This window comes from Ptychodera flava, chromosome 13, assembly GCF_041260155.1.
Source record: "Ptychodera flava strain L36383 chromosome 13, AS_Pfla_20210202, whole genome shotgun sequence".
Lineage (NCBI taxonomy): Eukaryota > Metazoa > Hemichordata > Enteropneusta > Ptychoderidae > Ptychodera > Ptychodera flava.
The window spans coordinates 34416283-34553287 of NC_091940.1; the positions used below are offsets into that span (position 1 = coordinate 34416283).

The 137005-nt window shown below is 38.2% G+C and overlaps 11 protein-coding genes across 19 annotated transcripts in view; 6 read left to right on the top strand and 5 right to left on the bottom strand.

Annotated features, from left to right (window-relative positions):
• Positions 1-4079: 4079 nt before the first annotated feature.
• LOC139148247 (uncharacterized) lies at positions 4080-25339 on the bottom strand. Its single transcript, XM_070719585.1, has 3 exons — positions 25322-25339; positions 10461-11216; positions 4080-5002 (listed from the first exon to the last, which is right to left on the bottom strand). The coding sequence occupies exon 2, from the start codon at positions 11214-11216 to the stop codon at positions 10599-10601; it is 618 nt and encodes a 205-aa protein (XP_070575686.1). The 5' UTR covers positions 25322-25339; the 3' UTR covers positions 4080-5002; positions 10461-10598.
• Positions 25340-28586: 3247 nt separating this feature from the next.
• On the top strand, positions 28587-33731 carry LOC139148248 (cartilage matrix protein-like). Its single transcript, XM_070719586.1, has 7 exons — positions 28587-28639; positions 28734-28861; positions 29913-30042; positions 30281-30468; positions 30693-30852; positions 31663-31830; positions 32791-33731. Exons 2-7 carry the CDS (start codon positions 28745-28747, stop codon positions 32943-32945), a joined length of 918 nt encoding a protein of 305 aa, XP_070575687.1. The 5' UTR covers positions 28587-28639; positions 28734-28744; the 3' UTR covers positions 32946-33731.
• A 2421-nt stretch (positions 33732-36152) lies between these two features.
• Positions 36153-43217, bottom strand: LOC139148585 (uncharacterized). Its single transcript, XM_070720070.1, has 9 exons — positions 43190-43217; positions 42132-42362; positions 41675-41902; positions 40402-40635; positions 39948-40175; positions 38814-39044; positions 38362-38589; positions 37327-37557; positions 36153-37102 (listed from the first exon to the last, which is right to left on the bottom strand). Exons 1-9 carry the CDS (start codon positions 43215-43217, stop codon positions 36861-36863), a joined length of 1881 nt encoding a protein of 626 aa, XP_070576171.1. The 3' UTR covers positions 36153-36860.
• Positions 43218-72108: 28891 nt separating this feature from the next.
• On the bottom strand, positions 72109-76535 carry LOC139148764 (uncharacterized). Its single transcript, XM_070720222.1, has 3 exons — positions 76331-76535; positions 74048-74278; positions 72109-73842 (listed from the first exon to the last, which is right to left on the bottom strand). Exons 1-3 carry the CDS (start codon positions 76470-76472, stop codon positions 73625-73627), a joined length of 591 nt encoding a protein of 196 aa, XP_070576323.1. The 5' UTR covers positions 76473-76535; the 3' UTR covers positions 72109-73624.
• A 16676-nt stretch (positions 76536-93211) lies between these two features.
• Positions 93212-97347, top strand: LOC139148251 (vitrin-like). Its single transcript, XM_070719589.1, has 7 exons — positions 93212-93374; positions 93739-93854; positions 94924-95047; positions 95414-95610; positions 95944-96103; positions 96304-96471; positions 96951-97347. The coding sequence occupies exons 2-7, from the start codon at positions 93747-93749 to the stop codon at positions 97109-97111; spliced, it is 918 nt and encodes a 305-aa protein (XP_070575690.1). The 5' UTR covers positions 93212-93374; positions 93739-93746; the 3' UTR covers positions 97112-97347.
• Positions 97348-98571: 1224 nt separating this feature from the next.
• Positions 98572-102570, bottom strand: LOC139148250 (cytosolic beta-glucosidase-like). Of its 2 annotated transcripts, none has more exons than XM_070719587.1 (3): positions 102393-102570; positions 99463-100830; positions 98572-98969 (listed from the first exon to the last, which is right to left on the bottom strand). In XM_070719587.1, exons 2-3 carry the CDS (start codon positions 100802-100804, stop codon positions 98767-98769), a joined length of 1545 nt encoding a protein of 514 aa, XP_070575688.1. In that variant the 5' UTR covers positions 100805-100830; positions 102393-102570; the 3' UTR covers positions 98572-98766. The 2 variants fall into 2 exon arrangements, with proteins under 2 accessions (XP_070575688.1, XP_070575689.1); XM_070719588.1 differs by having other exon boundaries at positions 102419-102501.
• A 3915-nt stretch (positions 102571-106485) lies between these two features.
• Positions 106486-112253, top strand: LOC139148255 (cytosolic beta-glucosidase-like). Its single transcript, XM_070719595.1, has 3 exons — positions 106486-106779; positions 107572-108953; positions 109469-112253. The coding sequence occupies exons 1-3, from the start codon at positions 106733-106735 to the stop codon at positions 109684-109686; spliced, it is 1647 nt and encodes a 548-aa protein (XP_070575696.1). The 5' UTR covers positions 106486-106732; the 3' UTR covers positions 109687-112253.
• A 1723-nt stretch (positions 112254-113976) lies between these two features.
• Positions 113977-118237, top strand: LOC139148253 (cytosolic beta-glucosidase-like). Its single transcript, XM_070719593.1, has 3 exons — positions 113977-114222; positions 114716-116100; positions 116850-118237. Exons 1-3 carry the CDS (start codon positions 114206-114208, stop codon positions 117143-117145), a joined length of 1698 nt encoding a protein of 565 aa, XP_070575694.1. The 5' UTR covers positions 113977-114205; the 3' UTR covers positions 117146-118237.
• Positions 118238-118502: 265 nt separating this feature from the next.
• Positions 118503-121752, top strand: LOC139148254 (cytosolic beta-glucosidase-like). Its single transcript, XM_070719594.1, has 3 exons — positions 118503-118732; positions 119188-120569; positions 121021-121752. The coding sequence occupies exons 1-3, from the start codon at positions 118719-118721 to the stop codon at positions 121275-121277; spliced, it is 1653 nt and encodes a 550-aa protein (XP_070575695.1). The 5' UTR covers positions 118503-118718; the 3' UTR covers positions 121278-121752.
• Positions 121753-123913: 2161 nt separating this feature from the next.
• On the top strand, positions 123914-128247 carry LOC139148252 (cytosolic beta-glucosidase-like). Of its 2 annotated transcripts, none has more exons than XM_070719591.1 (3): positions 123914-124196; positions 125444-126831; positions 127350-128247. In XM_070719591.1, the coding sequence occupies exons 2-3, from the start codon at positions 125445-125447 to the stop codon at positions 127784-127786; spliced, it is 1824 nt and encodes a 607-aa protein (XP_070575692.1). In that variant the 5' UTR covers positions 123914-124196; position 125444; the 3' UTR covers positions 127787-128247. The 2 variants fall into 2 exon arrangements, with proteins under 2 accessions (XP_070575692.1, XP_070575693.1); XM_070719592.1 differs by having other exon boundaries at positions 123969-124196; positions 125290-126831.
• A 3798-nt stretch (positions 128248-132045) lies between these two features.
• LOC139148256 (uncharacterized) overlaps positions 132046-137005 on the bottom strand; it is a 13622-nt gene continuing 8662 nt past the window's right edge. For all 7 annotated transcript variants that reach the window (XM_070719598.1, XM_070719599.1, XM_070719597.1 and 4 more), the window contains 2 exons: positions 134830-134881; positions 132046-134127 (listed from right to left, as the gene is read on the bottom strand). In XM_070719598.1, the coding sequence (XP_070575699.1) occupies positions 132657-134127; positions 134830-134881 (1523 nt within the window). In that variant the 3' untranslated portion in view covers positions 132046-132656. The remainder of the gene's footprint in view (positions 134128-134829; positions 134882-137005) is intronic.

The following is a 137005-nucleotide window of genomic DNA, read 5'->3' on the forward strand; positions in this document are numbered from 1 at the left end:
TTTCCTGATCTCCTTATATTGAAGCAGTGACTGACACTTATAACATCAAGTGGCAGTTTCCATCTCATGTTCTGTTTCACTGTCATATAGCATCGACCTTCTACTGTAGTCACACTGGATGTGATGTTGTAATTCTTCTTTATATGTATCGTACCAGAACTTTCCACAACCGGCCAACAAGTTTTTCCTCACAATTAAAAGGCAATTACTTCAATGTGCTTGTCTCTCAGACACTTTAACAACAGTTTTTCTCAGCAACAATCAATTGCTTTATTCAATCTTGCTGTACAGCTCCATTTATTAGTTGAACTAGCTATGGTGCTTGTCCAGTGTGAGCAATCTTCCAGTGTGTGAATAACTTTAGGGAATCCCTGGAAGTCTTCATATATGATTGATACATCACTTATTTTGTTACAGTAACTTGTTTCAGTTGTGATGAGTTTCTTGACACTGTGAGGTTTTTCTAGTTCTCTGTTGTTGTTGCAAGCACCTTGTCATGAATATGGAAAATGGTTTTGTTAATTGTCTCAATTGTCTCTCTATTACATTGGTGGGTATAAGTATCCTAAGATATGATATTGGTAGTCTCCACACCTCGCTGCTTTGCAACTCGCTCTTGTCAAAATGAATCTTGATGCTAAAGTCACACTCCAAACTGCTTGCAGTACACTTTGCTATGATATTATGTCAAAGCAATGCTGCCAAAGTCTGCAAGGCAAGACGATGCTCTAGCCAGTTGCAACATGTACAAATATTAACACTGGTACACATTTTTCTCATTAAAGGAAGTTTAACATTTGTAATCACATTGATAGCATGCTTTGACAGCTATGACAATCATTATGTAAGATGCTCATGCTTCTCAAATAGCTTCTTTGAAAAATACAACAACTTGTCTCAGCATGTTCATGAGTTTTGCTTCATCTTTTTACACAGGTTTGGCAGACATATATCAGCTACCACTTGCAATGTGGGCTTGTAAACATACCCTATTAAGTTTCTCTGCAAACTACAGGATATAGTCTTTAAAATTAAATAATAAACATAAATAAATAAATAACTAAGTAATTCTACAATCAACAATGCAAAAGAATATTGTAAACTTAGAACTTTCATAAAGTATGTACAGGTATCGTTAAGTAATACAGGGCTTTCAGGTCAATTACATAAAATCACATAACAAATGTAATATATTGGCATTCACATATTAGAATTCTCAAGTCAGCCATAGCCATATCTGAAAATGTAATTTTATTATCATAGTGCTTAACCTATAGAAAAGAAGGTGGTCAGTTTCAATCAACTGGGGATGACAAGACTTTCCATATAATATTTCTGCAATTATCCACCACATTTTATTACCAAGTAAGCTGTAACCTCCCTCAGCCTAACAATTTGTTATCTTTTCTCTGATAATTTTTTGAAGATTCCAGTCTGATGCAAACTGACCACCCCATACATTACATACTTTATGAATGTCCAATAAAAAAAAGTAAAAAAAAAATTCAGTAAATAAATAAAAAAATGGGAGGCCGTCTCACTTCCCCCTCCCAAAGCTCCCGCTGCAGAGAGCTTGCTGATTTAGACAGGCAAAACTTAAATGATTTGAATCCTAATAGCTTCATGACAACTGAAATATCTTGGTATAACTTCAACCTTCACACTGTCAATGTCTTTGACATAAACATGGTCAATCAATGTGCCAAGTTCTGTTGTTTCTTGATACACATATTGCTTGAAACCATACTCTTCCATAAAAGTGACTGTTGACTTTGAATCAAATATATTTTCATTAAAATCACCCATTATTATTGTACCTCCTTTATATTTCTCCATTTCTTTTATCAAAACGACTAAAAATTTTCTGAATGTATGTGCAATATATGATGCTGGTCTGTATACAATGGCCACTTTCACATTTTCATCTTTCAAACAAAATGTTATACATTCTAAATTACAGATACTTGGATGCAAAATTTCACAACAACTTGATGTTTTCCAATACACTCCAACACCACCATGGCACTGACACTGCAAACTGGCAGTATTCTTGATGTAATGGTTATAAGATTTACTTCTTGGTTGATGATTAAATGTAAACTCATCTAATCCAACATCAAATTCCTGCTGATCCTGACACAACCATGTTTCTGTCAAACAAATACAGTCAGACTCCATAAACAGACTATCATTACGAATATCTTAAACATGACTACACAGCCCTTGTATGTTATGCAGTATCAAGGAGAAAGAAAAACCTTCTTCAGATGTTAAACATGACTCACTGAGAGTCAAAGTCAGAGTCACACAAGTTCAACAGACATCATTTCCAGTATTTCGTGTACAAGAACTCATACATTAGCTACCACTTGCAATGTGGACTTGTAAACACACCTTATTAAATTTCTTTGCTTACTATAGGATATAGCTCTTAAAATTAAATAATAAATATAAATAAATAACTAAATAACTCTACAGCCAACAATGCAAAAGAATATTGCAAACTTGGAACATTCATAAAGTATGTACATGTATTGTTAAGTAATACAGGGCTCTAAATTACTGGCTATACAGGCCACCACTTTTCCAGTTTGGGCCAGCTATTTCAACATCAGTAGTCTTTTCCGTTTTGAATCATCTATTTCAAGAAGCAGTCGTTCAATTTGGAGCAGTAGAATGTCTACCTTTTTGACGGCACACATACTACAGACAAAATCTGTTTTCATTGTATGCAGGTCATTGTGAAAAGATCAATGGCTTGTGGACTCGGACACTCCCATGTCTCACTCATTAAGAGTAATACAGTCAAACTCATTTTTCATATATCAATGCAGTAGGTGATCTATAGAAGTTCATCCAGAATGTACAGTGGCTGCATTGCAACAAAACTATTGTGAATATACAACAGTTTTGCATCATCAATTATTAGTGACTAATCTTTGTCAACATTGATTGTAATAAAATAAACATTAGAGTACTATACTGCAGCAACCACAATACTTTCTCACTATAGATCACCTAAATAAATTTGTTAGCGTTAAACCAGTTGAAACTGAATTTCCTTGCATTAAAATGATTATTGGACCAGTTTCATGTCATATTCAAACAAAATCTCCTTTGTAGTCCAGTTACATCTAGTCTTATGGAACATCAGCCAGGTCAAGAAGTTTCTGTATTTCATTAGAGTATCTATAGCAACTAATGGCAACATCTAAATGAAAGCATTTCTTTTAGGTCCAATATATAAAAATCACATAACAAATACAATATTTGCATGCACTTATTTCAATTCTTAAGTCAGTCATAGCCATATCTCTTAACTTCATTTTTCATCATAGTCCTTAACTTATATATGTAGGAAGGAGGTCAGTTTCCATCTACGGGGATGAAAATACTTTCTATAACATATTTCTTAAATTATCCTCCACATTGTATTACCAAATAAGCTGTAACCTCCCTAACCCTAACAATTTTTTTTCTGATGTTTTTTAAGATTCCCCTGTCTGATGCAAAGTGACCACCCCATACATTACATACTTTATGAATGTCCTAAAAAATAAATAAAATAAATAAATAAATAAACAAATATATCAATGAAATAAAATATAAATAAAATAAATAAAAAAATAAATAAAAAAATTGGGAGGCCGTCTAGCACCAAACTCCCAAAGCTCCCGCTGCAGAGAGCTTGCTCATTGGGACGGCAACAATTCAACAAATTTGAATCCTAACAGCTTCATGAAAACTGAAATATCTTGGTATAACTTCAACTTTTACACTGTCAATACCTTTCACATAAACGTGGTCAATCAATGTGCCAAGTTCTGTGGTTTCTTGATAGACATATTGCTTGAAGCCATGTTCTTCCATTAAAGCAACTGTTGATCTTGAAACAATATAAGTTTTCATTAAAATCACCCATTATTATTGTATGTTTATATTTGTCCATTTCTTTTATCAAAAGTACTAAGAATTTTCTAAATGTAGGGGCACTATATGATGCTGGTCTGTATACAATGGCCACTTTCACATTTACATCTTTCAAACAAAATGTTTACATTCCAAATTAGAGAACCTGGATGCAAAATTTCACATGACATTGATGTTTTCCAATAAACTCCAACACCACCATGGCACTGCGAGTGCAAGCTTGCAGTATTCTTGTTATATTGGTCATATGATTTACTTCTTGGTTGATGATTAAATGTAAACTCATCTAATTCCAGATCAAAGTGCTGTTGATCATCAGGTAACCATGTTTCTGTCAAACAAATACAGTCAGACTCCATAAATAGACTATCATTACGAATATCTTCAATATGTGAGCACAGCCCTTGTATGTTATGCAATATCAAGGAGCAGGAAAAACGTTCCTCAAATGTTAAATCTGGCTCACTGAGAAATGGTGGCATTTCAGCAATGGCATTTGTAATTTTTTCATTACAATATATTGAAGATGGTTGGAAATCTTCAATGACAAGTCCATCCAATGATGTCACTCTACTTAAAGCTACATAAGCTTGTCCAGCTGCAAACATTTTTTTCAAGTTGACAACTGTTTTTTCTTTTGTCACTCCCTGGATTTTATGGACAGTGCACGCCCAGGCTAGTCTCACTGGGAATTGTTTCCTAATTCCGCCGTTGTGTGCGACAGTAACTTCATGTGGTTCAATAGGGGTGCTATTTTCTTCCATATCTGATGGTATCACTTTTTTTCTACGTAAATTTACACCAACTTTTGCATCATCGAATACAACAAACACTGTTGATGGAAAGCGTTGACTAGTGGTAAATGTAATGTGAGACACAGTTCCAAAGACACCATTTACTAGTCCATCAGATATGTCGATATTGTGGGTCAGTTGCACTCGGGCACCAATGGCAATTGTAAGAGTCTTTGCCAAATCCTTTCTGTATACTTTGGCATGATGTCCATCTATTTTTTCCATTTTCCCACTTGTAGCATTTCTACTGTAATCTTCAGCCTCAATGCACACAGGATCTGTACACAAAGAATGAAGCATTGTAACATTGCAATTATTCACTTCAGCATTTGTACCAAATATGTGAATAGCGTGAGATTTCTCACCAGTTACACGGCTTTGCAGCATCTCAAAATCCTTTGGTTTCAATTCCTCACTTTTCTTTTTAACCCTCAATCGATTCAGTGTCTCTGCAAATTCATACTCTTTCTGTCTCATAATTTCTGTCAATTCTACAATGCGGAAGTTATCTGTCCATAAACTAACTGCTTCATTGTCAATACACAATGGATTGCCTTTTACAGGAGGGAGTTGATAAAAATCACCTACTCCCATAACACATACATTTCCAAATGCAGTGGAATCACAAGTTTGTTTAATTTGCTTTAATCTTCCATGAACATAATGCAACAATTTGCGGTCTACCATTGAAATTTCATCGATGATTAACATTTGAAGATTTTCCAATTTACTACGAAGAGTGTTTATCTTTTCTTCACGCAGAGGCAGATATGGCAACTTTGAATCTACAGCAATTGAGAATGCACTGTGTAAAGTTGTGCCTCCAATATTAAACGCTGCAACACCTGTGGGTGCAGTTAATAGTACAGAAACATCGTCAGGTTTTGGCAATATACGTGCCAGTATTCGTGTTGCTTCATAATAAATTGTTTTGATTAAATGGCTTTTGCCAGTGCCAGCACCACCGCTAACAAATACATTAAATGCCTTTGGATTCTTGCCATTGCTTTTGTCTAAACACCATTTCCTAACTTTGTAAAACACATCAGATTGTTTCCTGTTCAATGATCGTAGCATTGCTTCAACCTTTACTCTTGGTAGTGAAGATGTGGAAACTTGTACATGACAATCACCACGTGGTTTTTGCACTAAATCAGGAATATCTGCCTCATCACAATCATCATTATCAAGGCACTTTCTACGTGATTCAAGACATTCCATTCTTTCTAATTCACTTTCTGGACATATTTCAGCCCATGCATCCTCTAATGGACCATTCATATCCAACAATTCTTCAGCCACATCAATGGCATCAGTATCTTTCTCAAATAAAGCTTTGTTGCTATCTACTATCACTTTCACCTTTTCCAAACAGCCACCTTGAAATTTCACTGCACCAGTACGATAGAAATCTTCATACTTTTCAAAAGTCTTAGGTTTCAGTTGAGATTCAACATGATAGGGCAGGAAAAGTTGCAGGATGCTTTGAAAGTACTTCTCAGGATATTTTGTTTCTGAAAATCTTGGGTATCTAATTACAGCTGGTTCAGTTCTAGATCTCTTTTGCATGTATCCTGCACCATTTTGCAACTTCACAACAGGCATCTTATGTTTCCTACTTTTTACATTGGAGATTTCTGTACTTGAAACAATTCTATATTCTGAACAAAAACTGGCAAGACACATGTCATTGAACACTTTTTTGTTTGGTCTGTTTTTATATCTATCAACAATACTTGTCATCCAGATTGATTCTTCATCAATTTGTTCTGCTTTCAATTTTTTCTGTATTGTACTGAAGGGTAAGCTCATTTTGATAGGATTTTCTCCTACAGCAATAAACTGAACTTTCCGTGAGCATTGTTTTAGTTTCAATCCACAAACTCTATATACAGCCTCCTGAGCACTTACTTCTCTATTGTGCAGATATACACTACCCAATTGTTTCAAGGCAGATTTTGCATCCAAATTGCCCTCTTTAGTAGCCTCTCTTTGAGCATGTTCCAACAGTAAACCCATTTCTCTTTCGGCTTTTGAGATGTATGAAACAATATACACAACACAGGCATAGGCATCTACAACAAACTGGATATCCATATTTGCATTCCAGCAACGAAGGAGATTAGCATTGTACTGATTGACCCAGAGGTCATTCGGCTTACGTTTTAAAACTAAACTTGTCTTCTTTGAACGAAGCGCATATGCTTTCTCAAACACATCCTGCGATATTCCAACTGCATTAAATAATGCATCCACACATTGAAATTCCTTCTTCTCGTCAGAGACAAATGCCCAAACTCTTTCTAAGATTTTTGTAGCGATCATCTTGCCAATTGCTGTATCGTCTAGCTCTACCTGTGGCACTTCAATTCCAAATTCATTGGCCAGATTTGGTACAACATTATCAGTCTCTGACTTTTCATCACCATCTTTATTTTCACTATCTACACTGTCACCTGGGCGACATATGAATGTCTCCTTGGAAGGAGGTCTTGGGAAGTTAAATCTACATGCAGTACCCTTTTTCATGCATGATTTTGAGTGCCTTTTGCTGTGTGTCTGAACTGTCTTTACAATCTCATGCAATTCCTCATCCTCATCCACAGATGGCATGTCACATGTTACATATTTGTCAACAAATCCAACAACATCTTCATCACAATCTTTGTTGACTTTTGGAGCATTTTCAACCCAAAATAAACAGTGTGTGTGTGGTGAACCACGCTGTTGAAACTCTACTCGATAAAAAAAATCTTTAATCTTTCCAATAGGGTTTGCTGGTGACTTTATGACTTCATTTAGAAAACAATTAAATCTGTGATCGAACATTCGTGCTGCAGTTACAGGATTTGCCCTCAAAATAGCACATTTCTCAGACCAGTCAAGATCACTAGCATTACGTGTATCATCTTGCTCACGAAGTATTGTTTCAACTACTTCTGTCCACCTTAGGTCGGCAGCAGAAAACGAACAAAACCATGTCGGTATACCCAACTGTCTTATCATTGCAAACAAGTCTTTCTGTGTTGCCTGCCAATAAGGAGGGGTTCCTCTGATTGGCTTCAGAAATTTGTAACCTTCATCACACTTCAAAATTTCCTTCAATGACTCTTTGTTTGTTAGAACATCACTGGTCACTTTTTTACCACAAGCATGAGCACTTCCCTTCCTCAAAGCGATTGACACATTTGACACAACCTGTTCTACTTCTGCAAGATACTGTGCATAAAATATGTAATCTATGTTCTTTGCAAACCTGTTACTAGCATTCATTAAACGACTTTGCAGGTATCGACCTAATGTTATCTTAACCTCTCGATCATCATGAACGTTGGTGAGCCAGTTGGAAACAAAACAGGAAAGCATTTCGCTTCATTACATGCATCCATCAAAAGTCTAACAGGAGCATTATCCTCTGCAGGTGCAACACAAACAATATTCTCAAAGTGATAATCAAGAATATCTTGACCTATATCAACTGGTTGAAAGCAGGTGTCAACAAACATTCCATGACTATCTTGATCTGGTTCATTTTCACTGTCTGTATCTGACAACTCATCATCTTCATCGGAATCTGAATTATCTTCTTTCTGTTTTTCAAGTGTGTTTTCCCAATCCACATTAAATTTTATATCCCTGTACAACTTGTTATTCCTCTGCAGGTATTCCAAAGCATTCTTTACATGACCCTTCTTCACAAACTGATACTGGTAACAACCTTATAACTAAGTTTACGTTTCAGTTTCACCTTTATCATCTGATCATCTGTCTCACATCGAGGCAACATACTAGTAGCCTTCCTTCTCATATTAGAAGGGACACATATTACAGGTCCATGAACACCATTTTGTCCACCTTTAGGTAAAGCTAACATTTTCATAAATGGAATGTGTAATGCAATCAAGTGTTGCTCTAAACCATTCAGGCAATTTAGTTCATATGGGATTGGCTTTACTTCAAGATTGTTTGCAACAGCTTGAGCTGGCATTTGTCCCTGTAAAAGCTTGTTGTGGCATGCGTAACATATCCACAATTTACTGGCTGCACTATTCTTAATTGGACAATCTTCATTACATAAATGGCTACATTTATGCACATATTCATCCCTTATACATTTATCAGCAATAATCTTACAAATACCTGCTTTCGAATAATATCTCTCTTTTGTACACAGCAGTACTTGCTTTCTAAATAGCCGTCTATTACAAACAGAGCAAACACAATTTGGAACATTAGACAATTCTTTTCTGAAAGCAAAAATAACATGTTCTATATTTTCAGACTTAAGTCTAGCATTTAGCCTATTTGTCTTACTTTTATCCAATACATGTTGTTTAAAATCTGGATTTTCTTTATACTGACCAACAAATCTAGCTATCCATGCTTGTTTGAATTCAAAATCTTGCTGATACCTTTCTTTGAAGTGTGATACACACTGAGCTTTCTTAGCTTCTCTGAACTCATGGTCTTCTTTATACTTTGCTGACAACTGTGATTTCTTTGTTTCTCTGAATTCTGCATCTTGCTGGTATCTTTCTGAAATTTGTGATTTCTTTGTTTCTCTGAATTCTGCATCTTGCTGATATCTTTTCACAAATTTTGCCTTTCTGTCCTCTCGAAACTCAACATCTTGAAGATATTTTCTTGATTTTAGCTCTTTTTGACTTTCTCTGTACTCTTTATCTTCTCGATACCTTTTACGTTTCTGTTCCTTTTTCGACTGTTGGTATACCTTATCTACAGAGTATTTCATCCGACTTTCTGTCTTCTTTTTCTCACAAAATTGAGAATTTCCATGATATAGCTCATACTCTCTAGCAGCTTTACTATGTCTTACATCATAAGATATATTTGTTACACTTGTCATACTTTTTTCCAGTTCATATTTTTCTCGCCTTATTTTCTTACGCAACCTTTCACCGATACGTTTTCGTTTCCTTGATTTAACACTTTGCTCACTCTGAGGTTCATCAAGACTGTCACATAATATCTTGACATTAATAACATCATCTCCTTCATAGTCATTACTCTCAGAAATGCAGCAGTTGAAATCTGCTGCTTGTGCCATACTACTTTCCCTGCTCAAAGTAACGCTAGCAATGACATGGTCACAATTGTTTGCATAAGAACACACTCTAGAATGTGGCAACCTGACACACTTCACAAATTCATAATGATTTTCATTCAGATGATTAAGGTATATACTTTCACCAGTATCAATATTGGTCTCATTAATTAGACTACAAGAAAATTTCAGCCACTGATTTGCACTGTAAGTGTATACGTTTATGCCAACATTTCGGCAGCGGTCAGAATTTCTGTCTCTGTTCCCCATACACCAAGCTGTTGTATTTTTGACTTACTTATGTAGTCTGAAACAGAACTGAATTCCTCCCTCATATAGCCATCATATACTTCACTATTCTGAATCATGTGATTTACAATAGCCAATCTTACTGTTTCATGATTATCCTCAGTTCCACTGATAGCATATGATAATGCTCTGAACAAACAATTGCCATCACCTTCAATTGATTTAATTTTACATGGTTCTCCCACTTCAATATTAAAAACCTTGTCAACAATGCCAACATTACCTTTATACTCTACTCCAAGTTTTACACACAACCGTTGACAGACACTTACTGTCAAAGGACAAAATGGGAAGTCAGATTCCCTTCTTTCACTTACCAATATTACATCATCACTCTTTGTATCTAGTACAATGGTACTTACTTTGCTCTCAGTACATTCCTTTTGATGTTGTTCTTTGTAGAGTCACCATCACTGAAGCACTCTTTATTAACTCTATTGGACTGGTTTCCTACTTGTCCATGGAATGATTCCATCTCTTTTCAATGTCTTTATGATATTCTATTGTCCTTTCCTTTTGAAATGCACCTGCAATTCTCTGGTCCTTTTCAACTTTATCATTAGTTCTGCTGTCGTTTGGATTTCATGACTACTGATGAATGGCAACATTTCAACATTTTCACTGTCTATGTCACACTTCTTTACACGTTCATCAAACATTGCATCATTACAAATGCTCTGTTGATATACAGGATCTTTAAAGTCATCAACAATGTTCACTGAAGTATCCAGCTTCTCGTCATTACAGACTTGCTTACATGTTTGATCCTTATGAACTTTCTGAAATGTCTCATCGTTTCTCACTTGCTTAAATGTGTCATCCTTTCGGAATTGCTTATATGTCTGATCCTTACGGATTAATTTATATTTCTGATCCTTACGGATATTGGTCCTGTTTTGGAAGAGGTCAGGATCCTCTGTAGGTTTGGTCCTGTTATGGAAGAGGTCAGGATCCTCTATGGGGTTAGTCCTGTTTTGGAAGAGGTCAGGATCCTCTATGGGTATGGTCCTGTTTTTAGAGAGGTCAGGATCCTCCATAGGGCCTTTCCTGCTTTTTAAGAGGGCAGGATCCTCTTTCTTCAGGCTTCTTTTCTTCTTCCAGTACTTAGTGCGGGGCATCTGCAACATATAAAAACATGTAAGTTTAATTTAATTATTAACTCATTGAAAATTGAGATTTATACTAGCTTCATTTTCAAGCGTCTCTCACTTCTGAGCCAACACAAGACTAGATTCTCTCACATACTTATCTTACATTGATATCACAATGTTAAATTTCAGTTTACATTGTCATTTCATCAATGAATTTTCTGTACACAATATTTGGCAAATTAAACTCTGAAACAAAAGAACAGAGTACAATGTCCACATCCATAATACATGGATCGAAGTATGGATACCAAAACCAAGACTCATCCATATACATTATATACACCAATACAAACTGAATATGCATACAGACATACATTCATGTACATCCAATCATGCATCTATAATGCATGTATACTATACATCCATATATGCACACATACTTTCATGTGTGCATTCATTCATACCCATATACAAAAATACATGTACATGCATACATATATATGGACATCCATACACACATTCATAGATATTCATGCACACACACAAAAAGACATCATACATATATATGAACATCCATACACACATTCATAGATATTCATGCACACACACACAAAGACATACATATATACACACAAACATCAATATATACATAGATACATACAATAATACATGAACTACCATATATGCTTATACACATGTATTCATGTATATTTTACATCAATACATCTATCCATACATACATATATATATACATACATACATACATACATATATACATACATACATGTGCACACATCTAGCTGCACACACACGTTCATTTTTCCATGCACGCATGCATGCATGCATGAACATCCATAAGAACACATTCATACATGTACACGTCTAATTGCATTTTACATCCATCCAGGTATATATATATATATATATATATATATATATATATATATATATATATATATATATATATATATATATATATATATATATAAAATAGGCATATATATAAAATAGGCATCTCCATCTATACATATATACAATATATCTATATATCAATATCTATACAGTATATAGACATATATAGTTGTATGTATACATATAATCACACATGCATTTATACATATATACAAGCATGACAACAATAATTATATTTATAATGCATGCCTGCATATTACACACACCATACACGCACCCTTGCTTGCTTGTATGCATGCAAGCATGTACATAATGGTATATATGTATATACATACATACATATTCATGCATGCATATATTTATAAATTCATCCACATATATACATTCATCCCATCCATCCATACATGCTGGCATACCTACATATATACATAAAGGCAAACATTAATGCATGCATGCATGCGTGTGTAGCTTCATATGATTGTACGTACGTGTGTGTGTACACATGTACATACAAACAAACATACATACATATGCACTTATGTACATATGTCCATACATACATACATATATACATATGTTCATACATACATACATTAATACATACGCACGTACATACGTATGTGTGCGTGTTTCTGCATGCGAATGTACGTACATACATACATACGTACGTACATGCATACGTATATACATACATATGTACGAACGTAAATACATACGTACATTCATACATACATACATACATATGTACGTATATACATATGTACATACATAAATACATTATAGATATACATAGTTGTATGCATACATATAATCACACTTGCATTTATACATACATAATGTATGACATCCATTCATATATTTATAATGCATGCATGAATATTACACACACCATAAGTGCAAACCTGCATTCCTTGTATGCATAAATGCATGTACACAATGGTATATATTTACATACATACATATTCATGCATGCACATATTCATAAATTCATCCACACATATACATTCATCCCATCCATCCAGACATACCACACATTAATGGATGCATGCATGTGTGTATCTGCATGTGAATGTATGTACATGTGTGTATGTATGTACGTACATACGTACATACATACATACGTACACACATAATACATACGTATGTACATACATATGCGTGTGTGTGTCTGCATGCGAATGTACACATACATACATACCGGTACGTACATACATAAATACATATATACGTACATACATACATACTTGCAACATATATACATACATACATACATACGTTTCATGTTTCACAAACCTTTTAACTAATTTGTAGTTTATCGAGTAAACACTTGTACTTAATATGAATAATAGACAATCTTCATGATTTTTTATTTACTTTTATTCAAACAATAATGTCTTCTGCTTAAACTGAAAATGTTAGACTTTTTGTTATCAACACTGCATGCTTCCCTTATTAAGCAATTTTCTATAACTTGTTGTGCTATACATATAGCACCTTCTTTCATTGCCATAGCCCTCAGTGATCCTTACATCCTGGCATTTTTGGTGGTATCACTGTGCTTCTCTGAGTTCAAGTTCTGCAACAGTCAACCATATTACTCACTTTGTGCGCTCTAACTCAACCCAAAACCACAATATGAATTTTCTGTTACAAAAGGGAGAAAAGTTGAACGTTGGGTGATGCCATACACAACAAAAATATCAGGATGTAAGGTCATTTAGGGACCACATATACAAACATACATACACATACAGACAGACATACATAAAGACACACCTACATTCATACAGACATACAAGCAGAATACAGGGCTTGAAATTACTGGTAGTTCCACATCCACATACTGCCAACTTTTCTCATGGGCTACCAAAATCCATGAAATGCCAGCCCAAAAGGACTATACCAAATCCTGGGACCTGAAATTCAGTCAGCACTTGGCATGTCAAGTCCTGGGCGGAACAAGAATACTCATATTTTCATTGGGGTTCTAACACCCCAATTACAAATATCTACCAATTACTTTTGAAAATCTGACCCACTGTTAGGGACTTCTTTGACAAATTTTGAGAATTTTCACCAGAATTCTGTTAGATGTGATGGTTTTTCCAGCCACACTACATTTCCTTTGTTATGTTTAGGGTTTTTCTGATGAAAAGTCAACCCATCTTTAGGATTTGTTTGTGAAAAAGTAACCCATTCAGGCAGCACATTCCCATATACATTTGTATGAGAGTACACCACCAGCCCTGACATATATACATTGATAAATACAAACATAATGGTACATGTATACATACATACTCCTACCCAAGTTGATCTCAAAACACATAAGTTAGGACAGTATAATGCATCGTTACAGTTTGTAGAATTACTTGTCAGATCAGAGAACCATCAAGGATATCACACATTGCGATACTGAAGTTTCCATAATAGCATCATAAGGAAAATGCCACATTTATACCATGGTCTACTTCCACCGTCTTGTGATACAAATATAGCCTAAAACACTTTTACAATGACTGACAAAAACACGCAATTTATTCTGAAAGGTATTTAGTTTATTCCCCTACAATTCAATATCCACCCGCCAACCTCCCTCACATTGTGTGAAACAACAGATGTTGCAGTATGACCTTGACTATTTGTGGATGCTAACATGGACAAATACAGATTTTGCATTGAAGTAATCTCATTAATGATGTGTGATCAATAAAAGTAGGAGCACTATAATTTCTTGTGAAAACAAATTTATATATTCTCTTTTATGCATTGTCAACATCAACAATAAAATAGGACGTTCACCATGCCTATTCTAAAAATACAGTACTGCGAATTTATAAACCAGAAAAATACTCAAAGTACTTTTCCATCAATGCTTTTCCCATGGAAGAAATCTTTTCATGAAAATTGTCTCAGAATCAATCACACCCATTCACATATCACCTTTTTTAATCCATTGAATTTACTTTCTTTTGACTTAACTATGCACTAATTTTCTAGAAATAACAATAGTACAACAGATTTTTCTATCAATCTCCCCTTTGACTCCTACTGGAGAATGACAATGTGTTATTTTACTGCACATACATCCTTAACGGTATTGTCTGCTTACTATTCATACCAAGAAAACACTGTTTGCATGACAATCAAACATTACAATGGAAATATTACTATATGTACATAAACATCATCAGTACCACACTCCAAACTGTGGGATGTTTGTACTTCTGTTTGACTCACACCCTCCCTTTGAACATTGCCAGTAGACTAGCAATTTTGCATAACAACAGGCAAACTTACCGTAACAAATACTAATAACGATAAAATAACCACTGATTCCATTGTCGGATGGTTAGGCCAGGTTACATCAATATTTTGCAAAAACATTGTATTACTTCACACAAGTCAGACTTTGCTCTTTATACAGTGTAGTATAATGGTATGAGAAGCCCTGACATGTCACAAGTAACACAGAAGTGTATCTCAACAGTTCCCATCCTATAAGATAAGCAAGCACCACTACCACACACATGCATCGGCCTGACAGTGGGCTTTCTCATTGTCACCCTAGTGATAACCAGCATCAGTGTGAAATTTAGCCTTCCCTTTCTCCAACTTTCTGCTCTATTGTTAACAGATGGGATGGTAGCATAGTGTCCTTGACATCATAGAGACTAGAGGAGTGACCTCATGCTAGCACACTATGAACTACTGTTCTCAGTCAGTGAGTACTCTTCAGATATAGATGTACTATACCTGTAGTTCATGCCCATATACAGGACTGTGAAAAATAACGTGTGACAGGTCAGATAATTTTTGTACATCTTGTATGTGTTTATACACAACCAGTGTTCGCGATGACTTTTTTCTCATCGCGTACGGCATACGCATTAGTCTGCTAAAATTGCGTAATGGCTGGATTTGAGTGCGTAATTTCACCAGTCCGGGTTATGTCCATATAGAGGATAGTAGGGAAGAGCCAATGGCGTACCGTATATGTAATGAAATTAAGGTAAGAACCAATCACGTACTGTATATGTAATAAGGGTCAAAGGTTACGTTGGTTCACTTTGTTCAGATAGCGATGTGACCGGACAGATCCACCGATTGAGTGAGACTGTTGGCTACCCGGAAGTATCTTAGCTCCAGTCGATTGGCGACGTTCTATACCGTGTTAAAATTGTAAGATTTCTTCAGGAATAGTTTTCTAAGTTTCTTTACCCTTGACCATATTCGACAAAGAGTTATTTGACGTTTTTCGTTCTCTTTTCCAGCTTTTGGTTAACTTCTCGGCGATTGTTCCGGCGCGCATTTTTCTGAGCAAAGGGTCAATCGTACCGGAAATGCATGGTGATCGAAAAAATCGTGCTCCATCGTGCTCCGATGACCGACTAAAACAGTTGACCCATCTTTGCAAAGCTTGAAACATTCTCCATACTGCAGATTACAAGGTTAAATTGAATTTGACCAAAAATAGGCGATATTTGGCGACAAATAACTTACTGTAGATTTACAAGGGTCAAATACTGATTTCTAGGAGTCGTACCCGGCCAGGAAATTCATCCAAATAAGTAATTTTCAATGTACTAATCACTTGTATCGGTCACCATCTCGACCGTACTAAACATTGTGAGTAACGTCTACATCTAAAAACTACCCAGTGCTAAAAGTAAAGGGCTAAATCAAGCCGAAAAGTTCCAAACTCGTTGCAATGTACGAGCCCAGGTTTGCATGATTAATTATTCGTGACGTTGGTGGCGGCAGGTTCGCTGATTGGTCAATCGTAATATCCTCTCTATGGACATAACCCGGACTGTTCACTTCTGCACTCGATTGATGAAAAAACTGACTGCAAAATACAATGTGCCGTTGATAAACCTACACTACATATTCGGATTGTATGATGTAACATTATTTTAATGAAAACAGTTTAACGAACAACTTGAACAATGTTGAAACGTAACAGCGAAGGGTATACATGCGTCCGTCAAAACACATCAGGCAACCCAAAAGTTAGAGTTATGGCAGCTTATCCAGACACTTCTGCAGTGTTCAAAATTTATCGGGATTCCGACGAGCTCTACCGATGAATCATTTTTCACGGACTCGTACAGCAAAGTTGAAAGATTACAGATTTGTCACATCTGCTTCGACGCCATGCTGCATATGTGCTTGATCAAAATTTGGGAACAGCGAGACGCGATGATCGTGCACGGTTGGCATTTATATAATTTGTCGCAACATTTCTGTCAATCACTCACTTTGTGTCATAGTTTCAGAAACTATCGCTCGCCTGAAAATTAGCAACGTAATGCATAGGCACAGCTGACATCAATACGTGCCTAACGTGATAACATGTTAACTACGATGCCGATTTTTCAGACAACGACCAGATAATCTGAAACTTTCCACACAAAATGTGTGATTGGCAGAAATGTGTTGCAACAATTAAATTTCGTCTGGTTGCCACCTAAGCTCAATCGTGGGGAGTGCTTTCGGTGTTATCCTTTGCGTATAGAAAACGCATAACAATGAAAAAAATGCGTAGAGAGTCAATTTCAATGCGTAAATACGCACGATTTTTGCGTAAACGCGAACTCTGACACTACTACAAATTAAAGATTTGACACAATTGAATGTACAAAACTTGAAGTCACATATCATTGTACAAGATATGTACTCCATGCACTAAAAGACTTGATACGGGTACACAGATGAGAATACAAATCTATCTCACAAGTTTTACAAGACCTGTCACACAAGTTATTTTTCACACCCTATCACAACAGCTTACCGGCACCTTTAGTTTCATGCTGTGCAATGCACATAGTACATCTCAAAAACGGCCTTTCCCAGTCACCCACCTTTCACCAAAACAATATCCCAATGAATCTGTTTCAATACAACTTCTGATGTATATAAATTTTTATTAACATGCTATGAAGTTTATATGAACTACATGAATTTCAACAAGCTATAACAATTATTTGCATTGACCCGTTGCCATTAGACAAACTAGATGTATTGTCTAAATCAAGGTGTTTCAAACCCTGTTACGTGCAATTATCAACGAGGCATTAACATGAGTCAATCATAGAAAAATCAACATCTAACAGGATGTCAAATATAGTAAAAAAAACACCAGTCAATAAACACACACCACCTATACTATGCTAGCTTACATACCAGCAATGCAAGTTGCATTTTTTACCATACTTCCATTGCAATGAAGTTTGGTGTTGACAAGAGAATTGCTACAATGCATGAGTGTATGTTTTCCAGTTACAAAAACTGTCAATGCAAAAAAAACCTTATATTTGACAGCAATTGATACTTCATAGACAGCAGGTTTTGCTTGGATGTGTGTGCTCTTGTGGTTTTGACTATGTCTGACCACCTCTAAAACAATGTTTCAACTTTTGCAGATTTGTTTTCTTTGCAGTTAATTGACAATACACCTAGCTCATAGTTATGCCTGACAGTGTTCTCAACATCTCAATTTCGACAATATGTCTAGTTTGTCTCATGCCAACAGGTCAATGCTAATCACAAACTGTAATACACCTAGTGCTATCTGCATCTCTTTGCCTGTGTGAAATGTACTATACCAATCAGCAACACTTACCGTGAGAAATGTTTGGTTTCCAGAAACTGAAAAAAAACAAGCAACAGAATTATCAAATGATCTATTTCAGTATGTAGTATAATGTTCAATATCATAGTACACACAAAACATGAATCACAACATCAACCATTCCACAATATCACATACATTTCTCACACATACTGATAGAACAGTCAGTGTAACATCCACAGTATTTAGCTAATTCAACATATCTTCACATCACCATAACATCTTATAAACATCCATCTCAGACACAAAACAAATAGTTGACACAAATTTATCTTAGATTGTTCAAACTGTGTTCCAATTTGTATAACTGCAGTTACTTGTCAATTTTCCCTTTTTTGTCAAATAAATCTTTTTCTCTAAACCTACTTGTCTCATTTGTTTGGGCAATTATATGGTGTCGCTCAAATTTGATCAGATTTGGTACATACAAAAGATCAACAATAAGTGTTATTTCTATCTGTTCAGAGCAGGAAAATTTTACGTTGATGTTATGACAATTTCTGCACAGTACAACCGGAAAAACAACAAGAAATATTTAAACCAGAAAATTAAGAATAACAAAAGTAAATAAGGTCTGAAACTTTAGGTACTGAAGGTCAACTTTAGCAACATGCATAGCAGAGAATCTTTCAACCATGGGTGTAGAAAAATAGACATCCATGGTTTCAGCAGATCTGTTAATATGTCACAGTTCATAAACAATGACAGGAAATGACCAATTTGCTGTTTCAGTTACTGCTACCATTCCCAAACATAATACGTACCCTGTATACAAATAGGTTAAAGGTCAAATCCTCTTATTCAGATGTGTGGGCTGTTTCAGTTCACTGCCACCACTCCTGCACATTTGCAGGATTTTCCTTTTTCTTACCTCATTGGCACATTTTTGACACTGAAGTGTTCATTTCAACAAATTCATATCTCAACCTCTACATCTACCTGTACACCAAATACTGAGATGGTAGGTTTGGCGATATGGAGCCTTTGTGTGTGACGCACATACATACCCACAAATATACAGAGATACAGACGCCACCAACTCATCATATAAGCTCTTTTTGGTATTTATATACAAAACCAAATATGAGCTTAAAACTACACTGAAGGTACCATGTTGTTCAAAGCATACATAAAGTCCTACCACTATACCCTAATTACTGATAAATGTACATTCAATATCAATTTTCACACTCCTGTGCTTCAGCATTAAATGTCTTTTCACATAGTTTAACCAAACACAAAAGGCCACAACAATAGTTACATTTATGATTGTTACTCTCACTACTTAAAGAACGCCCGCTTCTGAGCTAAAATTTCTTACAAATAAAAAATTCATCAAAATGCATTTGCCACTTTCTTTGTCTAAGTTTTATGTAACACAATCATTACAAAATCTCCCTTGAAGTCATCATCATTCTAGGAGAATTTCTACAATGCACTATTTCCCAAGAAATACTTGGCATTTTATGATAAATACAATTTTCAGCTGTAGTGAAACAGCCAACACTGTCCTTTAGATGCCTTCAAACACTTCAAACATTCCATAATCATTATAATACACATTTTCCATTTACCTGCAATATTTTCAATATCACATCACATATTGCTGATGCACTGACAATTAAAACCTATCAATTCTTAAAAAATACCGCAATTATATGGTGTCACTCAAATTTGATCAGAATTGGTACATACCAGTATAGGTACCAAAGATCAACAATAAATATTGTTTTTATCTGTTCAGTGGAGGAAAATTCTACGTTAATGTTATGACAATGATTTGTGCACAGTACAACCAGAACAACAACAAGAAATATTTAAACCAGAAAAACAAGAATGACAAAAGTAATAGGGTCTGAAACTTTAGGTACTGAGGTCAACTTTAGCAACATGCACAGCAGAAACAACAAGCCCCTCTTAGTTGAGCATAGACGTCTTCCCCCCTCTACTGTCTATGGTTTGAGCTGGTCTGTTAATATGTAACAGTTCATAAGCAATGACAGGAATGACTCATGGTCGTGGAGTTGGCCTGTTTCTTACTGGCATGCCATCACTCCTGCATATTTGCAGGATTTCCCTTTGTCTTACCTCTTTTGCACATTTTTGACACTGACATGTTCATTTGAACAACATCACATCTCAACTCCTGCACCTACCTGTACACCAAATACTGAGATGGTAGCTTTGGTGGTATGGGAGCCTTTGTGTGTGACAGACATATATCCACACATACATACCAACATACATACATACATATATACATACAGACGCCACCGACTCATCATAAGCTCTTTTTGGTATTTATATACAAAACCAAATATGAGCTAAAAACAGCGTCAATATTACTTGGCTCACATTTGATTCAATGTGGAGGCCACAGTGAATATACATTTACCACTGAGAACATACATACCAAGTTGCAAATCAATCGCACAAATGATTTCAGAGAAATAATATTTTGACCAACAATGGGAAAAATTGCCCCCAAAATACAAATACGAAAAATTCACCCAATCAACTCATCAGCACTATTCAAGACAGCATTCTGAGCTCACAAAGTAAAACTGTCAGAATACACAATACAAGCAAATTACAGTGTTCAGTTAACAGCCAATCCAATGTAACTACCAAGAAAACTAACCAATCAACATGAAGACAGAAACTGCAGCCAACACCACACTCAATACAAATGAAATAACAAGAATGTGATCGTTGGTATTTCATGATAGGCGATGCCAACAGTTTCCTCACTGTCTTAAAGGACAAAAAGAACACAAAGCTGTACAAAAACAACAGTAACAGATGTGCAATTATACAAATGGAGTGCATCCTGTCCTGAATAAATATAAAAGGAAACAGCAGAACAACATCTCAGTCACTTCAGTTAATCAGCTTTACCTAACACACATTACTCCAGCAACACAAAATGTTGTACACAATATACATATGTGGATGTCATGGGGACAATACCAAACGGCCATTTTAAAGATCATCACACACTCTCACACATACCGGTATATCAATACCAAAAACACAACACGCTACAATTACAAACATTAAATCAGTATATTAATATGAAGCAAACAAAGCTACCACAAAAACAGAGAACAAAATAAACATCACATAAGAATGTTGCAATACACAAGAAAAATCAAACTGATCATTAACACAAACACTGACCTTAAGTTCACCTGAATTTATCCTTCCAACACAGATCTCGCGTGGAAGGCATGACATTATCAGAAAACAGTGAGATACCAGACGAAAAACTGTTACATAAACAAGCTGATGACACACCATCCACTGTCAATGACATAGCGAGAAAGTATCAAACATATCTTGTCAACCAGTTACACAGTGCGAAATTTGCAACAGACAACTAAGAAAGACAAAAGCACAATGTAATACAGATATGTACTATATAAAACATGTCAACACACATAACTGCCTTTCAATTCAACCTGGAAAACCAATACGAACACTACCCTGAATGCAGTATATAAGTGAAATGAATAGAACAAAATTAGACTTGTAACCAATCCGTGGCAAAACGCGTCCAACGCTTTTCATTTGGCTTCGCTTTTAAATGTAAAAAGGGATAAAGACACCTTTTCTGTTTTACGTTAAAACATGATAAAACACTAACTTGTCTTTAAGCCCGTTTTCGTTACGTTGCTACGCTTCCGAAAACTTTATAACAAAATAAGGGTACCCCTCTCGCCAAACGGGGGGTCTAATTGCGTCCATTCGTTTCATCGTGACTACCAATAAAAGTACCAGACACTCGAAGCAAAGATTTTCAAGTGGCTATGCCTAGGGCAAAAACAAAAAAGCGGCACTTTTTTATTTTTTCTTTCAATGCTTTTCAAATGAAAACTTCATTTTATGGTGTATATAGGACGTTCCGCCCACTGTTCATGTACTGTGTGAGATTTAGTCTCTCTCTGTTGTACGCCCAAGGTTCAATGTATCAAGCATAAAAACCATTCAGTTTGCAACAATGTAGCAATCTAATTAACAAGTACAGACATACTATTAAAGGTGTCTATCGTTCACTGCAGAGTGCGACATTTCGCAAACAGCTTAATAGATCAGATCAGTGCAAAAAACAACGATTAACGGGTAAAATTGGTTGGAGGCGTGTTACTACATGATAATAACGTCGATGTTCTATTATGTTGGGCAGTTTTTCTGTAAAAACACAAATGTATGTGCGCCATTTTTGCAGGCATTGTAATTTAAAAAGAAAAAACAAGAGATTGCAGCCCGCAAAATAGCGTATCCGATATGTGAATAGAGAATCCATTGCGGCAAGCCTGCGTCTTGAGTTGAAATGTGCTGAAGTGCGGATTTCAGAATTGTCACGACCGACACGCGTGTGTGTGTGTGCTCGTGTGTGTAATATGACATGTTGAATAGTTCGGGTATAAGTAAAAAACCTGAAGAATGTGTTTACTAGTAAATTCTTTGTTTTGTGTCCGCTCTTCAAAGGTACGTGTACGTTGTAAGTGGTAAACACAGGTTCAACAGCAATTTTCTACTGTCTAGTATGTTTTAAAGGCACAGTAGCTGTAACTTTTGAAAATATTTCCAGTATTTTTGTTCTGTGTGTTACCTACAGTGTCTTCTACTCCCTATGTGATATTAATGTGCCAAGGATTCAGTTTGTCACCACAGTCAATATATGCATTACAAGCAATATTGTTGTTGACAACTAACTTTTAGTCCGGACTAAAAGTCAAATATCAACAATAACATGGCACTGTACAAGCATACATACTTTGTTCAGAACCTCTATACTTGGCACTTGGGCATGTTTTAGTGAATAGAACAAGAAATAGAAGTTGTTGAACAGGACAAAATATAGTGAAATATAATCATCAAAAGTTACAGTTACTGTGCCTTTAACCTCGTAAAAGCTAAGCAATAATGTCTTGTTCAAATGAAAACAGCACACCTTCCTCGAAAACCTTAAACAATCCTTGCGAATAGATGCGTGATATGTAATTTATTCCTGTTGCCTTTCAAGTTCACCTGACTTAAAGGTTATGACCTTGGAGTCCCCCCCACCATTATTTGAGCTCGCGTCAACTGACACTTTCGAGGTATCTTTTAAAAATGTTCTCGAACTAATCAGGGGTGCAAACGTAGAGTGTTCCTTAAAGTGGTAACTTACAGGGGTATTTTTAGACATTTTGGCAAACAACTAATTTGCTCAACGCGGCAAAAAAATGCGGTACGGTTGGATAAGAAGTGGCTGGCTGTCTGACGCAGGTGGCGCGGTGTGTTATGCTGCGTAAACAAAAGTGGCGCGATTTATATGGACAAATATAACAAGTTCGGCAATAAATTGTTACATTGTAGCAAACCTAAGTAATTAAATGTGTGTACAGTTCATGTACTTCGGATAGATAGATAGATATACTTTATTGTCCATAAAAACATGGAAAGTTGTCTTTAAACATCAGGACCGCTATAAAAACACCAAATACGGACAACACCATACAAAACAATACAATAGTTACAGACAAACACAACACTATATTAAAAGTTCCTACTTAAAATGGTGATAGATCACGCATACTTTAACATTGAAAGAGAAAAAGATTATTTGAAAATGAAAACACAAAAACACCACATTTTCATGTTTTCTTTTCCCTAGGCATAGACACTCAAACATTTTTGTTTGGAGTGTCTAGTGCTTTAAGTACTCAACAGGCAGTCACGATGAAACGAATGGACGCAATTAGACCCCCATTTGGTGAGAGGGGTACCCTAATTATGTTATAAATTTTTCGGAATGAGTAACAACCTAATGAAAACGGGCTTAAGACCAATTATCTTTTGATGACCTTTTAATGAAAAACATAAAAAAGTGTCTTTATTCCTTTTTACATTTGAAAACGTTATCAAAGGAAAACCGTTGGACGCGTTTTGCCACGGATTGTAACCTCCATTCAAAACATTAAACTTCCTCGAAGAACAAAAAACTCATTCAAACCAATGCTGCATAACGAATTTCAAAAAACGAGATAGACAACGTCAGAAAAAGACAGTCGTAAAATACCTTACTTTTACAGTGCATGTTAATTTCGGCCATACTGGATTCTGCACTGCTTACCTTTCGACGATTACGGACAAACCCATACACGCTATACATACTAAACGTTCTCTACCTACCCGTCATAATTGATATTTACAATCAGTGAATCACTCGAATCTCAAAGAACAACAACAACAACAACAACAACAACAAAAATACACATAGTGTGCTGTCGCATCAATTTCTCTCCCACGATTTGATTGTCCCTATGGCTAATTGTATCATGGACCATGATTGTATAATCCCCACGTGCACGGTGGCGATTGCCGTGTTCACCACTACAAAACTTTCCATAAACATTCTCCTCAACACTCAATATGTGTGCCTTTTCTTGTGATTCTATATCTGCAAATGATGAATTAATCTACGGCGGCAATGATCGAAGCATTACACTAACTAACTATCAACTTAAAATCAGTAGATGCCACTTATCGTCGCTGATATCGTACATTTAAATATTTACAAATCTAAACTTCTGCTTACCTTAGAAACAATATGGCGTCTGACCTTCAACAGATGATATGACGTCACCTTCACTTGTCTCAAGCTACCGTTGATGGCGCAAAACAACTCGCTGAGCTAGCTGCAGGCGCGCTTGGGCTTCTGAGAGCACACAATCAGTTTTGTGGCCAAGAAGAAACACTGGAACACATCTTATTTGAGTGTAAATATGTAAACGACATCTGTCATAAGTGTAGTTTTTAAACTTCTTTTTCAGAAAACACAATTTTGACATGATTACTAAACCAATATCAAAAGATTAGCAATTGCCGGAATTGAAAATGATAATAATAGAACTCCAGACATTAAATACTGTATCCACTTCCTTTGTATATGCAGCTAGTTTAGAAATTAAGAAATTCTCCTACTCTTAATGGAATAAAGTTTCTTTTCAATATGTCATGTAATTAAAATGTCATTAGATTTTTCAAGTATTTTTTTTCTGATTTTTCTGGGACCTTTGATCTGCCCAATACCTATGCAGCTGGATTTGGCCTATGGAAGCACCCGAATGGGCTTGAACAATGATAAATAGGGACCATATTGAACACCACAATTAGGGGATGCCCTTGACCTTTGACCTTGGCATCATTAACCACATAAATAAATAGGCACATGTGTAATTCTGGTGTACTCAATAGAGCTAGAGGTCTGATTCTTGGTATATAGTATAGGCATAAGTAAGTGAACAAAGTTTTTTGATATAGTATCACATGACCAACAACTTCCTCACCTCATTAAGGTAGAACACACCTCGAGAACATTAATTTGGACTCTCAAACTTTTACACTTCTCTTCTGATATACCACTTGTGGGCATTTGGAAGCTCTTGGTATAAGAAAACTTTTCACCAGCTTAGTTTTTCAAAATTCGAAAATCTTATTTTTCCTCCATAAAGTTCATACTAGGATGGTGACCACAGCTAGAACTCCGATTTTTGGTATATAGGGATTATTAGCAATACCATTTTTTGACAAAATGTCATTTTACCTAAATGACCTTGACCTCATTTATACATATATGTCCATATCCAAGTAACCACAAGTGCTACGCCCTTCATATGCAGTATGATGAGAGACCTTATGACACAAAAATTATTTTAATCATCATGCACATATCTAATTCCAAGCCTGCTATACAGGTACAGATCTGATTTTGGTATATAGGGATAACTCATCAGTATTTTTTTTTGACAAATTGGCATGTCAGCTCGTTGACCTTTGACCTTAAATATACGTACAAGTTCATAACTAAGTAACCACAAGTGCTACATCCTTCATATTTAGAATGATGGGAGACCTTATGGTGCCATATCCTGTACCTCATTAAATATGCACATATCTAATTCTGGGCAAGCCAATAGAGCTAGAGGTCTGATTTTTGGTATACAGGCATAACTTAGCAATATAATTTTTTTGACAAAATGTCATGTGACCTCGATGACCTTTGACCTCAAATATACATATATGTCCATAACTAAGTAACCACAAGTGCTACACCCTTCATATTTGGTATGATGGGAGACCATATGGTGCCATATCCGGTACCTCATTAAATATGCACATATCTAATTCTGGGCAAGCCAATAGAGCTAGAGGTCTGATTTTTGGTATATGGGGATAAGTATGGGATACATTTTTTTTCACAAATGTCACGTGACCTCAATGACCTTTGACCTCAATTATCATATATGTCCATAATTCAGTAACCACAAGTGCTACACCCTTCATATTTGGTAGGATTGGAGACCTTATGAAGTCACATCATGCACCTCATTACATATGCACATATCTAATTCTGGGCAAGCAAATAGAGCTAGAGGTCTGATTTTTGGTATATGGCGATAAGTATGGGATAGAAATTTGTTGACAAAATGTCATGTGACCTCGATAACCTTTGACCTCAAATATACATATATGTCCATAACTCAGTAACCACAAGGGCTACATCCTTCATATTTGGTATGATGGGAGACCATATTGTGCAGTATCCGGTACCTCATTAAATATGCACATATCTAATTCATGGTTTGGCCGCCATCTTGGATTTGTGGAAATCGTACTTTAATCTTCAAAATTGTTCTTTTTCAAACCTAAACAACCGATTGAGCTGAATTTTACTCATGTCATCCTTAGAGTGATCTCTTCCATGCTTGCAAAAGACATTTGGATCTATCAGCGGTTCTGCTGTCATATTTGATTTTGCGTAAAACTTACGTTTATTAGAAAACCAATAGTTACTATCAAATTATGTTCAATTTCCTTCTTAACAAGATGCAAAAGATTTTACAAAGCTCAAATTTTGTACATATTATGATCAGTTGAAGAACTTCAAAACAATGATAACCGCTTGGGCCCCGGCAACGCTGCTTGCAGCTTTAATTTATTTATTTATTTATTTATTTATTTATTTATTTATTTATTTATTAAAGTTGCCCAATTCCAAGTTTATTTTTTGGTTCTTTGGAATCAGTGCTGTGCAGTCATAGAGAGCGTGCTGAAACGAACATAGACCAGTCGACCCATTGCCTCAGATCAAGCGAAATTGTGCAACCACCATGTACCAGCACTACGGTCCTTCTCGCCTGTAACGTTGTGGCAATAAGTTCCGGGGCCAAGGCTTACGTTGCTGTACGTACTTGTTCGTCTCTTCTTGGCCAGAAAAGGAGACGGCTCGACTTACGTACATGCAAAGTGAGGACAGTTGAAGAGAGAAATACGATATTATACCCAGTGAAATCACTATTCACCCCACAGATTACTTTTTCTGCACATTTTTATTTGATCTCAAGAAAAAGTCATGTTGTTGAGGTTGATGGTTTTGGGGGTTTTGTATGGTTTGGGGTTTTTTGAGGGGGAGCTGTGGATGATTTTTAGTTCTAGTACAGCATATATACTTTTTGTACTGGAGGACATGCTTACAGAGCCCTTCCACCAACACGACGATCACTCTGGTATTGCTAAAGCACCAAGGCCAGGTATTAGACAGGCCATGATATGTACTTGCTAAACTGTTGGCAGTTACTTTCCACGGTTACGCCCACACATATTGAGGACTTCCATGGGGTCAAGTTCTCGGAAAGACGAGCGTCCTTGTTGACATACGGAAGTTGTCACTGCGCCTCAGCGGAAGTCGACATCCGGAGCTTATCCAGAATAGGGAAGAGTTTCGTGGAATACAATCTGCAAGGCTATTCCAAGGAATTGCCTAAATTTCCTATAAAAACAAAGTTGATTCTATGTTGTGTGTTACATTGTGAGTCTGTGAAAGGGTGATTAATAGACACATTTCATACATTTGGTAAGTGATAATTTTCCATTCTTCTGAACAACTGACATACACCATTGTATTTTGATCAGTCAAGTAAAACAGAATGTCATGTAATATATTTCAGGTGCTAACAACATGAAGTTTACTATTACCTCTGTTACCTGCATTATTTTTGTCCTTATCTATTCTAACTGTTCTGTGCGAGCCAAAACGTCTGCAAGGAATCGTCCCAGGCTATCGAAGCGGTGTCGGGTAAGTTTAAACGAACGGATCTTATAACATTATTGGTGGGTTTATTTGGAGCTTGAAGTGAACCGGAGCTCAAATGTATGACTTTCCCACCAACAGTACCATGACAACGTTTGACCAATAAAAGTCAGGTTTTTTCCGTTGGCCAACATTTAGGATAGGTTTTATATCAGGATTTAGCGTATGCGATCAATAATTTGTATTAAAACAGAAGGGTATTAGGTACACAAGGTACACTTTGTAATACGTATGTTAATGATATCACGGGCTGGCCTGACCTGTATAGAGAATGATGCAAATGGCCCACCAACCTCATTGAATAATACCTTACAAAGTCTGGTGTAATCCGGGTTTTGTAAAATGCTATGAAATCCGTAGAACAGTGCTGCAGTACTCACAAAGATTTTTACTGATTTCTAATGATTTCCTTGCTGTTAAAATCCCTTTAATTTCGAGGATGATCAAATCGCTCTTCCTACGTAAACGTTTAAAAATGTATCACTAGCTTAATTTCTGTTTTCTACTTGACTGAATAAATTGGAATATTTACTGGTCGCAATGTACCACAGGTTCAGTATATCATATTTGCAGGGATAAAACGGCAGGGTATGAAGTACCTTTTTTCATTGCAAAGCCTGGACAGATATTGGGTATGATTTCTTTCAAATACCAAATATCAACTTATAAATCAATACACATATAGACACGTAACTTCTTGTCTTTACTGGTAGAATTTTAAACTGTATTCAACAGAGAGAGAGAGAGAGAGAGAGAAGAGAGAGAGAGAGAGAGAGACAGAGAGAAAAAACCATGAAAGACACATACACTCTATTCTTAAATATTTGTATAAACTTGCCAACACCTACAATATTTGTATCTATAAATTTAGCATGTATATATTTATTACGTACATATATATTGTATGTTTCTTTTCTTTTTCTGTAATGTTTGTTAGCTTTCTGTTAGCAGCGTCTATGTTACAGTCTATCATCAGGACCCCAGTATAGCTACTATTTCAATAATGGCTTAGGATTACTATTGAAACTTTCCATAGGTGAGTGAATGGAGTACTTGGAGTTCAAGTTCGAGGTCAATCACAGGTTGTAGCACGATGACAAGGACTCGTGAAATCCTACGCAGAGGAAGAGAATGTTCATATGATTTGCAACAATCAGAAAAGAAATGTAAGTGATCATCTCTCCTATCTTGATCAGATTTGACTCTACCCGTCTGAACTTCTTACCGTTTGACTGTCTGTCTGTCTGTCTGTCTGTCTGTCTGTACATTCATGAAATTGCCATATACGCACTTGCCCTCGTGAAAAATGAATACTCTGATAGTTTTATATCAATAACATATTTTTACGTTCGAGCTAGTCTATTTCGCCAAATAAATCTTCTGTTCCATTTCTCCTAAATAAAGGCGTTCGACCGAGTGCTTTTGAAACAGCCAACGCGATTGGAGAGAACTTTCTTGGCAAATTCACGCCCTCGGCATGGTTAGGAAGGTTGGGAAATGTTGCGCCCCCACCGGCAGATCTTCTCTTCGTCATCGACAAAAGCAGTAGCGTTGGATTGAACCATTTTACGACTCTCATCGGCCACATTCAGGTAAGTCTTGCATCAGTGATGTTATTCTCTTTCAACGCTCTACCTATGAAAATTTTTATGCACTACTAAATATTGTCCAGCGATAGAACTTTTCTCATAAATTTGGTATGTTGACAAATTAAACACTAGCGCTGTACGAAACGAAATTTTTCAAGTTTAAAGCAGCTCCAAGTGAGAGACAAGGTTGCCAATATGGTAACAAAAATCATGTTAATCGTCTACAGGAGCTGATCAATCTCTTCCCGGTTCCTATGGCAACTGACCACACTAGAGTTGCTGCTATCTCTTTCTCAAGTCACGATAAAGTGGATCTGGAGTTTGACTTCACTGCTTGCAACACAAGGGAGACATGCAGCGCCTTGGTTGGACACATCAATTTCGACGGTAAATAAGTTGTTCCGTGCTTTACACTGTGGGCCGACCTTATTGAGACAATTCAATCTTAACACTCCTTATCATAGCTTGTGCTCACGGATTTTACAACTTGTACGGAAAATTATAGATACAAATTGTAGGTACGCCTTTGAAACCGCATTATCTTTCCATGTCAATTGACATTGCTAGCAACTCGTCCTATGACCGCCATTTCGACTCTCAAAGTGCAAATCAATTTGACGCACAGTAGCTGCTCTAACACAAATTACACAGTTATGCAATTTTTTCTCCTGTAATGTTGAAACAGATTGGTTCAAAATTTCGCCAGGTAAAATGTGAGGATATGACTTTAACTCATTTTCGAGTTTCGTTTCATCACAAATATTATCGCGAAGGTACAAATATGATGGCAACCTGGGGCAGGAAAATGTATTGGTTCACCAGGTTCACCTGTTGAAGTTCATGACTGTAAAATGCTCGGAGGAGAGGCCAGAATCGGCCTGAATAAAAACTCGAAATGTGTGTGAAGGCGTTTGTGTTTTAAAATTGTCGCAGACGGACCTAGAAGTCTGTCATTTTCTCTCAGATATCTGCTGACAACCGAGAGGAAAAAAGATGTCAACAACGAAACGAGTTAGATCATTGGTCGATTACGGTTGTTGTCCATTTCTGCTTTTGTAATTTGTGATTGTTGATACAAAGGGAAAACACTTGATCCAAGAAATTAACAGAACGCGTCACGTGTCTGTTCAACACAGGAGATGTGTTCATCAACGAAAGATCACTTACGGAAACTTATTTGTGTTTTTATCCCGTTAGCTGGATTGACATACACTACGAAAGCATTGATCAAAGCAAGGGAGGAGGCATTTACTGCAGACCACGGATCACGTTCGAATGCCCACAAAGTTTTGTTCCTTGTGACCGATGGACGGTCAAATGGCCATGGTGATATTCTTGGAGCTGCAAACGCCCTCAAGGATGCCGGTAAGCATTGAGGGGAATAACAGGGAAGGAAAATGAAATTTTGAATTTAGGAAAGCGAGTTACAAATAAAATTACATTATAATATCAATCTCGGACAAAAATATTCGTTGCATGCAGCATTAAAAGGACGGTAACTGCAACTTTGGATGATTTTTTCTCATGATTTTGTTTTACATGTCAACTGCCGTTTCTTGTTCTACTCACCCAGGTATGTTGAAACAAAAACTATAGAGGTTGCAGCGTCAATATAAGTAAAATGCGCTGTTATGGTTTAAATTTGAATTCTAGTCCGGACCAGAATTCACCTGTCAACAATAACAATGCAGGTGACACATGTACTTGCTGAGTTGACGAGCTTAGCGCAGCTCATCTCAACATTTTTTGAGGAGTGAAACAACAGACGTACTGTTGTTGTATTTCAGCTATGCGTTTCAGGGTCAGATATTCTGACTTTCAAGCTTTTACAATGCTTTCTTGGTCTACAACTTGTGGAGGCTCATTTTGAAGCTCATTGAGCAAATAAAGTTTTTAACCGGCTAACTTTTGTGAAAAAATCGAAAGAATCTGTAAATATCGGATACTTTGTCTCTGTTGTACCAACCTTTGCAAGGTGACCCCCGATTTGTGTCCTTGATTTCGATAGGAAATGATTAAACTTTAACTGAGGAAAGTTTGGGTCGCATAAACTACCTTAAAAACAAACAAATGGGGGAATTTCACCAAAAGTTACGGCTACTGACCTTCAAATCACTTTTTGCTACGATTTAAGTGGAATGCTAAAAGTAAGCTTATGATGCGATGCTGAAGCCTGGTTGAACACGCTTATCGACAGACTAACATTAAGAACAGTAACAGTTCTTTTGCACATGGCTTGGTAGTTTTCATCGACATCATTAAAAACATAAAGTGGATAATTGAATCAATGGATTCTAAGAACTGGCTAATTTTTTTATCCGGTAGGAACGGAAATCTACGCTCTAGGAGTGACAGAGAACATCAACGAGGATGAGTTGAAGAGCATCGTATCGGAACCAATTCCTGAACATCTCTTTTACTACTCGAGTTTCAAGTCTTTGGGTAGAGGAGCGCGTTTCTTGCATGCGATGTTCAGCTGAAGACCCATGATTCTATATAGCCTTGCCCTAAGGCAGAGATTGTGAGACCTTGCCGGTGAAACGGATATGGACTGCATCACGCATTCAATGAGAACTATCTTAATGTACAGTCGACAGGGACAACGACAAGGTACATCGAGTCCACTCTGATTCGTACATATGACTGCGAATTTATCAGCTGTATAAAGAACCCATAAACTTTGCTGTTCAATCGAAGACGTGCAACCATGACACGGTCTACAATATGTAACCCAATCAATGTGCATGTGACGGGATATGGTACTCGAGTGTAGATTGCTGAGTCAAGCTATGTCGGTCTTTTTGTTCTCAAATTTGATGAAAGTGCGGAGTTGGAAACCACTTCTGTCATTAGTCAACAATGCCAATTTTTTCACGCCATCAAATTATTCGCTTGGAAAGTATGATACTACTGAAATAACTAGACCATAATTTGTATATTACTTTTCAATGAAATATGATTGTGAGAGCTACACAGCGGTCACGCGACCGCAGGGATTCAGAAGTGCTTATTTTTGGTACAATACAATGGTTTGCCACATCATTCTATACATTGTTCGTTGGGCAGAGACCAAGCACGTGGGCAACATTGGGTTCTGGATTAATCAGTGGAGTTTTCGTTGGAATTTCATCAGAGCGGAACTCCGTTTGCTCAAAATGACTGTCTTCTCAACTTGTAAAATAAACAGCGGACTCTTATTCTGTAAAACAAGTTTATGTTCGTGTTTCAGTGTTATAGATTATAAAATATGATGATTACCAATACAACGCATTGCTGTACCACTTTTCACTTGCACCGGAGCGCGCACGCATCATTGAATTTGCACTGCAGCGCAATATCAACAATATTATGCAGAACTCTTTTAATGAGCTCTCGTAACCATGTCTACTATTGTTTGTAAACAACTATTATTTTGTAACCAAACAAAAATTAGTCGTCTGCAAGCTACACTTCTTAGCACGAATATTGACTTTTCGGCATGGAAGATTTCACAGACGAAAGCGAACTATATGATGAGTCTTTCATGAACACGTACTAGGTCGTTCTGTAGTGTGCTTTCCCATCTCGATTGTAGTGAAAGGCTCGAGCGAGAAGTGTTCCGAAAACATACTAGCCTTTGACTCGTAAACATGTAAAGATACTCTACCCAATCAGAATCAGGGCTGTGGCGCTATTAGCCAATGAGCATTCAATGACATAATCCGTAGATCAAACCTGATTACAAAAATAGGAACTTGATTACACACACACACATATATATATATATATATATATATATATATATATATATATATATATATATATATATATATATCAATCACCCATATATGTCACCCATTGGTATCAACCGTAAAGAAGGGTAATTTCTCTTCCACTTTTCTGTAAGCCCCCCCCCCCCCCCCCCCCCGCCGCTCTCTGTTCTCCAGTTAGGGGGTCACGTTGCTCCGTCTCTTCAACATGTACATAAGGGTTCCCTTGACAATGACATTTCATTTTCCATCCAGACCTCACACGATCTAGGTTAGTAGAGTCCCTTCTCCATTTTACCTATGTTGATTTTCATATTCTCATTTTTATTCCTGTATTTTACATCATTCCAGTGTTTTTATTCTGAGTACTGTATTTTTATCGCCTTTTTTAAGTCTTTGTGAGGATTTGTCATCATGATTTTACTTTCCTGTAGTCGTTCCACCTTCCTTTGACACGTTCTATTTTATCCGCTTTTATCTATTAGTTTTTACCCTGAGGAAGGCAATCTGTGTATTGCCGAAACGTCGGTTTTATTAATAAAGATCGTTTGAAGATTGAAGAACTTGGTCGAGTACGCCTTTCATTTCTCCACACTGTGTCAAGACTTTGCTGTACTCCCGCTTCTTCCTGATGACTTCAATAGTTGCAGTTGGACTGACTCTATTTCTTGGAATTCTATATATATCGCATTGCTCGCGCAACACTTCTAATAGAAGATTTTCTTCCAAGAGTTGCCAGCCTGTACAAGGCTCATGGAGGAACAACCTAAAATTATCAGACAGTTTCATAAAGCTATGTCAAGACATCCTCAACTGTTTGAAAAATTCAATGTAACACCGAAAGACATCATATATAACATAAGACTCAGAATAACTTAAGGTGTGGTGGTACCTGATCAGTACTGCTTGGGGAGCCAAGGCAGTTGACTGTATTGTTTTCAAATCCCCGAAACAGTCGCCTTGGTAAATAACTGATGAACACCTAGGAGATTTTGATGATGTTATTTCTTTGCTGTATATTAATTGTTATAAACTAATCCTGCTGATGTCATATCTTCATCATTCATATGACACAATCATAGAGAACCCATAATGATCTATTGCTTGCACTTGCATGACGTTACTTTACTTTTATTTCCATCCGAGTGAATTTAAGTGTTTAACTACTTTTGACTATATATATATATATATATATATATATATATATATATATATATATATATATATATATATATATATATATATATCCGTCTACGTTCAGACGATGAAACGCGTCAAGGTCATTCCAGACATCAATTAATTTTTTGTTTTCTGTTGTAATATACGTTTACAAATAATAATAGAACCCCATTGCGAGACTGCAAGCGCCGTAATGGGGGTATTTGTACAAGAGTTGGCGGCATTTCCAACAGCGTGGAGAATTGTAATTTTCGTCCACGCTAGTCCCGATAGTATGCAATTTTATTGTTGACCAATGAACTCGAATCCACTAAATAACGTTCAATTCTCAAGAATAACAACTGACCATACACATGATGGCTTTGTTGAAACGTCGAACCGTTGGCATTGGACAAAATTTGGGAATTGTATTTTGCATGTGCAACAAAATTCGGAAAGAAATTATAGTGTCACAGATAACAAAGTTTTACACTGACACAATCAGTAATACTTTTCCCGTGTCTTTGTCGTTGTTTCACAAACCGACATTATATAGATACTCGATACCTCTAGAACCATTGGAAGAAAACACAGTACTGCACTCTCTCTCTCTCTCTCTCTCTCTCTCTCTCTCTCTCTCTCTCTCTCTCTCCTCTCTCTCTCTCTCTCTCTCTCTCTCTCTCTCTCTCTCTCTCTCTCTCTCTCTCAGTTGCCAGGGAAAGGGTTCTGGCTAGCTGTTCGGATGTGTGCATTGCAATCACGAACCAGACGACGATGTGTAGGGTTGAATTTGAACTTGAGAGTAATGATTTATTGTAGTAAATTAAGGGTGCCCAGGGATTCCGAAAGATATGGTGTGAAAGTCATGTCTGATTGTTCTAAAGGGACAAACATAATTAAAATGATCGTCGCCTTCAATTTGGTGGGTAATACCTTAACCCGAACGTGCCTTACATGTGACATAACATTACAGAAGGAGTAAATTTAGTCTGTAGTTCAAAAACTACATTGTTATACCTTATAACCCCTGATGTCATAAAACCTACAGGAACATAGTTATGTGACTTGGCAAAAACATACTCATTATTCTATCATAACCCAGAAGGCTCGCTGTTTGTTTCCTATCGCTTTGTTATATTTCACGATATTCTCATCATTGTGTACTTTATATGCCGCCAAACCTCATACAAGCACAGGGCAATAGAAAAGCCGTTATGTTTCAAAAAAACATGTCATTATACAAAGGAAAAGCCCTTCTTTCTTCAGCAAAGGTAATATATATATTCCCTTAAAGATGTATGTTATATGCTTACTGTTGTAGAGATTCGAAGTATTCGATGACAAGGAATTCCCGATAAACAAAACTAAAACTTAAAAACTGTTATTCCTTAAAGCAACTCAAATAAATGCACGTTCTTTGCCTACACTACACAGTAAACAAAACATATCGTAAAAATGGTAGTTCCTTGGCAGGTAAGAAATTAAATTTCAAAGGTCCGATAGACATAATTTCCTGCGTCCATAGACCTGTAACTCGCAAAGATAAATCGCTCGTTGATATTGAGTTTGTTCTTTCGTCAGAGTTACATATCGGCCTTTAATGACACCATCTTTACACTCCACAGATATCTCTCCATTGGGTTGAAATACATCTGCCTCCCATTTAGCACAAATATTACCACCACCATCCTTGTCATTGCTGATCTTGATAACTGTTGCGTCATATCCACCTTTAGAGGAAAGACAGTAACAATCACTCCAATTAATACAATACACAATACACGATTGTTTAAAGCCTGTAACACCAAATGTGCGTTTGAAATGATATTGTCTAGTGTAAACGTTTATTTATACTTATAGATGTGAGCAAAACCCTTAATATACAGATATCACTGTACAGCTTGGCAATGTTTATTGTCAAGAGTGATTTTAATTAATTTAACAAAATACTTACAACCCGTCTTGGACAGAGTTTGTTTGCAGTCACTGGGAAAGACCAGTTTAACGCTCTTAATCCGACGTGGGCGCCCTAAATCAATCTGGAAAGAAGGTTGATTCACCAGTGGACCCGAATCTGCACATGTGCCTGCTTTACCATCGACTAGGTTCGGCAATGTGTCCAATGTACCTTGTAACAGCGTCAGACCCGTCACAGGTTTACCGAGTGCAAAATTCCCATCAGGCGCTGCTATTTAAATAGAAGAGGATGTCTATAAGCATAAAATTCAACCATTTTGACAACAACAATAAAGATGAGCCTTTATGCAAAGGAAAAACATATTTGCTCATCTTTCGAGAATTATCCTTTAACGGTAAAATATAGAGCAATGTACATCTCGAAATTAATGAGAAACGTTATCTTGGATGACATTCTAGCTGTCCAAACTTGATAAAAATTGTATGCTTAAGCTGATGATCTCAGTTATGAAAGGAAATTGATAAATACACAGTGAAGTAGTGAGCTAGAGAGCATATGGTCTGTTTCAGACTGCAACGCACGACCACGAATGTAACTGTTCATTTGTAACTTCAAAAACTAATTGACCGACACTTTGCAATCCATCTGTAAACTAAAAAAAATTCTGCCAAAAGGTTAAAGACACAAAAAGAGAGTTGCCTCCCAATATCATGTTCAGTGGTATCAAGACACACAATGAAGAACATGTGTACATTGTCATCATAGTGTACACTCCAACATTCATCCCAGTAATGGTTTCAAAAACTGTCAAATTGAGGAATTCGTAATGAACAGTCAAGAATGGCACAATTTGCCTGTGAGATATGACAAATATACGCACATACATACATACATACATAGATACATACATACATACATACATACATACATACATACATACATACATACATACATACATACATACATACATACATACATACATACATACATACATACATACATACAGCCTGCAGGCAGACGTTTATGCACGAGTTCATGTGTTCATACATGCATATACAAATCTTTACATACATGTTCCGCTCTCTCGTCCATAGACCTGTAACTCGCAAAGATAAATCGCTCGTTGATATTGAGTTTGTTCTTTCGTCAGAGTTACATATCGGCCTTTAATGACACCATCTTTACACTCCACAGATATCTCTCCATTGGGTTGAAATACATTTGCATCCCATCTAGCACAAACATTACCACCACCATCCTTGTCATTGCTGATCTTGATAACTGTTGCGTCATATCCACCTTTAGAGGAAAGACAGTAACAATCACACCAATTAATACAATATACAATATGCGATTGTTTAAAGCCTGTAACACCAAATGTGCGTTTGAAATGATATTGTCTGGTGTTAACGTTTATTAACACTTATAGATGTGAAAAAAACCTCATATACAGAAATCGCTGTACAACTTGCCAATATTCATATTGTCAAGAGTGATTTTAATTAATTTAACAAAATACTTACAACCCGTCTTGGACAGAGTCTGTTTGCAGTCACTGGGAAAGACCAGTTTAACGCTCTTAATCCGACGTGGGCGCCCTAAATCAATCTGGAAAGAAGGTTGATTCACCAGTGGACCCGAATCTGCACATGTGCCTGCTTTACCATCGACTAGGTTCGGCAATGTGTCCAATGTACCTTGTAACAGCGTCAAACCCGTCACAGGTTTACCGAGTGCAAAATTCCCATCAGGCGCTACTATTCAAATAGAAGAGGATGTCTATAAGCATAAAATTCAACCATTTTGACAACAACAATAAAGATGAGCCTTTATGCAAAGGAAAAACATATTTGCTCATCTTTCGAGAATTATCCTTTAACGGTAAAATATAGAGCAATGTACATCTCGAAATTAATGAGAAACGTTATCTTGGATGACATTCTAGCTGTCCAAACTTGATAAAAATTGTATGCTTAAGCTGATGATCTCAGTTGCGAAAGCCAGGGTTCATTCAGTGACATGAAGTTAATTGATAATACACAGTGAAGTAGTGAGCTAGAGAGCATATGGTCTGTTTCAGACTGCAACGCACGACCACGAATGTAACTGCTCATTTGTAACTTCCAAAAACTAATTGACCGACACATTGCAATCCATCTGTAAACTAAAGAATTCTGCCAAAAGGTTAAAGACACAAAAACAGAGTTGCCTCCCATATCGTGTTCAGTGGTATCAAGACACACAATGAAGAACATGCACTCCAACATTCATCCCAGTAATGGTTTCAAAAACTGTCAAAATTGAGGAATTCGTAATGAACAGTCAAGAAATGGCACAATTTGCCTGTGAGATATGACAAATATACGCACATACATACATACATACATACATACAGACATACAGACATACATACATACATACATACATACAGACATACATACATACATACATACATACATACATACATACATACATACATACATACATACATACATACATACATACATACATACATACATACATACATACATACATACATACATACATACATACATACATACATACATACATACATACATACATACATACACGCCTGCAGGCAGACGTTTATGCACGAGTTCATGTGTTCATACATGCATATACAAATCTTTACATACATGTTCCGCTCTCTCGTCCATAGACCTGTAACTCGCAAAGATAAATCGCTCGTTGATATTGAGTTTGTTCTTTCGTCAGAGTTACATATCGGCCTTTAATGACACCATCTTTACACTCCACAGATATCTCTCCATTGGGTTGAAATACATTTGCATCCCATCTAGCACAAACATTACCACCACCATCCTTGTCATTGCTGATCTTGATAACTGTTGCGTCATATCCACCTTTAGAGGAAAGACAGTAACAATCACACCAATTAATACAATATACAATATGCGATTGTTTAAAGCCTGTAACACCAAATGTGCGTTTGAAATGATATTGTCTGGTGTTAACGTTTATTAGCACTTATAGATGTGAAAAAAACCCTTCATATACAGAAGTCGCTGTACAGCTTGGCACTGTTTATTGTCAAGCGTGATTTTAATATTAATTTAACAAAGTACTTACAACCCGTCTTGGACAGAGTCTGTTTGCAGTCACTGGGAAAGACCAGTTTAACGCTCTTAATCCGACGTGGGCGCCCCAAATCAATCTGAAATGAAGGTTGCTTCACCAGTGGACCCGAATCTGCACATGTGCCTGCTTTACCATCAACTAGGTTCGGCAGTGTGTCCAATGTACCTTGTAACAGCGTCAGACCCGTCACAGGTTTACCGAGTGCAAAATTCCCATCAGGCGCTGCTATTTAAATAGAAGAGGATGTCTATAAGCATAAAATTCAACCATTTTGACAACAACAATAAAGATGACCCTTTATGCAAAGGAAAAACATATTTGCTCATCTTTCGAGAATTATCCTTTAACGGTAAAATATAGAGCTATGTACATCTCGAAATCAATGAGAAACGTTATCTTGGATGACATTCTAGCTGTCCAAACTTGATAAAAATTGTATGCTTAAGCTGATGATCTCAGTTATGAAAGCCATTGTACATTCAATAACATGAAGGTAATTGATAAATACACAGTGAAGTAGTGAGCTAGAGAGCATATGGTCTGTTTCAGACTGCAACGCACGACCACGAATGTAACTGTTCATTTGTAACTTCCAAAAACTAATTGACCGACACTTTGCAATCCATCTGTAAACTAAAAAAATTCTGCCAAAAGGTTAAAGACACAAAAAGAGAGTTGCCTCCCAATATCATGTTCAGTGGTATCAAGACACACAATGAAGAACATGCACTCCAACATTCATCCCAGTAATGGTTTCAAAAACAGTCAAAAATTGAGGAATTCGTAATGAAAAGTCAAGAAATGGCAAAATTTGCCTGTGAGATATGACAAATATACGCACATACATACATACATACATACATACAGACAGACAGACAGACAGACAGACATACAGACATACATACATACATACATACATACATACATACATACATACATACATACATACATACATACATACATACATACATACATACATACATACATACATACATACATACATACATACATGCATGCATGCATGCATACATGCATACATACCTACATACCTACATACATACATACATACATACATACATACATCATACATACATACATACATACATACATACATACATACATACATACATACATACATACATACATACATACATACATACATACATACATACATACATACATACATACATACATACACGCCTGCAGGCAGACGTTTATGCACGAGTTCATGTGTTCATACATGCATATACAAATCTTTACATACATGTTCCGCTCTCTCGTCCATAGACCTGTAACTCGCAAAGATAAATCGCTCGTTGATATTGAGTTTGTTCTTTCGTCAGAGTTACATATCGGCCTTTAATGACACCATCTTTACACTCCACAGATATCTCTCCATTGGGTTGAAATACATTTGCCTCCCATTTAGCACAATCATTACCACCACCATCCTTGTCATTGCTGATCTTGATAACTGTTGCGTCATATCCACCTTTAGAGGAAAGACAGTAACAATCACACCAATTAATACAATATACAATATGCGATTGTTTAAAGCCTGTAACACCAAATGTGCGTTTGAAATGATATTGTCTGGTGTTAACGTTTATTAACACTTATATAGATGTGAAAAAAAACCTAATATACAGAAGTCGCTGTAAAACTTGCCAATATTCATATTGTCAAGCGTGATTTTAATATTAATTTAACAAAATACTTACAACCCGTCTTGGACAGAGTCTGTTTGCAGTCACTGGGAAAGACCAGTTTAACGCTCTTAATCCGACGTGGGCGCCCTAAATCAATCTGGAAAGAAGGTTGCTTAACCAGTGGACCCGAATCTGCACATGTGCCTGCTTTACCATCGACTAGGTTCGGCAGTGTGTCTAATGTACCTTGTTCCAGCGTCAGACCAGTCACAGGTTTACCCAGTGCAAGATTGCCATCGGACGCTTGTATTTAAATCAAGATTATTAGCATAGCATTATAACATTATAACAGCAAAATAGAGATTATGGTTTAATGCAAAGGAAAAAAATATCTTTACTCATCTTTCGAATTTGTCCTCTCACATTAAAATAAAGAGCAATATACCTCTCGAAGTTATAAGAAATATCGTAAATGATACTAGCAATCCCCACTTGATTAGTTTGGTTTTCTTGCGTTAGCCGTTGATCTCCTCTTCTCGTTACGTGGTTAAATATTAATAACATGCAGGTGATTGAAAAATGTACTACAAAGTAGTAAGGTGGAAACATATCGCGCGTATGCTACTGCAACATAACACGCATGCAACAGAACATTCGTCACTTCGAAAAGCCAATTGATCTACTCATGTACTCCAGTTCCGACTGTTTGGTGTTGTTATTCATATGTAGACCTAGTTAACTCTTTCAAAAGTTTAAGACATGAAACAACATAAGAGAATGGCCTTTTGTTGCCATATTCCATCGTATCCAGACACATATGTATTTTTCATCGCGATCATAGAGTAACGCCCTTTCCTGTAGAGACTTTACCTCGTAGCGTCCCTCCCGTGGCCAAGGCGTGTGAAGGTCATTGACTCAGATCGTACGAGAAGCAGATAAGAGATAGTGTGATAGTTTAATTAATTATTGGTTAAGATTTCAATGAGAACAATCGAGTACGGGATATTCCATGGTGTGACTGTCAAAGACTGGCGGGAAAATTACCACGTGATAAATATTGTACTTATGTAAGATTTAGAGATGTATTTAACTTTGTAGAGAACTTAGACTAGGGACACGAGAGATCAGACCTTTGACGGTGAACGATACGATCGCCATGGTTGTATTACAATTTACATCTTCGTGTGTCACCTTCAGTTACTGACAGCATTACGATCCAGACTGGTACCTCAACTCGTAATTCCCCTAACTACGAGAGCGACAATAGCACATTCTCTTTCGAGAAGGATTAATCATCATTCTTTACTTATATGCATTAAAATAATGGTTTAAACCATTGAAGAAATCGTTCTTAATAGTCGCGAAACGGCCACATTGAAGTAGAAGGTGCCACAAATAGACATTCATACATACATTACATACACACACACACACACACACACACACACACACACTAACATATATATATATATATATATATATATATATTGAACCGTTTATTTCTGATGCTTATATCTTGGTTACACTTTAAAAACATGCAGGTTTTTGAAAAACCACAGCAAAGTAGTGAGCTTGAAACCAAGTGGTTTGTATACGATTGCAACACAGCACACATGTCACAGTACATTCGTCTCTTGGAAATACCAATTGACAGGCACATGTACTTCATTTAACATTGTTTGGTGTTGCAATCCATCTATAGACTTACAAAACTCTCGCAAAACGTTAGAAACATATGAAAGCGTGACATAATGGACATTCATTCCATATTCCATCGTATCCAAACATAAATCGGCGTACATGTGTACAGTGTCGTCATAGCACATTCTAATTCCAAATGGTTTTCACATCATTCTTTCTTAATTCATGCACCTGTAACCTTGTTGTGCGTGGATATCTCGAAATCGATAAATGACGATGGTATTTGATATTTCGATGACCTACTAGGTTTACCCTTTTAAGTTCAAATGTTCGTCACTAGAATTCAGCTATTGAGTCTATGGAGTACGGACTCGTTAGAAAAGCTATCAAGCTGAAGGCGAGCTTGAAATTCACTCTGTGGACTGCCTAACAAACTGTAAAATACCATCGGAACAGTACAGGCGCGGCCGACTTAAAATCGGATATAGTCATGAAAAAAGTTGAATTCTGAGCCTAAGATCGTTTCCAAAAGCCACCATGTTTTGCACGCCATATATTTCAAGGTCAATACTGACGGTTTGCAGGCCGGATATGAGATGTAAAATACGATGCCACTGTAAAAGTCAGTATCACACAAACGAGTAAAACAAGTCCTGGAATGGTGCACACAAGTGTAAAAAGAGTTGAAAACTGTTACTCCTGGATTAATAACAACAACAACATGCAACTACCAATAATACTGTAAAACCAACGAGCATAATGTCATATGTTAACATATAACTTTTAACTGTGAGTTCTTTTATATATATATATACACACACACACACACACACACACACACACACACACACACACACACACACACACACACATATATATATATATATATATATATATATATATATATATATATATATATATATATATATATATATATGAAAAACACTACTAAATCCCAAATGAAAATAGCGCCAATGTCGCTGAACTGCCTGTGATTGAACGTGCATTTATGGCATAAGTGTAACCACGATTTACGACGAAGTGATCTGGCATAATGTGAGAGCTAATCCAAAAACCTTAGTTATGCCTATTGTCCAGGCACAATCCAATTCCAACACTCTCAAATACCCAGGCCCCGTATTTGCATTTGACGACTCTTATTTTTAAAGGTCTCCGGATATAAAACACATGAACATGTCATATCTACTTGTAGCTGTGATGACGCAGCAGTGCTGTGGCTAACTGATAACGCTCAATAATTAATATAAGTATTATATAGAAATAATAATGCGAATAATAATAGGTTCAATTTCCATGAAAACTTCACCATAGCGGTATTTTGGGTCGAAAAGACCAAATATGATATCTATTTCACTGCCCATGTTTCCATGGTAACCATTTTAGGGGTTGAAAATTCCAGTTTTTCTAATATCCAATGAAAAATTACTTTGATTGTTATGAAATTATCTAGTGGGGGAGTTCGAGTCAGGCAACACAAAAAACAGACTTATTTTAATGTTTCGAGTTGCATGGTAACCAATTTGGGATTGAAAATGTTACTTTTTCCCAAATTCCTATTAAAGAACTATTGATTGATGTAAAAAATTGATAATAAGGTTTTTCTGGTTAGCACACCAAAAAAAATCACACTCATTTTAATGTGAGATGTTTCCATGGCAACCATTCAGGAGTAAAAATTACCAGTTTTTCAAAGATTCCACCTAAAATCCAGTAATTAACAGAATGTGTTATATCAAAGGGATATTTTGGGTTAGAAAGACCAAATATCCAGTATAAAAATCCATTAAATCAACAGAATATTATACCAAAGGATTATTTTAGGTTAGAAAGACAAAATATGATATCCATTTTTACCTCTCCTGTGTTTCCATAGTAACCTATTTGCGTTTTAAATTTCATTTTTTTTTCAAATTCCATTAAAAGTAATCCTAGTAACTATGCAAATGCTCTCCTAAGTGTATTTATCACAGCATGAACTCAATGTTCATTTTTGTTTTATGTTGCCATGGTAACCTATTTGGGAACCACAACTTTTTTTTTATTTAAAACAATAGACCCTTGAGTGGGTCTATGTTAAAACATAATTCACTGTTTTTTATTTATTTTATGGATTTCTAAGTAACAACTTTTAACGTTTGTTCTATAATAATAATAATAATTGTAATTTCTTTGCCTTCATTCTAGGAAGAATAATAAAGATAATGTACATTGAGGCCATTCTTGTCAAAATTGTTTTCCGTTTATTTTAGTGTGTTTGAATTAATTTTATATAGACCAGAAAAAATTTTTCAAGCATTTTTAATTTTGTTTCATGCAGTCATCCCAAATAAGTGTTATAGAGTATAGTACCAACTTATTATGCATTCATCGAATTAATTTTATGCCTTCAAATTAATTTTATGTGCTAAAATTAATGCTACTTGTATCTCAAATTAATTTTATGAACCCAATTCCCCTTATCACCCAATGTACCATTTAGCAGTAACAGTTTTTTTTGTTTTATTTAAAACATAATTCACTGGTACTTATTTATTTTATGGATTTATAATTAATGACGTATAATAATGTTCATTTTATAATAATTTATTTTTATTTCTTTGCCTCATTCTAGGAAGAATAATGTAATGTTTATTTCAGTACAGAAGGCCATAGGCCCTTAGATACATCAAAATAAGTACAATACACGCCATGCTTGGTTACAAAAACAGACAAGCACAAAGTTATTTATGCACTCAAGAGTTTCTCTTTTGTGAAAAGCAAATAATGAAGACAAATTATTTCTGATTCTTTAACTAAAGTAAAATTATGGCCATGTACTGGTGCATTATTTTTTGTGTGACCTGGCGTGACCCCATAAACTCCATGATTCTGATGATTAGCTAGATCTCCCCTTTCCATGGTAGCAATGGCTAAATTTGATGGCCCCATTGCCTTTGTCATCATCTATATGTTCCTTTGACCTGGTAAATTTCACAGTTTACCTTGAATGATAACGATTATTGGACCTGATTTGATGTCTATCTATTTGAACATGGTCCCTGTATACCTTTAAACATTTTTTTAAAACCAAGCAGGCCAAGACAAGGGAAAATATTACAAGTTAAATGTTTGATGTTTAATATTGCCCAGGGCTCGAAATAAACTTTTTTTCCTGGTAGTCCACTTGGGCAACCATGTTCTGAATGTAGTAGGCCGGTGACACTGGCTGGTAGCCCATGCATATTTTAGATCAGGGGTATCTTTTTTCGTTAACCAGACAAGAAAGGGCTATTTTACAAGGTTCTGCCCATGAAGTGAATTTTCTAGTCTTTTGATGTGTATACTTGCACACCTTTAGGCCTAATGCCCAAGGAAACAGGTGTAATGGATGACAGTGGGACTCAAAAGTTTTGTGACCTATAAACAACCCGTTTCACTCTCACACAGCTGTATGCAAATTTTAAAAGTCGCCATGACAACATGACAACAATATGGCATTTTCAGCACTGAGATATACTGTAGCAGGGCTAAAAATAGACCTTGGCCCTTCTGTTGGGAGGAGGCATAATGTCCGTCTCATTGTGATTGATACATTATTATCAAAATGCAACGAGAATGCATTTTTATTGGCCATCGTTTCCTGTGCCTGTCATTCAAGTACGTCAGTTCAGATATGGAAACTTTGTTGCAAAGTTCCACCGCACGGCCGGTCGTCTCTAGAACATACTATGGCAAATTTCTACGCGCAGCTGGGTTTGACTGCATTTATCTAGCTCGTCCCAAAGTGACGGACGCATCTTTCAACCTTTCAGCTTGGTGAAAAACGCATTCATTGATTCGCCAAAGGCCTGTGGACTCGCTTAATTTTTGCACAAGTGCTACATGGACATTGGAAAAAGTTGTTGAATACTCACTGTTTCAGTGAATCCGTCATGATCAGAGTTCTCAAATCAAAAATGTTGCCGAGCTCGAATACAAAGGTCTTCTCATTAAATTACGTCATTGTTATACAAGAGTTAGCCAAAGTCTGTCACCCTGATTTTTTCAAAGTTTGGAGAAGGCCGGCATTTCCATCTGAATAATTGAACGACGTGAAACGCAAAATTCCATCGCATATTATCTTACAGTAGAAATACCGTATACGGTCGCTCCAGTCCAGGTTCGTATAAGCTTATACTCCACAAAATGGCCACAGGCGGCGTGAACTTTCTGAAAGGATTTCCTAAACGTCCTACTTGTTACCTTAGGGACTCACTTGTGATCTCCTGAAAAGTATTCTCTGCAGTAATTCCAGTTTCTGTCAACATGCAAAGCTCAACGACAAGATTATAGCACGAGACGTAGTGTACAGACGACACATTCACGCGCAAACGAGTGCGCTTGCGTGAAGTTATATTTGCAGCACAGATTTCGCGGAAAAACTCATGCTTTTGCTCTGTTTCCATCCCAAAACTTCCTCGATCGCTTACAGTAAATGCACATGAACAAAATAAAACCCAACAACGTCAGCACAGGGAGAGGGTTTATGGTTTTCGCCACAACTACAAATGCCACGCTGAAGATACATTTAACATTCCACATAGACTCTTCACAGTCGCTGTACCTTGTTTGTGGGCGCCCACGACTACCACGATGGGCCTGCGATCCGAAAGGCTACGCTGTGCAGCTCAGCAGCTGTGAGCACGCGCTGCCAGAGACAACGACTGTTGGTTTTTGCAAGTATATGAATATTCATAAGGGTAGTGATGTCAAAAGAAACACCTATCTAACTGGGCGGAGAGAATATACGTACGACAATTAGAAGTCACCCCTATTGACAAAATTAAAATAAACAAGTTCAACACCTTTTTCCTTTTTTTTCAGAATTCCCACAGCTTCAATGAATTGTTATTAGATTTCTATATAATACTTATAGCCCCTAACTTGTAATAATAATAATAATAATAATAATAATAATAATAATAATAATAATAATAATAATACAGAACGGTTACTAAAGGGTTTTTGACCTGTAGTCTCGAGACCCTAATTACATGCAAATGAATCCTTGGCTGTCTGTTCTGGTAGCTAGCTCAGAGCAGAGTAGCTGCACATCATACCCTTGGACTGTACCATTTTAAAATCGAGCTTTCTGCATTGATCATCATATGATATTGAGTCTAGGGTGATCATTTTTCATAATCAAGCCTTTAATGGGAAAATATTTATTGTTTTTTATTAAAAAACACTCAAGCAAAGTAAGAGTCTTATCCCCATTTCCATAACTTTTGGCCTACTTTTACGTTAAATCCCTCCAAATGGAGCTTACCTACCAATCTTTACAGCGACTTTATTTTTCAAATGGTACAGTCTAAAGGAGTGATGTGACTTGGCAGAAAACGGTCCACAAAAATACACAAAATAGTCATTTAAAAATCTATAATTCCGTTTAGATTCAATCGATCAACTTGATTTGATCAAATCCCTATCTTCATACGTCGAGCCAGGTTGTGACCAACTGTCAGCAACCGCTGTGCAGGGATTCGTGAGTAAACGGTTTACGGACACAATTTGGTGCTTTCTATCTATCCATCCATCTATCCATCTAAGCTAGTCCACATACGCACCCGATGCCTATAGCATCACTGCCTACGGCGCAGCACAGTCATGCTAAAAATGACAGTCGAGTAACACATTACGTCAACAAGCAACATCGGACATACTCACCATTAGTTTCGCGTATGATAGTGACTGCAATCACTATCGTCAACAGCAATGACGTCATGGCTCTTTCTCTTTGCCAAAGTAACACTTATAACATGAACAGATATGAAAAACGTGAAAATAGAAATTCATCATGCAAACCAAAAAAAATAAACTAGTGAGTGGGGAGACGGGAGGGAACAGATACGACAAACATATACACATTAGTTTTTTTGTTATTTCACACAAAACAATGTTCTACTAATTTGCATAAATTCAAATTGCCTCCTAAATATGAGGGACATTTTCTGTAGATAAGACCAGGCTTTGATTTTGACATCGCGTCCATTATGGTACATCGGTCGAGCGTCTGAAATCGCAACCGGTGGTAAGGCTATGGTAAACTGTGAAGATTCTTCATGACACGGGAGGTCAATTCTTCATGGCGCAAATTAAAGTACAACTATTATCAAAATACTTATTTGCCAATCTTTTAACGAGTAGACTTAGAAGGAGAAATTTCTTGTACGAGTACGACTGTAACTGCCATCTTGTGAGGGCAACTATTAAAATCGCATTTCAGGAGACCTGCCACATCAATAATGGCTCCAAACAGACACCAAAACTGAACCGAATGGATAAATCTTTCTTTCTGCAAAAGAGAGCTTTGTGTGTACTGTTTTAGCTGCTTCGTGATTTTCCGTGAGTCGATTCTCTTTATTTATAAATTGATTATATGTACATAAGACTTTATGGCAATTTAACTTACAAAGGCGTGTGTGGGGACGCTCCACAGTACATGTCTCATAACATGAATATGTCAACTTTCCGAAGTAGAATTCACTCGTACAAAACACGTTCTATGCAAAAATGGATTGCACTATTCCAAAAGTCATTCCGTGTACAGGCCAGTGATGTTTTAACATCGTTATAAGAAGATTTGTAATCCTCTGCCTTGTGGTTTGAAGTATGTCTCAATGGGAATAATTTGAAGGTAAAATTGAAAGTATTTATGAAAGAAAATGTTCCCATTGTTGCTTCCTATGCTGTTCTTTCTGTACATTTGAGCTTATCACAAGTGTAAAAGTTTCTTTCGTTTTGGATAGTCGAACAACCAGATATGAATTGGTCGAATTCAATGTGTCAATAAAACAAAAATCACCTCATTGAAAATTCCGTGAGATTTTAAACGTGTAGCTATCGGATGTAGTGATTCATACAGATGTGTCCAAAAATACTAATAACGTTCCTCTTCTGCAATGCATTTTGGAAGGTATTCCACTAAATTATGGCGAATCTATAACGTACACTTTCGTCGGGATTGTGTAAATCTGCACACACACACAAACACTGAAAAAACAATGGAGTGAAATAACGAACCATACTTTCGTTGATCGAGATTAGACAAAATTTCCCATGGAAATTATAATGTCGTATATATGCTATACTGCAATATTTAGCAACGATATCGGAAAAGTAATCTTACTTCACTATCTAAATCTAGAGACTGACATTTACTCCTCTAAGCCTCTAAGACAGAAAGCCTAAAATGGTAAATGTTTTGTCTAAACATTGCTGTTTTTGTTTACAAATCTATGGCTGCCATTTGCGGAGCACAACGATGACCAAAGAACTTTTCCGAGTCTTCATATCAAAAGTCACTTATTAGTTCAAAATGGTCTAGTTATGGCAAGCTTACCTCATTCACGTAGTTGCCAGCCGCCACCAGTATCAACTACAGTGGATGGTGTCGGCCTCACAATCGACTCACTTGCGACTGAGATTAAACGAACTGAAAGAACATTTATTACATGTGAACTTACGTGTGTTCTAAAGTAAAGGATATTTTTACTTCCTATGTGGGTGGATGGCGCAGCAATTTTTCGATAGTCAATATTTCACGTAATTTATGAGCCGATTGTTCTGCAAAATTTTGTACAGACAAGTGTCGTCAATGAAAACATGCGATATATTCGAGGGGTAGATGGCCGAATTTTTATAATGTATTGACACGTCAGTATAAAAAAAGCTAAATGACACTTTGCTCACATTTAGTTGGCCAGACAAAGTGAGTGTATGTATCACATTTACAGTACGGTTAGCGAAGCTGGACAGCATCAGCAGCGTATATAAAACGTTTGTTTTCTTTTTGTACGTCTCACACACGTTTTGTAGATTACATTATAGATAAGAAGAACGACTCATTTAAGTGTTTGAAAGTGCTAAATTACTTGCGGAGTTGATTGTAGAGACTGAAGTTAATTAGGACAGTACTCCGGCTAGACAAACCATAATACAATGTATGCAGACTTATGTCTATTTGTTTTTATGGACACACACACTGTATAAACAGTGGAGTGTTACTCAGGCGTCTGTGTAAGTTTTAGTTCTTAGAAAATACATGCCTTTCAACTTTACACTACATAAACGTTGAAATGTTTAATTTTGTCTACAATTTTTACACTGTTATTCTTAATAATGACAGGAAAGCCAATACACCTATGGCCACTAAACTGTTGATTAATCCCATTTGATGCAGTAAGCAATTCTGCTTGTTCAAAGGCAAAAGCAGCTGGCTTTACAAAGGGTTATAAATGAGAGTTTACTATCGGTACCCTGTGTTCAAGTTTGAGATAGCATTGCCATGTATAATTGGCTACACGATTTAGCGGTTACGTTATTGCCGTTCTGTCAATGATGTCAACATACCTGATAAATGCTTATCGATCGATTGATTTATTGATTGATAGATTGATTTAGTGCTTGATTCAGTGATGTATTTATGTATTAAGATTTATCAAACGTTAACTGTAAAATAAGGTCTACATTGGATTTGGTGACCAGAGCAGGTGCAAATCACCTATAAAAAGTCAGCCCCCGCATACTACACAAGGAGCAAAAGGAAAAGCTGAAAAAAATATTAAAAACCATGTTTATGTTGGTCTACATTTATTAAAAAGTAGCGGACTGTCATTATTTAAGTGTTTTGAGTATCAAATGAACTATGAAATTTGTTACAAAACCATTTTTGTATTGCTCAGATAAAAGCGAGCGTTGAATTGATTGTCGATAATGCCCTGGCTGAACTGTTCCATATTAAAATTGGAAGTGCGATCTACACAGAGATTGAAAGTAAAAGTGTTAAAGCGATTTAATCGCAGTTTAATTGAACCAGAACTAACACGGTGAGAATGCTAGAAGATGGAAACTCGATAAACTTGTGTATGTTCATATAATATAGTCCAGTAATACAATTTGTGAAAAAATAAGGTCAAGCACCTCTCCACGTTACAGGGGTAAATAAGCTCGACAGAAACCAATCTCTATTTATAATCAACATCGGTAGGATAATGGAGCATGTATCTAGTCGCTGCTTTCGGATTCTTTCTAGTTTGACTAGATTTCGTTTAGAATGACTGTGCCATTCAAACAACACTCCAATACTTCAGGTGGCAACGAGTTAGAGAACAATAAAGACATAACCGCAAGTACGCTTTACCACAAAGTAATCTTTTAGACTTGATGCAAATATGATCGATATGGGCGTTCCAAGTTGGATGTCAGATCAACACCTGGATCACAGTATTTCCTAACAGATTTTAAACATTTGCCATTTATAACATACACAAAGTTCAAAGGTTTTCTGGATTTTGTAAACCTAAGAACATTACATGATCGATCCACCCCTCACTGACGCCATGTAAGTGTGACTCACGAATTTCGAAACTATACAAATCAGAAACGTTGCCTGTTGAGTGGGATTAGACTGAATATGGCCTGAATTCTCAGCGACGCATCTTTGCTCGATGGCCCACGCTTGACATGTCGCACGGCCGAAAGTCTAAAACCGAGTCACTGTGCGCGTCAGAGTCGGCGACTTCCTATATTTTTACTGCTGTAGAGAGTCTGCCGAGGCAGTACTAAATGTGAATAACTAACTGTGAATAACTGTGACCGCGAATCCAGTTACAGCGTAATGCTGCAGTGTAACTATATTGATCTATTTCTGACGGTCTGTGCTACAACTGCGTGAATTGGCATAAATACTGCCCAAAACCATCACGTGAAATTCTCATGTTCCTTCATTAAGTGTTGACTTTCTTCACCATTCTTAATAATTCAAAGATATTCTTGTTTTTCTTCCAGACTTGCGTAAATATCCTCCTAAAAGGTAACTAGCGTCTTTGAAAGGGGGATAAAATATTGAAGGGTGCAAAGCACAATTTGTTGTAGGTATAATTCAAATGCCAAAGAAAACCTAGGACACAAAGCAACTTAAACAGATCATGTTTACACTCTCCAATATTTTATACCCACTTTTGAAACTCTTTGGTATTTTACACTTAAAATATTTTTCATTTTTTCTCCTCATTTGCATACTTTTGATAATGATAACTTCATTTGAATGAATTCCCATCTATTGTTCAGCATGCATCTGCAGATCAAATAATGGGCAGTGGTTCTGAGGATTTTGCAATCAGACTATTCTGGGATTAAGTGATTTGATATTTTTAGACCAAACAGTAACATTTGTAGCTGAAATGCAATATCGCAAGTTTCTTCATAATTTGGACAAGATTCATATAAATTATCGCTAAGGACCTTATATTCAAAGACAGAGAAGGTTAATAAAACCAGATGTGAACTGAATGTGCTCACGTCGTTGACAACAGGCAGGTATGTAAGGGTAGCTCAACCCCCCCCCCCCCCCCCCCCCAATTGGGACCGCTAGCTGGGACATCAGGTTCGTGACATAGAAGTACGCTTCGCAGAACAATCAGATATCTGTCAGATCATTATATGTAGCAGGTTTCATCAACTTTTGCCCAGTACTCTCCGAGATAAATTGCTAATTACAAACTTCATTTAATATGAAAATGAGGCGGTTATGAACTTGACACTGCTAAATGCAGCATTGGATAATTAGATATATATCAAATCAACATCTGAAGCACGTTCCATCAAATTTAATGCTGTCATTTCTGAGTTGTATAACTAATTACAAAGTTCATTATATGTGTAAATGAACCCTTTTGGACACCGTGGTGCGAAGCACCAAAGGTGTCCTATGTCGCCAAATGTCTGTGTGTGTGTCCGTCTGTCCGTCCGTCCGTCTGTCCGTCTGTCCGTCTGTCCGTCCGTCCGTCCGTCCGTCCGTAGTCAGATTTTGTTTCACTCATAACTAAGAACCCTTAGGTCCAATGTCATGCAATTTGGTATTTGGTATTATCATGATGAGACTTAGATCTGATTAGATTTTGGTGGGTGTGGCTTATTAATTAATTGCTCATTTGCATATTTTATGACCTTTTTTCGTTCACGCAGATATCTCAGAGACGCCTGGAGCGATTTCATTCAAACTTGGTAAAAGGATAGTACTCTACCTCATACAGATGCACGTTGATTTGTTTTACAATGCGATCAAATTTGGCCGTGTTAGAGGACTTTTTAGTTTTCGCCTCCATAGACTCCCCTGTATAAGGCAATCCATAGACTCCCATGTATAAGGCAATCCATAGACTCCCATGTATAAGGCAATCCATAGACTCCCATGTTTAAGGCAGTCCATAGACTCCCATGTATAAGGCAGTCCATAGACTCCATGTATAAGGAAGTCCATAGACTCCCATGTATAAGGCAATCCATAGACTCCCATGTATAAGGCAATCCATAGACTCCCATGTTTAAGGCAGTCCATAGACTCCCATGTATAAGGCAGTCCATAGACTCCCATGTATAAGGAAGTCCATAGACTCCCATGTATAAGGCAGTCCATAGACTCCCATGTATAAGGCAGTCCATAGACTCCCATGTATAAGGCAGTCCATAGACTCCCATGTATAAGGCAGTCCATAGACTCCCATGTATAAGGCAGTCCATAGACTCCCATGTATAAGGCCAAGAAAAATAAAAATTTAGTTTCTCATCGTATTCATATTGCAAAAAGGATGCAGTGACACAGTTTTTAGTACCCACAGATAAAGTCCAGGGGGCTCATAGATTGGGTCATGTCAGTCCGTCAGTCCATCCATGTGAGTCCATCCGTTCACGCAGATATCTCAGACGCTTTGACAAAATGTCACGTGACCTTTGACCTCAAATATACATATTTGTCCATAACTCGGTAACCACAAGTGCTAAACCTTTCATATATGGTATGATGGGACACCCTATGATGCCACATATTGTACCTCATTAATTATGTGCATATCTAATTTTGAGCGAGCCAATAGAGCTAGAGGTCTGATTTTTGGTATATATGGATAACTTAGCAATACAATTTTTTTGACAAAATGTCATGTGACCTTGGTGACCTTTAACCTCAAATATACATATTTGTCCATAACTCAGTAATCACTAATGCTACACCCTTCATATTTCGTATGATGGGTCACCTTATGACACCACATATTGTTCCTCATTAATTATGTGCATATCTAATTTTGAGCGAGCCAATAGAGCCAGAGGTCTGATTTTTGGTATGTACGGATAACTTAGCAATGCTATTTCTTTGACAAAATGTCAAGTGACCTCAATTACCTTTGACCTCAAATATACATATTTGTGCATAACTCAGTAACCACAAGTGCTACACTCTTCATATTTGGTATGATGGGACACCTTATGACGCCACATATTGTACCTCATTAATTATGCACATATCTAATTTTGAGCGAGCCAATAGAGCTAGAGGTCTGATTTTTGGTATATAGGGATAACTTAGCAATACAATTATTTTGACAAAATGTCACGTGACCTCGGTGACCTTTGACCTCAAATATACATATTTGTGCATAACTCAGTAACCACAAGTGCTACACCCTTCATATTTGGTATGATGGGACACCTTATGACGCCACATATTGTACCTCATTAATTATGCACATATCTAATTTGAGCGAGCCAATAGAGCTAGAGGTCTGGTTTTTGGTATATAGGGATAACTTAGCAATACAATTATTTTGATAAAATGTCACGTGACCTCGGTGACCTTTGACCTCAAATATACATATTTGTCCAAAACTCAGTAACCACAAGTGCTACACCCTTCATATTTGGTATGATGGGACACCTTATGACGCCACATATTGTACCTCATTAATTATGCACATATCTAATTTTGAGCGAGCCAATAGAGCTAGAGGTCTGATTTTTGGTGTATAGGGATAACTTAGCAATACAATTTTTTTGACAAAATGTCATGTGACCTCGGTGACCTTTGACCTCAAATATACATATTTGTCCATAACTCAGTAACCACAAGTGCTACACCCTTCATATTTGGTATGATGGGACACCTTATGACGCCATATTGTACCTCATTAATTATGCACATATCTAATTTGACATAGCTAATTGAGCGAGCAATAGAGCTAGAGGTCTGATTTTTGGTATATAGGGATAACTTAGCAATACAATTATTTTGACAAAATGTCACGTGACCTCGGTGACCTTTGACCTCAAATATACATATTTGTCCAAAACTCAGTAACCACAAGTGCTACACCCTTCATATTTGGTATGATAGACACCTTATGACGCCACATATTGTTCCTCATTAATTATGCACATATCTAATTTTGAGCGAGCTAATAGAGCAAGAGGTCTGATTTTTGGTATGTAGGGATAACTTAGCAATACAATTTTTTTGAAAAAATGTCAAGTGACCTCAATGACCTTTGACCTCAAATATACATATTTGTCCATAACTCAGGAACCACAAGTGCTACACCCTTCATATTTGGTATGATGGGACACCTTATGACGCCACATATTGTTCCTCATTAATTATGTGCATATCTAATTTGAGCAAGCCAATAGAGGTAAATGTATGATTTTTAGCTACTATAGACTATAGTCTATAGAAGCTATTGAGATGGATATCCGTCTAGCGTCCGTCGTCAGTCTGTATGTATGTATGTATGTATGTATGTATGTATGTATGTATGTATGTCCGTTTGTGAGGCGTCCATCCACTCAAATATCTTGAGAACCGCAGTACTTACTGATTTGATATTTGTTGTGTAGATGAAAATATAATTTTTAGAAACTAGTTTTTTTAATTTTTTGATATTGTTGAAAATAGGCAAATTAATGCCAAAAAGGTGTTTTTGGTAAAAATCTTCTTCTTCATAACCGCTGGTCAGACAGCTTTGTTATTTAGTATACAGGTCCCTAGGGATAACCCAACTTAGATTTGTTCAAATTGTGATGAAATATGCAAATGTGTATTTTTAAGGAATTTTTTGTCATTTTTGGTCAAAGTTTGACTTACATTGTATGCGATTCTTGTATTGTATAACCCTATCAATTCACCCAGAAAAAAAATAATTAATATGAGTTTTAAATAATTGAATTAATTAGGAAATCATCAAAGCCAAAATAATTTTAGTGTGGAATTATCAGAAAGTTCAACTTTTTTTGACAGTTCATAGTGAATTGAGGATTAAAACATGTAAAGGCAACTTTCCTGAATCCCAACTTTGACATATTCTGAACCACCATTTATGTTATCTAAAAGAAATTGCTCATAATAGTTTGTCATGATAGGGTGGTCAAATAAATAGAGATAGAGAAAGTTCTAATTTCCATTTATGGTTGACTTGGTAAGGATAAAATAAGATTACTTTTTGAGGAAAAAAATCTAGTGGTCAATTAAAAGAGTAGTCAAAGTGATAGGGTTTTTACGGTAAAGCTGGGCTGTAAGATTCCTCATGTGCTATTTATGGCAATTATGCAATCTGTGTAAACAGTGCAATGAAAGTGTAACATAATTAATGCTTTTGATGACCTTGATTTCTTAAATTTCAAACATTTGTCTCTTCAGTGTGCTTTCTCTGAGTACGTACAGTCTCAACTTATTCAACAGAACTTACTTACAATGTTAATACGAAAGTTAAAATGTGCTTGGTTAATAGGAAGAAAATACTGATATTAAAAGATAACCAGCTCAAGATTCTTTATAACCTGACAGATATGCTGTTTTTTATGACGTAAATCTTGATTTAAGCAAGTCTTGTTTACTTTAATTAGAATGTAATTAACTCTTGTTTATTTGCTATTATAGACTAATATAGTCTGATGAAATATGCAAATCTGTATTTTTACGGAATTTTTTTCCATTTTTGGTCAGGCCATCCTGAAATGAGCTATCAAAGATATCCACCTTCTTCATCAATACATGTGTCACAAAAGGTTATTCTCTGCATAACACAGCAGAGCTCTGTCAACTGTTGAGTCGCTTGTTTTTTCAAAACCGCTGGTCAGACAGCTTTAATATTTGGTTTACATGTCCCTAGGATGACCCTAGTGAGATAAGTTCATACAGTCAGGAAATACTTAATTTTGTATCCATGTCTATAGCAGCTTCAGGGACTTTGGCCCTATGTTTAGTGTATAGGGACAGACTATAGGATAGAAATTTTTTGACAAAATGTCATGTGACCTCGATAACCTTTTACGTAAAATACACGATTATGTCAATAAATAAGTAACCACAAGTGCTATGTCCTTTATATTTAGTAGGATGGGAGACCTTATGACAACACATGCTTTACCTCGTTAATTATGCCCATATATAATTGTGGGCAAGCCAATAGAGCTAGAGGTCTGAATTTTGGCATAATAGGATTAATTAGCAATACAATGGGGTTTTTTTTTCAAAATGTCACGTGACCTTGATGACCTTTGACCTTGAATATGCATATATATGCATAACTCAGTAACCACAAGTTCTTTACGCTTCAATTTTGATAGGATAGTAGACCTTAAGATGTCACATCTTGTACCTCATTTATTATGCACATATGTATTTCTTGGCTGGCCAATACAGCTAGAGGTCTGATCTTTTTTCCCGATTTAGAACCATAACTTAGACATGCCTCTTGTTTCAAAATGGGAACAATGACATCGACCTATGTGTCCATAGATCTGAACATATACACTCCAGTGATACTTCTTAATGACCTCATTTCCCTGCCCCATCAAGACTAATACTCCTATTACAAGTGGGGACTATGTCAATGTCAATGACTTGTTACTTCTATACAGAATATTATCTCACATAGTGAGTGTCTGAATATTATTCTGAATTGTATTCCAAAGCACATTCTGAAAGGACTCTTCTGGAATATACAGAATATTATCTCACATAGTGAGTGTCTGAATGTTATTCTGAATTGTATTCCTAAGCACATTCTGAAAGTAACTCTTCTGAAAATTTCACATTCTTTGCCACTGCACCATCTCCCTAATACATACTGATGACCCACGGTGTCCACTCAAGTCTCACTTTGATTTCACTTGTCGCCGCACGGTGCTTCAAGCGACAGTTAGATATTTATCAGCTCAAGATATGTAGCAAGTTTCACCAAATTTGGTGGCACAATTTCAGAGTTATATCACTAATTGCAAAGTTAGTTAAATATACAAATGAACCCTCAATTAACTTCACATTACCAAATGCTTCACAACACAGTTATATATCTATCGGATTTGTATCTGCAGCAGATTTTATCTAATTTGGTGCAGTTATTTCGGAGTTATATGACAAATTACAAAATGTCATTTAATATTTAAATTAGCTGTTTATCAACTTAGCACTGCCCAGTGCTTCACGCGATAATTAGGTTTTTATGAGATCAATATCTGTAGCAAGTTTCACCAAATTGGGTATCATAATTTCAGAGCTAGATCACTAAGTTCAAGTTCATCAAATATGCAAGTTAACCCTTAATTAACTTCACACTACTGAATGTTTCATAACACAGACACAATATCTGTCAGGTCAGTATTTGCAGGCGATTTCGTCAAATTTGGTGCAGTTATTTCGGAGTTGTATGTCCAATTACAAAACTTCATTAAATATGCAAATGAGCAATATATTAACTTGACACTGCACAATACTTCTCCGTACAACTAGATACCTATCAGATCAATATTTCGCTCTAAAACAAAGAAAATTTACAAATGTCATTTTCACTCGCTGTATATTATTCCGCTACTGTTGATTCTACTGAGGGGACCCTAACCGTTGTCTTTCCAATCCCATCTTTCAATTCTGCATGCTATGGTTTACTGTGGCCATTAGCGTTGTACACTAAATAAGTAAATCCGAGCAATCTGTTGAAAGTTTTTCGATTAACTATTATTGTCTTGAATAGGTGTTCAAATTTATGGCCTTTGAAGTACAGAGAATATCAACGAGGAAATAGCTAGAATCATTATTTCAGAATCTATCACCGACCATCTATTTTATCACGATGAGTGAACATCAGGACATGCTCTCTACACTTTGTTGAGAGAGGAAGCATCGTTTGGAACCAACACGATTGGAACTAATTTGGATAATTGGATAGTGAAGTAATGTCTGTTTGATCTGCAAATGTAGGCTCATCTGCTTTTCTTTTTAAGTTATATACTTGCTTTAATGAGTAATTTTAATATTGCAACATTCAGCTATATGGCACCTAACCCTTTTGAGAAATTTGAAAAATATGAAGAGACAATTATCCCAAATTAGTCCAATCGTGTTCATCATTCTTCGTATGTGAAATCAAAACGACAACATTTCAAGATTTATTCGTTCTGTTTTTCTTTTTCCCCTCACACTCACACTCAATCATAGCAAATAAGATTTTGCGCCAGTCTGTGTTTTTAGGGAATTTACAGCTTCGAAATGTTGCCAACACCGTTAGAGCGTCATCAGTGATGAGAAAGATTACCTTGTGGGCGTTGGACTGAGCTCTGTGAACAGCAGTAAAAAGCTTTGTTGAACGGTTGTCAAATAGTGATGGGTGCGTTGACCAACCCGCAACAGTGAATCGAATCACAATATATATCCTATGATACTATATTCAATGATATTAAATACCGTCTAATTGAAGCATACAGGTGGTCTTCTGTTTTTTTTAGTGGACATTTTTTGTTTTTGTTTTTTTAGCACCAACATCTCTCGCTGTACAGCATGACATGAAAAATAATAAATTACCTAATATAATAGGAAAATTGTACAGTCAGCCGCTGCTATTCAGCACGACTAATATAGATAAGTCTCCATAGGTCTTTACCACCTAGTGTTATTATTATTATTTCATTTTTTGTTTTGTTTTGTTTTTTCCTCCTCGTAAACGCTCTTTGGTGGATACCAGTGTTGCAGTAGTGGGGCAATTGTCAATCTTGCTTGAATCACATAATCATGCTTTTTCAGCTTTCAAACGCAACTTTCACAAAAGTAGATCGCACAAATTCATCGTACAATTTTGAAGCCTCTCCTTACTGTCTCAACGAAAAGATAAATCAAATCAAATCAGGAAATTGAAAATAGCACGGAACGTTCAATTGTGACTATACTTCACAGCTTGAAAAAGATTTGAGTGCATTTGATGTTTTGCAACAATAAGCACTGAACGAAACACCCGCATCTGGCTGATCTGGTAGAAGTTTTGCTGAAAGAAATCTGCGGTAGTCAGTCCGACTACTTCACGGGAAAGTTCACAAGTCAGCGTGTAAACTTGAAAAAAGTGGACCCCTTATTTCGATTTCCGAGACATTTACTTTTAATACTAATAATCATTGCAAAACCATCTCGAAAATTGAGACCTAAATATAACCAAAGAAGGACTGCCCTATGTCTCGATCACATAGACAGCATTGACGATCCTTGCATATTACATTTGAGTTAATTCAGTTCGCGGTTTTTACTTTACATCCTGCAGAATTTGAATGTGATTTTGCTGCTTTAATGAAAACATCGACAACAGTCCCAACGAAAGCGGCAAAGGGCTTCTCACTATGAAATATATTATATCTGACGATCTTTTTCGGGACTCATTCCTTATCCTGCAATTCGCGAAAAGAGCATAAAAACGCATTGTTGTAAATAACAAATCAATTTGAGACACCCAGGACGTGAATGTATATCTGGAAGTTCCTCCGAGGGGGTAAATCACGACTAGCTTTCCGTACATTCTTCCTCATAAAAGTGGTGTACAATATACCCAGGGTACTTAAGTTGTAGACCACTTTATGACAAATTCCAAGGGTTCAGAGGAAGGAGGCTGTCATCCCACAATTGTAGACAAGGTCCTTCAATATATCTGGGAAGGAAGCGGGAAGTAAAGAAGACAACTGCAATTGTCAGGGTTTGAACATCTCGAGAGGAAACGCCGTTAAAGAACAAGGGACCAAAATCTTGCTAGGTCTAGGGTTTTAATCAAAGCAACGACAGGAAGGTTGAACAAGAACAGTTATTATGTTGACTGCATGCCGACATCATTCGCATTTCGAAAATCGCGATATCTGACAAATATAGTATGCTGGCATGGTTGCTGTTTTTTTTATATTGTTTTCTTTTCTCGGGGAAACAGTATTAATACAGTTCTACAGGATGTAGTTTAGTTTCAATCACCGAAGTAATGAGTTTAAGTTCGTCGTTATAGCGAGGCCACATTTCTTATTGACCTTTTTCCCGGGCTACAACATGGAGCTTTTCACCGCCTGTAAGCTATGTCTAAACCTCTCGGGTCGTTTTTAAGCTAGTATGCGCCTCGAAAGTGAAGGCTTATACTTTTTCTCAAACTCTCCTAAGTGAAACTTTCAACTATTCTCTTACCAAATCAACAATTAAAATCAGGGGTCACCATGCAAAGTTTGGAACAAGCGAAACAAATTACCCAACATTTTGTGATATTTGAAATTCAAAATGGCCGCCATTCCTGTGTTAACTCTATGGGAAAAATTAAACTTCGGATTTTCGAAAAAATAAGACGGTGAAAGTTTCTCTTTCTATAGATCTTAAAAATTACCCCCCCCCCCCACAATCGTAGATCAGATAATAATTGTAGAAATTTGAGAGTCCAAATATATGTCCCCAAGGCGCGTTCTATCCATCGCTCGCGATCCCAGGGTCCGGGAGTAGCAATGAATAATGAATGCAAATCAATGTTGACATCGTGTTGCAGCCAGTATCAGCCTAGATAAGAACCCACTTTGCAGGACATTCTAATCCAGGCAGTTTCATTTGAATACATACACACACACACACACACACACACACACACACACACACATATATATATATATATATATATATATATATATATATATATATATATATATATATATATATATATATATATATATATATATATATATATACGGTAGTTTTTACCGTCATGTTCGTTACACTCAGAAATCGTTGTGTACAGTACCCAGCTGTCCGAGGCCAACCGGGTACATTGCTGGCGTCTCCTGTAGACGTCAACAATGCGTTTAGATATCAGTCCCAGCAGTATTTCAAATTTAGCCTCAAACAGATTCGAATGTAATGTTGTAAGACTGTTGAAACTGTTGCCTTGAAACGTTCGGAGAGCCTGTGGATGACTGTCACGACTGTACTGTGGATGAGATGAACAGTGCGGTCACGATCGATTATGATCATGCTGTGGTTCGTGTATATTATCACGGTCCGTGATATTATATTGATGGCGATCACAGGTGGGAATCGTTCAGCTGGCCTTGGATGAGCTATCATAACATTAACCATAAAAAGCCACATTTTTGTGTCAAAAAGAATTATTATACCGACGAAGTCAGGGTTCTGCTTCTTTCAGACATGTGCATTATATATTTGACTGATGTAGGCCTATATTGGCCTACATCGATATTGTTGAGTTCCGGTGATAGTACACTACCGGTTGAAGCTAGCTTATGACATAGTGTAGGCATGGAGGTGAGTACACACTCATATCTACCTTCTACCTCATGCGAATTGTCACGAAGATAGTCTCATAAAAATACGAAAAAAAAAACTTTCGTAACTAAGTCGCAGCAGTGCAGTATGCATTCGCCCATTTTCAGGTTTGTATCTGTTGAATCATAGACCCTCACGAGGGTTTATGTTAAATGTTGTTTATTTGAGGATTTTGTTGCATTATGTATATCGTAGGTGATCCGATGTATACAGCAAATGTTTGATCATCAGCACCTTCTGCGCTCACTTTGATTGACAGCAGTTTGAAATGGTCAACGGCTATGTTGTCAACGCACTGACCGTGTATGGAAACGAACTTTTTATCAATAACTCACCTGAAGCTGTGAAATAGACAGTATTTCGCTCACAACGCTATGTCCAAAGTAATCACGATAGGTACTGTGGTGGCACAGAGCTACATATATTTATCTGCGTGGAAAAGATTTGTGCCAGTTTTCTGGAGCAGTTGCTCGAGTTGCTTCCATGAGTCAGTAATTCGAAAGAATTATTCCAATGAAGTTAAGCTACCTTTTACACCAAAGGAATGGCTTTAAAAACTTCTTTAGATCATGCGAGGTGGGTACTTCAATTCCAGTGAAGACAGAAGAAGTTTTAACCAAAACTGAAGACAGTTCCTGTCATGTAACATGCGTAAGAATATCATTTTGTGTTATCATGATTATACAGATACACAGTCTCGGCAATTATTAACACGCTGATACAAATACTTTGTAATTTGACAGCTTATGAAAGTTTGGTGCTAGACATTGATTTAAAGTAGTTGGTGACTTCAGAAGGGTTATCGACTCTGACACACAAACGTCCATAAAACTTAAAATTTGGCGTTTGAAATCTGACCCCTGGTCATGGAAAGATTTACTCCACACAGAGTTAAACGAATTTGTGATAATTGCAGATAATTTATACCGATAGTCAATACCTGTAGGTCTGCCTTCAGTGCTTCTCCTGTCAATCAAAATTACCCTGCGTATGTGCAGTGTCCAGGCCAAAATTTACATGCCTGTACAGGACTCAAACTGGTGTAAGGTTCCGGGATATTTTCGTTCTCTTCTAATCAGGACGAAAATTTATAGAGAAATTGAAAACCCCTAAAGCTGTAACTCTTGAAATTTGTTGACCTGTTTTTTTTTTAATTCTACAAATTTAAAGGGTATAGTCTTTTACTACTGAAAAATTGGACAAGTAAATTTAAATTTTAACCGTTATTTTGATTTCCCGCCATTTTTAAAAACTGGTGATATCACAAAGAAAACAAAGCATACGATGTCCCAGTGGAAAACATTCAGCACTATGCATTATATTGGACTACTGTGTTGTTTCTGTAGAGATTCCAATGCGTAGTTCAAGATGGCTATCCGGTACCTGACCCTATTATCCCCACTCCCTCTACCGGGAAAATGGGTCAGGGAACCAGACTAATATGCACGACGTTCAGTGTTTCTGCTTTATTTGCATGAGGGCGCCATTTTACGTTTGGGCAAACTTTTATTATTTATCATGCTCAAAATTGCACATACAGATGAACATTTAATTATACTTGTATAGACCCCCTCAATGAGTACATTGCCACTAACTTGTTTTAGTTTGGAAGTAAAATCACAAAAATAATGCTAAAAGATACAGCTATTGGGCCTTTAAAACAAAGCGGAAAATTCGAACATTGTTCAACACCAGACGAATGCAATGCCTTTTTCGCCAAGACCATAGGCTAAGGAAATTCTAATCGCCTTATCGTAAATATCTGAGTCAGCATATATGGCGAATACTTAAATGTTAAGTGTAATTATAGCGCATACCAGGAAGTGAGCTACCTCAGCCACGTTTTTTTTCGAAATTTCGAATCGATTTAGATTTCATATCAGTTTTATCGAATCATCACTCTTTAAACTATTATCCCGCCTGGCAGATCCGTCTGTTCCGACGCATTCTTTGCTTCCCGTCCAATCTTTTGTTTTGGGCTAGAATCGTTCTCTTGGAGATAGACCTGATTCTAGACCACCGATTTCTTTACCAAGTCCGCGTGCACATTATCACATAAACTTGTATCTTTCCATTCAATTTTCATGATTTTACTTTTTAACAAGCGTTTCCTTCTGATGTTATTGTGTTTACCGAAAGGTACGAATCCAATGTGTGTCACGTTCGTACAACCATGTGCACCATTTTCTTTGAGTGAATAATTAACATCTTGGATGCACCCATTAAGGGGACGCTGTACCCAACACACAGCATAATTTCCTAAAAATTACTCTTTTGCAAAATAATATTCATTGAATTTTAATTAATTTGTTAACCAAGGATTAAAATATTTGTTGGGTTCACCTTTCAGCTTGTCAAACAGTTGCGTGATAAAGAATTGTTAATTTATGCAAATGCGTGCAAATCATCCGATTTCCTAGCTTCTCATTGCTCCCAATTTAAGATTTCCGAAGAAGCCGGGGTGCTATTCAATTTGTTAAACAAATTTCATGAATGCTCAGGCCTGAAAATCAACATGGATAAAACGCAAGGGGTATGGCTGGGAAAGTGGAGGGACAGGAAAGACAAGATGTTTGGGGTCAACTGGCCCGCGGACCTATCAAGATAGTAGGAATTTATTTCTCATACAATAAAGATGTTAAACAGAAAAATGTAAGCAAAGCAGTGGATACTTTGAAAACTATTCTCAACTCATGGAAGAGCAGAAAGCTCTCATTATTTGGCAAAGTCCAACTGATAAAAACGTTCGGAATTTCACAATTTACATATATTCTAAATTCCACTGCTGTTGAGAAAAACACCATTCATGAAGAGCACAAAATAATGTATGACTTTCTATGGAATGGAAAAGATAAGATAGCAAGGAAAACAATGATAGGGTCCGTGGGCCAAGGTGGCTTAAACATGCCAAATCTAAATATAATGAAAAAACAACAAAGAATCATATGGATACAACGTTTTATCAACCCAGAGATTTCACACTCATGGAAGCTTTTCATGGAAAAGAAATTGGAAGACTTGGGAGGAAATCTCTTATTTAAATGTAACTTTAACACACATAGGCTACCGGTGCGGTTTACAGATTTTGTCACAGAATGTCTTGATGCTTGGTCCGAGGAAACTGCAACGCAAAATGAAGAAAAAAATCAGATTGTGTGGAACAACAAAATATACTCTTAGGGGGTAAATCAGTCTATTTCAGAGAATTTGCTTCGAAAGGAATTTTGAGAATCTCTGATCTCTTCGATATGGACAAAGCAAAACCATGGCCTATAATTGAAGGGGCACATTTCTCCTTGTTACACAACTTAACTGGATCGGTCTAATCTCCGCCATTCCAGGCGATCTTAAATAAAAAGAAAATGGAGTAGACGATATTCACATTCTGATAAACGAGACACCAAATGTATTAGAGGGCCTAACAAGACACATTATTAAGAATGAATAGACAAGCAGGATCTTTACCGCACCGGCGAGCCAAGCAAAACTGGAAGAAGTTTTGAATTCAGGTACTCTGGATTGGAAAAAATGTATAAATTAATGCTGAAGATGACCATCGACAGCAAAATGAGGAAATTCCAATTTAAATTACTACATAATATTCTTTATACCAATGAAAAACTTCACAAACTAAATCCCAATAAATTTCCAACCCCTCTGTGTACATTCTGCATGAACCAAGTTGAAAGCTATGAACATTTATTTTATGCATGCTCATTTTCTGTGTCCCTTTGGAGGAATCTATTACTTTATTGGGGAGACGCTCTAGAGTTGAGCTCACCACCAAGCAAACTCTGCTTGGTTATTTCAGATCCAAATGAATCTCTGTTAGTTAACTTTATTAGTTTACTTGTGTGAAAGCACACCCATTACTGTAAAATGAACGGTGCTAAGCCAAGTTTTGCAGGATTGGTGTCTTTCATACGACGGATATATCAGATAGAGAACTTCATTGCAAAAAAGAATAACAAGATGACAGTGCACTTGGAAAAGTGGTCTCCTATATTATTATTTGTGCGATAATTGATGTATTTACAGAGAAAAACTAGTACACTAGCATAAAGAATTGTAACGTTTAAGGAAAATACCCAATAAAATTTTTTAAATATAAAAAAAAAAAGATTTCCGAAGAATTTACCTCCACTCTTTCTGGGGCAAATTTTCTGAAATGTTCACATTATGTCTTTTAGCTGCTATAGAACAAAATGATTATTTTGTTCAAGTTCTTACATTTTGAATAGGAGGCACTTAATTTTGCTAATCATGTTTTTAATCACTTTTTGATGTCATTCTTTCAACCAATGACATTTTAGAATGAGGATAGATAATGTAAAATAAAAGAGTCGTTTTTCCTACACATACTCTTGTTTCAAGTGAAATATTACATTTCAAAAAATATATATATAAAATTTGTCACTTAAATTAATTTTTATCATTAATAACGAAATCAAGGTTTTTTGTCTTAAATATTCACTCCTTCATCTTTCAAGTAAACTATTGCTACCATACTAAACTCTAGATGCTCTGCTTTTTGAAAATATACAGTGTGAGAGAGTTTCCTTATCATCTTAGATGAGAATTTTTTCTTTCAAAAAACCTTGAAGCTCCACCTTAATATGATGGCCTACATATTCATCAGACCTTTGGCGCAAAAACTCAACTCTTCGTTAAATTCATCAACAGGTGAGTCAATGGAGCCCCTCGAGTTCAAGGCCAATTAGCGGTTGTAGCACTGTCATCTGGACACGTACTATCATATGTAAGGGAGAAACTGTCCCCTGGAATGTCACAGTCAGAAACACAATGTAAGTAGTATTTTCTAGCAGACACGGCCACATTCGTTTTACTCTGTCTTGATTGTCTTGTGTTGTCCTGACAGACCTCAGCCACTGTCCCGCCACAGTATCTTGCATGTGAAATTCACACTCGTCCTGACGGAAAATCCTGTTAGTAGCTCCAGGAATTTAAATGGAGCGTTTGTAAGCGGACTTACAGTTGATTTTAGCTCGTCCATGACAAAATAGCTTGTTTTTTTTGGACTAGTAAAAACATGTAAGGTCAAAATTAAAAACATGGCAAATTTTATACATTAGAAGCCAATATAAGGTTGATCACAGTTTTTCCATATTAAAGTAAAGGGAAATCTCTGCCTTTTTAATCGTTCTCATACCTTGGTTGTAGGTGGTCAACCGAGTGTCTTAGAAACGGCCACTTCTCAAAGGAGAAGTTTCCTTGGATCGTTCTCAGTCAGTGCCACATCGAAGATGCTAATGACTATCATTAATGTTATCTCATAGTATCTTGATGACCTCGAAATTTACCATTCAGTTCCTTTATTAACGTCTGTAAGAAGATTCGTAAGATTTGGTAATGTCACTCAGATAATACCTTATTTCTGCGCAAGTAAATATGCACGTTAGCATTAATTATGCAAGCCATAGACATTAAAACTAACCAGTTTGCTATTCTCATACAGAATCTATGTAACACTGAATGATTTGATTCCAAATTCAAATTCCAGACGTTGATCAACCAATGCCGGTGTCCATACAACAGACCAAACCAGAATTCCCGCGATTTCGTTTTCGAGCGCTAACCAGGTTGATCTTGACTTTAATTTCAACGCCTGTAACAGTAAGGCAACATGTGTTGCCTCAGTCAGGCAAATTGATTTTAAAGGTAAGGTTTTCAAATTCAAGCTCTCATTCACTGTATATCTGAACAGCCTATCCATGATTTTCCTGTTGGAACCAAGTACCGCTATATATTTTGAGATTCATTGGCGTCCTGTTTCACCGAAATAAAATCACAAAACAACTCTCTTAGGTTCTCATCTCGCCAAGAGCGATGTAATCGTGATGTTTACCCTACAACATTAGGTGGATGGACACACACAACCAGAGCCTTGTACAAGGCCCGTAACGAGGCATTCACGACAGGCAGAACGCCAACAAAATGCTATTCCTTATCACCGATAAACATTCGAACCGGGGAGGGGGTGATCTACAGGCAGCTGCAAATGCCCTGAAGGAGACCTGTAGGTACAATTGTGTACGCGTACAGCGGTTTTACACAAATACACGTCAGGTTGTACATCAAAAGAGAATGAAACGGCTCTTTGTGTCCATTGAAATTTTGTATGTTACTCTGTAGCTCCCTGTAAACAACAACGTACTTTCTTAATCCGACGTTTCACTCTCTACAATAAAATGAAAAGTCATGTAAATGTCTTAGAAGAACAAAATATTAATATTATCGGCCAGGTAATTTTCTATATTTGCTTGACTCAAAAACAAAAATGTGTCTTACTTCATATTATCGATTTATTTCTTCTTGAGTTCAGAGACTGAAATTTACACTTTGGCGGTGACGGACAACGTGAGCAAGGAAGAACTCAAAGACGTGATCTCATGAGTTCAATCAACGTTTTCATAAACGTTATGTCAAAACTGGGAGTTTACAAGTGCGCCCCCAGCGAGGAAACACTTTAGAACTTTTCCATTTTGAGCATGATTTCAGTAGTTTCATTATATTTAGTAATCATTTGTTGGAGACGTGCCTTTCGCACGTAATGTAGTGGTGAGTGAAGGGATTGTGTGTTACAAAAATGCAATGGGCTCCATATCAGATTTAGCGATTGTAAGAAGAAATGTACTTTTCGTACTAAAACTGCTGAGTTTTGCAAAGTTTTTATGTGGAAATAAATAAGATAAACACTAAGGTGACGAGAAAAAAGAATAGCATTCCACACAAGCATTTGAATGTTTTTATCATGTATAATAGTGTCTATCGCTGTGTTAGATATGTTTTCTTATATAGCTTTTTCGATATTCTTCAGCAGCAGCATAATGCATGTTCACTGAAACATCTGCGGCGTCTGGAGTGATTTTAATAGAAGACGAAAATAGGATTTATTAAAAGTCATATGCGCCTTGGAAAGAAGTGTTCTTCGTTTGCTCACTCCTTGTTCTGGGAACATCAAACCATTTTCTTTCACAATCAATAACAAAATTATTTAAGTATGCAAATTATGCAAATTTTTGATTGGACAGAAACAGTGTTCGGAATTCACGATGGCTGCAATTCTCCATTATGCGTCAATCGGGTATATCAGTTAAATACTCGATTTTCTCTAAACCAATACCTTGAAAACTTAATTTTTTGTATACTATACAAGAGATTTGTTGTATATTAAGAATTCAAATTCCTCCAACTAAGGCGCATATTGAGGGCGCAGTTTCAAAATTCTCCGACTTTTCGTTTACATGATGGTATTTGTTCACGTGCCCTACTTCATATAAAACAATATGTACCACCGTAAGTCGATGCCAGACTCGATCTACCCTTGTGATGCACACCTTTGATGTAAGTACAGTTGTTTGGCATTCGAACGAATCAGTTTAAAATGCAATGTTGAAGAGTTTAAAGTTATCATTTTAGGTCAAAGTGTACACTGTATGGCCCAAGGTATATACCCTGTGGACCTGTGAAGTGTTGGACTTACACGATCTTTGCTTCATAGCTTAATAAAAACAAATTATGAACAATTTGTATTAACTGATCAGATAAGTTAAAAACTTCAACAATAGGATGAGGTACATGGATAAAGATGACACCGATTAACTAATTGATGATACATACGTGCATGTGCAACAAAAATTCTGAAAAACGTACAGCGTCACAGATAGCGAACCTTTAGATTCACACAATTACAAAGTTTTCCCCATTTCTTCGTCATTGTTTCACAAACCGACATTATAGATGCTCGACACCTTTAAAAACATTTAAAGACAATAAAGCACTTCCGTTCCAAAATCTCTCTCTCTCTCTCTCTCTCTCTCTCTCTCTCTCTCTCTCTCTCTCTCTCTCTCTCTCTCTCTCTCTCTCTCTCTCTCTCTCTCTCTCTGTTTCCAGGGAAAGGATTCTGGCTGTACGGGTGTGTGCATTGCAATCATGAACCAGACGACGATGTGTAGGGCTGAACTTGAACTTTAGAGGAATGATTTATTATCGTAAATTAAAGGTGCCCGGCGGTTCCGAAAGATGTGATGTGAAATTCATGTCTGATTGTTCAAAAGGGAAAGTGTTCCAACTGATACGGTAATAAATTAACCTGAACGTGCCTTACATGACATAACATTACAGGATCGAGTAAACTTAGTCTATAATTCAAAACCTATATTGTTATACCCTATAACCCTTGATGTCATGAAACCTACAGCAAACATATAATGTAACATCATCATACTTGACGAGGCATGTCATGACAAGCAGTCTTTATGATATAGGCAGTAGTGTGAAGATATATCTAACCTTGGTCTATAGGAAAAGAGGATCTATATCTGACAGTCTGATAATCTGACATCTGAGGGTCTTCATGATGTGTCAGAATTTGTTTTCTAGATCTACATGAGATTTCATATACTGCGTCGCTCAAAGACCAGAAATGCAGTCTATTCGTCTCAACAGTGACATTGTGACACATGCACCATATTAAAAACAACTTGCCCTTTTTAAATTTTAAAAGACAGAAATAATGCTAGATCACAAAGACATATTCAACTCAATGTTATCGAAAACATAGTCCCGGCGCCTGACAGGGACTTTGTTTACAGCAAACCTGTAATTGCAGAAGGCAAAAGTTGCACTCCGGTGAAACGAAGAATGCATTTCAATATGCAACAATCTGTAGCCGTCTCCAATCAGAAGAATTTCAAATTTGTACTTTGTAATCTTACTAAAGAAGAAACTCAAGCTGGCTTTGCATGAAAAGGGAAAAACAGACAGCAACCGTATTGGTAACAAATGAAATGTTCACAAGCTAGGGCAAGAAACTGGAAATGTTAAATATGGTATTCTATGGACCTCATGATGGAAAAACATCAGATCATTCAGTTTTGATCGTCTGTCTTGGGCTAAAAGTTATTAATGTCATAATATACAAAGTTTTCCTCCAATGACAGTGAAACGTAACCTTTCCAATGTATTTTCTCACAATAATAATCTTGTGATAGATATTCGATATCGCTATCACATCGATGAAACTTGATAAAAACATGGTTTTTTATCTATCATAACACAGAAGGCCTAATGTTTGTTTTCGCTTTGCTATGTTTCACGCCATTCTCATAATTGTGCTTTATAAGCCGCGGCGCCAGACCTCGTACAAGCGCAGGACAACAGAAACGGCGTGATGTTTCAAAAGTAATTAAATTGTGCAAAGGCAATGCCCTTCTTTCTTCAGCAAAGGAAAATATATGAAGTCTCTTAAAGATGTAAGATACATGCTTACTGTTGTTGAGATTTGAAGTATTCAATGACAAGAAATGCCCGGTAAAAAAATGAAAAATTGAAATTGCTATCTTTAATATTAACTCACAAAAATGCAAGTTCTTAACTACATTTTAGTAGTAATAAGATGATATCCTTAACATTGGCGGTTCCTGGACCGGGAAGACACCTTACATCTCAAAGACCCGAGACATTTATCTTACATGCGGCGTCCATAGACCTCTAACTCGCAAAGATAAATCGCTCGAGGATATCGACTTCCTTCTTTTGTCAGAGTTAAATAACGACCGACGGCGCCATCTATACACTCCAAGGATTTCTCTCCATTGGGTTCGAATACCTCTGCCGATAATCTTCCACAAACAACACCACCATCTTTGGCCTTGCTTACCTTGATAACCGTGTTTTTAAATCCACCTTCAAAGGAAAGACGGTAAAAATCACATCAATAAATACAAACACAAATAAGCGATTTTTCAAAAAGATTGTAATGCCAAACATGCGTTTAAAATAATATTGCGGAGTGTAAAGAATTCTTAACACTTATAGATTTCAGAAAAAACCCCTAAATATATAGAAATCGCTGTAATACTTGTTAATGTTCATCTTGCTAAATACTTACAGCCCACCTTGGACAGAGCCTCTGTACATCCACTTGGAAAGACCAGTTTTACGCTCTTAATCAGACGTACGCACCCCAAATCAATCTGAAATGAAGGTTGCTTCACCATCGGACCCGAATCTGCACATATGTTTGCTTTACCATCGACTAGGTTCGGCAGTGTGTCTAGTGTACCTTGTTCCAGATTCACACCCGTCACAGGTTTACCGAGTGCAAGATTGTCATCAGGCTCTGGCATTTAAACAGAATTAAAGAAATACATAAGCATGCCACCATGCCATTATGACAACAAGGGAAAATATGCTTTTTATGCAAACTAAAGACAATTTTCACATCTTCCAAATTATTCTTTAACGTTAAAATATAGGGAAATGTACATCTAGAAATTCATAAGAAAGGTCATCTTGGATGACATACGAGTAGTCCCCACTTGACAACTTTTGTTTGCTTGAGCTGTTGATCTTTGCTGTTTGTGGCCTGGTTACATTTGAATAACATGCAGTTAATTGAAAAATGCACAGCAAAGTAATGAGCCGGAGATCATGTGGCCTCCGTGCTGTTGGAACGTAATAAGTTTGTCACAGTAAAGTGGTCACTTCTAAACACTTAATGACCTGCACATGTACTTCAGTTTACATTGTTATCATATAAGAGTGTTACAATCCATCTACTGATACAACCCCCCTCCCAAAAGGCTCAAGACATGAAAACTAATGACAAAATGGCCTATCATTACTATGTTCCATCGTATCAAGTGATAAATTCACGTACATGTGTGCATCGTCATCATAGTCATCCTCTTAGTAAAGTTTTTAACATCATCCCTTGATGAATACACGTCCGTATTTTGGTTTGGGCCACCGACGAAAATCATAATGAGTAATTGAGAATCTGCCAAATTGAAAAGGTGCCAAAAATCAACATATTATTACACCTTAATAATCTAGTGTACCTTTTTCATCTTCAGACGCGTCAAAAATTTAGTGAGTGTATGATTCATGTAAGCCGCTGCTATAAAAAATGAATCAAATAAATATATAAGCACGAAACAATATCATTATAACAACAAAAGAAAAATATGCTTTTTTAAGCAAAGGAAAGAATAGATTTGCTCATTTTTCAAATTCTTCCTTTCACGTTATCATATAGGGAAATGTACCCCTTGTAATAAATAAGAAAGATCATCTTGGATGACATACTCGTAGTACCCCACTTGATAAAATTTGTTTGCTTGAGCTGTTGATCTCTTCTGCTTCTATCCTGGTTAGATTTTAATAACATGCAGGTAATTGAAAAATGCACTGCAAAGTATTGGACTGGAGACCATGTGGCCTTTATGCTGTTGGAACGCAACATGCTTGTCACAGTGCAGTGATCACTTCTCAACACTAAATGACCTGCACGTGTACTTTAGTTTACATCGACATCATATAAGAGTGTTACAATCCATCTACTGATACAACTCTAAAAGACTCAAGACATGAAAAACCTATAAAAAATGGCCTATCATTACTATGTTTCATCGTGTCAAGTTATAAATTCACGTACATGTGTGAATCGTCATCATTGCCATTCTTTTAGTTTAGTAAAGGTTTTTAACATCATCCCTTTTTTAAAACACGTCCGTGTTATTGTTTGAACCACTCAAAATCGTGAATGAGATTCTGCCAAATTCAAAAGGAGGCGCCAGAAAAAATATTTAGATTACAGTACACTGTCCCTTTTACCAAGTTTAAATACAGTGGATTCTGAGAAGAGGATTAGTACATGAAACATCGAAATGAAATTGTAAGGTGGTGGTAATACATGTATTTGATTGCATTGCGTTACAAATTTCCATGCATGTGCAGTGTCTTTTAGTGCATTGCCTTTTACAACGTTTTACAGTTCTCAGCTGAAATGTTTTCTGATGAATTTATCTGCCTTAACCATCATGCCCGACATTGGCATGTACAGTTGCTCCATCTAAGGGACAGGACCGTAAACATAGCTTCCGACCGATCGTTAGGTTGGTAGAGAACGCGATTGAATACGATTAAATGAAAGACATCAAGTTAACTGTATACATTTGTTCTCCACACATTGCGAAAACATGCATGACTGATATTAACTGACATATAAACATACAGATACGTTTGCATACATACTCACATCCATGCATTCATACATGCATACCTACCTACCTACCTTCATATACACATACACATATCAATCCATCCATCTATCCATCCATCCATCCATCCATCCATCCATCCATCCATCCATCCATCCATCTGCAGCTACCTTGTCCATAGACCTCTAACTCGCAAAGATAAATCGCTCGAGGATATCGACTTCCTTCTTTTGTCAGAGTTAAATAACGACCGACGGCGCCATCTATACACTCCAAGGATTTCTCTCCATTGGGTTCGAATACATCTGCCATTAATCTTCCACAAACAACACCACCATCCTTGCCTTTGCTGACCTTGATAACCGTGTTTTTAAATCCACCTTCAAAGGAAAGACGGTAAAAATCACATCAATAAATACAAACACAAATAAGCGATTTTTCAAAAAGATTGTAATGCCAAACATGCGTTTAAAATAATATTGCGGAGTGTAAAGAATTCTTGCCACTTATAGATTAAAGAAAAACCCTTAAATATATAGAAATCGCTGTAATACTTGTTAATGTTCATCTTGCTAAATACTTACAGCCCACCTTGGACAGAGCCTCTGTACATCCACTTGGAAAGACCAGTTTTACGCTCTTAATCAGACGTACGCACCCCAAATCAATCTGAAATGAAGGTTGCTTCACCATCGGACCCGAATCTGCACATGTGTTTGCTTTACCATCGACTAGGTTCGGCAGTGTGTCTAGTGTACCTTGTTCCAGATTCACACCCGTCACAGGTTTACCGAGTGCAAGATTGCCATCAGGCTCTGACATTTAAACAGAATTAAAGAAAGACCAGTTTTACGCTCTTAATCCGACGCACGCGCCCCAAATCAATCTGAAATGAAGGTTGATTCACCATCGGACCCGAATCTGCACATATGTTTGCTTTACCATCGACTAGGTTCGTCAGTGTGTCTAGTGTACCTAGCTTCACCTTCAGACCCGTCACAGGTTTACCGAGTGCAAGATTACCATCAGGCGCTGGTATATGTATAGAATCGAATAAATATATAAGCATGCAACCATGCCATTATGACAACAAGAAAAATAAATATTTTTATGCACAACAAACACTAAATTTGTTAATCTTTCCAATTTCATTCTTTCACGTTAAGATACAGAGAAATGTACCCATCGTAATTAATAAGAAAGGTCATCTTGGACGAAATACTAGTCGCCCCACTTGATACATGTTGTTTTGCCTAAGCTGTTGATATCTGCTGCTTCTGGCGTGGTTAGATTTTATTATAACACGCCACATGCTCATTCCGTGTCGCGATTCGCCAGAATACGTCACGTGACGAGAAAATAGATACGTCTAGTCCCCACCGGATCGACAAAAATGACGTCAGAGGGTTTATTTTTGAAAAGCTATTTCCCTAGGGAAATAGTTCTGACCAAATTTGGAAAAGTGCTCGGTCACGTGACCGTGGTGTCGTCTGCAGCTTTGCAACAATAGCGGGTGACCAGAACGTGATGTGCGTCCGGGATAGGTGACGACACATTCTCTAAAACAGATTTTCCAACATTTTTCAACATTCCAACAGTGTAGGAACTTGAACAGCTCATCGACGGAAAAGATTAAAGTGCAACTAAGGATGTCGCTAGGTATGCTTTGATTATTTTTTGAAATACAACCGAAACCGCTGTGGAAACATCGCCAAGTAAACTTAATAGATTGTTTCGGTGCAAAATATCAAAGCACATTAAAAACTATATAACAATACAACATGAGCATGTGGTGTGTTTATAAAACACCTATAGGCTGGTCTTTATTCGGGCTATAGCGCTCGCCCTTACCCCTCGTGACCCTACGGCCTCGGGGAATAGCGATGTGTTTCTGGTAACACACGGCCCATAGGGGTAATAGACGGGCGCTATAGTCGTCATGACCAGGCAATAGGTGTTTATTATAACACGCCACATGCTCATTCCGTGTCGCGATTCGCCAGAATACGTCACGTGACGAGAAAATAGATACGTCTAGTCCCCACCGGATCGACAAAAATGACGTCAGAGGGTATTTTTTGAAAAGCTATTTCCCTAGGGAAATAGTTCTGACCAAATTTGGAAAAGTGCCGGTCACGTGACCGTGGTGTCGTCTGCAGCTTTGCAACAATGGCGGGTGACCAGAACGTGATGTGCGTCCGGGGTAGGTAACGACACATTCTCTAAAAGCGATTTTCCAATATTTTTCAACATTTCAACAGTGTAGGAACTTGAACAGCTCATCGACGGAAAAGATTAAAGTGCAACTAAGGATGTTGCTGGGTATGCTTTGAATATTTTTTGAAATACAACTGAAACCGCTGTGGAAACATCGCCCAGTAAATTCAATGGATGGTTTCGGTGCAAAATATCAAACCACATTAAAAACTATATAACAATACAACATGAGCATGTGGTGTGTTATAATAAACACCTATAGCCTGGTCTTTATTCGGGCTATAGCGCTCGTCTATTACCCCGAGGGGCCGTGTGTTACCAGAAACACATCGCTTTCCCGAGTAGCGATGTGTTTCTGGTAACACACGGCCCCTCGGGGTAAAAGACGGGCGCTATAGCCCTCATGATCAGGCAATAGGTGTTTTAAAACATGCAGGTAACAAAAAATGCACTGCAAAGTAGTGAGCTAGAGACCCAGTGGCCTGTATGGTGTTGGAACGCAACATGCATGTCACAGTACAGTGATCACTTCTCAACACCAAATGACCTGCACATGTATTTTAGTTTACATTGTTATCACATAAGAGCGTTACAATCCATTTACTGATACAACCCCCCCCCCCAAAAAAAGGCTCAAGACATGAAAAACCCATGACAAAATGGCCTATTGTTACTATGTTCCATCGTATCAAGTGATAAATTCCCGTACATGTGTGCATCGTGATCATAGTCATTCTCTTAGTGAATGTTTTTAACATCGTCCTTTGATGAATACTCGTCCGTGTTATGGTTTGAACCACTTACGAAAATCGTAATACGTTATAGATAATCTGCCAAATTGAGCTGTAAGGTGCCACAAATAAACATATTATTACATCTTAATAGTCTAGTGTACCTAGCTTCACCTTCAGATCCGCCACGGGTTTACAGAGTTAAAGATTGCCGTCAGGCGCTGGTATATGTGTAGAATCAAATAAATATATAGGAATGCAACCATACCATTATGACAACAATTAAAAAATCTCTATTTTTATGCAAAGTAAAGATATATTTTTGTTCATTCGAAATTTGTCCTTTCACGTTAACATATAGACAAATTTACATCTCGTACTTAATAAAGGCTCGAGACGTAAAAACGCATAATTATCAAAATCATATTCAATCGTATCAAGTCATACGTTGACGTACACATTGACATTGAGATCATAGTGCATTCTCGTTCTGAAAGTTTTTAATATCATCCCTTACTGAATACACGTCCGTATTATAATTTGAAAACCTAAAAAAATCGTAATACGTAATTGAGAATCTGCCAAATTCAAGTGAGGGCGCCACAAAACCTATTAAAATGACAGTACACTGTCCCTTTACCAAGTTTAAATACAGTCGATTCTGAGAAGCATTTCATTGTGTGGCAACCTTGTATGCACGTGTCTTTTAGTACATTGCCTTGTACAAAGTTTTATAGTTCTAAGCAGAAATATTTCCTGACGAACACATACACGTGCGTACATACATACATACATACATACATACATACATACATACATACATACATACATACATACATACATACATACATACATACATGCATACATGCATGCATGCATGCATGCATGCATGCATTTAAATACATCTGCAGATTCAGACCCGTCACAGGTTTACCGAGTGCAAGATTACCATCAGGCGCTGGTGTTTAAATAGAACCAATTTAATATATAAGCATGCAACCATATCATTATGACAACAAGAAAAAGATACGCTCATCTTTCAAAATTCTTCAATTCACGTCAGCATGTAGAGAAATGTATCTCTCGTACTTAATAAGAAAATGTCTTATGCAGGTAATTGAAAAATGCATAGCAAAGTAGTAAGCTGGAGACCCAGTGGCCTGTATGCGGTTGGAACGTAACATGCATGCACGTCACTGTTCATTGTCACTTTACACAACCAAATGACTTCAACATGTACTTCATTTTGCATTCATCGCATATTCTGTTTTTAAAACGTTTGACACACGTCGATTAAATTCTGAAATTTAGAATAATCGCAATCATACCAATCCATACTCCGAAGACATTAGGTCAGAATTCGTAAGACAATAGTTGTAAACATAGACACAAAACAGCACAAAACAGACAGTAAATAGACGGTACACAAACAAAGTCATATTCATGAAAGAAAGATATATGGACCTCTGGCCAGAAGACCAAGAAGTGATGTCAGGTGTTTCGAAAATAGTAAGCGCATCCTGCCCCACATGTGGCACCCGCCATATATCAATCTGTAAGTCAGATAGGTAGTGGTCACTAACTAAGGCCCAATGTCATCGATGCCATCAGCAATCATTTGTCGAAGAGAGATATTGTATTTATCTATCAGCTTGCGATACCTGCCAAAAAAGCGTTTGAATGTAGAGACAAGTCCTGCTCTGGTGTAACCTTGATTTAATAGTTTGTAAGAGAGATGGCCATGTCTCTCTACAAAATCACCATATGAACTGCATGCTCTAGCATATCGAATAAGCTGGGAAATGTATACCCCATAAGCTGGTGAGAGTGGAATATTACTTATGAGGTGTGGAAAATTGATTATACTAAAGTTGAAATCATCTCTCTTGTCATATAGCCTAGTAGAAAAGTGACCATTAGAGTCAATTCAAGTAAAATGTCCAGATATGAAGCAGAAGAGGCCGTTTCTGTAGTTTCTTAGCATTTAGAATGTTAAACCAATGCATGATATGTTGCAGACAGAACGTGGGCACACGTCCAATTGATGGTTTCAACCATGGAAGAAATCGTACTGAACAGTCGGTAAGCAGCGAATTTGAAGTGTAAGGTAAATCATGGTACAATATCCTTCTACAAATTATGTTTAGACATATATGAGTAGTGTATCAGGGCATGAAACATCGCAACGAAATGGTAGGTTGGCAGGGTAGGAATTTAAGTGTATACCTTGTTCCTCTATTAGACTTCTTGCAGATTTGTGTAGTTGCTCATTGTCTCCACCTGAAATTTTGAGCATTTAGAATGTTAACCAATACATAATGTATTCCAGACTGAATATCGACACATGTCCGATTAATGGTTTCAACCATGGAAGAAATCATAATAAACGGTCGGTATACCGCTAACTTGAACTGTAAGGTAAATCATATTATTATACAATATCTTGTACAAAGACTTAAGGAAGTCTGTTTAGACACATATGAGTAGCGGCTACATAAAACATCGCAACGAAGTGGTTGGTCAGCAGGGTAGGAATTTCATTGTACCTTGTTCGTCCATTAGACTTCTTACAGTTTCGTGCAATTGCTCATTGTCTCGACCTGAAATTTTGAACATTAAGAATGTTAAACCAATACATGATATAGCAGACTGATGCATCATATATTTTAGTAAATGGGCCACTAAGATTACGAAAGACTCGGAACAAGTCCACCAAAAATCGATACGGTCAGAAAATATTGATTCTAACAGTAGTTCCCAAAAGCCACCATTTTCTGTTCGTTAGAGATTTCAGGGTCAGCATCGGTTTGCACAAATAATGGATGTAAAAAAACGATGCCACTGTAACGGTTAGTATCACACAAACGAGTAAAAGCAAGTCCTGGAATAATACAAACAAGTGTACAAAAAGTTGAAAACTATTACTCGTGGATTAATTACAACAACATCATGCAACTACTACACGTACTGTAAAAACAACGAGCATATTTACATATAATTACATATGTTAATGAATAACTATTAACTTTAAGTTCTTAAACACGAAAACGACAGTCGCCTGCTTTAAGTAAAAGATTAAGGCAACATTTAACATCAGACATACTCACCATTTGTGTCGCGTATAATAACTGCAATCACTATTGTCAACAGCAATGGCGTCATCGTTCTTGCTTTTTTCTAAAGTAACACTTATATGTGGAACTGAAACGAAGCACGTGAAAATAAACTATCATCAACCAAACTAGAGACAGGGTGGGACAGATATGACAAACATATACACGGTAGTATTATTGTAATCATACACAAGGCAATATGTCTTACTCATTTGCATAAATTTCCAACTAAATATCAGTGATATTATCTGTAGATTAGACCAGACCGCGATTTTGTTATGACGCCCATCACGGTCCATCGGTTGTGCGTCTGAAACCACAACCGGAAGCCTGGCTTGGTAAACTGTAAAGATTCTTCATGGCAAGAGAGGACGATTCTACATGAGGCAAAGTACACCCATTTTAAAAATATTGAATCCATCAATCTTTGAACGAATACAGCCATGGAAATTTATTGTACAGGGACGACTAAAACTACCATCTCGTTAGCGCTATTTAAATCGCATTTCAGGAGACCCACCAAGTCAATTTCAGCGATAACAAGGCAGTATTGCTGAAGGCAATGAGTACTTGGGCCGTGATAGAGTAATTTTGAGGACAATATATACTACTATTCAAATATGGTCTTGAATTTCCTCCTGTCAATTAGGCATTTGATTGACTGGTTATTAAACGAAGCAATTGCATGACAACGGCAAAATATGTCTAGCAACTTTTGTGGAGTTTGAGGCAGGGGTTCTTTATTTATAGTGGAAATTGCTTAAACTCCTTAAATATTCAAATTACAGCAAATTTCTTTTGTTCTCGATGGTAGATGTCTAATATTTAGATGGGCATATTTAGATTTCTACCCTATAGTTATCCCTATACACCAAAAATCGGACATCCAGCTCTATTGGCTTGCTCAGAATGAGATATGCGCATAATTAATGAGGTACAATATGTGGTGTCATAAGGTGTCCCATCATACAAATATGAAGGGTGTAGCACTTGTAGTTACTGAGTTGTGGACAAATATATATATTTGAGGTCAAAGGTCATTGAGGTCATGTGACATTTTGTCAAATAATTGTATTGCTAAGTTATTCCTATATACCAAAAATCAGACCTCTAGCTCTATTGGCTCGCTCAAAATTAGATATGCGCATAATTAATGAGGTACAATATGTGGCGTCATAAGGTGTCCCATCATACCAAATATGAAAGGTTTAGCACTTGTGGTTACTGAGTTATGGACAATAATGTATATTTGAGGTCAAAGGTCACAAGGTCACATGATATTTTGTCAAAATGTCTGAGATATCTGCGTGAACCGATGGACTCACTGATGGACTCACGGACGGATATGACCCAATCTATAAGCCCCCTGGACTTTATCCGTGGGGACAAAAAACTGTGTCAATGCATCCTTTAGGCAATATGAATACGATGAGAAACTAAATTTTTATTTTTCTTGGCCTTATACATGGGAGTCTATGGAGAACTGCCTTATACATGGGAGTCTATGGAGGTGTAAACTAAAAAGTCCTCTAACACGGCCAAATTCGATCGCATTGTGAAACAAATCGACGTGCATCTGTATGGGGTTGGGTACTATTCTTGTGCAAAGTTTGAAAGAAATTGACCAGGGCATGTCTGAGATATCTGCGTGAACGGACGGACGGACGGACTGACATGACCAAACCTATAACTCCCCCAGGACTTCGTCCGTGGGCACTAAAAACAACGCAACAGTTATTACAGCTACACCGGCGGTAGGTTCATATCCAGAGCCCCGTACGGTCTGCCGCCGTCGCTTGAAAACCTTACCTAGATGAAATTTTGTCTATAGGCTGAAATTTCGCCGAAGTTTGACAAAATTGCATCGATTTTTCAGGTTCATATCCGACATTTTTGAGTTTGAGTGCAGACAGAAATAAGTTTTGAGGCAACATGGCTGCGACCCCATGTTGACCCTAGCCCTGCGTACGATGCTATGTGCTACAGCTAACACACAGCATCGTACGCAGGGCTAAAAGTAGCGAGAGTTGCCGACATCGACGGTTATTTACGAGAAGTGAATAAAAGACTGGCATTTTTGGAAGCGATCGAGTAGCTGAGGTAGGCCGGGGTGCGACTTGGGCCCAAGAACGCTGAATTTCGGCAGTAATTTGGCTTTTTACGTCAAGTCCCAAATGGATTTGAAGTCACCGAACCTACGTACGGGTCTTTGCAGGGCTGTGGTGAGCGGGGCGATTAGCTGTAGCGGAACACACAGCATCGTACGCAGGGCTAGTTGACCCCAAGTGAAAATGTGTTCGCGATCAAATCTTCCTATATTTTTTCAGAATTTTCGACAAAATCATTGCTTCTTAAATCTTTTGTAAAATATAAAATACTAAAATAAAAATGCGATGTGCCATGTCTCCAGATTTCTAAAATATCGTTCGTTGACCGTTCGACGGAATACTCATTTCACAAACTTGTGACGCAGTTGAAATTCAATACTGACCGCCAAATAATCTTAATGAGACGAGATCATTCTATACATCCTCCAAATTATCCAACCATTCGCGTTAGAGTTCAGCTCGCTTAGAGTATCATAACATTCTTCGGCCTTCGTTTAGATCGACCCTAATCTCTCCCATTCAGGAAATAAATACACAAGCTACCTTGACAAAACTTCGTGCACCATCGAGGACCAAACGCACTACAAATCTGTCTTGACGTCATCATCTCCTTACATGGTAATCGGCATACCGTATTTTTTAGCAAAGGAGACACAGAATACGTCGGAGTATTCAGTTTCAAAACGTATTACATTGTGTGATGTTGTCAAAAAAGGTAATGTTACTGCAGTGGTATAAATTACAAAACACAAAAGTTCAAATCAGTTTATATTGACTGGCTTTACCCAACATTTCATATTGTTTCTTATGCCAGATTTGACCACGTGCTTACTGGCGACCCCTTTACATGCAAATTTTGTGTCAAATGGTGTGTTCTGCTGGAAAAACAAACGTACGATTTCTATATGAAGGAGGCGAAATTTGCCCTCAAACTCGAAACCACCCCTTTATATGGGGTGTACTTAGCTATTTTGAACGAGCTTCTCGAATCTGCAGCTCTATTTCGAAATGATGGTGTGGTTTTCTCAGCTCAAGGATAAGTGTTCTCCATCGCTGTGGGCATTACTATTCTCAACTGGGGGTACAGTTTCCAGTCGTAATGTTTTTCATTGTGTCCGGGATATAAAACCTTTCTTTTTCACACTTAATACTTTGATTAACACTAGTCCACATCTTGTCAGCGATTAAACATGTTTCAAGTTTAAATGTTAAATTCTGGTCTCGAGCCCTCTTGTTCGACCAAACTGAAATTACCCCTCCCACTTTGGCTCGTCCAGTGGGTGTAGCAAGGGTCGTGCCATCGCGTAGGAAACGGAGGGTGCATTAATTGTTGCATTTCATTTGTGGCAAAATCTCAGATAGAGAAGCATTAATATTCACATCTCACTTATTCAAGACTGGCTGAGAGCAGCACTTCCATTCAGTTAACATCATTACGCCATTTATTATGCCAAGAAAGATGAAGCCAAGACATTTTGCCCTCCCTGGTCTCAGCCAGAAATGGTTATACCTTACAGAGTTTTTTCCCACGGAATGAAAACAAATGTACTTGGGCTGAGGCCCAAGTACAATAATGTTCCTTTGTAAAGTTCTTTAAGGCTTCCCCTCTCTCTGTATTGTAATTTCCTCTGTTGTTCTTTTTGTACACTGCAGTTTTGATCAAAATTAATTTTCTGAGTGATTTTGCTGCTTATTGAAAGTGAAAATAAATTATAAAATAAATAAACGGTGAATTCACAGCGAAACTGGCTTCATAAGAATTCTAGATTGTAATACTTCCCACCATTGAGTGACATTTGAGATGTGTGTTTGAGCATTATCGCTTTTGAATCCACCAAACAGTTTTGAGAATCGAATCACTGCGATTAATATATTATATACTTTTTCGAGCAAAGTCTGAAAACAAGAAATAGACACATGATTGCTGCGGTAATAATTGCTTTGTGAGACAAAATACTAAGTTGATATCAAATAATAGCGATAATCCTCTTTCGCAGGTGGGTACACACTCGATTTCGGTACAAATTGGCTCCATTTGCTGCTTAGCTGCTCGTTTTACATGTTGCGCATTGTACGCAAATCTCGTGTATATACTAGTCTGCGGCAGGGGTTATTGCTTAACGAATCAATTAAGTTTAAGTCAACAGTAAGTTACTGTATTTTGGTCGAACAATTACCAACCGATCGCAATCGAAGGATGGTTGGCCTGAATTTAATCGACAGCCAACGGTCGCTCTCCCTGTGACCTTATTCTATCACATACAGAATAACTTTTGAATTTGAATTTTCACTTCCGATATAATTTTTTAAGAAAAGTACGAACGACGTCATTGTTACACTGTGTTATGCGTTTCATGTTTGCGCATCATGACGCACTCTAGTTTTTATTTCTCTTTCGTTTAAGGTGATACCGAAGGATTCAAATTGCTAAGCAACGGTTGCTAAGGGTAATTTCCAAAATCAATCAAAATACGAAATTTTCATGGTTTTCTGTTGCATAATAAAGATTTACAGAACCATACGATTCCAAAAGATGCAGGTTTGTCGCGCGATTGGTCAGCGACGTCACACATATACAAATTTTCACAGTTCTACTTAATACGTTTCAGCTCCTACAAATTTGCACCAAATTTTCCAAAATTTCAGAACGTAACACATTAGATACCTGTTTAGAGCCCCTAGCATGGATTAGGTTATCTCTTCAAGTACAAACGATTTTTGAACAGGAAAATATCTATTGTGTCATTTTGTGAAATTTTGAAGAGTTTTACGGCGATATCTCATAAACGGTCCGGAATTTTTAGAAACGCATGCTTATCTATATATTCTCATGTATTATTTTAATAATCCTACAAAATGTCAGCTAACTTGGTTCACATTTATAACGTACAAGCTGATCACTTACGTTCGGATTGTGTAAATCTGCACACACACAAACACTTTAGCAACGATTAAAATGCGAATCTTAATACCGACAAAAGAATAGAAAATGTTTCAATTGTGTCAATCTGAGAGATATTTGATAACCGAAATTAATGAGATATCAACAGTGGCTTCAGCTTCTCCTAAAAGTTCCACTGAAAAACGAATAATGGAACATTCAAATGAAATAATATATCATATTTTCGTTTATTTGTAAAACCTGTGAAAATTTGAGATTAGCACTTGGAAATTCTACTTTCGGTTGCTCTCTCAAAACTTAGACATACTGTACTGCAATGTTAAGCACGATATCGGAAGTACTCTCACTCTAGTTCCTAAAAGCTAGAGACTAACATTTACTCCACTAAACCAAAAGAGAAAGCCTAAAAAGTAATTTTCCCCTGACTTTCAAAACTTTGCTGCTTTTGATCACGTAAATAATCTATGGCTGCCATTTGCGAAGCACACCGATGACCAATTCCCTTCTCCAAGTGCTCACATAAAAAGTCACCAATTAGTACTATGTAATTATCCAAAGCTTACCTCGTTCACGTAGTTACCAGCAGCCACCAGCGTCAACTACAGTGGATAGTGTCGGCCTCACAATCGACTACTTGCGACAGAGCTTACACGAACTTAGATGACATTTATAATATGTGAACTTATATGTGTTCTAAAGTACAAGATATTTTTACTTCCTACGGGGGAGGATGGCGTAGCAACTTTTGATCGTCAATTTTATACACGTACTTCATATGCTGATTGTTCTGTAAAAGTTGAAACGATGAGTTTGTTCCAGAGCGCACACGGCAAGAAAACTACATGCAGATTTCAGTACATACCTGTAACAGGGTCTGATCAGTACCTGTAACAGTCCCTAAGAAATAACCTGCTGCAGGACCAGTAAAATTGGTCAGATATCAGGGGTGTTTGAATAGGTCTGTATCAGGCCTGGTATCAGGAATGTATGTTGTGATGTAATTTCTGAGTGTATCCAGTGCTGTGACATGATGACTGAAATACTGGTGAACAAACAGTGGTGTGTCAGTGTTGAATTTACAGGGTCTTAAAATTTGTCAGATTTAAGGGGTGTATATTTTCAGAAAAATTGACCAATTTAAATGACAAAAATGAATACAGGCACATTAAAAAATAAGTTACAATGTTACACTCTGTATTCAAATTGCTGTGTACAGTTCTCTAAATACAATGATGGGACAGGCAGAATGTTTAGGACCTGTCACATCACTGTGTCTACAGCACTGTATATAGCCATATAATCACAGCACTGGCCACTGACCTGTACATCAGCCCCGTAACAGCCATGGGACGTCTTTGCTGACACAGACCTGTACCACATGGGTTGTGTCAGGGTCTGTACAGGGCCTGTCACATGGGCAAATGTTTTTCGCTGTTTAATTTAATCTAACAATTCTCTGGTGGTTAATAAGCTGAGAACCCCCGTAAATTATACATTTTCTAAAAGCCTAGATATAGGGGAACATGTTGGTTACCATAGTGTCACCATTCTTTACACAACTATCACGCGACAGGTAATTTGCATAACCTTTCAAAAATCGGTTTTCCCTATGTTTTGTTTCAATGCTTTGAGATATAAAGCTGAAATTTGTGTGAGTGCAGGCTGTTATAAAGATCTTCCTAAGGGTGTCTTAGAATTTTTTAAACCTTCTAAAACAGTTTTTATGCCAGAAAGACTTCCAGAGCGGTGAATTTGACCCTAGTTGATTTCTTTAAAATTGTGCTCCAAAAAACCCTAAGCAAAATATATAAAATCTGAGACACTCTTTGGAAAAGCATTGTGACAGCTTGCATTCCAGAAAGTTTAAGTCAGATATTTTGGACTATTGAGACAAAACATAGGGAAAACCGATTTTTGAAAGGTATGAAAATTACCTGTCACGTGACAGTTATGTAAATTATGGTGACACTGTGGTTAGCAAAATGTTAGCCTATATCTTGGCTTTCAGAAAACGTATACTTTACGGGGGTTCTGACATTATTAACCACCGGAGAATTGTTAGATTAAAAAGGTCAATTTCTTGTCTTGGAACCTTAACATGAGGTTACAACGAAAATACCACAAAGGATGCACTCGGATATTGGCGCCGCGCCGCTAATGACTTTTCTCTACTAATGATGCGTACTTTTGAGGGATCTGATGTACGTTACAGTTAGTTTGTAAGTAAGGCTACCAGCTTTAAATAAAGAGTAAATAGATAAATAAAAAAATAATGTCCTCGTGCATCCTTTACAGTATTTTCGTAATCAAATAATCACAGTCATACCCATCCATAACCTTTTTATTGTACATCTTACATTCGTGACTGACAAGTTAAGTAGGCTGAGCATTAACCGCTTTTAGCTCGAGTGTTCACACACGGGGGCTAATGCCGTACCGATGTCTGTGTGTGACTGTGTCTCTCTGTCTCTCTGTCTGCCAGTCTACGATATCTCAAGAACCCCTGAACGGATTTAAGTCAGACTTGGTAAACAGGTATCATATGATAATGGCAAGAAGTGGTTAGATGTTGGCTAGCGAGGCTTGCATATTTCATGCCATTTTCATAATTAATGTTTAGAAAAAAACAGACATACAATGATAACGGCTTTATAACTAATTTTGCAAATTAAATACATTTTTCTATTCAGGGATATATCTTGATTAACTTCATCAAAGTCGATGAAATCTTATATGCATATCGAAGAAATATGATATGAAATTAATGAAAGTTGTGTATAGCATGTTTACATGTTACTAATTTGCATATTTAATTAACTTTCCCATGTGGGGTATAAGACTGGAAAGACTTTAAAAGAAGTATATGAAACTTGCTATGTATATTGATGTGATAATTAAGCTTATGTTGCATAAGTGAAAGATATTTTGCATTTTTATGTCAGCTAATTTATAATTTGTATATCTAATGAGCTTTCACAGTTTGTCATCTATAGCAGTTACACTTGCATATATAAATTGATCATACAATGACAGAAGTCAAAGAAATTTATTATATTTATTTCAGCTAATTACATATTTATATACTTAATGACCTTTGGAATTGATCTGTGGTAAATATTGTTCATGATGTTGATCATTACACTTTCAATAAAGTTGAAACAGGTGAGAAAAGTTTAAATTCACAGACAAATGCAATCTATACTGAAACACGTGAGCATTTTAAGTTCATATGTGGATATACATTTTTTCTTCTGATTTATAGCGATAATGCGAACGCTATCTTGGACGCGCTTCTGGATAGCCTTGCACTACATGTACAGAGCACGATACAGGTTCTGGCGATACGGTCCAATGGATCAACTGGAACCGCCGTTCAATACTGAAAGCACATGGGTGTGGGCGCCTGGAAATGGTAAATGTTACGGAACGTACGGCTTTTTAGCGCATGCAAATTTCTATTGTTCTCGATGGTAGATGTATAACAAATACTGGTACTGACGTGTTTTCGACGGTTATCGATATGTTTTCATTCCCTATGAGGGTGGCTGGTGTTGCAAATTTTCGACAACAATTGCTTGAGTAAAGCTTCTGCAACATTTCTGTACAGACATGTGTAGTCGACGATACGTTATATATTGAAGGGGTGGATGGCAAGATTTTACATGTATTGACACGTTAGCATAATCATGTGTACATTAATCATCCATTAAAGAGAAGACGTTGATCTAATAGAAAGGTAAATTTGATCATTGAAATACACACAAAGTGACGAAAGATGATGAGGAATCGAACAAGAGAACTCTCATCGCTCGATTTCTGAGCAGAGACAAGTCAGCCAGTTTCCGATACTTCCAACCACTAAAGAACAATCTGAAGACCTCAAGTGCATTAACACTTCACGTGTTTTATTTCTATTCATTCGCTGCTATAGGATACGGTATATCGAGCATTGTACACTCTCCCGGTAGATTGATTGATTGATTGATTGATTGATTGATTGATTGATTGATTGATTGATTGATTGATTGATTGATTGATTGATTGATTATTTATTTATTTATTTATTTATTTATTTATTTATTTTAAGGAAAACCAATGGAAACAATTCCAATTTGCACGCTCTACGAAACATAACTAAAACTCTAAAACCATAGAAAACAATGAAAACCTAAATTTTCTAAAAAGAAATGACATACTCAAAACTTCAAGTGAGACATCATGACAAGGCACTGAAAATGTTAAAAGATGAAGTAATATCAATGAGATAGGTGGCATTACACCATTCATTCAAAGAGGCCAAACATCTTTGAAAAGCTGAGAACTTCATACATTAAGCTTACTGACCACAAGTCTAAATATTGATTGTGTGTTTGGAGTCCTCAGAAGCACATTAAATATAATTCTGGAAAGAATTTGAGGACTGCCCTACATATCATTTACATATTTGCACATGAATAAAGTATCTTTAACTCGTCTTCGATGATGCAGAGGTGAAAGTTAAATGCTTGTACAATTCCTCATAATTACTACTGTTGTAAGAATGATTCGATCTGAAACAAAGGAAATTTACAAATTTCATTTGCAATCGCTGTATATTGCTCTGCTGTTGTTGTTTTTACTGAGGGAACCGTACTCCAGATGACACCCTAACCCACCCAACGTTGTCTTTTCTATCCCAGCTTTCAATTCTGCAGCTATGGTCTACTGTGATCAATAAAACAGTAAACTATATAAAATTAATTTCTACGAATCTGTTGAAAGTGTCTCGACTGCTTTTTATTCTCTTGAATACGTGTTCAAAATTAGGGCATTTGAATGATCGAGATTATCAACGAGGAAAAACCTAGAATCAGTATTTCAGAATCAATCCCGACCATCTATTTTATCACGATTAGTGGGCATCAGGACATGCTCCTTACATTAGTGGAGAGAGGTAGCAGCGTTTGGAACCATGGTGCTTAAAGTCTTCACATTCAAAAATAGCGATAAGATTGTGCACCGATCTGTGTCTTTTAGGGCGTTGGCAGCTTCAACAAAATTACCATCACCGTTAGAGCGTCCATCAGTGATGATAAAGGTCACCTTGTGGGCGTTAGACGCGGAGATCTGTAAACAGCAGTGAAAATAACTTTGTTGAAAGGTTGTTAGGTTGTGTTGGGTGCGTGGACCAACCCGCAACAGTGAATTGAATCATAATGAATACCCTATACTATGATATTCAATAATGTCTGGTTGAAGCATACTTGTCGTCCTCTGTCTTCATTAGCTGACAACGTTTGTTTTTGTTTTTTTTTAGCACCAACATCTTTCAGGACCCTGCTTTGCAAGATGACATAAAAAATAATGAGTACACTAATAATAGGACAATTAGTTCATTATTTCACCTGATATTATATCAACATTTCAGACTGCCACTAAGAGAACGGACCGAAATACTCGAATCTGGTACAGGTTTTGCGGGTACAAGTCTGCAATAGTCAATAAGACTACTCCATGGGAAAGTTTAGAAGTCAGCAGGGAACTTGAACGAGGTGGACCGCTTCTTTCGATTCCCGAAACTTGTTTATACAAACGATACTATTAACTATTATAAAGCCATCTCAAAAATTGAGACCTAAATATAAACAAAGAAGGACAGACAGATAGCATTGATAGCATTGATCGCATTGTCAGATAGATAGCATTGCCTATCCTAACATATGACGTTTGAAGTAATTCGATTCGTGGTGTTTACTTAACATCCTGCAGGATTTGAATGGGAATCCGCCGGCTTGAACGAAACACCGACAACAGTCCCAACGAAAGCGGCAAAGGGCTTCTCACTATGAAATATATGAAATTTGACAATTTTTTCCGTAATTGTATCCTTGTCCTGTATTTCATGAATAGGGCATAAAACGCATTGATGTAAATGGTATTGCAATTTGAGACTTTCCGCCTGTGAATATGATATGCGGAAGTTCCTCCAAGAGGAGAAGTCACTATCAACTTTCTGTACAGTCTTCCTCATAAGCAAGAAGAAGGAAGACACCCTGATAAGAGCAGGCTTCACTGTACCCAGGGTACTTGAGTTGAAGACTACTTATAAAACAAGTTCTAAGGGTTCAGACGAAGAAGGCCGTGATATCACAATTGTAGACAAGGTAATTACAAACTTTCCTTTCCTCTTACATCGCTTTTCCCGCCATTTCTGGCATGTGTGATCAAAGAGTTATCTGTTCAGTTTTATCAGACCAGTGACGTCACACTATGCTTTAGTTGAACAAGATATAAACAGTCATTGGGTCGACTGCATGCCGTAATCATATATACTTAGAAAATCGCGATACCTAGCAATATAGCATACTGGCAAGATTAGTGGCTTTTTTGCTTTGTTTGTTTGTTTTTCTCGGGGAAAGAGTGCGGATGAACTGCTACAGTATGTTTCATAGTTTCAATCACCGAGGAAATGAGTTTAACTTCATTATTATAGCGAAGCTAACACATTCTTGTTGTTTTTCTTTTCAGGCTACATCATGAAGCTTTTCACCATTTGTTTGTTGATGTGCCTCGTTTTCAACCAAGGTCAAGCTACGTCTAAACCCGTGGCGTCGTTTTTAAGAAACTTCTTTGGGTCGTGTGAGGTAGGTGCTTCAATGCCAGTGAAAACGTTTTAACCAAAACTGAAGACAGTTACTGTTATGTAACATCCGTAAGAATATCATTATGTACTATGATGATAATACAGATATACAGTCTCGGCAATTATTAACACGCTGATACCAAATACTTTGTAATTTGACAGCTGAAGAAAGTTTGGTGCCACAGGTTGAAGTAATGTAGTTGGTGTCCGTCAGAAGGGTAATCGACTGTAAACCTCGTAAAACTAAACTTCCAAGCCTTTAACCCTGACCCCTGCTGACCAATGACATCAATGAAAAATTTACTCCACAAGGTTCAACAAACTTGTAATAATCACTGATAATTGATACCGATAGTAAATGCCTCTAGATCGGCCTTCTCCTGTCAATATAAACTGCCCTGTGCAATTGGTGTATATGCTGCGTCGGCAAAAGTTTAAATGCCTGTACTCAATTAGGTGTACTGGTCCCGGTTTATTTTTCGTTGGCATCTCACCAGGACAAATATTTATAGAGAAACTTCAAACGAGGAAGAAATCGAATACTGTTCAACACCAGACGAAATGTGATGCTGTTTTGCAATGAATATAATGTGCTAAGGAAACACAATCACTTTTTTTTTTAATTCTAACCGATTTAGATATCATATCGGTTTTGTTCGATGCATTACTATTTAAACTATTATCATCCCCCAGACAGATCCGTCGGTTCCGACCCATTCCTTGTTCCCCGTCCCATCATTTGTTTCAGCGGTATTACCGTTCTTCCGACACAAATCGGAGTCTAGTCCTTCAATTTCTCCTCCAAGTCAGCGTGCAGATTATCACATAAACTTTTATCTTTCCTTTCAATTTTCATGATTTTACATTTTAACGAGGGTTTCCTTCTGATGTTTTTGTGCTTACCGGGAGATACGAATTCCGTTTTTGTCAACCTCATACAACCATGTGTGCCATTACATGTAAATTTGAGTGAATAATTAACATATTGGATATACCCATTTCCTTTTCCTGTCTATGTATTCATCAGACCTTTGGCGAAAAACTCAACTCTTCGTTAAATTTATCAACAGGTGAGTCAGTGGAGTCCCTGGAGTTCAAGGCCAATTAGCGGTTGCAGCACGGTCACCAGGACACGTACTATCATACGTCAAGGAAGAAACTGTCCCACGGAACTGTCACAGTCAGAAACGCGTTGTAAGTAGTATTTTCTGGCAGACACGGCATATTCGTTTTACTCTGTCTTGACTGTCTTGTGTTTTGCTGACAGACCTCAGCAACTGTCCCGCCACAGTCTTTTGAATGTGAAATTAATTTTTAACTGACGTAATATACGGTAACTCAAGGAATTTAAATGAAGCACATGAAAGCGAGCTTGGAGTTGAATTTAGCTCGTCCATGACAGAAGAGCGTGTCTACATTTTTTGGAAAAGTAGAAAACATGTAAGGTCAAAAACAAGGCAAACTTTATACATTAGAAGCCGATAAAGGTCGATCGCAGTTTTCATATTGAAGAAAAAGAAAATCTCTAGGTTTTTAATCTTTCTCATACCTTGGTTGTAGGCGGTCGACCGAGTGCCTTAGAAACGGCCACTTCTCTAAGGAGAAGTTTCCTTGGATCGTTCTCAGTCAGTGCGGCCGCATTTGATAGTAGAGTTGGATCCGCCTCACAACCGCCGCCTGTTGATCTGCTTTTCGTTCTCGACAAAAGTGGTAGCGTTGGTTTTAATCACTTTGCCACCCTTATCGAACATGTACAGGTAAGCTTCAAGGGCAGTAGCTGTAACTTTTCATGGTTTTTTCCACTACTGTTTTTGTTTTCAATGATCAGAACATGCTAAACGACTATCACTAATGTTATATCATAGTATCTTCACGACCTTGAAATCAGTCATACAGTTCCGAGTCCTTTATTAACGTCTTTAAAGATTCGTAAGATTTGGTAATGTCACTAATACCTTATTTCTGCTCAAATAATTATGCAAGTTAACATTAATTATGCAAGCCACACCCATTAAAACTAATCAGATCTTGCTATTCCCATACAGAATCTATGTAACACTGAATAATGTGACTCTAACTTCAAATTCCAGACGTTGATCAACCAATTCCCGGTGCCAATTGCATCAGACCAAACCAGAATTGCCGCCATTTCGTTTTCGAGCGCCAACCAAGTTGACCTTGACTTTAATTTCAACGCCTGTAACAGCAAGGCAACATGCGTTGCCTCAGTCAGGCAAATTGATTTTGAAGGTAAGGCCTTAAAATTCAAGCTATCATTCACTGCATATCTGAACACCCTATCTATCCATGAATCTCTGTTGGGACCAAGTGCCGCTATATAATTTTAGATGTGACGATTCACCCAAAAAATCATAAAAGCAACTCTCTTTGTTCTCATCTCGCTAAGAATGATGTAATCGTGATGTTGCTGTTTTACCCTGCAACATCAGGTGGATGGACACACACCACCAGAGCCTTGAACAAGGCCCGTAACGAGGCATTCACGACAGCAAATGGATCTCGGCAGAACGCCCACAAAGTGCTGTTCCTTATCACTGATGGACATTCGAACGGTGGGGGCGATGTACAAGCAGCTGCAAATGCCCTGAAGGAGACCGGTAGGTACAGTTGTGTACGCGTACAGCGGTTTTACACAAAACAAATACAGGTTGTACATCAAAGGAGAATGAAACGGCTCTTTGTGTCCATTGGAATCTTGTAGGTTACTCTCTAGCTCCCTGTAATCAACAACATACTTTCAAAATCTGACATTTCAGCCTCTACAATAAAATTAAAAGTCATGACAACGTCTGAGATGAACAAAATATTTTGATTATCGGCCTGAGGTGCTTTTCGACAACACAAGGTGTAAAATATTATTTACTATCATTTGCCGCACTATTGTTTCTGTATTTGAGTTTAAATAATCGCATTCGAGTTTACAAATGCGCACTCTTTGAGCAGTATGTAAAAAATCAGTGATCTCATGTACCGAGATTTACATCATACTATTAGCAATCTGTTTCTCTATCTGCTTGACTCAAATACTAGAATATGTCCAACTTCACATTGTCGATTTATTTCTTCTTGACTTCAGGGACTGAAATTTACGCTTTGGCGGTGACGGACAACGTGAACGAGGATGAACTCAAAGACATTGTTTCCGAACCAATACCAGACCATTTGTTCTACTACCAAAGCTTCCATGCAATGGCCAGCGCCTCTCGTTTCCTCATGATATCACGAGTGACGGTTTAATAAGCGTCATGTCAAAAATGGAATCTTTAGTTACAAGTGCGCCTCCAGCAGGGACATACTGTTAAGCTTCTCCCATTTTGCGCATGAGTTTTAGTAGTTTCATTATATACAGTAACAATTTGCTGCCTTCTGCACGTAGTGTAGTGGTGAGTGGAGGGACTGTGTATGACCAAATGCAATGGACTCTATATCAGATTGAGCGGTTGTAAAAAGAAATTTATTTTTCATGTTGACAATGAATGTTTAGTGTTTTACTGTGGAAATACATCAGATGAACACTAAGTTGACGAGGAAAGCGAAAAGCAGTCCACACAAGTGTTTTCATCATATGTAATAGGGCATCGTGTCCAATGCTGCTGTTAGATTTTCTTTCTTCTTATACAGCTTTCTTTGGCAACATAATGCATATTCCACTGAAATATCTGCGGCGTCTGATTTTAATTGGCGACGACAATAGGATTCATTAAAGTAATACGCACCTTTGAAATAAGTTCTCATCTATTGCTAATTCCTTGTCCTGGGAAACTTCAAACTATTCTCTTTCACAAATCAATGATAAGAGGTATGTAAGGATCATCATTCAGTTTTGATCGAACAGAAACGTCCCGGGTGTTCGACATTCACAAAAGCCGCCCTTCTCCGTGATGTGTCAATCGGGGATATCGGTGAAATACTTATCTTTTTCACGAAAAATCAAACTTATCTTTTTGCATCAACACACCAGAGACTTGTGGTATAATAAGAATCACTATACCTCTACCTGAGGCACACATTTCGGGAACAGTTTCAACATTCTCCGACTTTCCACATACATGATAACAACACGACCTATACCACTATAAGTCGATGTCAGACTCGATACCCTTGTCCTGATGTGAATACACTTGTTTGGCATTTGAAAGAATTAATCTAAAAGTGCAACATTTTCAGTACAGTTTAAAGCCGTCATTCCAGGTCACATTGTACACTACATAGTCCGAAGTATATGCCATATGTGGACATGTGAAGTGCGGGACTTACATTGTTTGCTTCGGAGTTTCATGAACATAGGGCCAAAGTACTTGAAAACTTGTACTACTATCGTGCTACCTCCAAGGTGTTCGATGATACAGTAACTGTTTTACCACATCAGAGACACGTCAGTGATTCCGCTGAAACACTGTTTCAAGATTATGTAAGCCTTTGAACTGATCAGAGAAATTAATAACTTTAACGATTGGGTGAGGTATACCGATGAAGGTGACACCGACTCGTTGATTGATTACACAATGTGATTCATCGAATATATCATCGTCCTCCTTCGACCCGTGTGCGTGCGCACATGTACACACAAAGGTGCACAGACACATACACACCTACACAATGCATATACACATCCATCCATACATGCAAGTATACATTTGATCTATCTATCGCTCGCTCGTTAACTCAAAGAAAAGTCAGCAAGACTGAACACGCCGTTTAAGCTCATAAAAGTGATTATTTTCAGGACACAAGCGACAATATTTCAATGACGTTTGTCTTTGAAATATGAATTATACATTCAAATCCAAATCTGTCTCAAGGAAGTTCGAATCAGGCATGCATAAAATCGGCTGTCTGTGTAAGTGTAGTGTACCCCACCGCACAGGCAGGAAAAGGTATACTGTCTGTGCTTATTCCATCTCAGGAAAACCATTGTCTTGGATGATTCGGGAATAAACTTTGGCCGACGTCTTCGCCGTTCTTGGTCTGTTCTGGTCATCAAAGTCGACGTGGTAGAGGCCAAATCTGTAAGAATAGCCATCACTCCACTCAAAGTTGTCCATCAGAGACCAAGCCATGTAACCTCGAACATCAACGCCATCCAATCGACACGCTGCATGAAGAAAAAGAAATTAATAAGACTCTTGCTTCTGCATTGTATGGTACATACATGTAGATGGGTCTATCGTGCACTTTGATTCGATTAATTTCTCATTCTTGTCACTATACGTGTATCCATCTATTTGAACTGGCTGATTTCAGATCGTTAGAGTGGGTGTAAAACCAACAAGACCTTGTGCGAAAACATGAATGAAAAGGGTGACTTATGTGACATTTTTTTTGCAAATATACTTCTGGCTACCGTTACTTCTTCTTTTCCGTTTAATAACTTGTAAATCAAAAGCAGGCGATGGAAATATTGCTAAGGCGTCTTCTAAAACTAACTTGTGGGGTCACTGTTTTACCGAACACCAGCAAATCTTTCAGCACATGTAAAATCATCTGAGTTTGATGTATTGGTATGCCTCACAACCCTTTTTATGATGGGTTTTACAATTTGATGTCAAGTTTTCGTATCAGGCATGCGCATTTGAGACATTACTTACCTTTAAGAAGTTCACTGATGTGACTGATGTAGTACTTTACTCTATCGTTGTCAGATAGCTGGCGCTCCTTATCCGCATCAGCCCCTGAATCGCAGTAGCCATTTTCGGTGATGTAAAGAGGCGGATTGCCATACCTTTCCTTTATCCAATGCAAAAGCTTTCTAAACCCCCAAGGCACCGGTCGCAACCAACTGGCACCGCTGGTTGGCCAGTCTTGGTCGTGCCAGTATTTCAGGTCTTGGTCCTCCATATAGCCCGCCGGCAGTGCTGGTGAAGCGGCATGCCTGACGCGCCTGGTGGTGTAGTAGTTCAGCCCAAGGAAATCTGCAGTACCTTTAGTCAGGGTTTTTTCATTCTTGCTAAATGTAGGCAATCTGGAAGAGGTAAGGCCCTGTTCGCGGCTCTTACGGAGTACATCCTGTTTCATGATTTCTGGGTAGTCGCCGTTCACGAGTATAGGATGGGCAAACCACCCGAGCATGAACTGCAGAAATCGTTCAGTGGCTTCTATGTCAGTTTTCGAATCCGATGCTGGGATAGGCCAATTTGAGACCAAAGTGATTCCTACATAGCCATTCTGACGCTCTCTGTAAGTATTGCTGTATGTGTGCCACGCCTTTGCATGCGCTTTGATGACGTTGTGAGCTACCCTATACACGGTAGTCCCTTGGTGTTCAAGTCCTGGTGCAAGGCAACCTGTTTCGTAACCCTCTCGTATGAATTCGTAGGGTTCGTTAAAAGTTATCCACAACTTGACCTTGTCACCTAACTCTCTGAAGCACAGGTCGGCGTAATTGTTGAAATGCACGATTGTCGTGTCATTTTCCCAGCCTCCTGCGTCCTGTAGAGCTTGCGGTAGATCCCAATGGTACAGAGTAACCATTGGTTGGATGTTGGCTTCAAGAAGGCGATCGATCAGATTCCGATAGTATGTCAGACCAGACTGGTTAACTGTTTTGACTGTGCCGTCGGGCAAAATTCGGGCCCAAGAAAGTGAAAATCGATAGTGCGACACCTTCAGTTCTTTCAACATTTTCACATCCTCGTCAATTTTGTGGTAGCTATCACAAGCCACGTCCCCGTTGTGATTCTGGTAGACGTTGCCTTCCTTGTGCGAGTACACATCCCAGATACTTGGCCCCTTTCCATCCTCGTCCCAGGCCCCTTCTATTTGGTACGCTGCAGTGGCAACGCCCCATGCGAAGGTTGGCGGGAACTTTCCCCTCATGAGGCTATCCCTCGTGGGATCCGTAAACTGGTCGTACACGAACCGATCGGAATCGGCTAGAAATGGTTTTATCCAAGACTGTGTGTCAGACTTGACGGTGGTGGCAGATTCCATTTTTGCGGCTAAGTTCAGAAGGAGACCTGGAAATTAGCAATAATTAGCGGAAAGAAATTACAAAACTTACGGTAATGTTCGTCTAGATGTTTGTCTTTCAAACTAACATACACTCTGATCGATTGAGAAGTCTATTCAACCAGTTTTATCGTCTCTTTTCGTAATTGACTGAATCCACATCAAAGTTAATTAGTGCACAAAGTTGAGCAAATCAAATACTTTCGTTTTTTTCTTAAATTCCATTTTGGGAAAAGTTGTCCGACCGAGACAGTCTTAATTTCAATGCCCATTGAGTAGGGCCTAATCATAAAGTGTTGCAGTACAACAGTTCGGAAATCAACAACTTGCAAAACGCAGACTTTCTCACAGCACTGTTGCCTAGGCAACGTGGCTCATTTATCCTGTCCTCAACCACAGGCTCATAAGGCATGAATAGCCAAAGAAATATATTAATAACGTAATTCTAATAAATGAGCGTTATAAATAAATCGTCGGTCGGGCATATCATCAGGGTCGACTTTTCTTTCCGTTCTGCAATATTTATCAATTCTGATGATACATCAAAAGATATTATTAACAATAATCCTATCATAATCACGAAACAATATAACGGAGTATCCACGCCTATTGAACCTGTCCTCAATATATCAAGCTTAGCTTTGCCCAGTTGATCAAACTGGCGTCGCAAAAAAGATTTTCTTTGCGTTGTCTTCGGGCTGCTCCCCGCCAAACCGTTTACAGTGCACGTCAGTGTAGCCATAGATGTACAAAAATTCTGTTTTTGTACATCCATGGTGTAACAAAGATCAAGATTGGAAACTGCCTAGCTAGCAATGGGTTGTGAGAAGATCACAGCATGCAAACCCCAACCCTGAACGCTGAGTGATGTGTTAAAGTTTCCATGGGTGGAACTGACATTCATTTATAATTGACCACATGGATTTAACGGTGATGGCGCAAAATGTTAACGCAGTACATGTTACATTGTGGTGTGTGACAGAGCCGCCTTTACACCACCATGGTACCACGAAACCACCGTGAGTTCAACTCAAGGTAAGCATACAGCAGTAAGCTTACACGTCTATTACGCATTGCAACTGAAGCGTGTGAGCCTCATTGTGACGATACATGATGGCTATATATATTCAGATATTAGGCAAATCTGAGGACAGAACACCTTCAAATGTTACACCAATGTCTACTTCGGTTTTCATGATTGACAGCTCATGGCAGAGAGGTCATGGGTACTTGTGAAAAGCAGTCTCAGACTGCCTCAGTATTACTAAGCGTAACCTTCGCACAAATGTGCTCGATTTTGTGCGCTAACATCTAATTGTGTGACATTGTAGCGCAAAAAATAGACCATGTGTGCCTCAGAGGATGTAGGTACGTCCCTTCCAAGTTCCAATCTTATTTGGTACCATGACATAGACCACTCTGTGCACCAGTAGACAGTACGGATCACAAAGCGATGTGTCGCATGCCTGTGCCATAGACCGCCGAAGGGGAACCGTCACAACGCATAAATGGTCAACATCGCGATTATGACAGAGTAATGTCCACAAAGAGATAATGTTGTTATGTATACCTTTGAGAAAACAGGTCTATACATACATAAACTGAGACGATCGACGGAGCCAGGTTGCCTTCTCTGCTGCCGATCATGGGTTCAGCCAAACACGCCCTCTGTGGTTGTGGGTTAAAGGTCACCAGCTGTGTCGTGACACGAACGCCGAAGTCGTCTTGACGTGCTTCATGGTTGATACCTACAGTGAATGAGTGTTTCGCTTATTCCAGGTTTTAATGTGATGAAAATTCAAAACTTCATTGCGCTTTCGATAAAAGAAAAATTCGTGTTTCCTGTATGCCGACTCATCAGGTATCCTGTGTTTAAGCTGCTGACCGGCGACCCTTTTCTCGCATTTCCAAAATGAATGATGCTGTTTTAGCTTACTCAAGGCTGCAGGGAGAACGAACAGAATCAAAAAATAAAAACAGTTGCTGAACGACTGAGAAAGGCCAAATGATTCACATGAAATCCCGTTGGATATTTCATTATATCTTCCACAGGCGCTTGGCACATTGCTGGGATAATAATCGTATTTAATATGTAGAATGTCTATATACGACTTGATTATTCAGTAAAAGAATCACCGTACATGAGATATAAGTGTAGGCCTATAGGCCTACATATTGACTGAGTGGCTATGGCTGCCTGGCTCGGGCCAGGCGAACGCACTGCATAATCATCAATGTGTAGAATGTCTACATGACTTGATTATTTAATAAAGAATAACGGTACGTGATATTACTGTACATGTCAGGAGTGGCTGTAGCTGCAGGGGTTTGGCCCGGCTTGGGCCCGTTGTCCACTGCTGCACAGACATAAACTCAAGGCGTGAAAGCTTTTCACCGCCCGATTTCATAAATCAGCGAAATTCAGGATCTCTGAGCGTTTTCGGTGATAAAAACTGGTCATCGGTCAGGTGGTTGCATAAACAATCGATCGACTGGCCCTTTTGCCTAAAATCATACCTTACCCTATGCTACTGGCAAGAAATCGTCCTGAAATCAGCTGGGCACACCAACCCAGCGCCGGCCATTTTGAATGAGCTGCATGCAATGTATGCGCCTGTGCATACAACCCTTGGCATATGACGTATTGTCTTTCAATTGCTCTTCTCTCATTGGACGCGTACGTTGCAGGAAGCTTATTCAAAATGGCCGGCGCTGGGTTGGTGTGCCCAGCCGATTTCAGGACGATTTCTTGCCAGTAGCATAGGGTAAGGTATGATTTTAGGCAAAAGGGCCAGTCGATCGATTGTTTATGCAACCACCTGACCGATGACCAGTTTTTATCACCGAAAACGCTCAGAGATCCTGAATTTCGCTGATTTATGAAATCGGGCGGTGAAAAGCTTTCACGCCTTGAGTTTATGTCTGTGCAGCAGTAGACAACGGGCCCAAGCCGGGCCAAACCCCTGCAGCTACAGCCACTCCTGACATGTACAGTAATATCACGTACCGTTATTCTTTATTAAATAATCAAGTCATGTAGACATTCTACACATTGATGATTATGCAGTGCGTTCGCCTGGCCCGAGCCAGGCAGCCATAGCCACTCAGTATAATGCCAGTCAATATGTAGGCCTATAGGCCTACACTTTACGGTGATTCTTTTACTGAATAATCAAGTCGTATATAGACATTCTACATATTAAATACGATTATTATCCAAGCAATGTGCCAAGCGCCTGTGTTGTCTTCAAGATATACAAACATACAATGGGATTTTCATGTGAATCATTTGGTCTACTCAGTCACATATGTAACTAAAGGAACCTTTACTGTTTATGGGGAATGGGATGAGTTTTACTACACGGTTTGTTTAATTGTTTTTTGTTTTTTTGTTTTGTTTTTGTTTGTTTTTTGTTTCCTTTTTGGGGGGTCACGTTTACAATATACTTTGAGATCGCAATTTTTAATATGCAATTGTATTTTTTTATTACCTGTATCCATAAGATTTCTTATTATACATCTACCATAGAGAACAATAAAATTAAGCGTGCGCTAAAAAAGCCGTACGAACTCGCGCCCGTTCCGTACGGCACGGTTTCAAGGCGCCCCATTCCCTGCGGCTGTATCTGCGTGTTCACTGTAAAACGGTTTCAAGGGACCCCTTGGACGAGTGCCAGAACAAGTCTCGCGCGCGCTCTGTACGTACGTATGTGTGTAGTGCACATACTCCAAAACTTGTTGCAGACGCGTGTCCGAGGTAGCGTTCCACACTGGCGCGATAAAATCGGAAGAAAAATTGTTGACATTGCACGAAAACGGTCACTACTCCGACATTTTGATGCCCCGATCAGGAATGTAAGATGTATAATAATAAGGTTATTACGAAAATACCGCAAAGGATGCACTTGGACATTGGCGACTCGCATCGCCCTCCGCTTCGCGTCGGGCGATACGCTGCGCCAAAGTCCTCGTGCATCCTTTGCGGTATTTTCGTAATAACCTCATAATATTCTTTTTTTACTCATGCCTCCTTCCTATTACTTTTTTGGTTTTATAGTCGGATTTTTAAGTGTTTTAGTTACATGTAATATCTGATGTTGTGTTGTTTTGTGTGACGACAGCAAGACAATTTCCTAATGTCCATGAATGTATATAATGGCAATAAAGTTATCTAGTCTAAAAAAAAATATTAACGCCAACGATACACTCCATTCTTACAACAATGCTACCGAGTTCATAAAACTGCAAAGAGTAGTAGGTAGTACAGAAAATTAGCCACAATATTTTTTTCGGTGTAATTTCATGTTCATTTGATACGTGACATTATACTATCGGTACTCCCCGTCCATGGCTTACCCTCCCTGGACTCCATTACGCTCTTCTGCCTCCGACCAAGCCAGTAGGCATGGTTAGCGCCCTCTATTTTCCCTTCTATTCAACCTGACGAAACGTTTCGATTGTTTGCGGCACTGGTATGTCCGGGATACCGCCATTCGGTTTGATGTTACCCATGGTCCACTGTTGGTTTAATGAGAAGATCCTCAAATACATAAATAATTATAACAACAGAAATGAAACATGTACATGTGTATATTTATAGGTAATATAAATACGCGCATGGATACACAGATAATTACTGTGACATACACACATTACCATAGATCAAGTTGACTCTTCTCATCAGACCTTCAGACAGAAATGTATTTCGCGATCTAAAACTTAAAACTTAAAAACTCAAACTTCTAACAGAGGCTAAGCAAGCGTATAGCCGAGAAATACTGAAAAATTACCGCGTGATTCTATAACGTAAGTGTTAGAGATATGGAGTCCCCGAAGTCGTGTTAACATGCATTGTTTTGTAAGCCATCATTTTATGGAGTGATTGGGATAAGGTCATCTCGTTTTCTCCCCAGCTCTTGCATCTTTTCGTCATCGCTCTTCCTATATTCGTAGGCCAAAGTTTTACTTCAAGCATTTTTTCGTTGGTTATTAAGATTGAATGAATACAAAATAAGTAAAATCAAAACAACATTTTATGTTTTCAGTACCACGACCTTAAACGGCGGGTGTGTCCACAACTCTGGTCTGACAAGTTTACGTTCTGTAAACAGAAAAATATGCAAACTGACAGAAAATAAAAATGCTGTTATAATAGAAAGCATAAAATCAAAGCATACGTGTCACTATATTGTAAGTGAACTTCTCGGCCCCGCCAACAGCGGGAGGATTGTGAACAATGCTTGTAGGCCACCAAAATGTGGGAAGACAACCAGCTGACGCCAGTAATCAATGGGTTTGGAACTGGTGGTACAGTGACGTGTCATCGGAGCATTTTGTTGGAGATTCAAAACCGTAAAATAATACAGACTGAATGCGCAGTCATTAAATATCGACAATTTCTTTATTCCTCGGCACGATTATTTCGATTTCCTAAATGCAAAATTATATTACAATAATATGGATGTACTGATAATAAGGGTGTATTGAAGCAGGTCACGGTGAAATTCAAAGTAATTAAATCTCAAAGAAACCGATGCATCAAGTAAATCACTTTGCTCCGAAATTCAAATCGCTGTCTGTCCAACGCTGAAGAAACAGATTTTTCCCAATTATGAGAGTGTGAAAAACGGGTCGCCATTAATATCGTGCGCATGCGTACCGAGGTCGACGTGCAACCTGTTGTCAGGTCTTTAGATGGGAGTTCAAATCGGATTAAAATTGAATGACAATCGGTCAGTATACACCGCTTGCAACAAACCAAATATTAAAAAATACATCTCGTCGTTGGCAACCTAGTTTGACCAGTTTCCACGCCCGATGTCATTTTACGTGCTCGCCAGTTTCCGCGGTAAAAGCTAGTGGGAACCATAGGTCAAGAGAGCTTACAACATCGTGCCAACCATTGTAAAGATGTCGCTTAAACGCAGCGTCCAATATTTTTTCAAGAAATTACACTGGTAAGTGTTCGCTTTGTAGTTTACATAATATACTGTGCCGCTGCAAAGCCAGTCATCGATGTTCCAATTTGAAGTTTGAATACTGGGATAAATTAATCATGTTCGAAAAACCTTTGACCATATTTCCTAGTCCTAGTAGATACTAGAATTTTTGCAACCAATCATGATGTTGCGAATGAGAATAAACAACAGCTTCAACCTGACACCATAGCATGAATACGGACACGTTATTTGTAAGGGGAGCGCTTTACCATCACTAGAAACAATTGTACATTTTCCATTCAGGTTTATTAAATTGTTCATTAATTTTTACATTTATGATATTTTAACCTTGTTTGATTTTCATCGGCGATCAACATTGTTGCATTCAGCTTAAGTCTCTTTGATTGATTTGATGCGGAAAATCGCCATAATGCGTAATGAAGCTTTGTGGCACATCTATGCATTGTGATTATGGTGACACCTTCTTCAACTTTGAACCCTCGCACTTTTCACGAAATAATCTGGCCGTAGCATGTCTCTAAGAGGGTCGTCCTTAACCGTGTCAGAATCTTGTCTGATCGACGACAAAATCATCTGAAAGTTCAAGCAGTAGTTTTCTCTATCTCGAGAAAAATATTTTCCAATATCAGGTTTAAAACACAATGTAACAGAATGTCTGAAAATGCCACGTTGTAATTTGAAATCACATGGACAGTTTTGCCCTTATGTAGTTCACTACAAGCAGTCGTTTTGGCACCACAAAAGGCTATTTTTGAACAATACTGATATAAACACACTTTGTTTTTCAAGGAGTACAACGAGAGCAGCATGGAGAGCTTCACGCTTCACAAAAATTGGTTTTCTTTTACTTGCCGGCCTGGCCATCCTCAGCTACAGAGAACTAGCGATAGCTGAAAACAGATATGAAGAATTTGTCTACAGAGAATTTCAAGACCCGGAAAGGGACAAGTTCCTTCACGGACAGTTCCGTCAAAATTTCTCCTGGGGAGTCGCGACTGCAGCTTATCAGATAGAGGGGGGCTGGAATGAGGATGGAAAGGGTCCGAGTGTGTGGGACACTTTCACGCACACACCGGGTCACTCTTACAAGAACCAAACCGCGGACATTACATGTGATAGCTATCACAAATTCGAAGAGGATGTTGCAATCATGAAGGATATGGGACTGAACCATTATCGATTTTCAATCGCATGGTCTCGTGTAATGCCGGATGGGACACGAAATAGCATCAACCAGGCTGGTGTCGACTACTACCACAAACTTATTGACGCTCTGCTGGAGGCCAACATCCAACCAATGGTGACACTTTACCACTGGGACCTTCCACAAGCGTTGGAAAACATCGGCGGATGGGAGAACGATATAATAGCCGTCCACTTTGACAGCTACGCCGACTTTTGCTTCAATGAGTTCGGCAGTAAAGTTAAACTCTGGATAACATTCAACGAGCCCTATGTATTCACCAAAGTTGGGTATGAGACCGGAATACATGCCCCTGGGTTGAAACATCAGGGAACGACTGTGTACAGAGCAGCTCACAATGTACTAAAAGCCCATGCCAAGGCTTGGCACACATATAATGAGCGCTACCGGGCGACCCAGAAAGGAAAATGCGGAATCACTCTGAATTGTAGTTGGGGTGTGCCAGGGACCGATTCGGAAGAGGACAAGGCCGCTGCCGATAGGTACATGCAATTCGGTTTCGGATGGTTTGCCCATCCCGTCTTTATCAACGGTGACTATCCGGAAGTGATGAAGCAATTTATCCTGAAGAAGAGCACTGCCCAGGGTCTCACAGCCTCCAGACTCCCAGAATTCACCGAGGAGGAAAAACAGCTAATCAAGGGTACAGCCGACTTCCTCGGGGCCAATTACTACACCACTGTGTACGTTGGCGCCAAGGAACGACAGGTCATGCCACCCGGCTTCTTCAAAGACCAAGATTTTATGACCTGGGATGACGAAGGGTGGCCAACCAGTGGGGCTGGCTGGATGAGACCTGTACCTTGGGGATTCAGAGAGTATCTTAACTGGATTCACAAGAACTTCAATCAACCCGTGATCTACATCACAGAGAATGGAGTAGCTGAACATAGTGATGAAGAACCAATGTTGGACGATACGTGGAGAATACAGTACCACACAGCACACATCAATGAGATGTTGAAAGGTACGCGTTCAAGAGAAAAGAGAAATACTTTATAGTCCCTCGGTTTCGGTCAGTAAGCCAAACTTAAGATGAGCAATATTTGGCAAAATATCGAAAAACTAAAATCAGTCGTCGCTTACATTTCAGCTGTCGTCATATAATGCAGCTTGCCTTTGAGCTAGGATTTGTAAACATTTCATGACACCTGTTGATTCACGCCGGAGATCATTTCCCGAACTGTTTTCCACCCCTGCTCTCCCACGCATAAACTAGTGGGTGTTCAAACAGCTTCAGTGACGTCATGTGAAATTTAGAGACTCGAGCTTTTAGATGTGTATTTCCGTGCTAATAGTTTCGTCAACCTTTAGTTTTTCCCCAAAGGTAGAAGTATTTCTGACCAGATGATAATTGATAAGGAGGAGACACATCTTGTGCTGTAGTTTTCCAGTAAATGACAACGTTATCACTATCATTGTTTAAGTGGCTTTAGAAGATTCTTTGATTCTCATAAACTCTGTTTTTCATCCTTTCTACAGCTAATTTGCTAGACGGCATCGATATTCGAGGATACACAATCTGGTCTTTGATGGACAATTTTGAGTGGGCTGAGGGGTATGCTTCCAGATTCGGCCTCTACTTTGTTGATTTCAACGACCGAGAAAGACCAAGAATTCCCAAGGCTTCAGCATCGGTATACGCTAGAATCATCAGAAACAACGGGTTTCCCGAACCCAGCAGGGGACTCCTATGGTGATATAGGTCAAAGGTCGTAAGCTGTTCGTCATGCTAGCCTCTGACAGTATTCAAGTTCAATCCAGTTTTGTATATAAAAAAACACGAGTACTTGTGAAAATCCACTACTATGGATTTTAAGTCGACTGTAACGCGACTGTTTACTATTGTTGAATGAAACAGTTCTCTTGTTCACTTGTATTTCTTGGGTTGAACCTGTTTTGTAAAACTTAGAGCAGTTTTCTAGACTAAGCTTTAATATGTAGTGTTGTATTGATTTCCCTTAAGGTAGGAAGCGCCTTGAAAGTGAAAGACTTAAACTTTGGCTAAAAACATTCCTAAGTGAAACTTTCAACCATTCTCTTACCAAATCAAGAGTGAGAATTAGAGGTAGCCGCGAAAAATTTGGTACTAGAGAAACAGATTACCTAGAATTACCGATATTTGAAATTCAAAATGTCTTCCATGCCTGTGCTAACTCTATGCGAAAATTTGTTTTTTCGATTTAAAAAAAAAGTAAAACGGTGATATTTTTTCTTAGACTTTTATCATGGGCCTCCACATGCAGTAGACCAGAAAAGTACTGTAGAAATTTTAGTCCAAATATCTGTCCCAGAGGTGCATTCTACCCTTAACGTTGAAAATGATTTCTTGAAAATAAAACAGTTCCAGACATATTTAGTATGGAAACCTGTGACCATTCATAAATATAAAACGACACACTAGGTAACAATGCTATGAGTGCACACATGCTATATATATAGCAGTAAGAGCTTATGAGATCATCGTTAATACTAGTGACGACAACGAGTAAGCTACACAGACCTGTCTCTATTCCACTCATCATTTATATATTACACAATGACGTCACTTCCTAATCGTTGAAATAAATGTCATCTGAATTAAGCCTGGCGTCGCCCACGCAGACAGATCCACTTATTGCGCAATCCTCCAAATATCTCCTAAATTTCAAGTTGACAAAATGAAAACCAGCTTATTGGGCATTCACCTTTCAAAAAGGACGACTATGAAAATTGAATGGCGGCCATTGTATTGTACATGCGTGATAAGGATTTGATAAGCGGACTTTGAGGAAAACACCAGGAAGACAATAGTAACAATGGTATTTGCATATGCTGTATTTGAGTTCACCAGCTAACTTATGATTCATTTAGGATTAGATTCAATAAACATGCGTTGATATTTCTCACACATAAATAAATGACAATCACTTGCATATGCTATTTTGATGGATGATTCTCAATCTGGTGCAATATATAATATTTGATATTTGTGCTCACCTGTAATAACTTTTATTTAACGAGTTCTCTGATATCATGAAATCCTGTGCAGGTCATAGTACTCCCCACCAAAAAAACAACGAAAAGCACGCTGACTATTCCTTTTATTATGACTCAGTATTCGCCGAAAACTTAAGAAGGTGAGGACAGAACTTTATCATGGATCAGCCAACTTCTAAAATTCAAAGAGAAAGATGAAGTATGAGGGACAGGCATGATTGTCCAAATTTTATGTAATAACGGTGATATACACATTTGTTCCGTTCAAAAACCAGAGGGAAAGTAACTAGCACAATTGCTCTCTGAAATGTTGGTGTACTTGTTCTTGACCCTTGGAGGCCGAGACTTCAGTTAAAGATTCAGTGACTGTAACTTTTTGATGTAATTTTGATTGTCGTAAAATGCAGTTTCTTGCTCTACTTCCAAAACCGTGGGACTTAGACTGAGAGATGCAATCGTGTATGGTGTCCTCCAACTCGCGGACACTCGTATTCGACCGAATCTTTAAGTCTACCGTCTCACGATGCCTTGGTTCAAGTTATCAAAAAAAACAATTACCTACATGTGTGTACTCTTCATTGCTGTTGTCGCCATCCGAATTTCAAGTTCATGGAATCCATTTATCAACAGTCACGTGGTGTACTTAGCAGGTACAGCATAGCTAACGCTTGGTAATTTAACAGTCTGCAGGGATATGAATAAAAACATAAAAGTTGTTCAACTTTTTGTGGAACAAAAATTAAAATGAAAATATTATTTAAAAAAGACAGCTGCTTTCCCTTCAAAGAGATCAGCTAAGGATTGTCAGTTTTGTTTAAAAAGTCAGTTATCCCATAGCTAGAAATTTCGAAACGTACTGAAAGAGTGTCTGACAAAACAATCTGTGCAGCCAGAACTGGTGAAAGAAAGTATGACGTCATTGTGTTATCAGGGAGCATGTGGAAGTTACCAGAAACATGCGCTGATAAACTACTTTAACATGGTGCATACATCAATGTACACCACAACGAATTGTATGTGGTACTGCATCATTACATGTAACAGTATTTGAGTTCGTGGTTGATTTAGAGTAGGCATTTTATGACGTAGGCAACTCCTACTCCTAGCAGGAATTAGACGGTGACTTCGTCCCTCTACAGCCCTTGTTCTCAACGATTGGGTTAGATCTGTATGCGGGAACGGGTTCGGAAAGGATTGGCAATCAATGTGCCAATACTCAAAGTTTTTGTGTACATTACCAATGTGATAGTACCACTTTCACAATAAATGCATTGTTACACCAATGAGAGTTATTGCAAAGTTTATTGAGGATGTATGAATGCGTAAGATGTATGACTTGACAAAATCATGTGTTTCGTCTGACGATTATCAAAAGACACGATAACACAAGGTGTTTTGTCCGAAAAGTGAACCCGAGGACCTATCAGTGTACTTTACGATAACTTTTGATGATAAACCCACTCGGATATTGAGATATAATTGATGGGCCGATGTTCTCTACGGTTGCGGGTTGGTACAGCCAAATGCAATCTTATAACGATCGGGTGTAGAGATGGCTACGTCCCCACCTTTTCTTGTCCTTTACTATTCTTATTAACTCTATATATAGGCGACTATCAGCTAAAGAGAACCGCAACAGAACAGGCAAACCTGGAAACGTCACCACCTCTACATCTGATTTTAAGGAGTTGCGTTATGGTGAAATGAACGATTCGAAAATAACTCATCGCTTCTCTGATCTAAAATTCATTCAGAAGGGAGATCGTCAATACTGACACGTTTACGTTATTGCAATTAATCATGGATATTTACATAGGGATTAACAACTTAGTGCTGTTATATGACGTGTCCCGTAGTGTTGATTTAAAAACGTGTCGGCTGGGGAATTTATTATCTGACCTGGGTCACAGTTTTACAATAGGCATATTGTTTATTCTGCTACGTCATTATTCATATTACAATATCCAATGTCAAGTCAGTAGTATGGCTCCACGTGGTTACAGAACATTGCTTGTGTGACTGTTCACGTGTTTAGATTACTGATTTTTTTCTGATCCTATTTAGTATTAGACAAAATAAAGTAAACCGTTTCTAAAATTATCCTCTGTCAATGTTATAACATCTGATTTGCATTGACCCAGCTGCCTCACTACGTCAAGCTGTACGGTGCATGATTGCAAAATATGAATACGGTTTTTAAAAAAGAATGGTTAAACATCTATTCAGTGTAACGTACGTTCTCTGGAACTGTTTTATTTATTTATTTTTTGTTTCACCAAGGTTTTCTTTGCATCAAGTTCACTTCTTCAACAGCGCTTGCAGCCATATCAAATTTTATCCGTGTTTCTGGGATATCAAAGTTTCATGATCCTGACGGTTGAAAAATATGGAGAAACGGTTAATGCTAAAATACCAAGATTAATATATTAATGAATTCAAAAGCCCTAACATCAATCACGGTTTATTTAATCTTTCCATTTAGGCATTGTAACACAAGGGAATTAACCACATATGGCTTCTACACTGAGAATAATGTGCTCTTACTTTCAAAAAGTCACATGCCAATGTTCAAAATGAAATAATTTGAGCCGCATTTGTGTTGATTTGACAAGTGAAGGTAGGACAGACTCGACGAGAAAAACTGGCATCACTCGTGGTTTTATGAGAGTTGCGGGCGTAGTTTACATGAAGGGAACAAAAAGTAGATGGAAGCAAGTTATGAAAGTACGAAATATGAAATGAATTTTTGTTATTAAAAAAACTGAGGTCTTGAAGGGTTTCTTCGCTAGCACTTTCTTTGTAGGATTTTGGGTGGTTGGTATGAATAGCTATCTGGTCGTAAATAGGTTGGCTATCTCCAAGGAAACGGGATGTGCGCAATGCCCATTGACGAGAGAAAAATTGCATTAGTCTACTGTGAACATATGAAGTATGCATAGTTTGGGTTGGGTGACGTTGGCAATTACAGCTGTGTTTTAAGCTTAAATACAACAAAACCCGGATTATCATCGTTCATAAAACTGCTGCACAATGGAGTGTGTGACGTTTTTGCCTGGCCATGCTGGCATGTTAGGGGGCGACCAACTGTTGAACTGCGCAGCCGCAACGTCAAGAAGGCCTCTGACCTGCGGTACGAGTGTGTCATTCATCACGGTAACGGGTTAACATTCCTGGTGTGCCGTTTTGCGGGATCAAAGAGATTCCTCGCAGTTCAGATGAAAGTTGACTGCACAAGGGACAATGGAAACCATGGGAAGGTAATGTAATTATTGTTGTCATAAAGTCATTGTATCAAGATTATAAGTCGACATCTTTGGTCGTAAAATGCCACGATAAGACGACAAACTAATATTTCAGTAAATTATAAGTCCGGAATATGGTTAAAGTAAACATATCTCACGATTGCCTAAAACTTTTCTTGGAAGCATTTTCTTCAAAATTACGTTTTTTCGTATTTACAGTTAGATAATGTTTTAATAAAACAGATTAGAGCACTATTACGTGAATTAACATCAGTATGAGCACTTCATTAAATGATTTGGTGGCACTGGTATTTAAATTTCTGATTCGTCGTGTTTTCTTTGAGTCCGGTGATAAATGGCATGGCAACAGGTGTTCGCCATCATTGTACATGGCCGCCATTTTGTTTCTTTGCCGACATATATTAATATCCTCCTTAATGTACGATAGCCTTGCAGTACATTCTAATTTTCAAGTCTTTTAATTTGATTCCCCTTTCTTTTCTTCCAGAGTTGACGTAGCTAACTTTCCAAAACCATCTTTCTACGGTCGTCATTTGAAAATATTCCTTTTTGCATTTTTGACATTAGCTTTCCAAGAGAGAGCAAAAGCACAGGGTAACGCTGGCTACGTCTACAAACAATTTCAAAATCCTGTCAGAGACAGGCTCATCCACGGACTGTTCCCCTCAAATTTCTCGTGGGGTGTAGCGACATCGGCGTACCAGGTAGAAGGGGCCTGGAATGAGGACGGGAGGGGACCAACTATTTGGGACACTTTCACTCATCAGTCAGGCAATGTTGCGGACGATGCCAATGGTGACATCGCGTGTAATAGTTATCATAAAATCAGCGAAGATGTCGCTTTGTTGAAAAATATCGGCGTCAAACATTACCGTTTCTCAATCGCCTGGTCGCGGATCCTTCCCGAGGGAACGCTGAGTAAAATCAATCAGGCCGGGATAGTGTACTACAGGCGGCTCATCAGCGCCCTGGTGGAAGCCGACATAGAACCAATGGTCACGCTTTTCCACTGGGATCTGCCCCAGGCACTGCAAGAAATTGGTGGCTGGAGCAACGACATACTCGCGGTGCATTTTCTGAATTACGCGGAACTCTGTTTCATCGAATTTGGCGACTGGGTCAAAAAATGGATCACTTTCAACGAGCCGTCCGTGTTCGCCATGGCGGGCCACGAACACGGGATACACGCACCTGGCCTCAAACACCAAGGTACTACAGTCTATAGAGTCGCTCACAATATATTAAAGGCCCATGCAAAAGCCTGGCACGCCTATGACAATAAATACAGAGAGAAACAGAAAGGACATGTTGGAATTACTCTTGTCAGTAGTTGGGCTCAACCCTCGACAAAGTGGCAGGTCGACATCATGGCTGCCGAGAGATATCTACAGTTCGAGTTCGGTTGGTTTGCTCATCCAATCATGGTCAACGGAGACTACCCAGAAGTCATGAAAAACCAGATTATGGAGAAGAGCATCGCACAGGGGCTCACCGTCTCACGGCTGCCGACGTTCTCGGCCACAGAGAAAGAATTCATTAGGGGGACAGCTGATTTCCTAGGGGTGAACTATTACACCACCCATTTGGTCTCCGCTTGGAGGTCAGATCCCTGGCCACCGGGCTACGAGGAGGATCGAGATCTCCGTGCCTGGCAGGACGACAAGTGGCCCCGGAGTGGCGCAAATTGGTTGAAATGCGTGCCTTGGGGTCTACGACTACTGCTGAACTGGATCAAGAATGAGTACGGTAACCCTCCAGTGTTCATCACCGAAAACGGGGTGGCTGAGCGGTTGGCTGACGATAACGAACCCAAGTTGAAGGACACCTGGAGAATCCAATACATCGTGTCCCATGTCAACGAAATGTTGAAAGGTAAAATATCTTAAAATATAGAACTGATATGATATTGCTGTTACAAGTATGTTTACGAAGATTTTATACACCACCATGAACACTGTGGCAGTTCTGTTGACGTGGGAATCTCAGTCATCTTCGCTTCCCGCTCTAAATTATTATCCTTCCTTGCCACCATCAATAGCTTCAGCATCACCATCGTTATCAATGCCGTGTGCAATGTCATCCTTGTCGTAGATATCGCACAATATCATTACAGGTAATCACTACCATCTTTCAAATATTGCCACCACTATCAGTTCCACTACCCTAACAATCGATATCATCATCATCATCATCATCATCATCATCAACAACAACAACAACAACAACAACATCATCATCATCATCATCATCATCATCATCATCATCATAAACACAAGTATATTCATTGTCACTAACACAACCATCACCGTCGTAATCGCCATCATCACCTACATAAGCATCTTAGTCATCATCACCATCATCACATTGTAGCCATCACCATTACCATCCCCAAACCATCACCGTCATCACCATCAGAGCAAACATCACCATAACCATCATCACAATTACTACCGCAATCACCGCAATCACCTGCAACAGTGCACCTGTGATCATCATCAGCGCTATCAGGCCCTTTGACAACCATCAATAAGTCATCATTCATGAAGAATGGGCAGAAGTGCGGTGATAGCAAACTTTCTTATAGTCTCTTACAACATCTTCTAATTCTGAATTCTTTGCAGCCTACAAGCTGGATGGCATAGATCTCCGTGGATACTCTTTATGGTCCCTGATGGACAACTTTGAGTGGGCGGAAGGTTACAGAACTCGATTCGGATTGCACCACGTTGACTTTGAAGATCCGGCAAGGCTTCGCACACCGAAAGCGTCCGCCAGGAAATATTCAGAAGTTGTGAAAAATAATGGTTTCCCGGTCCCAGCCGCAAAACTTCGGTTCGTTCCTCCGGTGAAACCAGGACTTGGTTTCGGAGGATTTGTGCCGCCGCCTCCAAAACCAGCTGTGCAGCCAGTCTTTTAGTTTAACTTTTCAATGAACCAACTCCAAGTTTCGATAGTAGATAAATTGCACATTGCCGGACATACAATATCATGTTTTGAAAAATATCGCAATAAATGCAATTACCTAATATGGGGACGTCTCCTCTGACACAAAGAATGCGCCAAATTATTGAGTCAGTTGTCGGACTCACGGGAAGAATTGAACTCTCAGAGACATTAATTACGATCGAAGCTTGCCTCCTTAAGTCTGTCGGATACAATTATAAATGTCAGAAAGTGCTACCAAGTAATGCATTTTTGTTTCACAACATCAGTTTTGTATTTATTTGTTGAAAACATACTTTCCAAAAGGTAAACGATTAATTTCCCCTAAATAGTAATATTTCCTCGTTTCATCTGTGATCATATTTATTAGCGACTCTGATGATTGACAATTGTAAATAAAATATTGATGCAGGTATTCTAGCAATAATGCCAGCGTCGACAGCTATAGGATATGTCAAACTTGTATATCTGACTACGTACTAGTATTAACGGTGGCGGTGTTTTTGTATCAGCTCAGAAGTTGCCATGGACGTGTCGGTCTCCGAAACTCAAAAATAATTCGCTGCTTGTAAGCAGAAAGGATGAGGTGATATACAAATCCTAGATTAAAACGCAATACGACAGGTCACATGATCTTATGCTTTATGTTCAAAATGTTAATCTATGTTTCTCACAAAATGTCATACCCAGTTGTCGAACAAACACTTGCAAACACATTCCATGCATGTGTGCACTAGTATACGTGTATGATTCATGTGTATGTCAATGTATTCACGCAAATATACATATCACTGCCAGGTCCCCATTTCTCGCCTCGACCTGTTTGAAGTTCTTTCTATCACATTTTTGATATTTGCAGAATGCAATTCATGACCTCTTTAAATTTCATTCAAAATGTGTCACTATATGCCTGTCATGTCTACTGAATGCACGCATTTGTTTTGTTTTGGAATCAGTAAAGTAGTGTTTATTGTAACGCTCACAAAGGTATTTTCTCGCTGTGCCTTCTGTATAGATGTACACCAACTCTTTATCGTTGAATAAACTTTAGTCACATTTGAACGAACCTATTTGTGTTTTCGGTTATTTTTATTACGAAATACAATAAAGAAGCTTGGATACTTTTCATACAAAAACACCCACAGAAATCTCGGTATTTCACAATTACTGGACGTTTCCACGTGGCTACATCCATGTAATAATATAATGCGGTGAATACAGTATCCTAAAGCAGGATTATCTGCAACAGCTTGTGGCTAAGTATCCATTTCTATCGTCGACTAAGGTAGCGCGCGACAGCTCGTGCGGGTCTCACTGCGCATGTCAACTTCGTCGTGACCTGCGACCCTTCGATGTTGCACGGAACAGAATTTGAATAAAATCACCAAAGGTGGGACAGCTAATAGATGTTCAAGGCAAGCTGTCGCGCTATGTAAGTTTGGAAATGTAACGAGGCCATAAAAATCTCACAGACCGAGTTTTAAACAGAAACCCCTTCGATCTGAAGTCTGAGTTGTGAATTTTCCGTGCCAATAGCGTTGCTCGGGATGGTGCAAAAAAGGTACGTTAATCAACCTTTCATCCATTGATGGTTTTTTTTTCAAAATGGAGACAAAATGTCAGTATGTTTTGTAAACACCTAGTCTCTTATAAAATTAACAAAACACTTCCGCAAAAATGTATCACTCCATCATCCCAAAACAATCGAACTTCACTTGTGCCTGGTCTGACGGCTTTGTACTGTTTTCTTACTTTGGGACGGTTGATGTAGGAACCATGCATACGTACATTCTGCAACGACGACGTCCGACAGAAGTCATTTATAATTACGTGTATTATTATCTGTGCCAGTCAGTTTAGCAGATGACGCCATGTTTATATGTTACAATACAATACAATGCAATACAATTATGACTGTACATCCTATCCCCACTGGCAGTGTAAGGGAACACAATGTAGTGCACCTATCAGAAGGGTGCTAGGTCCTAACCAACCTCGTCCCTCTTTCCATTTCAGAATAGCCGCAGGGTCACTGTCAATCACAGCGAGAGCGCTCTATTCAGACTTCTTGATACTGTCAATCGTGTCACAACTCACTCTCGTTTCTGTCATAACCACCGCAACCGAGGATGTATATGATGGGTATGTCTACGAAGAATTCCAAGACCCAGAACGGGACCGGCTCCTGCATGGACGATTCCCAGATAACTTTACCTGGGCGACAGCGACAGCGTCTTACCAAATAGAAGGCGGCTGGAACGAGGATGGAAAAGGTCCGAGTATTTGGGACACATTCACTCATGAACCTGGACACATACACAAAGATCAAACAGGTGACGTAGCATGCGATAGCTACCATAAAATTGACGAAGACGTTCTCCTGCTGAAAAAGTTAAACGTGACACATTACCGCTTTTCGATATCCTGGCCAAGGATTCTTCCAGAAGGAATTCCAAAAAATATCAATGAAAATGGGGTCAAGTATTACCAGCGTCTAATAGATGCCTTGATCGAGGCTGGCATTCAGCCAATGGTTACCCTCTATCACTGGGATCTCCCACAGGATCTCCAAGTAATGGGTGGATGGGAGAACGATATAGTTGCTGTTTACTTCAATGAATATGCAGAGATCTGCTTCTTGCGTTTTGGCGATAGGGTTAAACTATGGATAACATTCAACGAGCCGGCTGTGGTCGTAGGTGGCTACGAATCTGGCGGGAAAGCTCCTGGTTTAAAACACCAAGGCAGCGGCGGCTATCGAGTTACCCATAATATCATCAAAGCGCATGCCATGGTGTGGCGTACCTACGACCAGAGGTACAGAGAAAAACAAGGGGGAGAGGTCGGAATCACTTTAAACTCTGACTGGGTAATTCCGGCGACCGACAAAGAAGAAGATATACTCGCGGCCGAGCGATTCTTGCAGTTTCAACTTGGCCGATTCGCCCATCCGCTCATCAGGGGTGATTACCCGGATGTGATGAAGAAACAGGTTTTCGAGAAGAGTCTCGCGCAGGGCCTGACTTCATCTCGGCTGCTGAAGTTTAACGAAGAAGAAATCCAACTCATCAGGGGAGCTGTTGATTTTCTGGGTCTGAATCACTACACAACAAAATACTGCGCGAACCATGTCAACGAGCCAATGCCACCAAGTCTCTCTTCCGACCAAGATCTCATCGGATGGTATGATGAGAAGTGGCCAAAATGTGGTGTCGGGTGGCTTAGGCCGGTACCCTGGGGCATCAGGAAGTTGCTCAGATGGATGAACGATGAGTATGGTCACATACCCATCTACGTCACTGAAAATGGGGTTGCCGAGTACAACGAAAATGGACCAATGTTGAATGACACGTGGAGAATACAGTACTACACAGCATACATCAATGAAGTACTTAAAGGTGCGCAAATACGTTACATAAAGTGTCTAGAAGACATGATCTTCATAACAACCTCATATCCAGAATTTGCTAAATTTCACCATCATTTCTTCTCAATGTTCAAACGTTTAATAAAAGATTGTATCTTACCTGTGCCTCAAATCACATCATACCTACTCCGGCGTTATTTACCATCTGCACTTTCACGTCATCTCCTAAACCAAGCCGATATCCATGATGTTTGACCTGCATCCATATCATGACGTCAAATTGTGCATTTCCAGCGGCATTTTTCCATGGAAAATCATCCTGGAAAACATGAGGAAATATCAATATCTTGCATTAGTAAATGTAATGGGAATATTAATTTTGTTAAATTCGCAATAAATGTTCACCGATTTACTAGTAACAACTTGTCATATTTCACTCCTTTGCCTAACACTTATTCTATCTGTTTCCATATTTATCACAGCGCACAGGCTTGACGGTGTTGATGTACGGGGATACACAGCCTGGTCTCTGATGGACAACTTCGAGTGGGCGGATGGATACAAATCAAGGTTTGGCCTGTACTACGTTGACTTCGACGACCCAAACAGACCAAGAACACCTAAGGCCTCTGTTGAAATATTTGCCGAAATAGTTCGAAACAACGGCTTTCCGGCTGCAGACGGAGGGACACAAGACACAAACCAACTGAAATATTCATCCTATCTGTTATTTCCGTAGACCGGGATTTTTAAAGGACTACTAACCTTCGACCGATAAAAGGACAGAGAATTAAAAAACCACACAATCAAAACAGAGAACTGTAGAAAACTACGGATGGGGAAACTTGCGAAATACAGCTTGTTATGTCTTTTGTATTTTGCCAAGTAAATATGGAAGGGGTGGAATTTTTTTATTTGATATTTGGTGGCCACATCTCCTAAGCTACAATTAGAGACACGAACCTAATTGTGTGAATCAAGAGATTCATTTACAATACGTTCGGAGAGAGTTCGATTATGGGCTGTAATCATCTACTATGCACATAAGTTTGGAAATTCTCTCTTTGTTCAATTTTTTGATAAACTCATGACAAGGGACATAACAGAAAGGGGGGCGCATATTAACTTTGGTCACGGTTAACGAACTTTGCATCCATCCTACTGTATGCATAAGACTAAAACAAAATAAATAATTCAAATTGTGATCAAAAGTGTGTCTAGTCTCTTGCAGTGTTTTATATAACACATCGCCAGTACTTATATTATTCAGGTCAGAGGTGACTGGGAGCAGATACCAACAGCAGGCTCTAAAACCTGTGTGTGTTTTAGATTTGTTGCTTTAGCTTTGCAAATGTACTTCGAGTAAGCGATATTTGTCCTCCGCATAAACGACCGTTCCTCCGTTCTTCCTCGGACGTAGTCTATGTATTTTAGGCGTACACACGGGATGAAAAAAAGAAGATTAGAGCGTAAGTGTCTATTCAACAACTGGAACAAATGTTACCCCTATTATGAAGTATTGGCTGTCATATATGGTTAGAGTGAACATAGTTTCGCATATGCTATTTATATTCATGAAATGTGACTTCATCGACAAATATTTTGTTTGACCAAATGAAACCTTACAATGTTTCCTTTTCGATAGTAAAGATTCCATGTGATGAGCTCCGTTAAATTCAACATGCCACGCTGTCAGTATCCTGATACATACACGAAAGTAAAGTGAAGTCACGTGATCTGATGTTACTATTTATAGACCATTGACCAGACAAAGTCTTGTGCGCACTCAGGATTGCGATCATATTAAAGAAGGGTTTAGCCAAAATATGTTATGTCCCCCGCTCCATTCGCGAAGGTTTTAACATAGACACTAAGCTGACACAAGTACTCTCGAACTGTGTGGGTAAAATACATTGGGCCAAGCATAAAATATAAAGTCTACAATAATCGATACAAAACTTCTTTACAATCGATGACTCATTGCTTGATAAATTCATTGTTTATATGATAAGAAATTAAGAATTATCTCATATCATTGGCTATAGCAAAGATTTGAGTATATAGTGTATATTTCCGTGGCACGGCATTACTAAAAGCAGTTACTACCGTATACTAGTGTAATGGCATCACTGAGCGCTGACGAACCTCAGAAAATACGACTATGGCTTCAAGAGTGAAGGTTCTTGTTCTAAAATTAGGGTAAGGTGTCCACATTTAGGTGGATAAAGAGCCGAAAGGATCTTCGCAAGATTACATGGGTCCTGAATCAATCCCAAACACTGGCATTGTAACCAAACACTCCATATATCAGTATGTTGAAAATCACGATACTCGTAACTTGATTAGCTTTACGTCCCTTTTCTATAAAATAAAAAAACTAACACTCTTATTCTTGTATGCTGAAATACGAAGTATTGGCCATAAAACACAATGTTTTGTGTACAATTTATAATGTTTTTGTTGACAAAGTGATTTATCCCCACCTTATAGAATATTATGAGTCATGACATATATACAGATTGCATTGACAAGTTCAACACTGAGCATATAATCATAACGATTTTGGGAGTAGAACAAGAATTTTACGAAAGGAACAAAACCAAGTCTTTTAAAACGTTTGAACTATTTTTTCGATTCAAATTGTATTGTTTTCTTCGTTGAATAGTGTGCAACCGATTGTATACGATGAAGTTAGAGAATTGTACAATATTCACCGTTGTCGTTTGCTTGGGTTGTTGTGGCATACAACGTATTGACAACTCGGGCAAAAAAAACCCGATTGATGTAAGGTCTTTTCATCGAATACAGCGATTTGCACGTAGGATTTCAACCTTTATGATTTTATTAATACCTGAATTGCAGCAGCTGCGTTGATACTTTGGTGCCACTAAATAGTTGCCACGGGTAAGAATAAACTAAAATATCAATTTAAAAAAAGAAATTTACGGTTAGTTCCTAAATTTCTATCGATTTTTTTTGCTAGATATTTTGCGATTTCCTGTTTAAATTTAACTGTCACCATTTTGATGATAATCATTTTTCTCTGAACTCCAAATACGAGTGAAACATTTCATGCATTTGTCGTCTGCTAACCTGCTGTGAACTTTGACCTTGGTGTATTAAATATTCATGCACTCGAAGTTATTTTTGTGTGGCCGTATAACCAGAGCAAACGAAAATCCGATCAAATTTGTTGTGATGCATCGTTTAAAAAGTAGATAAATAGGTAATAACGTAAATAATAAGTAGATAATAAACATCGTTGGAAAGTTATTGATCAAATCCTTGGAAATGCGGGTTTTTGAAGTTGGACCATTTTTATCCACACCATTATAACAAGCATCACCCTTGACCTTACTCAAAATTCGTGACGTCAGATGACGTAAACTCTTGGAACATCACCAAGCCCATTGAGCATATGACTAAGGACACAACATCATGTTTTGTTAAGGGCTTTTTCGGTACATTTGAAAATCTCCTCTATTACAGCTATGATTTATCGTTCACGCGTTTAGGCACTCGAAGATTATTTGTAAAGCAAATGATAATTGCTGTGTTCAACTGAGAGAGCAGTGCTGCGGATACATTACAGAGTATAAAAACAGTGTTTTTCGATGGCCGTATAAAACGTAGAGGATTTGACCATACTCAAAGCCAGGTAAAGTAATATGTCCTATTTGTTTTAATGCAACTTGTGTGTGTGCTGTGTGCTATACTAGTAAGTTGTCAAGAAGACTTCAATGTCTTGTCAGATTTAGCAGATAGGACGTAAAACAAATCTGGTCATATTATACGTTACGATCAAATGTGATTGGTCATCGTTGTTATGCATCGCTCACGGCGCTGTCTGCTTTTCATGTCTAGACACCGAAATATAACACCACCATATGGTATATAGTATTTAATGCTCTTGACTTGTAACACAGTGGTCAGAAATTTCCTCAATAGAATGGTTCTGCCCGCTTATGTTGATGTCTCCACTCTGCAATAACACTTAGAGGATGCTATGTACCAAATACTTGCTATGCGTGTCGCACCTTTTGTCAGTAGTGGCGCGTACATAGCTGCATAGAGTGCACATCGACACTTTCGCTTTTTCATCTGAATTAAAAAAAAGGAATGAAAATTTGTGATGTTTGCCTTTCCAATGTGATAATGTCGCATTCACCCTTTTCAATGAGAATAAGGCCTGTCCTATTGGAAAGTCGGGCGTAAAATGCTCAGTTGAATACCAATGGATTCTAAAGTGAGTTTTGTTCTTGCAAAAGTTTGAAATGGGTTTGAAACGTGTTTATTTTATGAAATATATTGATGGCGTATACGTTTTAATATTATCATGGTAAGTTTTACAAGCACATACATACATACATACATACATACATACATACATACATACATACATACATACATACATACATACATACACACACACACACACACACACACATACATACATACATACATACATACATACATACATACATACATACATACATACATACATACATACATACATACATACATACAATACAAACACACACAAACACACACACACAAACAAACAAACACACACACACACACGCACACACGCACGGACTGCTAGGAGACCTCAATATATATTATCAATGCAGCTGAAATTAAAAATATAAATTCTACCTGCACGATAATAGTTATCACGGAATTCTGAGTGTATGAGCACCTACTGTGTCGCACTATACTATAATGAAAATCGGTAATTTACGATCATGCAGGTGACGCCGGGATTATAGATGTTCAATGGTTGAATCCAAACCAAACAAGTAATTACAGTAAAATACAAGAGGACGTTTTGCTCAGTGTTTTTATATCACCAAGTGATGGTTCGTCCCTCTCCACCCTCTCTCCATTAATTTCGTTCAATTGCAGAATGAAAACATCGTCAGATGTGTCGATGCTGTGGTCGTCCTTCTGCCTTCTTCTTCTGTTCGAGTCGACAGGAACAACAACACTGACCAACTCCACCATTCCGCAATATGGCGGTTATGTTTACAAGCAGTTCGTAAACCCGATTCGAGACAGATTACTGTATGGACAATTTCCTGCAAACTTCACCTGGGGTGCTGCCACCTCTGCTCATCAAGTTGAGGGCGCTTGGCTGGCCGATGGGAAAGGAAGGAGCATTTGGGACTACTTCACCCACAAGCGAAGACACATTTTCGGAAGTGTTGAAAATGGTGACGTCACCAGCGACAGCTACAATAAAATTAAACTTGATGTCATGCTGCTAAAGAGACTTGGTATTAAACATTACAAGTTTTCCTTGTCCTGGACTAGAATTTTACCAGATGGCACAACGAATAAAATAAACCGCGGTGGAATTGACTACTACCATCGTTTGATCGATACCCTACTCCAGGCGAACATTCAGCCGATGGTGGCGCTGTTTCATTTCGACCTGCCAGATTCCCTGCAAACCGTGGGTGGATGGAGCAACGACCACATAGTCACCTACTTTACGAATTATGCTGAAATCTGCTTCGCTGAATTTGGCAGTAAAGTGAAGTACTGGGTAACTTTTGACGAGCCGTCGGTCTTTGCTGTGTTCGGGCACGACCAAGGCATCCATGCACCTGGCTTCAAACACCAAGGTACCACCGTCTACAGAGTTGCCCACAACATGATCAAAGCGCACGCCAGAACGTGGCACACCTACAATTCACGCTACAGAAGCATTCACAACGGACAGCTAGGGATATGCTTACTTGCCAACTGGGGGTTTTCGAGATCGAGCTGGAAGGACGATCTTCTCGCCAGTGATAGGTACATGCAGTTCCAAATAGGATGGTTCGCCCATCCTTTGCTGGTGAACGGTGATTACCCAAAAGTGATGAAAGATGCCGTTTTCAAGAAAAGTCGAGCTCAAAAGCTGACGTCGTCGCGACTTCCAACTTTTACCGACTTGGAAAAGCGAATGATCCAAGGCACGGCTGATTTCCTAGGAGTAGACCACTTTTCCTCTTTCTACGTCGACATCTCGATGCCGAAAGTGCTGCCAGCCGGTTACTACCAGGACCAAGATATGATCGCTTGGCCGGACAGATCTTGGCCGACGTACGGTGTCATAGGACAAGGAGTCGCTCCTTGGGGGATGCGCAGTGTACTGAACTGGATCAAACAACAATATAATAATCCACCTGTTTACGTCACGGGTAACGGGGTCGGAGAGTACAGCGAGAATCATGACGTCACATTGAAACTGATGGATACCGGTAGAATTCAATACCATCGAGCTTACATAAATGAAGTTCTTAAAGGTATCAATACTGCATGCACAGCCCTTGCTAGATTTATGTTAGTACACGTTGTTTCGTTAGCGACGTCTTTAAAAAAGTATCGTTTGTTTTTCATAACTCATTTTTTTTTCCTTTCTCTCACTTACTCCCCTATAATCTTTCCTTTGTTTTATCTCCCGTGAAAAATATTCTTACTCCTGATCTTCTTCCTGATCACTTTCACATTTCTTCTAACGTCTTTAAGTTCTTCATTTAAAGGGGCAGTTCTCAATCCCTGGTTTTCAGATCAGTTTCCATCGACTCGGTTCTCTCTGTTCTCTCCGACTTATCTTGGCTTGATAAGTTTATACTGCATGAAAATATCCCCTTCCCCAACATTTTCTCTAGTACTCCCATTTCGGTCTTTTCGCCCTCTTTTGTAGATTTTCTTCTTCCTTTCGAGATACATATACCAGGTCTGTTTTTTTTTTCGTGTCTATAGTAAAAATCGTTTGTCACGTGACGATGTTAACTCTCTCAGACTCCTCTTTTATCCGCAGCCTATCAGCTTGACGGCGTGGACGTCCGTGGCTACACAGTCTGGTCATTGATGGACAGCTTCGAATGGATGAACATGTTCACTGTTCGATACGGTCTTTACTATGTGAACTTCACCAACCCAACCAGACCACGCATTCCCAGAGCGTCCAGCGTCAAGTACGCCGAGATCATCAAAGCCAACGGGTTTCCGAGACCCGCGTCGACGGCTGCCCTCACGCGACCAAAAGTGGGTGCTGTCAAGAAATCAGAGCAATCGCCCCTGAAAAACAGCAAGGCGAACGAAAACACAAAATTGGTTTACAGAAATCAACTAGAAACCAAACAATTACCTGGAAAAATAAACGCTCCGTCGTTAAAACAGAAACCACAAGTTCCAAATAAACCGAACAATGACAAGATGGTCGTAAACATGGACGATGTTGTAGAACAACAGTAAATTATCCGAAAGCAAACATGCAGCTTTTGTTCAGAAACGGCTTAGATCATTGGTTTCTTTTTTGTCGACTTATTATAAGGATTAACTACAATTTTTTTTTAAATTTCGAATGTTAACCGATCTTCGAAAACCTCGAGACGTTTTTTTTAAGGTTTTGATGTTAGCAAGGCGAGTTTTCGAAAATTGCAGACATCAGAACGGAATACAGCTCAATAAGCTTAACACGTTTCATTATCCATGACGTGACTATCCGATTCAAAAATACGAGGGAAATAATTTCGTTTTTTCGCGGTCTTCTCTATTTCAGTTTTGACTGATTTTGTGGTCGTTTACTTATCGTCTACGAGATATGAACCTTTTCCAAAGCGGGAAGTACTTAATCTTACGTTCAAATACTTAGACAATATCTCTTGTACTTAATTTTTTGACGCTTAGAACAAATAAAGACTGTTGATATTAAACTTTGTAAGCATCTTGACGATTGCAAAATGCAACACAAATACAAATACATTCCTACACGCAATGACGAAGACACAAGGAAGACTATGACGCATTGACTCTTCAAAAGAGACGTCGCGGATAGTGAGTAGGCAAGTAGATAGGCCATCTCATGCTTAAATGACGATAACACAGAACGCATTTACGCACAGTGTGTTTATGAGTATCATTTGAGTACGCCCAGCTGATAACAAATCATTTTCCAGTGAGAATTCTTACATCTAAATTGTCTATCTAGAAAGCCAGACAGGTAGATTTTTTCCAACGATATAAATATAGATTGATCGGTAGATTAGCAGGCAGGTAGGTAATGTAGATAAGATAAGTAAGGTAGGTATGTGGATAGATAGACAGATTTGAGAGAGAGAGAGAGAGAGAGAGAGAGAGAGAGAGAGAGAGAGAGAGAGAGAGAGAGAGAGAGAGAGAGAGAGATAATAAGTCGATCTATTGATTGATTGATCGGGAACACGAAAACAACATGGGCAGTAGTTTGAATGATTTAAAAGTTCCATTTAAGTTCAGTCTGTGCCTCTGTTTGCCAAAATCTACTGTACCTATGCCGTAGTTCCTTGCAGTCTAACTTAAAATGTTAGCGATGTGTGACGCACAAGTACCCTTAACTCCGTAGTTTTCAGTGTACTGTATAGCTCAATTGATTTGAATACACCGCCCCTTTACCTTTAAACCAGACAAGGGAATGCCAAATCTCCTTGACTCGGGGTTACTAAAATCATAAAATTAGAAGTGCTGCGAGTAAATATGGTTTTATAATTGGCTCTAAATGTTACGATAGCTGTATACAAGGACGTGCGAATCGCATACTCATCTCGCGAGATCTACAAACTTTTTACAGAATTACTCCAATCGGGGTAGTGGTTTGCCTCGGTTTTTCAAATATATACCTACTATCCTTTGCTTTGCGCTCAAAGACATACACTCTTACAGTTGAGCAGATATTCCTTAAGGTTTGCCAAGATGTTGCTCTTTCAATACTTAATGTGTGATTCAGATGTTTCCTGGAACGTTAACGTTATTCATTTGATGGTTGTAAACAAAAAAGGGTTGAACCAAGAATATGATGCGGGAGAGGGAACGAAGGCCTCCTAACAGACAGACCTAGAAAGACAGGTGAAAATATCGCGGTAAGTACTGATGGCAAAGCGATACTAAGGTAGTATGCGCCGCCAAAGTGAAAGACTTGAACTTTTGCTCAAACTTTCCTGGATCAAGCTTTCAACAATTCTCTTACCAAATTAAGAATAAATATTAGGAGTTGCCGAGCGAAGTTTGCTACTGGGGAAACAAATCACCTTTAACGATATTTTAAATTCAAATGGCTGTCACCCATATGTCTGCTCTATCGGAAAATATTTCAGATTTCCGAAAGACTGAGACGGTGAAAATTTTTCTTGCTCAGAGAGCGTCAAAACGAGCCCCCATAAGTGGTAAATCAGAAGAGAATTGTAAAAATTTGAGAGTTCAAATATCTGTCCAAGAGGCCCATTGTACCTTAAATTAACATATGTGATTTACTTTCGTTGTTTTAAGATATCCAAATGCTCACACCAGGAGAATTAACTATTTTCAAAAATTTGATACACAGTAATTTTTAGATTTGAATTATAGCCTTCAACGTATTCAATCTATTTGTTGTGGTCAGGATGTATACAGTATGTTGTGAAAACAGATTAATTCTCTGCTCCTGATCATAGCGGCACAGCCCCAGTTTCGACGAAAGATGTAGGATTTTCTGCTAGCAACTAGAAACGACATTTGTAGCCTGGCGAATGGCAACACCAAGTCTATTGAGAGTATCGAATAAAACTGTCCCGGCGTATTTATCCCTCCTTAAAGTCTTGCCAACCATTCTTTCAGAGGTGGAGTAAGAAATATCAGTGAAATGCAATCACTGCCGTTGAGAAATGAACTCTATATGTTACAGCCATTCAAGATCAGTAGCTGTAACTTTTGTGGATAATTTCACTAGTTTTGTTTTCTATGTCAATTGCAAGATCTTGTTCTACTCCAAAAAGCACGCTGAAACACCAACCATTTAGTTTGTCCATACACCCTATGGCTTGTCAACACAGCGTCTGTACGTGTAAAATGTACTACTGTTTACATTTGAAATCCAGTCTGGGGTAGAATTCATGTCAATAATAACAATGCAGTTTACACACATACTGGCTTAATCGAATATATCTAAATAGGTTTTGGCAGGTAGGAGGAGAAATTGTGGTTGATGTTGAAAACAAAAACAGTGAAAACAATTATCATGACCTTACTGCTACCGCCCTCTAATCAAGGTAGTTGCGACGACAGTGGTTGGCTCCGGTATCCAGTGCTGGCGGATTCGATTTGAAAGAGCCGTTAACATCAAGGGCACTGGTTGTGCCTTAAACATCTCTGATCGGCCCCTTTGGGATAAGATGAAACCAAAGCAGATAAATTTCTAGAGTGCATTGAATTTTTCCCGAGAGGATATTAATTTATTGGATGGATAACGGAGTGGAGTGCAGAACACGTCGACATGTTTAAAATCCACGTGAACTGTCAAACTATCCACTGGTTCGAGTACTTAAGTGTGATGGAAATCGATGGTATACTAGTCCACCCTGCACACCAAAATGTGTAATTAATACTCGATATAAACTGTAATCAGATAAATCCTGTATGGATCGGGTTTTGTTGATGGGAATCACGTGAAACTGAGATAATTCTGAACTCCGTGTACCAAGACGTTCTTCCCTTCCTGGTGGACACTTGCCAAAAAGACGCCAAAAAGGATCCGAGACGTTGACTCACTTGTTTCTGAAACTCCCTTGTGATTGACACCAAAGGGCATCCAATGGCGTGGTAGCAAGCGATAATGTTGTTTTGTTGATTGTTTCTTAGAGGAACAAGCAATCTTGGCTAAATTCAAGAATGCATCGCGATAATATGCTCACGTAACACAGGTGACTTGACTTTCAGAACTATTAAAATATACTGTACATATGAAATGTAAGACAGGGTGATAGAACAACAATAAGCTGGAACATCGACGAAAAACGTGTGTCTATATACAGATAAACGAACGTCCACAACGATATGTAATATACAAAAGAAAATGACTATACCAAAGACGAATCGTATTGCTTTCAGATGTCTTCACTTACTTCGCTCAAGTTTGGTGTATACCAAAATCAGCACATTTCACCAACAAACAGAGCGAGTGTTGTTTTCATTTCAGCGACAAACTGAGCGAGTATTTCATTCTTACCCCGTGTTCATTCCTAACGATGTTTATCCTTCAACGAGCATCCACAACTCGCTCTTCTTAACCTTTGAATCCTTACACATTTCTTGATGAACACGAACAACATGGTGAGTTAGATTTCCATGATAACGATTTTAGTACGCCAAAAACAATCATGACTCTGAAGTAAAGATAGACTAGGTGACGTTACATGCACGTTTGACAATCAATCAGTCATGGAGCGTGATTAATGCAAGTAAGATCAAAATATAGCAAAGATCGAGTGAAATTGTACCGAGGTACATTTCAGGCATTCACCGTGAATTTTCGATCCCTCTTGTCAAGAGTTTGGTACATTTTACCAGAGCAATATTTCGAGTCAGAAATTTCATCTGAAATCAGCAACAATGCATCAACAAAAACACTTCTGCTGCCTGGGCCACCGTAACATGTCAATGACGTTTGTGATTTTGCATTTCGGGTAAAGCTTGTACACTAATGCTTTGGCAAGACACCGCAATGCTAAAATGGATGCATTGTCTCTAATGCTTTATTATATCCAATTTAAAATAATTAAATTCAAAAACAAAATCTATGCATTTGTTGTGCTAAATACGTTAAAGTTTAATACTTTTATCCTGTAAGTTACTTTGGCACTTTATATCTCCATTGGAACATGTCAAACGACAGTTCAGACAGTGATAAATGTCATTTGCTTTCCCTTGGAAAAGCCATACTTCCAATGGTCAAATAATACATTTAAAAGGAAAGTTACATTTTGGTATGTCAACGCTTGCAGTATTCGACGAACCTATCTAAGTTCTTTTCGAAATACCTGAAGTGCATATACGATCATAGAGGGCGCTGGGTAGTTATATTCCGGTACAACAGATGCGCCCTGTATATTTATTGATCGTTTTCTACAAATTAATACTCTCAAAGGTTTGCAGAATGTGCATGGAACGACAACGCCACCTTGGAAATGCCAAATCTAAAGTAAACAATGAAACGACTGTTCGCAAAAATTTAATAGAAATGGCAACATACACTGTGGGAGCGATTTTGAACTGAGTGAGGACTTTCACTCGACGACGGGATCGCCACACGGCATTTTACGGAATTGGCGAGGAAAACTCAATTTTTATCAAAAGTGTGTCCCTTGATTCTGCACTTCCCTTTCCAAATGAAGGCTACCAGTTTGCTTTCGTTTCTTCCTATATTTGTACCGCTCTCTTCATCGTCGCCTCGTTTTCTCTTGGTCGACACTGGGGCGAACCGCGAAGCTGCTTCAGAAAATGCGTCGTTCGATTCGTCGCTGTGAGAATGAACAGGAGGGGAGACGGATTTCTTGGGCTTCACCGATAGATCCAGCGGAACTGCAGTATCGGCGTTCATTTCTGCTTCTTTTTCACGTTCTGTCGGCTCTCTACATCTCGACAAGTTTTCTCGCTCGGATAAAGGCGCAGACGCTCTGAGTCCAGAACGAGGCTGCAAAATCACCCGCTCGGAGAGCTGCTTCGGGCTTTGTCGCGGTGCTGGAGGCTTTGGGGCTTCAATGCTTACGGGAAGTCTAGCTCCAAGCCCGGTCAACTTTGGAGATAGAGTGCCTTGGACACTGCCATCCTTAATTGCATTAATACTAGGTTGAAGATCAGCAAAATTTGCTAAAATGTCAAAGTGTACGTTGTTGTTCATCATTGTCTTCAGTTGCATAGTTTTGGCGAAATCAAAGCCCGCTGCCCTCATTAATTGTTCGTCCAACATATGTTCAGCGTTCTTGGTTGTTTTCTTACTCCCAGACACTCCAACGTTCATCTCATTCTGGTGTGCCCAGTTGGAAACATGCTCGTAGAAGTTTTTCAGCGTCATCTGTCTGATGAGTTCAGCGTGATAACTGTCCAATCCTGCACTTCCTATAGAGTCGTGCGAGAAGCCATTGCGGTAGTCCGGGAACTCGACTTCCTCCCTGCGTTCTTTCTTAATCTTGATTCCGGCTGATGTGAAATCTACTGGTGATGGATGTGACGCCGATCCCCTCACGGTAGCTTCTTCCCACCGGTGTTTCAAATTCATCGCTTCGGCCAGTCCCTCAATGTGTTGGTGTTTCCTTGGTTCGTAGTCCTTTCGGGAACTCTTCCCAAGCGATTTTGGCTTTGTTTGAACGAGCGAAGCCGGTGAAGTTACACTGCGACTTGAGGCCGACGACGGACGAGAGATGTCGCGACATTTCTCCGGAGAGGTTAGATACTCCGGTGACATCTCTTCTTCGCCTTCGTCGTTGAGGTCGCTCGTTTCTTCGCAGTCTTTCTCAACAACTGTCTCATCGATAACCATGGCTCGATCATCATCGAACTCATCATCGCCGATATCATCGTAGCCTTGGCTGGACGACCTGTCTCCGAAGAGCCTCTTCTCCTGCACTTTGCGTTTGTTTTCCCTCCGATCTCTGGCCCGCCTGTTCTGGAACCAGACTTTGATTTGGCGCTCAGTCAAACCCAGCTGTCTGGCAAGATGGCGTTTCTTCTCGATAGTAATGAATCCCCAATTCTGTATGTATGCAGTTTCAAGTATGCCTTTCTGGACGTCTGAATACGGAGTTCTATACCTAAAGAGATGGGACAAATAAGAATACAAACATGAGTTTTTATTTCAGATGTACAACTGACCTGTAAACTAATCAATAGAGTCTACGCAGCTGATATTGTAAAAGCGTTATTGGGTTGGTTGGTGAGCTATTTGTTCAAAATAGTAACCATTAAAAAACGCGATTTCAATTTAAAAAAGGAAATAAACAAATAATCAATTAACATTAAAAATTGATTGAAAATGGTACAATTGTAATCGTTGCACATGCGATGTTCGAAATTTATACGTCCGCATCGAATGAAAGAACGCGATTTGGTCGTATCATATTTGTTTAAAAATATGTAAATAAACGGTGATGGGTCGGCGGTGACCACACACACACTGGTAAATATCAGATATGACGAGTGGACAGTTGCAGGTGTTTATGAGCCTTCGTCAGTGTCCCGGATAGATAACACCTGTGCATCTTTTTATGGCACTGTTAAACACGACCTTTGAACGGGAACTTCGAATAAAATCGACCCAAAAAATTGTCATTACACTCAAAAGAGACGCCTTAATGGTGTATTCCTCTATACAGCTTCGCCGATAAAGTTGGTTTGGTGCGATAGGAAATACAATATCTATCCTCGAATCTCGGTACAGATTTGAGTATATGTAATAAACGCCAACGGTCGGCTGTGAAGCGTGTCGCTAACAGAAAAGATTCGCAGAGTTTTACCTGTTTGTCACCGCTCTGACATAGCCACTCTTGCTCTGTCGACTGCCAGTATCTGCAGAGATAATGAAACATGTCGATTATTTGAAAAGAGCGTATTTCTTTGTTCTCTCTATTTAGTATATTCTTCTCCAGCAATTAAAGATTTTATATGAGATTTCACAATGACCCAACAGGTTTGACAATATTTGTTTCAATGCCAGCACGAACGAGAAGGCCAGCCCTGAGTCTGAGTACGAAGACGATAAGTCTTAAAGTAAGAATAAATATTTTGCAAGAAAGTGTTTATGCTGCACTCTGAAGATATATTAAAACAATTACAATATTACGTAGAAATCTGCTGTTTAAGAAGGACCGACTCTAGCGCTCCATTGCTACGGTAAAGTTGACAAGACGTGTCCGAAAGCCGTGCGATCTGATGACACGATCTACTCCAATGTATCCGAAATTACATCACACCAATATTGATGGCGCAATAACACAGTGATCTATTGCTTGATACGTGAAAATTGCCGCGCTATATTCGTGATGTTGCACGGTTGGAACCCGCAAGAGCTCTCAGCTAGAGAAAAATTCATTTTATGACGTTTCACGTCACCATTTCAATATACTATTATGATGCAATACCAATAAACCACCAAAGCAACAGGTATACACTCGGTTTTGACCAGTTCACTTCATAAATGGACTCGCTACACAGTTCGTGCACATGTCATGGACTGATTGAAAATCTCGTGATATATCGTCGCTGGGTGTGTTTTATTGCTAGTAAATAATGGTCATCTTCATCAAGACATCTTTTGACAATATCACATTTCGCACAAGACAGTGTTCATCAATAAAATGAAGTCATAACAGATGTTTAAAAAAAGGAACAGAAAAGATAATATCGCGTCACGTTGCCTCTGCATCTCGAGTTTCGTTTAATGCAATAATGCTAAGACAGGGATGGGCACTGTCACTCACAAGAAGTATAGGGACGGGGTTTGTATAGCTCTATTTGTCTTTGAGGTGGGAGAGAGTTTATTGCTACCCGCATTGCTCACTGTAGCGGCAATAAACAGTGAACAATCAACTTTGAATGCGAACAAACCCATGAGAAGACACCTTAGATAGCAGCCCATCACGAACGAATAAATGACAAACACCGTAACAAGAACAAACAGACACCGGATAGTTCACTGTGAACGCGGCCAAACAAACAAGATAGGGAGCACAGTTTGCCCAGGCGAATTATTAAGTATCGAAGATCAATAAACTGTTTGCTAGAAATTAATAATTAAATTGATATCACCTCGTTATCGTCGTGTTAATAACTGTCTACAATTTATATGACCGCCACGCATTATCCGCCTAATGGGCAATATCTATGTGTAGTTTCAAATGTCACGAGTTACCGACACTTGGTGTGTTATTCTTTTAAGTATACCAATTTTGAGACATTCTAAATATATGAAAATTCCAAAATCACGCGATAGGGGAGAACTGACAACACCAGTGACAATCTTATCGTAAGTTAGGGGGGCACGTGACGCAAAATGTCCTCATTCTATTCTTTACGACTTAACATTTTTAACTTCTTTACAAACGGCGTTTATCTCAAGGACGAACGAAAGAAAGCCGATGGCGTGGCGAGGAAGTCAATACACCTTTGATTGTAAACTGGTGCTCTTGAAGCGACATGGTATGGCTCAGACTGTCTTTGAAGTGACCGTCGGTTGCCCGGCCAAGTCATGTGCCAGGTTCTCGGGGGTCTCTCTGTCTACGCTATCTGTTCGATAACTGTGCAGATGACCGAAGAAGTGCCTAACAAACAGCAACAAAAATGACAAACAAAGGCAGATACAGAGGTTTATTGACAGGGCAGATATCTCGCACGGAAAACGGCAAATCTGTTGGCTACGATCGCCTACGGCCAGAGACAAGAAGGACCAGCCGTGTCAGAGGTCGCCACTTCACGTTGACCGTATCACATGTCTGCTTTACCTCTCCCCCCCCCGCCCCCCCCCCCGCAACTAGTTATCTAATGTGGGGCAATTTCGATGGGGGGATCGTCTTGCATATGCTAACTGAGGGAATTGAGCAATTTTAATGTTCACAGTATCAACTTGCAAAAACCCTTCAACATGTTCAACCATGTCCTGCCAACCTCAAACTTCCGAAAAGTTTTGACTGGATA

Coding starts and splice junctions, on each gene's coding strand:
- LOC139148251 (XM_070719589.1), top strand. CDS start 93,747: ATGAAGCTTTTCACCATTTGTTTGTTGATGTGCCTCGTTTTCAACCAA. Junction 95,611..95,943: donor CCCTTATCGAACATGTACAG/GTAAGCTTCAAG, acceptor TTCAAATTCCAG/ACGTTGATCAACCAATTCCC. Junction 96,472..96,950: donor AAATGCCCTGAAGGAGACCG/GTAGGTACAGTT, acceptor TCTTGACTTCAG/GGACTGAAATTTACGCTTTG.
- LOC139148255 (XM_070719595.1), top strand. CDS start 106,733: ATGTCGCTTAAACGCAGCGTCCAATATTTTTTCAAGAAATTACACTG. Junction 106,780..107,571: donor TTTTTCAAGAAATTACACTG/GTAAGTGTTCGC, acceptor TTGTTTTTCAAG/GAGTACAACGAGAGCAGCAT. Junction 108,954..109,468: donor CATCAATGAGATGTTGAAAG/GTACGCGTTCAA, acceptor TCCTTTCTACAG/CTAATTTGCTAGACGGCATC.
- LOC139148252 (XM_070719591.1), top strand. CDS start 125,445: ATGAAAACATCGTCAGATGTGTCGATGCTGTGGTCGTCCTTCTGCCTT. Junction 126,832..127,349: donor CATAAATGAAGTTCTTAAAG/GTATCAATACTG, acceptor TTTTATCCGCAG/CCTATCAGCTTGACGGCGTG.
- LOC139148764 (XM_070720222.1), bottom strand. CDS start 76,472: ATGGCAGATGTATTCGAACCCAATGGAGAGAAATCCTTGGAGTGTATA. Junction 74,279..76,330: donor GTTAGAGGTCTATGGACAAG/GTAGCTGCAGAT, acceptor TTTAAATGCCAG/AGCCTGATGACAATCTTGCA. Junction 73,843..74,047: donor GGCTCTGTCCAAGGTGGGCT/GTAAGTATTTAG, acceptor TTTCCTTTGAAG/GTGGATTTAAAAACACGGTT.
- LOC139148247 (XM_070719585.1), bottom strand. CDS start 11,216: ATGCCCCGCACTAAGTACTGGAAGAAGAAAAGAAGCCTGAAGAAAGAG.
- LOC139148585 (XM_070720070.1), bottom strand. CDS start 43,217: ATGGCGATCGTATCGTTCACCGTCAAAG. Junction 40,636..41,674: donor TGGACGAGAGAGCGGAACAT/GTATGTAAAGAT, acceptor CTATTTAAATAG/CAGCGCCTGATGGGAATTTT. Junction 39,045..39,947: donor TGGACGAGAGAGCGGAACAT/GTATGTAAAGAT, acceptor TTTGAATAGTAG/CGCCTGATGGGAATTTTGCA.
- LOC139148248 (XM_070719586.1), top strand. CDS start 28,745: ATGAAGTTTACTATTACCTCTGTTACCTGCATTATTTTTGTCCTTATC. Junction 28,862..29,912: donor GGCTATCGAAGCGGTGTCGG/GTAAGTTTAAAC, acceptor AACTTTCCATAG/GTGAGTGAATGGAGTACTTG. Junction 30,853..31,662: donor TGGACACATCAATTTCGACG/GTAAATAAGTTG, acceptor TTATCCCGTTAG/CTGGATTGACATACACTACG.
- LOC139148253 (XM_070719593.1), top strand. Junction 116,101..116,849: donor TGTCAACGAAATGTTGAAAG/GTAAAATATCTT, acceptor AATTCTTTGCAG/CCTACAAGCTGGATGGCATA.
- LOC139148250 (XM_070719587.1), bottom strand. CDS start 100,804: ATGGAATCTGCCACCACCGTCAAGTCTGACACACAGTCTTGGATAAAA. Junction 98,970..99,462: donor CATCAGTGAACTTCTTAAAG/GTAAGTAATGTC, acceptor TTCTTCATGCAG/CGTGTCGATTGGATGGCGTT.
- LOC139148254 (XM_070719594.1), top strand. Junction 120,570..121,020: donor CATCAATGAAGTACTTAAAG/GTGCGCAAATAC, acceptor TATTTATCACAG/CGCACAGGCTTGACGGTGTT.